The sequence below is a fragment of the Tachysurus vachellii genome, chromosome 19, assembly GCF_030014155.1.
Source record: "Tachysurus vachellii isolate PV-2020 chromosome 19, HZAU_Pvac_v1, whole genome shotgun sequence".
Taxonomy (NCBI): Eukaryota; Metazoa; Chordata; class Actinopteri; order Siluriformes; family Bagridae; genus Tachysurus; species Tachysurus vachellii.
The window spans coordinates 4693745-4819316 of NC_083478.1; the positions used below are offsets into that span (position 1 = coordinate 4693745).

Here is a 125572-nt window from a genome sequence, read left to right on the forward strand (position 1 = left end):
GAACGTGATGCTGACTGGTGCAAGCATCATTTTCTATTCACCTATATCACAAAAAAAAGCACTGACTGTGAAGGAAGACAGTTTCTGATTATACACATGATCAAATCTTGACTGAAACTTGTACTTGAGAAAACGAACTAGAGAAACGAATGTAATCTTTACCCCTGCAGTTTACTCTGAGCCTGTTGTTATGATTTTGATAGAACTCTGTGTGTGCGTGTGTGTGTGTGTGTGTGTGTGTGTGTGTGGAGGTCCACCAGAGTTTTATGAAGTTATTTGGTGTTAAAATATGCCTTAATGGATTGCTGGGGATTCGTTTCTTACAGAGCAGGAAGCGGACCAGGGGTTTTTCTGGGCTATTAATTTGACCGCATGGTGTTATGCCAAAGCCTCCGGGCTGGAACACATTTTTGGGGATGAACGCAAAACATTTTTGCTGTGTGTGTTTGTGTGTGTGAGCAAATGTGTGTGAATGCTTGCTTTCCCTCGTTCCCTCCATTCAGCCATAGATATAAAACTGGGTTGATGCAGTGCACAGGACACAATGATGAGTTTCCCCTCACAAAGAAACACAGATTTTCTGTCCGTTTCTCTGCATTATATTAAATCTGCACATATAATAACACCAAAATGCCTGAGGGTTTTGCTTCTTTGTGTTGAGTAAGAGAAAAAAACAACAACACTATTGTTTTGGTGTGATGAATCCCCAAAGTGCTTTATTACACTTTTATTCCACACAGCCCATATTTTTTCCAACACATACAATTTTTTTATTTAGTAACGAATGATAGCTTGTAGATTTATTGTAGTCTATTCAATGTTGTTATGTTTAATCCACAAAACAAGGTAATTATTGTTATCACTTAAATTACTTAACATAACACATACTGTACTGTAGGTATAATAGCTATCCTTTCCTTGCATCTTTCTTTTTTCTCCTCTTTCTTTGATTCGATAAGCTTAAAACATATGGAAAATGTATGTTTATAGCTTTAACTGTTACTATTATAAAGCACTGAAACTTAAGACTCCTTCCAAAGATGTTAAATAAACGTCACCTTTGTTAATGTTTCTTCTGTATGTACTGTGCACAAGAGCATTAATTCAACACAGGTTTATTAGTATAATATGTTAATGTTAACAGTGGACACCGAAATATGTATATGTATATTTTACATAATTTATTTTTACCAGACTCTAAACTGAACCCTGACCCTGGAAAGTGTGAGAAATAATTTGCCATCTACAACCGCTACACTACACTTTATGGTCAAAAAGGCCAATTGTCTAACCAGGAAATTCATCCTAATTCATTTTAACATGATGTGTATTTTGTTGAAGTTACTAGCCTTTCTCTGATGGAGACTTGAGTCCATTTACAATTGGTTTACAATGAATAGAAATGTGAATCCTTGTGTATTTATTTTGTGCATTTCCTCTGCGTAATGGAATGATGTAAAAAAAAAATGAAGAAGGAGGAACGTGACCCCTACACAGTTTTATACCCATATAAACTATGACCCTTAGCTTTGACTTCTTCTTCGATCTCAACAGCTCTATCAGATGAGTGATATGCAGGGGTGGGTGGGGGATGTGAGTGTGTGTATGTGTGTGAGTGTGTGGGCATGTATGTGAGTATGTGTGTGTATATGTGTGTATGTGTGTATGAATGTGTGTGTTTATGTGTGTATGTGTGTGTCTGTGTGTATACAGTATGTGTGTGCATGTATGTGTGTGTGTGTGTGTGTGTGTGTGTGTGTGTATGTGTGTGTATGAATGTGTGTGTCTGTTTGTGTATGAGTGTGTGCCTAAGTGTGTATGTGTGTGTCTATGTATGTGTGTGTGTGTGTGTGTGTGTGTGTGTGTGTTGTGTGTGTGTATGTGTGTGTGTGTGTGTGTGGTTGTGTGTGTGTGTGTGTGTGGTGTGTGTATGTGTGTGTATGAATGTGTGTGTTTATGTGTGTATGTGTGTGTCTGTGTGTATACAGTATGTGTGCATGTATGTATGTGTGTGTGTGTGTGTGTGTGTATGTGTGTGTATGAATGTGTGTGTCTGTTTGTGTATGTGTGTGTGTGCCTAAGTGTGTATGTGTGTGTCTATGTATGTGTGTGTGTATGTGTTGTGTGTGTGTATGTGTGTGTGTGTATGTGTGTGTGTATGTGTGTGTGTGTGTGTGTGTGGTTGTGTGTGTGTGTGCTGTGTGTATACAGTATGTGTGCATGTATGTATGTGTGTGTGTGTGTGTGTATGTGTGTGTATGAATGTGTGTGTCTGTTTGTGTATGTGTGCCTAAGTGTGTATGTGTGTGTCTATGTATGTGTGTGTGTATGTGTTGTGTGTGTGTCTATGTGTGTGTGTATGTGTGTGTGTGTGTGTGTGTGTGTGTGTGTGTGCTGTGTGTGTGTGTGTGGTTTTGTGTGTGTGTGTGTGTGTGTGTGTGTGTGTGTGATGCCAGTGCCAGATCTTGACCCACATCTACAGCTGTATCTCCTCTCACCCTCCAGACCCTTAATTCACTTTAATGTCTGGTGTTGGGATTTGATCCCACACGGATGTTTTAAAGCTCAAGACTCATCCTTGCTTCTGTAGATAATTTCACTTAATTTCACCAGCACTATTGATGTAATCATTCATAATGTCAGGAGTTAAAACTCCTAGTCCTGTATAGTCCTGAACTTAACTATAAACCTGTTCTCTTCGAAATGTCCATTTATTACAATGCATTTTAATACAAACAATATTTAAGTTTTTATTCTCCTCATATTCAATAAACTGCATTTGTCACCAATCCACCTATAAGACCACCATCAAATTCTACATTTGTTAATCATTGTGATGGAATTTGTCTGCCAGTTAAAAGAAAACTTCTTCTTCTCTTTTAAGAATCATAAGTCAAATAAAGCAGCGCTGGAACGGAGCACAAAGAATTATTTATTATTCAAAAAACATCCATATAAAAATCACAATGAAAAAAAATTCTATAATGACAGTTTTAATAATTGAATCTTTTAATCATTTCTACAAGTCTTTTTAAACTCTCAGGCCTGGATATAAAAGGCCAAACTCAATAAAAGAACAAAATTTCCAAGAACAAATTCTGTGCGGTTTCACAATCACACTCACGGACTGTGTTTAAGCCAAAACCTCATGTCTTTCATCTTCCAATAAGCTTCTGTAAGTAGGTCCAGGATGGATGTTGGATGTTGAACATTTATATACATTTATTATGTTTTACATAATCCTGAAGACCTCCTGGACTATTTTTTAAAAACTATTAAAAGTATTCTTCTTAGAATAATAAATTCTAGAGACCTTTTGGTATATTTCCAATATATTTAGTATTGTTCAGCTATGACTGTTCCCTTTAGATTAGCTAAACACACACATGCAAAACTCCTGGAAATGACATGAAGAAATAATGAATATTAAGAAGCACAGGACAGGAATTCGAGAAAGAACATTCACTACAGCTCGAGAATATAAACTAGTTTTTTTTCCCCACGTCACTGTCAACTGTCAGAATTCGTTCTCTGCATTTAACCTATCCAAAGTGCACACACACAGCAGTGAACACACACACCATGAACACACACCCGGAGCAGTGGGCAGCCATTTATGCTGCGGCGCCTGGGGAGCAGTTGGGGGGTTCGGTGCCTTGCTCAAGGGCACCTCAGTCGTGGTATTGCCGGCCTGAGACTCGAACCCACAACCTTAGGGTTAGGAGTCAAACTCTCTAACCATTAGGCCACGACTTCCCCACAATTCCACAGAATTACGTTATAATTATATTACAGTATAATTATAGATGATACTGTATTATATTGTCAGCATTTTGATTCTCTCTAGATAATTAAGTGTATAATTGGCATATCAAACTGCGCCTATTTTATGAGATCACATAATACTGTAAATACTTCACAAAAATAGTTATACAGTATTTTCTGATTCTAAATGGAGAAATATATTTATTTTAGTACTGTGGTGATAAATTTCAGAGAACAAGAAACTGCAGTACTGTATATGCCCAGTATTAACCATCCCAAAGGAACATATTCTGAGCTTAAGGTTTAGGTATTAAAGTTTTTTATCTTGACAGGCAGAGTGCAACTGTGTTTGCTTTCTGTCATACTTAGTGTTTAATGCTTCGCTGAAGAACATTCGAGAACTGAGAACTACTGCTGTTGTTGGCTGAGGCTGTGAGCAGAAGTTAGTGAGCTGTATCTCACTTGTGCTTAAAAACGTCTCAGTTCGAAACACTTTAGGGTTCAGAGTGTCAAATCTGGAGAACTTCAAAGGCAAAGTAGCTCAGAGGAAGAGAGAGAGAGAGAGAGAGAGAGAGAGAGAGAGAGAGAGAGAGAGAGAGAGAGAGAACAAGATAAGTGTTGAGAGGTGAAAGTTGAAAGAGAGGTGAAGATCATTTTTATCAGAAGGTAAAGGATTGTGCCAGCTGTCTTTGACATTGTGTGTGAACATTTTGTGTTGGTTTAAGGATCTGTGTGTGTGTGTGTGTGTGTGTGTGTGTGTGTGTGTGTGTGTGTTTGTGTGTGTGTTAGCAGGGGTTATTATGGTATTGTATGTCCTCTCTTCACTGGCTGACTGCACCTGAGACCAGATACAGTTAATTATCCACCACACACACACACCACACACACACACACACACATACACACACAGACACACATACACACACACAGACACATGCATTAAGGAGTCCCTGAAGCAGCCAGACTGACTGAGGAACCATCCCCTGGAGGGTCACAAGTAAAGAGCTGTGAGATAAACGACAGAGAGAGAAAGATAAGGATATCTGGAGAACTGATAGTCAGCATTAAAGGCGGTTGATGAAGACAGTGCTTCATGTAGAAGGCATCACATCTACACTGATGAGTGAACAAGCAAAGGAACGGATAACTAACATCACCAGAGGAACTCAGACTAAGTCCAGTTCACACCAGCTTTCTGCTCGTCCATCACACATGCCTGTTGTTGCTCACTTCCTTTATTCACCTCAATTCATCGTCTCAGTAGCTGGGATCAGACAGGAGCAGGTGGCACCATGCCCACTCCGGTCAAGTCGTCTCTAGATGGTGTGACATGTGACTCAGGGGAGTTGGAGCAGGTGGAGCGAGCAGTTCCAACAGGTTTGGGGAAAGTGCCCAGAGATTTGGTGAGAAACTTCCCACATACTAAACGTGTAGGAAGCTACCTGGTGGGCAAAATGATCAACAAGGGCTCATTTGCTAAGGTGATGGAGGGTATGCACATCAGCACAGGAGAGAAGGTGACACACACACACACACACAGCTGTCAGTCACTAGAATAGCATCACATGCTTAAACGTGCCAGTCAATGCTATGTTGAAGGACTGTCATCCATTTTTTATGCTGACTCTCAGTTTACGCTGTGTGTGATAGTTTCCCATCAAACCTGATATATGGTCAAAAGATGAAAAATGCTTGCTTTGTTACACAATATAACAGCACAATTTAATAGAAAAGACATTGAGTCATATTTAACTTACTCACTTATATAAAAAGAATGATAAAAATGGACATCTTAGAGATTAATACAGGTTAAAGCTTGAGTTGTTATTGCATCTCATACTAAAGGGGGATATTTCTAATTAAAATGTTTTAATTCTAATCTGATTTTCTCTGTTTCTCTTTTAGATTATTATTATTATTATTATTATTATTATTATTTATAATTTAATTGGATCAGTTTAATATTGTTTAGTGCAATAAAAAGTAAAGCGTTTAAAAATATTATTAGTCATTATAAATGTAAATAAAGTTGTTTATAAAGTATAAAGATATACATATATATATATATATAATTGTTATATATATATATATATATATATATATATATATATATATATATATATATATATATAAAATTCTTTTTTTATTATTATAATTATTAAAAATTTTTAGACAACGTGGTATATTGAACACTGAAATAATTTACTCACATCCTGTCATACAGAGTATTTACACTTTTTACACCACTTCCTGTTTGGACCGCAGCATGTATTATTTGATCACATTGTCATGGCAAAACTGTTGAATACAGCACATTTTCATTATGAATATATTCAAATCAAGCTGAACAAACGTGGTAAATATCCGACGTGTGAGGGGATTTGAAACGGTTGTTTCATTAGCCGAACTTCCTGTTGCCATGGTGATGTTATTATGAAAATGAATTACTAATCCCACATCACACAAACTAACTAAAGTGGATTATTATGCTTCATATTATGTGAGATATTCACATTTAGTGGGTCACAAACATTTGAAAATGAAGCAAATGTTGTGCAAACAAGTATTTTCCGAAATTTCAAATAATGACTTCAGACAAAATGTTTTAGATGATGTATTGATTAATAAAAAATAACGTTGTTAATTCCCAATAATTGTTAATGTTAATGTTAATGTGCAAGTAAGAAAGAACTTTTTTTAGATTTAGGTTTAGATTCATCATGATTAAACAGTGTTTAGGGCAAAGGCTCAGAGAAACCAAGAAATTATAACTAACCAGGTTAACAAGTAGCAATTAGGGATAACAGTGATTAATTAGATGTAATGATGAGCTAATACTGAGAACAGGAAACACAGACCATATAAGGAAATTGACTCAGAAAATAGTACGGTCAATGCAGATGGCATTAAAATTTAGTTGACGAAATGATTTATTCTGGTTAGGAGATTAAATAAATCAATATATCTGACTTTTCAGATATACACTACGCTTTATGTGAATTTAATTTCCAGTCCAATTCGATTTTAATGGTCAAACGTGATTATAACGTTTGAACGTCTTTTTGATATTTTTAAGATAACTGAAGAAGCATTTTTTTAATAATCTGAGTTTAGTCATGATCATGATCCAGTATGCAAATGTAGGTTTAGTGAAAGAAGAAGAAGCTGGATGAAAGTATTTAATGGCTGTGTTTCAATTTTTGCATGTTTATAAAATGGTTGTGTTTTTCTTTGCCTGTTATCTGACTGTCAAATGTCTCTTTGTTGTTTAATGATATGATATATTTAATGATATAAATCTGATGGAATATTAAACCACTTTTTTATATAATATACTGAAATATTTGTTTTTTCAACAACTAATTTTGGTGGAACGTAAATCCAACTTCTCTAATATTATTTTCAGATGTCTGTATGGACATAAATGGTATTAACATGGCTGACATTTGTCATGAACGTTCAGGGTTTTAATGGTTTTTCTTATCCGTAAGCTGTATTTGTTTGAGTTATGAGTTTCAAAATAGCTAGCTTTAGCTACCTTCTGTCTCGACTGCTGACTATACATTTAAAGGAAAAATAAAAACATAACAAAGTAATTAAACTAATCCGTGCTGCATCATAAGGAATGGGTTTAGAGTTCGTTTATTTCTTTTGATTGTATTTTATTTGTTTATTTATCAGGCAATTAATAAACACAGAAGAAATAGTAAACGAGACAGATTTATCCCAATTGGCTAATTTTCATCCCCTGTCTTTGGCCAGAACTTATAGTAGCAACCTAGAATTCAAATTAAATTCAAAATAACTTACAAATGTCTAGGATAAATTACAATCATTAAAAAAATATTAAATTGGAATCCATTCTAGATTGATATTCCATGAAGAATAAATGAATTGCATTCCGATAATCTAATAAAATGTCAAATATCATTTTTAATTGTAATGCTGGACATCACTATTTGTGTGTGTGTGTGTGTGTGTGTGTCTGTGTGTGTGTGAGAGACCCAAATGAGAATGCTATGTCTCTTCACCTTGGTGATCGACTCTTTCAAGGGTCACCGAATCCAGTCACTTTGTGGATACACGTGCATAAGTGTACGTGTGAGTACGTGTATATCTGTGTGTCCAGCCCTAGTTCGGGTCACTGAGTCTGTCCTGACCACTTTGTTTAGCTTCTGGAGTTGCTATAGCGATGGCCAAGAGTCTGATTAAATAGCATGCATCAAGTCAGTCCTGCCATGTGGGCCCCTTTCCCCATCGCTGCTCAGTCCCCTTCGTTAATAGTAGCATACAAACTGTGACACAGATGGACAACAGGGTTGAAGATTTGGATTGAATCTGTTGAGCCTCAGCCCTTACACCTTGCACAAGGTCTCTTTACTCAATTATAAGGCTGTGTTTGTACTTTCCACCTCAATGTCTATGTGAACTCTACTTTCACGCTTAGATTTACATTTATATGCATTTATTTGGCAGGCGCTTTTCTCCAAAGCAGCAAGTAATGCAGAATCCAATCCAGCTGTAGATAAACATAGTGTATATTACATTTAAACTCAAGCTCAAAATATTTTTTGGTAGACTTACCATATAGAAAAGATCAATCAATAATTGTGTTTGGAAAAAAGGTAAAAGGTAGAAATTTATTAATAAGAGACATCATTCACCTACACAGCAAAAGTGTAGATGAACACACCTAAACTGTCACACACACACACACATTCTGTCATATTTGCGTTGGCGAATCAGAAGAGATTCTATTTACAATTTATTCATTTGATTAACTCGTCTTATTGTTCTATGTCACTTGTTTCCTCAGGTGGCCATTAAAGTAATCGATAAGAAGAAGGCACGGCAGGATGCGTACGTGTTGAAAAATATGAAACGCGAGCCGAAGATCCACCAGATGATCCGTCACCCTAACATTGTCCTTCTGCTGGAGACCCTAGAGACCGAGAACTGCTACTATATGGCTATGGAGCTGTGCGCCGGAGGAGACCTGATGGACAGAATCTGTGAACGCAAACGTCTGGAGGAGAGAGAGGTCCGCCGATACACAAGACAGATCCTGTCCGCTGTCGATCATCTGCATACACATGGAATAGTGCACAGGTAATGGAAGGGAGGATTAGTAGAGTACTGAGGTTGCTTTGTTTAATCGTTCATTTTGAGTTTGTTCGCTCTGGAAAAAAAACAAAAAATTACTTAACTCAAAGCTTTATCTAACCTGATAATGTAATTCATAAACTTCACACAGGTTAAACAAAGCAAAGGCACTTAATTGAACAAAATGTGTACCTTCAATAAAGGTTTCTTAGGAATATGAGCAAGGAAAAATCTAAACTTGCACGTTGTTTTTGTTTATCCACTGCTTACAGTATGAGGTTCCCACAGCGGATCATTTGATCTGCACATTTGATTTTGGTGCAGGTTTTACACCAGATGCCTTTGCTGATCAACCCTTCCATTTTATCCAGGCTTGGGAGAGTTAACCCCTCAGTGGCCGGATTGGTTCCCTGCATCCCTACACACATGTATATGTAAATAAGTGTGTGGAAACCTGGGAAGACCATTCACATTTATCCCATACTCTATACAATATAAAACTGCAGGCTCAAGTGAAGGTTTTAAATTTAGCATCTAAACTCTGGTCAATCCCAGAAGTGAAATTATGAAAATGATGTTTAAAGAGTTGTGGAGCAGAAGTGCCACTGAGATTTTAACAGCTGGCATCTGATTAGAACCTGGAACGGATCGGGTTTATGTCCATGTGGCTCAAGCATGTCGCTATTCAACAACATGACCACCGTGTGAGGAAATCTCATTTAACTAGCAGGGGTCTAGACATCTTTAACCATACTGACTGTTTTTAAAAACAGCCCTATGTTTGTTAAAATAACTCCTTAAAAAAAAATCCAGTTTTGGCAAAATGCAATCTTGGCTGTTTGTGCGAATTTAGCTACAGAGAAATGTAATAGGTTCAGCACACTGCCACACATATGATAAACAGGTCATGAGTCACAATGACTTTTACCAAGAGAAGCTTTGTGTGTGTGTGTGTGTGTGTGTGTGTGTGTGTGTGTGTGTGTGTGTGTGTGTGTGTTGCCAATCTATGGGGCTCAATGACCTCATTTCTGCTTTGGTTAACACATCATTCACAGACTTCCGCACTAATGGAGTCCCATGCTGAACAGTTGTAATTTAAAAATCATGCTCTCTCTCTCTCTCTCTCTCTCTCTCTCTCTCTCACACACACACACACACACACACACACACAAACACACACACAGATCCATCAGAAGTGACTAAAGGTTCCACACTATTCATAACCCATTTATTACCCACAGACTTGATTGCATCTAGTTGAGTTAAATCACTTACTCTGAAATCTAAGTCAAGCTTTATGTCACTCAGCTCAGAGGGTACAATCTGAGACAAAGTCTTCTCGTCCTCAAACCTAAACCACGTCCCTAAGCTGCAAATAAGGTTGTGTCAAATTACAGGAATTTCTGGTCTATTTGCACACAAAGAAATTACACAAAATTCCTGTACAAATACAAGTGTAGTCACGTGTACGTCTAAAAATATATAAGAATTAAATCTGTACAATTGATTTCTGAGGAAGAGGATTATTAATTTATGTATTTATTAATTAATTTATTTATTAGAAATGAGTGATAAAACAATTTTGGTGTAATTTACCCCTAGTAAATCTTGAAATGAACAAATTTGTTATTATTTAATGCATTCAAAATTTAATCTAAGAAATCATTTTGCTTTTAAATGAGTAACAGAGTTAAACTTTTTTTTTTTAGAATAAGCAAATGCCTAAAATATGCTTAACTAGCATCCATGCATGAGGACATTAAAAAGTTTCTAATAATTTATTTAAAATAATCATTATTTTTTGTTTATATATATATTTGTTTATTTTCTTGTGCTTTCATCATCAGTCAATTTTACTGCAAATAAAAGAAATAAATTAGAAAAAATATTCTTTCCATGATCTTCAGGAGATATGCATGGTGCAACTTCCTGTTAAAAATGTAACTTGTAGAATATTCCAAATTATTTGTATCAGGGATAAATGTGTTCAGGAAAAAGAGTTGAGTGAGTTTGATGACATGTTTTATTCCTCTTAATGAAAGTTTTGTGGAAAAGCGTGTTTCAGGCATGAGATTCTAAACCGTTTCACACACAATTGCAAAAATATTACGATTTCTATAGTGTTTAAATGATTATATATGGGTTGTGGTGAAGAACCCTTAACCTCTCCGTAAATTGTCTCTCCTTAACGTTTTATACAACCCCCTGTGTAATCTTGCAGTTTGAACATTGTTTGAGGTTGAACAGAGAGACTTGTTGACTTGTTGACTTGTTGACTTGTTTAACTTCTTGTTTTTCCCCCTCACTGTTTACACAGAGATCTGAAAATTGAGAACTTTCTCCTTGATGAACATAACAACATTAAGATAGTTGGTGAGTGTTTGGTTTTTTTTGTGTGTTAACAGGTTTTTATGCATTTGATTTACTGATTATGGATTATAAACAGTTCTTTAACAGCTTCCCTAGTTTTGGAGTTGACAATTATAGGTTAAGGGTTAGCACAAACTCACACATGTACAATTCGGATCATCAATCACGGCAGCGACTAATATTAACATTCGCCCTAAAATATATACACAAGTAAACATAGAAAGCATACATGAGCTTTGATGTAGCATGTAATAGTAAAAAAAAATCTCTCTCTCTCTCTCTCTCTCTCTCTCTCTCTCTCTCTCTCTCAGACTTCGGTCTCAGTAACACTCTGAAGCTAGACTCTCTCTCCCTGGATCTGTTAAGCACTCAGTGTGGAAGTCCTGCATATGCTGCCCCAGAGCTTCTTGCACACAGGAAGTATGGCCCTAAAGTGGACGTATGGTCTGTGTGAGTATTCTATATGTGTGTGACTGGAAAAAAGTACAGTAGATAATGTGGTACGAGTAAAAAACTTATTAAAAGTTCAGAAACGTATCATTTGTTACTATTTCTCAGAGGCGTATATAAAGTTTTAGATGTATACATTTATTTAGTTATTTATACTTGAAAAAATCAATCTAAATACCGTGTGGAATATTACAATAATAACACACGAGTTTTGAATGCAGTTTTGAATGCTGGCATCTCTTAATGTCATCTCTAACCTCTGATATTGACTCTACTGCCTTATGCATAAAGAATTATCCCTGCTGTTGTCTTCAAAAAAAAAAAACAATATCCGTGTTTGTGTATGTGTGTGTGCAGGGGTGTGAGTATGTTTGCCATGATGACCGGTACTCTTCCCTTCACTGTAGAGCCATTCAACATAAAACATCTTCATCAGAAAATGATTAATGGAGAAATCAACACGATCCCATCTGACATTAGTAAAGGTAACACACACCTTTTCCCTCACATGTTTTTCATTATGAGCATTTTATAATGTTACCATTATAAATGAAAATAAGTGATACGGCAGCCATATTGAGGGAATTCTAATCAAGAGGCATAGCGGCCATATTGATGACATATTGATGACATAGATAGACAGATAGATAGATAGATAGATAGATAGATAGATAGATAGATAGATAGATAGATAGATAGATAGATAGATAGATAGATAGAGGTGGCAGTGGTGGCTCAAGTGGTTAAGGGCTTTCATGGCTGAATCCTGTGCTCTGAGCTCAACCCCCAAAGTTGGGATATGTGAAGAAAGAATTTCACTGTGCTGTAATGTAGACATATAGATAGATAGATATCCATATACAACATATGTGTGACTAACAGAATGTACAGCTGGTTGTGCGATTGTGTGTTTGTCTATCTAATTAGGGCTTATTAGTGTTATAGCGAAAGAAAAGAATGATTTCAGTTCTTAGGGATTTCTTGTATGATCTATGTGTATGTGTCAGTCTTATTGGCTTTTGGCTGCTTATAAGTTATATGAAATTTCCACAGTTTTATAAACAGATCTACTTTCAGTATTAGTGTGCCTCGGTCTGGTCACTACAGCATGCTTTCTGGCAATTGTGTGATTTAGGCAAACACATCTGCACAATGCTAAACTGGTGGCTGTAACCTCTGCTTACCGGCTAGCAATATTAGCCTTGGAGCACCAGAACAAACTAAAGAAGCAAACTTTGCACACCACTGATCGAGTACAAACGATGTAAGGAGATCAAGCTGACAAATATATCACCTTTAGTTACACAGAGACAGGAAAGACAATGTGGGAAAGAGACAATGAGAGACTTTAAAGGAATGGCTGACCTAGATAATAGGTGTGGATAGTCACGCGTTACAAACAGTTCTTCTCCTCACACTGATTATCTGATAATCTGATCCAGCACATTAAATATGGACAAGGCAACAGAGGAGATTTAACAATCCCAGTCACTCAGACACACCCTTAAGCACCGTGCTGTTCATGTGGCCACCCATGAGGAACACTCGGTCTAACACGCTAGCAAAATACACAATATGTAATTGATATCGCTGCAGATCAACAGGAACTAATGAACATTTAACATACCTTTGTGTTCCCTTTTATACTCCTGTGCACTCCAGTAAAGCCTAAATGAACGTGATAGATTAAAAATGAATAACATTTTCCTTAAGCCAATAATTGCAGAATATTTGCTGCAGTCAGACACAAGAAAATAGTGTATGTGTGCCTTTAAAAATCCCCAGAGGCTAAATGGGGCCCCTAAATGAATGTTTAAACCTAGAGGTTAAACGAGGCCCCTAAGTGAATGTTTAAACGTGAGCAAACGTGAGCATGACTGACGACACTAAGAACACCTCCACCTGAGCAAGCAGGCCACGCACAAAGACAACTTTTTTGGGTAGCATTACCGAAACACACACGCAGGCCATGCAGCGCTAAGCTGACCTGCCAATCTTCAGTAACCTCTGGGCTGTGAAGGTGGTAAGAAAGAGGAGAGTGCCATTTAAACTTGATCTCCAATGATGTACAGTAAGAGAGCTAAAACCAGGAGTCCTCAGAGAGGAGAATGTGCATTTGAGACAAATATAGCAACTATACAGCTATAGCTACTAGTGTAAGACTGCTAATTATGGTTGCTGACATTGTTCTATTAAAATGGGTTAAGGTTTGGAGTAAAATATATCTTCATAAATCATATCACATCAACTTTCTTTTTGTCCATTTAGGGGCGGTGCAGTTTGTTTTGTCTCTGCTGGAGCCGGACCCGGCGAAGAGACCGAGTGTGAAAGCAGCACTTGAGGAGAACTGGCTTAATGAGGGCTACAGCACGAGACCCTTACACACTTTGGTCTATAAGAACAGGTAGCACCTTAAATTTAAAGCATTTTAGACATTTAATTATTTTTTACTCACCAACTAACCAACAAAAATTATCTTATTAAATTGTCTTAATAAATTCTTCAAAATGTAATAAATACATCAAAACTAGTTTGAATATAATTTTTTCCTTAGACTGCATCCAGAAGAACTCAACTCAGTTGTGTTAAACTACATGACTGAGGATCTTGGCTATGGCATCTCAGACATCATACACACAGTCATCAACAACAAACCCACCACCATCTTAGCTACCTACCAACTCCTGCTAAAAAAAATGAACAGGCACCAAAAAGCATCCAAGAACATGAAGGTAAAACAGTGAAGCACAAAATCACACTATAACAGACCTTCTACTCATGGCTCTATTTTTGATTTGTGGAATTAATATAATGACACTAAGAAGATGACTCTGCTGTTTTCCTTGTAGAAAACAGGCAAATTCAACTCCTTCTGAAAAGTGCTCAAGTCTGTAGATATGACTAAGGTCTGAATACTGATGTACACATATTAGATGTTGGTTCCTCACTATGCACATGTAACTATCCTCTGAAAACTGTCCATAACCGTTACAAAATGAGTCCCCAATCTTACCCACAAGGGACTAGTCTAGCTGCTGGCTTTCATTCCAGCAAAACAGCTCCTTGTTTTATTAGTCGGGGTTGTGGTAGCTTAGTGGTTAAGATGTTGGACTACTGATCAGAAGGTTGTGAATTTAAAGCCAAATTTTACCAAGCTTCCTCTGCTAGGCCCCTGACCAAGGCCTTTATCTCTCTTTTGCTCAGTTGTATAAAAACATGTAACCTGTTCTGGATAAGGCATGTCTAATTTTTTTTTTTGCTAGCAAGAACACCCACATTGGTACATTTGCAAATTAGATTGCTGACCCCTACTTTAAGGGGAGAAATTGTAGACACAAATCTTGGACAAAACCAGGTCTAAAAGTACTTTTACTTTGCTGGCCCCATTCAAATGTCACCCCCCACTGTGCCAAGTTGTGCTGCATTGTTGAGGTCTAGCTTTGCTTACTCCCAATTAAACGAGAAGTACTTTGGTGTATTACCACCTAATTAATCCTTTCAAAATTTTGTCCATAAACGCATATACATCTTTATTGTGACACAATACAATTTTCTCAGAAGCTGGAATCTAGTGAGTGGAACCTTCGAAACAAGTTTGTGTGGAATGAGAGGAGCAACACATCAGAGAGGAGTCAGCAACAGGTAACCTATCCAAAAATGGTTAATACCATTTATGTGGTACCTTTTTGGTTACTGTTTCTTGCTTAATGTTGCTAGAAAACTTTAATTTTAAGATATTAACTATATAGCCAAATTGTGGCTGCCAGTTTATGACACCCATATGTAGGCCTTCTTTAAACTGTTGCCACAAAATTGGATGTACTGTAGCATTACAATTTCCCTTCACTGGAACTAATGGACTTAAACATACATGAACATGACATGTCCATGTGCACAAATCTAGATCCATGAAGACATGGTTTACCGAGGCTGATGTGGAAGACATGAGTGTCCTTCACAGAGCCCTGACCTCAACTCACCTGAGAACATTTCAGAAGAATTGGAACCAGACCTCCTCACCCAACATCAGTTTCTGATCTTGCTAATGTTCTTGTGGCTTAAGGAGCAAATCCCCACAGCCACATTCCAAAATCTAGTGGAAAGCCTACCCAGAATAGTGAAGGTTATTACAACAGCCAATGAGTATTTAATCTGGAATGAGATGTTCATCAAGCTTATACAGATGTAATGGTCAGGTGTACACCAGAAACCTTTCACCATACTGTATAGTGTAGGTAAGGGCCCTTGAAAATGTCAGCAATGCTAAATGCAATGCAGTTCGTCTTAACAAACTCCTTTTGACATTTACTCATTTGTTGTCAGAAGACTGAAAATGAGACAAGCAATGAGAGGAGCCAGAGGCAGTCAAGTAAGACACAGAGGATCCCATCACAAGATAGAGATTTCCTGAGGAAGGCAGAGGAAATGACTAGACAGAAGCAGTCAAGCTCAGAGCAAAGAACATCTACTGCTACTAATCAGCCCATAGACATCTTTACCAACCATGACGTTGCAAGCAACACAGAGACAAGAGAAAGCCTATTTCCTGAAGGTTGTATTGCTAATATCCAATTATGTGTATTCTCTGAATACTGTGTAAAAAAATAACAAATATTATTTTAAAAATAGTTTCAATGATATACATATGTACAGTATTGAACTGTATGTTTACTGTTATTATTTTCTATTGTGTTTCTGGTTGTGGTCAGTTGCAGTGCTTGGTGAGAAGGAACTTGTTCATGCATCACCCCCCAAATGCCCCTGTAGGGAAGGAAGCAGCTCTAAGCTTTGTAACTGCACTTCTTGTGATGCTCCAATCATTTTAGAAAGTAAGAAAACCTCCAGCAAAACACCAAACAAAGATCACGATCTGAGACCAACACACTCCGAGAACTGCTCAAGAGAGGATCCTGCATACCGGCATGATGACAAATTGGAAAAGATACAGATGTTCTACACTGAGAAAGTGTCATCACCCAGAATGCATCTAGACAGTAAAGCAGGTCAACGTTTTAAAGACCTCCTACTGGCCATTGAGGAAAAGACCCACACTACCCATCAACTGAGCACAATGGAATCCGCTTTACAAACTTCCCCATTACCGCGGTTACGTCACAGAACCCTCAAAGACATTTCACCAAGAAAAGTGGTGTGGGCGGGGCTTAAACATCACACTGGCCCATCTACAGGCTCCTCACCTTTTCTGGTAAATGGTTCAAAACCACCAGTGTTTTTGTCCCAGAGGCAGCAGGCTCTGGTTATAAAGAGTCTGAGGCACACAAAAGAAAAGAGGAACACTGGACCAGGGGGAGGAAGGACGATGGGCATTCCAGAAAACACGGTAAAAACTCAGCACTTTGGGCCGTTAAGGACTAGTCAGCGCAGGGACACAGACCTAAACCTGCCCATGCTCCCTTCCAACTTCCATAGCAAGGAAAAGAAAACCGAATTTCTCAGATTGGATTTTGGTTGAAAGGGTGTTGGGAGGAGGAGTGAAGGAGACAATGTAAAAATGTAATATTACAATAAGCACTAATTTCAACACCAGTGATGGAAATATATATAAGGTTTAAGGAAGGACTTTTTGTGTACCTGCTAATGTAAAATTTATATTGTTTTGTACGTTTGTTCACTGATCCTTTAAGTTTTGTGGGAAGCCTATGCTTCCACCTCACCTCAGAAAGCCTCATTTTCAGCTCTACAGCTGTCTGTTAAACTATTGTTGGTTAAATAGAAAGCCTGCAAATTACCACACAGGAGAGTCCTTAATATGTTTGGAAATATTGGGGTCATACTTTTCAAATGTGCATCAATTTACCAATCTCAAGCCTGGCAATATTTTTCCTCTGCTCTATAATTGCATAGCAATTATCTGCTATAACCTCAGACATGTTTTAACACTTTAACAGGAATATTAATGTTTCTCAAGAACCACAACAGAATCGGATAGCTAGCTTGGTTCACTTGAAATGGTGCTAGCATATTGTCAGTTTTAAACAGATTATTCAGCAAAGACCATGTTACTAATGTAACGGAAGTCTCCATTGTTTTAGAAGTTTGGTAACCAAGCATGGGCCAGGAACAGGACCTGTAAATTTCCACTAATTCTGTCCAGAAATCATCAAACGATCAGCAGTCTTAAACGCTGTTGCTTCTGAAACACACATGCCAAAGTGAACAACAAAATGTACTAGAAGCATCCATTAGGACATAAGCTCATTTGCTACGCTAAGATTATACAGACAAGCAATTAAACCTCTCATTATACTGTATGCCCTCTTCTCTTTGTCTCTTAATGCAATCATTTATCCTTAAGCCAATGTATCTCTATTTGAGCTTTATTGTATGCTCAGGGTCTGATTGATGCCCATTGTGCTAATAAGCCTGTATCATGTTGCTATTTATGAATGAGCATCGCTGAATGAAGTCGATCAGTCGTGCCAAAGGATGAAGCTCTAATTGTTATTCCAAGACTTTGGATAATAAACCAGATTTGAAATTAAGTATCCTTCTGTGTGCATGGGTATTCTTTGAACACTCAGTTTTGAAAGACAACCTTTTTCTTTGGCAAACAGTTTGTCCTTTTTGATTTCGGCACATGTTTTGAAAAGATAATGAGGATTCTGTCAACAGCAAACAATATTTCTTGTCACAGATTATTCAGGAATGGGATGGAATACGGTAGTCAAGGAAATGTGACAGGTTGGGAATTGTAAATCAAGATTTTATTACTTTTACAAAGCAAAAATCTAATAAAAATTATTTCTAGATTATTCTACAGTATATAGTCTTGATAGGCCAGTTTATTGACTTCCTTTTAAATATATATTCTATCATTTCCATTCTTGTACTGCATCTGTGCTCTTCTGGAATATAATGTCACCCTTATTACATTTGTGTTCAGAAAACTGTGACACTGAGTTGGGTTAAAGTTATTCTGTGGATTTTTCATATCATTCCACTGCTAAAATGTGTGATGCAAATGAAGTTTCTCTGAATTGACATTTTTGTATAATCATTATTGACCAACCTTTTGTTTCCAGAACAATATTTCTGTCAACATGACACCAAGCTATGACTAAAACAGCATATCACTGAGGAAATCACATACCATGGATTCAGTGTGTGTGTGTTTTTGCATGAGTGTGTTTGTTTTGTGATGGGTGTTGCACATGAGCTCATAGCACTCCAGTGGAAATAATAGATGGGTAAAGGAATCTTTTGCTCTTTTCAGCCTATGAGAAGCTTCTGAATAATTGAAAGTGTGTTGTGCCACTGGATACTTTGCTGAGTGGGCCTGGCGCATAGATGCGTGTGTGTGTGTGTGTGAGTGATGTTGGTGACACATTGAGACAAATTGACATGTCTGCATCTAATTTTATTCTTTTACATGTACCACAAGGTCAACATACAAAAAACTAATAACGAGTAAACATTATGGAACTAAAGCTTGATTTTTGGCTTACATTACAATAACAATTACTGGTTGTATCCAGGAATGATACTGAATAGGAGCTATAAGATAAACATAAGGAAATAGTGAAAGAACCTTAAATACAGGGGCAGTATTAAGTTGGTGCCTACTGTAAATAAAACACTAGTGCTTCCACATTACTGACACCCTCTGAAATACCTACAACTAAATCTCACTTTAAATATGAGCTGTAACTTGAAAGTTTGGAGATAATAATGAACAAACAAAATTACTTCACAGCAGTCAGCAGGCAGGGTGCAACAAATTTATACCAGTACAGAGGTATAGTTACTGTGTATACAAGGCAAGGCAATTAGTCCATTAAAGTCCTTTAAAATGTCAAATCTCAGTGCAGAAGTCTCTCAGAGGTAATGTTAAGCGCTACACCAGGAGCCACCTAAATGGAGTCCCAAGTGGTTTAATCTAAATTAGATGATCTAATGAGTCTAATGAAATAATTTAGGATGACAATTGTAGGCTAAGCTAAGTAATGTGATGGAAGTCAATCACATTTGGCAAGCAATCAGATTTTGATCAAGTAAAGTTAATAATTCATCTGGCTTGATAGAATTCAAACTTTTTGCTTAAATCCTTGCCTTTGATAGTTTGGTATTTTCAAGGACATACAGCGTAGAAAACATTAAACACATCCTGTTGTAGCTTATGTGTGTCTTTTTATTTTGGAAGTCTGACCTAGCATACAGAATATTATGCTTGAATATCCTTCTGATGAAATGTAAAACAGAAATGCTAACTTTTCTAACATTTCCCCTCACAGCTACTTTATTGCTGATTATAAAAAGCAGATGTCGTGTGTTACTGACTATATGTATCGACTGATGTTGGATTATCCGCTAAAGAAATGTGTCTTTTTTCTGTGTGAGCAAATGTTATTTATGCTAAAATGAGCCTTATTCTTGAGACATTCCTCAGGAGCTAGGATTTAAAATGAAGGTATCGCATAAGTCTTAGTATTTGGTTAAACACAGTAAAGCATATATTTAAAAAAATATCTTATCTCACATAATAGAGTTTCACCGTTTCCTGGACATGGAGTAACTTGACAGTAAAATCTAAGAAAACAGAAACCGAATAACAATAATGATGCCACAGTTATCAATTATCTGTTGGATTACTGTTAGCATGCAGTAAATGCTAATGTCAAATAAACTATTTAGCACCATAATGTTTTATTAATTAGTGGCTCATATTAAAGCAAATGATAAATTTTTTAGCAAATAAAATCACACTAATATCAAATGTGATATAATTACATGAGGAATCTAAGTTCATTCATTAATTTCTGACCTGTTTCTTTCAGCTCTGTTGGCTGTCGGACATGTCCAGGGCATGTCTGCACCTGCCTCAGGACTTTCAAAGAATTTAAAGAGCAGTCAAGTTTACATATTAAACATTCCATTGCGCCATTTAACCCGATGAACATTGTGATGCTGATTCATTATACATGTAAATTATTTCTTATTAACTATTCATTCATTCATTCCTGGAATGCAGACTGGAATTATTCTACTTCCTGTTTATTACAGCTTTGAGTCAAATGGATTATTGGGAGATATGATTAGCATGATGGTGCAGAGGCAAGCACTGCTAACTCACAGCTCCAGGGTCTATAGCAATGTCTGTGTGGATTTCTTCCAGGTTTCTCTCACCTGTTCCTAAATGTATTGATCAACCTACATTTGCGCTAGGTCTTAATGTGCATGTAAAAGTGTGCATGGTGCACTGTAAAGGAGAGCAAATACAGAAAGCCTACAGTATAATAATAATAATAATAATAATAATAATAATAATAATAATAATAATAATAATAATAATAATAATAACAATGAGGGGGGCACGGTGGCTTAGTGGTTAGCACGTTTGCCTCACTCCTCCAGGGTTGGGGGTTCAATTTCCGCCTCGCCTTGTGTGTTTGGAGTTTGCATGTTCTCTCAGTGCCTCGGGGGTTTCATCCGGGTACTCCGGTTTCCTCCCCCGGTCCAAAGACATGCATGGTAGGTTGATTGGCATCTCTGGAAAATTGTCCGTAGTGTGTGATTGCGTGAGTGAATGAGAGTGTGTGTGTGCCCTGCGATGGGTTGGCACTCCGTCCAGGGTGTATCCTGCCTTGATGCCTGATGACGCCTGAGATAGGCACAGGTTCCCCGTGACCCGAAGTAGTTCGGATAAGTGGTAGAAAATGAATGAATGAATGAATGAATGAATGATAACAATAAGCAATTTTGTTTAAATAGTGTAGTTTAATGCTGCAGCAGAGGTTAAAAATTCTGTATTAAATAAAAGATGAGGTTCAGAGATCTTCTGTTTGGAGTTTATGTTAGAGTCTGCCTCTCAGCTATATTGAATCATTCTCAACTTATGTGACATGTTTTACAAGTTAATTCACCACAATTTTAATAAGAAATCATCTACTCTGAGGCTGTAGATAAACTCTCTGGCTGTAACATAAGATGCACATAGATTGTCATTGCCTCGCCTTGACTCGCATTTCCCAGGAAATAACTAAACCAACATGCAGGCTCTGGTTTCTAATAAGACTAATGTATTATTGAGCAAGCCCTCCTGCATAGCATAGCATGGTGGCACTGAGGACCCACTGGATGCTCCTGGTCAAACACACACTAAACAATTTGAACCTAAAACCTGAAACTGGGGTTAATTTTTGAAATCACCATTTTTCACCCAAAATCACTTAAACTCTACACATAGTTTAGTCTAATAGAAGTTCTTTCAGGGTTGCAAATTGTACATATTAATCCATACATACAGGCAGAGGCTGCATAAATAATTATAAGTGTTAATATACGATCATCAGGGGGCTGCTTCCAGGGTTGGGGTTTCAATTCCTGTCTTCAATTCCTGCAAGCACAGAGTTTAACTGTTTTCCCTGTGCTTTAGGGATTTTTTTGACACATTCAAAGACATGCATAGGTGGCTTGCATGTAGGGCCGGCTCGTGGCATTGGCAACAGGTAATTGCCTATGGTAGCTTAGTACTGATTGATCATCAAACTGATTAAAAAATTCTTAAATTAAAAAAAAATTGACATCAACAAAAAATCATAAGATTTGATAACATGTCATGTTTATGCCCTGCATCATGATGTGATTATAATGCATCACCATAACACATTAATTATTCAAATCAAATCAATTAAATTTTATTTGTAAAGCACTTTTAACAGTGAATATTGTGTCAAAGCAGCTTTAAAAAAACAGAAGAAATATGGTACAGAAAGTTTATTATACAAAGATTAATGTACAAAAAGTCAAGATTAATAATAGTCTTAAATTTAAATGTGTTTGTATTTATCCCCAAATGAACAAGCCTGAGGTGACTGTGGTGACTGTGGTGAGGAAAAACTCCCTTAGATGGAAGAGGAAGAAACCTTGAGTGGAACCAGAATTAAAAGTGAACCTCATCCTCATTTGGGTGACACTGGAGGGTGTGATTATAAACTGTTATAAACACCAGAGAGTGTTATTATGAATAATGTCCTTTCTGCAGTCATATACTCTACAGTACTCTTTTGTATGTTTGAATTCTTATGAAGCAGAATCCAGCTGGAGCTGGTACATCTATAGATTCCTCAGGATCCTCACAGGGTTGGCCTTTTCTCAATGAAGGTCTAAAAGTGAAGGTCTTAAGGAGTATTGCTCCTGTTGAATGAATGAATGTCTTTAAACCAGCTCCAATGATTAATTGTCTTTAAACATATGCTTTCTAATACATATCGAATATTCTAATATAATTAGCATTACACAGTTGTTCTTTTGTCTGCTCCATTTCTGGGGTCACCACAGTGGCTCATCTGGTCCACGTACTTGATTTAACACAGGTTTATACACCAGATGTCCTTCCTGACACAACCCTATAATTTTACCTGGACTTGTGACCAGCACTGAGAGTTAGCTCTCCAGGGGCTGGGTTATCCTCCTGCCTGGGAAACGAACCCAGTCCCCACAGACAGTGATGAGGGTGCAGGATGCTGCAACTGGACCACCAGGAAGTATAAACATAAGATAGCCTGAATTATTGATCTTAACTCTATACTTTTAAGCGTTTTGAAATACTCAGAAATACTCAGAATAAGGTCTTGTTCAATCGAAATGCTCAAGGCCCTTTGATTTAAATGGCTCTCCTGTCACCTAGTGGATAATTCACACCTTGCGGCCAGGTAAATACAGATATAGCCATTTTTGTTCTTTAAAAATCATTTTGTTATAAGAGATAAATGAGATAAAATCAAAAAAATCTTTAACACGTCTATTTTTGCATTCTTATTAAGAATTTAAGAATATTGAGATGTGTTTGTGATATCTATGCTGTAGCTGCACAAAACGCCCAAAAGTAATGACACCAGTGGTATAGTCCTCAAAAAAAGGTGGTATACTACTACCCCCTGTTCCCTGCCACACTGCCAAAACAAGAAAAGCAAAAACAACACACAGAAGTCAATGGTTGCATTTACATGACATTAACATCCATGCCTTTAGCAGACACTTTTATCCAAAAAATAAAAGCCGGTGGAAATTGGGCTACTGTTGGTCGAAGGAGTAGAGGTGGGAGGAGAGTGCACAGACAGAGAGAGAAGAGGAAAGGTAAGAGTGTAGGACTGAGAGTAGGGACTCTGAATGTTGGTACTATGACAGGGAAAGGTAGAGAGCTGGCTGATATGATGGAGAGAAGGAAGGTGGATATACTGTGTGTACAGGAGACCAAGTGGAAGGGTAGCAAGGCTCGTAGTATAGGAGCAGGATTCAAGCTGTTTTATTATGGTGTGGATAGTAAGAGAAATGGGGTAGGTGTGGTCCTGAAGGAGGAGTTTGTGAGGAATGTTCTGGAGGTGAAGAGAGTGTCAGACAGGGTGATGAGTCTGAAGTTAGTGATTGAAGGGGTGATGTTGAATGTTGTTAGTGGTTATGCCCAGCAGGTAGGTTGTGAGTTAGAGGAGAAAGAGAGATTCTGGTGTGAATTCGATGAGGTGATTGAGAGTATTCCCAAGGGTGAGAGAGTGGTGATAGGAGCGGATTTTAATGGACATGTTGACGAGGGGAACACAGGTGATGAGGAGGTGATGGGCAAGTTTGGAGTTAAGGAAAGGAACCTTGAAGGACAGATGGTAGTAGACTTTGCTAAGAGGATGGACATGGCTGTGGTTAACACGTATTTTCAGAAGAGGGAGGAACATAGAGTGACTTACAAGAGTGGAGGTAGGAGAACACAGGTAGACTACATCCTTTGTAGAAGAGGCAATCTGAAAGAGATTAGTGACTGTAAAGTGGTAGTGGGAGAGAGTGTAGCCAGACAGCATAGGATGGTGGTGTGTAGGATGACTCTGATGGTCTGTAAGAGGAAGAGGTCAAAGATAGAGAAGAAAACTAAGTGGTGGAAGCTGAAAAAGGAGGAATGTTGTGAGGAATTTAGACAGAAGTTGAGGCAGGCTCTGGGTGGTCAGGTAGTGCTGCCGGATGACTGGGAAACTACAGCAGAAGTGATCAGGGAGACAGGGAGAAAGGTGCTGGGTGTGTCATCTGGAAGGAGGAAAGAAGATAAGGAGACTTGGTGGTGGAATGAGGAAGTTCAGGATAGTATACAGAGGAAGAGATTAGCCAAGAAGAAGTGGGATATGGACAGGACTGAAGAGAATAGACAGGAATACAAGGAGTTACAGCGCAGAGTGAAGAGGGAGGTGTCTAAGGCCAAGCAGAAGGCATATGATGAGTTGTACACTAGGTTAGACACTAGAGAAGGAGAGAAGGACTTGTACAGGTTAGCTAGGCAGAGGGATCGAGATGGGAAGGATGTGCAGCAAGTTAGAATTATTAAGGATAGAGATGGAAGGGTGCTCACAAGTGAGGAGAGTGTACAGAGGAGATGGAAGGAATACTTTGAGGAGCTGATGAATGAGGAAAATCAGAGGGAAAAAAGAGTAGAAGGGGTGAACTCTGTGGAACAGGAAGTAGATAAGATTAGAAAGGATGAAGTCAGGAAGGCTTTGAAGAGGATGAAAAGTGGAAAGGCAGTTGGTCCTGACGACATCCCGGTAGAGGTCTGGAAGTGTCTAGGAGAGGCAGCAGTGGAATTTTTAACTAGTTTGTTCAACAGGGTATTAGAAAGTGAGAGGATGCCTGAGGAATGGAGAAGGAGTGTGTTAGTGCCGATCTTTAAGAATAAGGGTGACGTGCAGAGTTGCAGCAACTATAGGGGGATAAAGTTGATGAGCCATACAATGAAGTTGTGGGAAAGAGTAGTGGAAGCTAGGTTAAGGAAGGTGGTGGAAATTTTTGAGCAGCAGTATGGCTTCATGCCCAGAAAGAGCACAACAGATGCAATTTTTGCTCTGAGAATGTTGATGGAGAAGTATAGGGATGGTCAGAGGGAGTTGCACTGTGTGTTTGTAGACTTAGAGAAAGCGTATGACAGGGTGCCAAGAGAAGAGCTGTGGTACTGTATGAGGAAGTCAGGAGTAGCAGAGAAGTATGTCAGAGTGGTGCAGGACATGTATGAGAGGAGCAGGACAGTGGTGAGGTGTGCTGTAGGTCAGACAGAGGAGTTTACAGTGGAGGTGGGACTGCATCAGGGATCGGCTCTGAGCCCCTTCCTGTTTGCTATAGTGATGGACCAGTTGTCAGAGGAGGTCAGACAGGAGTCTCCTTGGACGATGATGTTTGCAGATGACATTGTGATCTGTAGTGAGAGCAGGGAGCAGGTGAAGGAAAACCTGGAGAGGTGGAGGTTTGCGATGGAGAGAAGAGGAATGAAAGTCAGTCGTAGTATGTGTGTGAATGAAAGGGAGGGAAGTGGAACAGTAAGGTTACAGGGTGAAGAGGTGAAGAAGGTACAGGAGTTTAAGTACTTGGGGTCAACAGTCCAGAGTAATGGAGAGAGTAGGAAAGAAGTAAAGAAGCGAGTGCAGGCAGGTTGGAGTGGGTGGAGAAAGGTGTCAGGAGTTCTGTGTGATAGGAAAATATCAGCAAGAATCAAGGGGAAGGTGTACATTACAGTGGTGAGACCGGCCGTGCTGTATGGTTTAGAGACAGTGTCACTGAAGAAGAGACAGGAGTCAGAGCTTGAGGTAGCCGAACCGAAGATGTTGAGGTTCTCTTTGGGTGTGACAAGATTGGACAGGATTAGGAACGAGTACATCAGAGGGACAGCCCATGTTGGACGTTTGGGGGACAAAGTTAGGGAGGCGAGATTAAGATGGTTTGGACATGTTCAGAGGAGGGAGAGTGAGTATATTGGTAGGAGAATGTTGGACATGGAGCTGCCAGGCAGAGGCAAAGAGGAAGGCCAAAGAGGAGGTATATGGATGTAATTAATGAGGATTTGAAGCTAGTGGGTGCAAGTGTTGAGGATGCAGAAGATAGGGTTAGGTGGAGAGAGATGATTCGCTGTGGCGACCCCTGAAGGGAAAAGCCGAAAGAAGAAGAAGAAGAAATATATCAATATGTTTATGCATTACAGGATTCCTAAAGCAAATATTTTATAGATATAATTTACATATTTCCCTCCTTATAGATTCAGTGTGGAACCTGCACAAACTGCACAAATAAAATGCCTTGGGATGACAGAAGCACAAATACCAAGTGGATATATCCATTGGTATTGTGCATTGTGCATTGAGCTAAAGCAAGTACAGAGACCATAGAGTTTAACAATATCTGTAATAGCTCTTATATAAGCAGCAGGATTACATATGTTTGACAAAAGCTGATTTACACATTGAAGTTTACATCACAGTGAAATGTATATTGTTTATAATGCAAGCAATAAAAATAATCAAAAAGCAAGGTTTCTCAAAATAAGTGTTGTAGTATAACTATCAGGACATCAGTGATGTGTGAGCTGAATTTGGTGACAGTACAGTGTATTACAGTGAAGTTATTGAATATAATTTCCATAATAGTGAAGTTATGGAATTATTTTCATATTTAAAAAAAATCATAAAAATTACACAAAAAGTAAGTGTTGTAGTATAACTATCAGTGATGTGTGAGCTGAATTTGGTGACAGTAGAGTGTATTACAGTGAAGTTATTGACTGTTTTTTAGCATTCGCTTTTCGGGTTTTGTACTTTGCAGACGTTCCCTTGGAATCTGTCTCCTAGACGTCTAGGGTTGGGAATCGAGAACCGGTTCTTATTCAGAACCGGTTCTGTTTTTTAACAGGAACCGGAACCGCGCGGAATTATTAAGTGTATAAGCTGGAGAAGGACGGGTGAAAACCAGGTCCAGGACATTGCCTCCTTTGTGTGTGGGGAAGTAGCTGTTGAGTGTAAGGGTGAATGAGTTGAGACGAGACAGGAGGGAAGAAGAATGTAGCTTGTCAGAGGGGAGGTTGAAGTCACCAAGCAGCGTCAGAGGGGAGCTATCGGAAGGGAAAACACAAGCAGTGTGTCCATTTCTTCCAGGAAGTCACCTAGGGGACCAGGAGGGCAGTAAACAACAATGATAACAAGGTTTATTGGAGAGGTAACTGAAATGGCATGGAATTCAAAAGAGGAGATGGTTAAATGTGACAAGAGGAGAGGTGTAAAGCACCATTTCTTTGGCAGCAATACACCTGTACCACCACCCCTGCCTGTTTCTCGTGGTGAGTGAGAGAAAGCATACTGTAGGCAGAGGATAAAGCAGCTGGTGTAGCAGTGTTCTGTGGGGATATCCAGGTCTCTGTTAGCGCAAGAAAATCTAAGGAGTAATGGGAAATTAAAGCAGAGATAAAAGCAGCTTTTTTCACAGCAGACTGGCAATTCCAGAGCCCACCTACCACCACTGTTTGAGACTTACACAACAGAGAAGGGTAGATGAGGTTACTGGGATTGTGACCTCTGCTCTCTGGATGAGAGCATCTGCGAGAGTAGGAATTGAGTACAGAGATGGGTTTAAGGCACATATTTGCAGTCAAAATGAGAGTTAAGGTATGGTTGAATATATCAAAACAATACTAGACACTAATGTCACAATGTGAGAGAGAGAGATACTTACAAACCTTCAATTTATATAGGTAAGCCCTGCCCACAATTCACACCTTAAGGTAGACTGAAACTACTCCTGATTAATCAGCTGAGAGAACAACAAAGACCGATACTATAAAATCAACAATGGTATAGAATATAACACAATTCAAATCACACTACTCTAGAACAAAGTGAGTTAAGCAGATAGTATACAAAAGTCAGGAACCTACTTTACCAGAAGACAATATATTCAAATGAAGAGAATTAAAGCACTCTCTTCTACCAAACCCTACAGACGTCTGCACATAGAGACTTGTGTATTTTGTCCACCGCGGAGGAAAGCTGATTTTGAGCAGAATTGTGTTATAGCTGCCTCTCTACATTACTACTATAGAAAAGAGGTGTTATTTGTGTAATAAGAGCGTTTGGATCAGGAGTTATTGACTCGGGAAACTCGAATCTGTGAATATGCGGCCAACTTTACTTAAGTCTGCTTCAGCATGACACCAGCTTCTGTTGATGAAGTAAACTCTCCTCCCTGTAAACACTTGGTGAAGTTGGTACACGACAGCTGTCGGGGGCGGGGAAAGGGGCGGAATTCAAATAAAAATGAACCAATTACAACGAAGTTTTGCGAGTTAAAAAATGCGACGCGGTTAAAGGGGAAGAAAAGATGAGGGTAAATTATGGACGTTTTAAGCAGCAAAACGCTATATATATACGCTAATATTAAGCCATAGATGTCGTTATATGCAAACAGCCCTGGGGAAAAAATAAACATACTGCGTATACGTGCGTATGGCCCCGACTACACCATTGAATGACACCCCCCCCCCCCCCATATATATATATACTATGTAGAAAGAAATACTAGGTCTAATGTATATTTATGCTTTACACTTTATAGCAGCAGAAGTAGCAGAATTTACCGAGTTCCATATATGAAAGAGGTCAGGTCATCTATGTCATGATGTCAAACCAATAGGATGTGGAGCTAAGCACAAGCAGAAAACAAAGAAAAAGCAATAAAAACACAAATGAATAAAAAAAAAAACATATAAACATATAAATGAGTAAATAAACACAAATAAATATTTTGCATATAAACAGAGATTACATGTTGAATAGAGAAAAATGTTGAATTTGTCGGTAAATGTCTTAAGGTGGATTATTTTGGATTTTTGAGGGATGAAGTACAATAGCATCACCACAGGTCATAAAATAAATATGTAAAATGGTATAAAGACTTGAGGCTGTGGCAGATTGTACTGTATAGTAGATGAGACGCTAACCTTTTTTCCTCTGAAATGCCTTTAGAGGAGAAAGTAGATGGATTAGGCCTACGCCTATCTAATCTCTAAATGTTGTTGTCTTTAATGTTTATTGTGTCTTCCACTGTTGCCTTCTTGGCCAGGTCACTCTTATAAAAGATATCTTATTGAGTTTTTCCTCCTGGTTAAATGAAGTTTCTACACGTCATTACTCAAATTAACAGAACAGTGATCTTTCTCGGGGGCACAGTGACTGTTTGGGAACTGAAAGAACTGACTAAACAGATTTGACTTCCTGAACTTTAAATTTCATTACTATTATTAAAACTAACAGCTTTTAAATTGCAATCTTTTTTTTTCAGTTTCATCAATTTTGTCTATCCAGTCCTTTCTTTTCAGTTCTTTCTATTCAGTTCCCAAACAGTTCAGTAAAACTGGTGTGAAACCAATAAATACATGATGCCAGCATGAGAAAGATCACTGTTCTGTTCATTTGAGTAATGACATGTAGAAACTTTATAGTTAATCTAATATTTATACAATGTGGAACCATTTAAGAAAGAGTTCATACTTTTTCAACACACTGCACAAAAAAACTCAGGTTACCCGAGTACGCAGGTTACCCGAGTACGCAGGTTACCCGAGTACAAATTATTTGTCAAGTTTTTTCACAGCACAGCTGATTAATGAAGGTATAAATGGCAAACTCCTCATGTTATAAATACCCAATATACAGAGCATCAGTCACCATGATGCATTAATAATTGTTTTTCATTGAATATATGTTCTCTTTTTATTAAAAGCAATGTATTTAGATAAAACAAGAAAGATTTAGAAACATTTAGAATGCTGAGAAAAATGAATTCAGTGTTTAAAGCACAGGTTGTTAGTGTGTTTTTATTAATAAAGATTTGTAAATACAGTAAAGGAGAATTTCATTGACATGTAGCATGGATACACGATTATATAGACTGTAGAGCTGCTTCTCAAGCATCAACAGCATAACCAAAAGAAAACGTTCAATGTGAATGAGATGATATGACAAAGGTCTTTCCTGTTATCAGCTAGATTCATGACACAGGTTCATATTTAAACTGTAATAAAATAACTTCTAATAACAGAGCAGAGTAAAGCACAGTAACATCAGAGCATAAGATGGATACATGGTTAAGAAACAATTAATTAATCTCTATAAAATTAGAAGCAATTCATCATCATCATCATCATCATCATCATAATGATTTGTCTTTATACATCATATAGATCATTTACATTTCTAACAATCAACTTTATATTAAACAAAACTAATGCTAAACACATACACACACATAAGGCTAGCAGTCCTTCAAAAACTCAGCAGCTCAAGCAGGAAGTTCTGACTGATTCTTTCTCTGGAGCAGTTTTACATTGAGCTGGTTTTAATGTTTTCGTACCCAGAAGCAGAATAAGTGTTATAATCAGGGTCAAGCTGAAAGCAGAAAAAAAGATAGTCGTTCAAAATCCTCTCACAGTAATGGCTTCAGTGTTGTTTTAACATTATCATGTGTTTTTATATCAGTGAGGAAATTTCTGAAGTTCTATTCACAATAAACTGTGTCAATAAATCACATTATAGAATTCCATCATATTTGCACAACAAGCTTCAGAAAATAATGCTACACTCACTTTAGCACACTCACACACTCACTCACTCACTCACACTCACTCATTCACACTCACTCCCTCACTCACTCACTCACTCAATTACACACACACACACACACACACACATTTACACTCACACTTACTCACACTCTCACACATTTACCCACACTCACTCACTCACACAGACACAGTTACTCACTTGTTTATTCTCTTTACTCTTGAATGAAAGTGTATAATCTGTAATTGTACACAGACATAACATTTTAGTACACTACACACTACATTTTAGTGTGTGTGTGTGTGTGTGTGTGTGTGTGTGTGTGTGTGTGTGTGTAAAACTCACCTTGTGTTTTCTTCTGTCTCACTTTGTAGATCATTAGCCCACATCCTCCGATCAGCAGCAGAGTCACACAGACACACACACTGATGATGATGATGATAACAGAGGAAGCTGGACACGATACAGAACATACACATATACTGACACAATACAGAACAGGAACAGACCGAACATATCAACTTCATACATGAGTATAAACACATATTACAATATAGTGTGTGTGTGTGGGGGGGTGTTTCTAGTTTATATTTAAACTTTAAACATCAGAGCATATGATGGATAAATGGTTAAGAAAGAATTATTAGTAGTAGCTGGTCTAACACTGTCAACATCAGAGAACCAAAAAGTAGTTGAAAGAAGACAAAAACACAATGAAAGAGTGAGTTATGTATAAAGAGTAAAGAGTTCTTACTGAAACACACTGCAGATGGAGTTTCTATCAGTGCTGCTGAGGTCATCAGGTCGGTGTCTGTTGTTGTTGTTGGTATTGTTGTTGTTGTTGGGGAAATTTTTGTGCTCAGTTCTAAATATGAGATTGAATAAAATCATGGAAACATTAGCTTTATAACTTTTACAAGACACACAGGTTTAGTTTGAGTCTGAATGATTTGCCTAAAATAAAATGCTCACCTGTAACATGTAACCACACCTGTGTAAAGTAGGTGTTATATCTGACTGATCCGTCTCCATAATACACACCAAATAAATAAAATACTTCATCAGTTTCTCTCACGTCGCTGATGTTCACACTGAGAACTTTAGCACTTCTGTCATCAGAAATAGAGAATCTGTCGTTCTGAAATTTTGTGTTAGTATCAAGAATTCGATTAATGTTAATGTCATCATCCACTGTGTTGACATATTTGGTGTTTCTCTCATACTCCTCTGGATAGTTACAGGTGATGGTAATATTCTGCCCAAGATAAGCGTTTATTATTTTGGGCAACCCAGAAAATGTATCTGTCAATTGAACAAACAAAAAAATATATATATAAACAAAAATACATCATTTTTAGTTAAAAGCTTTATAGATGTGTATTATCCTGCACATTTCATAAAAGCACTAGCTTTATATATCTTAATTAATTATTAATAATGCTTTGAATTTGTGTGAGTAGATAGACAGTTACTAGTAAACACGTTTTTACTCACTATTATAAATTTTTAGGTTTACGGTCAAGTTGCTCTGATCCCCCAGTCCAAATCTATACATTCCAGCATCTTGTGGCTTCAGCTTTCTGATCAATACTAAGAAGAAGTTTTCTATGTTTGCATACAACAGGAATCTTCCTTCTTGAACTTTGTGGTGTTTGGTGTCAACACGTATTATATCAGTGCAGTCTTTTTCATTCACTTTGCAGATATATTTACTATTGTGTTTGTACCAATTTATATCAGAGAACACAAAGACACTTCCACCTGAGTAACCAATCACATCAGAGCAGTCTACTGGACCTGTCAATCAAAACAAAATAACACTTATATCAGTAACATTACTGAGCATTTCTCATAATCCTGGATAAATAACATCACATACAGTTTACTAAATATGAATATCTGACCTGAAATCAGGTAGAGGATGACGAGGAGGAGGATCTTCATCCTGAAATAAAATTCAGCTTCACTTCTCTTCTGCTTCTTTTCTTCTGCTCTGTCTATCTCACTGTGATCCGCACTTCTACTTTGTGCTCTGATGTCTTTCTGCTTTTATAATTCTGTCTTGTTAGGTCATTTCCTCTTTTCACACAATGTTTTATTCATCAGCAATACAGATCTGCATGAAACCCACCCAAAGTTCTTAATAACCTGTTATACACTTACTTCACTGTATTATGTAATGGAGGTCATATCTGTCTCTCTCTATTCTATACTTAACATTTCTTCATGTGCAATAAAAGCTGCACAAGCGTGTCTGAATCCAGGCAGGTTCCTCCTGTTTAGGAACGGAAGCCCACTTATTTTTGGGGAAAAAATTACACATTGGTATGTTTGAAATCTTTATCTTTCGTTATTTTATTAATTCATTTTATTTATTAATTTATTAATCCCACTTCAGTAAAGGATTTATCCTTGTCAGGCCTGTGTGGATCTGGAGCCTATACTGGGAACACTGGGTTTGAAGTGGGAATACATTATTTACATTATATCACTTAGGGGAAATATAGCAAGGTTTAGTATATTTGCCTTCCTCTTGTGGTACTGATTTGTCTGTTGCCATTTCCCAAGTGGTCAGTAAATCTGATTGATGGGAACTTACATCTCTGGGTTCCTTATACAGTATACATGTCTTTTGCTCTGGGTAGGTCAGACGTAACAGCATCACCACCTTTTCAGTACTCACTGAGCTGTTTATTTACTATGGCGGTTGCAGCGGCTGAATGAATTATTTAGGATTGCAGACAGTGACGTCATGCACTCATTTTTTAAGCTTGCAGAGCATGCACAAGACAGAAACATGTGACGTTGATAGACAAGTGCTTTTTGAACCATGGTCTTTGTTCACCACGAGAGTAAACTGCATGTTAGCTCTGCGTTTGCAAGATTTGTGATATTTTTGAAATTCTTCATAATAAAAAAAGAGCAGCCACGAGCCCGCGCTCAGACACGAGCCTGTGCACAGATACGAGCCCGCGCTCAGACACGAGCCTGCGCACAGACACGAGCCCGCGCACAGATGCAGCTGTGGGCTTAATAGTTAACACCTTTTTTCAGTTTCGATTGAAATTATTTTGATCTTTTTGGATTGTTTAAGTTGATATAAGTTCTGTTTGTTACTTTTTTATTAGTATTGTGGGTTTTTCCTGCATTTGTTTGGATAGCTGAGCCTGAACACAATATCAACTAAAAATTTATTCCATTGTTCTTCTCCCTGATGTGCTGTTGTTGTCTGAGCACTGGGGATAAGAAGACTGCTCCTTCATTGGTGCTGTTGTGCTCTTCACTTTCTTCACTTTGTGCATGTGTGTGTGTGTGTGTGTGTAATGAAGGTATGCTTGGACAGTTTATTCTGACCTTCCACCTCTGTTTGTAGGCTCAAGTTCCCTCCATTGACTTTGTTGTTGACTCTTAGCAGGCGTGCGGGAAAGGAACATGTGTTTATTTATTTTAATGGTGCTTTTATTTGAGAATTGTCAGTCTATTTTTCTATGTTGGCCAATGTCTCTGACCATTACTCACCATCACCATTACTGGTGATTCGAACCTGTGCATGTTAATTCCCTGGGTGAAATTCCCAGAGTGGAGAAGTCAGATAATTTGAATCAATTTTCATTCACTGACGTGCTCATTTTTATAACATAAAATCCACTTGACTCAACAATGGGCCAGACACGTCTAATTACAATGTAGTATCTTCTGATCATACAGACACACATGCTCAACTCACAGAGGAAAAAATTGTAATAAATAAATAAAGTGAATGAAAGTAAAGGTGAAAGTGGGACAATAGTGTTAAGGGGGCAATTATAGTCAGCACCCCTACAATTCCTACTTTAACCTCAACCTCCCCTCCAGTATAGTATAGTATAGAGTGTGAGGTCTGGGAGCAAGTTAAGGCTTTAAAAGAGACAACTGAATGATACTGAATTTTTATTATTTTTTTCTTAAATTTCTAAAAAAAAAAATGAAATAAATAAAAAAGTTAAAAAAGTAAAAAAGTTTTAACGATCAAATAATCAATTGACCTGCCGAGGACAATGTTTGATCCCAGAGGTTCAGGTGGAACTCCTGGAAATAGGAATTAGTCTTAGTTTTGTTAGTTTTGTTTATTTAATCATTCATTTTTGGGTTTTACTTTATACCCAGTGATTACACTTAGTTTAATGGATTATTAAAACGTTAATCCTTTATTCTTATAAATACATGGGAGTATTTCTCCCACGACTTCAAGATGATGTCAACCTTTTTCGCACCACCTGAGACTATCACCCAATATGAACAGAGGGTAGTATGACCCCTAACCAGTTGTGGGTGTTGGGGAGCTTTAACCATCCTGAACCTGATATAGAGGTACATTAGTTCTACAGTATATTTTGACAAGGCCAAGAAATGTGAATAATCGTTGCATTTCATGCAACCTGAACCAACAACTAAAAGAAAACAGTATTGATCAACTTAAAGGTTTAATTTGCATACATTGTTTGCGAACAATATGTTACAAACATAACTTCAGTGCTTAATTTGCATAAACTGATATTCAAGAGGTTTATTGTCATTTGCACAGTGATTAGACCATACAATGAAAGTCTTACTTTGCACATCTCCCTTACAAAAGAATGAAAATAAAAGAATATAAATCATGTATGATTTTTTTTTTAAATAAATAAACAAACAAATAAAATACAGTATATACAGATTAAGACTTAAGTAAGGTGCTCAGTGAGTTGTGTGGCCGTAGTCAGTGGGGGTTAATGGGGTGTGAGGTAGTGGTGTTAAGTGTTGTTCAGGAGTCTAATGGCTTGTGAATAGAAGCTGTTTGTCAGTCTCTTTATGCTGAGTATTGTAAGAACAGGTGAAGTCCTTGCTGATATAGGTTCTGAGGAATTTGAAGCTTTTTACCCTCTCTGCATCTGTCTTACTGGTGTAGATTGGGATATGCTGCTCCTTCCTCCTTTTGTAAGAGGTTTTCTTTTCACCAGTAATGAGTCCAATGACTGTGGTATCATCTGCAAACTTTATTTTCTTGGTATTGGTTTGAGAGGCCACACAGTCATACTGTAGGTGAAGTGGGTGTACAGCAGTGGGCTCAGGACACATCCTTGGGGGTTCCCTGTGTTCACAGTTCTGATGCCTGATGTCTGGTTTCCTATTCTGACGGGGGTCTGTCTGTCAGGAAGTTCAGCACCCAGTTACAGAGAGAGGGTGTCAGTCACAGGGTGAGGAGATTTTCTGAGAGCTTGTGTAAAATAACTGTGTTGAATTCCAAGCTGTAGTATGAACAGCATTCTCACATGTGTCCTTACCCTCTAAGTGAGTGAGGGATGTGTTTATGGCAGCGTGGTTATGGTTTTGTCTCTATGCAAACTGAAACGGGTCCAAAGTTGTTGGAATGTTTGAATAAAAAATAAAAATTACGTTAAAATGCAGGACGTGTCGTCGATGGGAAAGAAAATTATTTATCAGTTTGATCCAAGAGCGATTTTTTTTACTTTGCTTTTAGTAGTCTTTCAAAAGTGCGTCATGAGCTGTCTGCTTTATTTGAATAGAGAAGCACAGGGACACGCAGCGTGCATGCGCAGTCAGAGCTGGAGGCGTTTATCTATAACGTTAATCGGCGGAAAGCCGCAAAGACGGCAACCAAAAGCAGTGAAATTTCACTGTTCTTATTACCAGAGTTGTAGCACAAACAAAATATTAATGCAAACAATCCATTCAATACTAAATAAAAATAACATTTATTGATTTGGTCTTTGTCTTGTGAATATTTTTTTTATTAATGACTGCATTCATTAGACACACTGTTTGTACAGAATGCACACATACATAAACTGATTTGATTCAAGACTGGCATCATTACATCATGCATAAAATTTTGGTGTCCACTTTTGCCATTTTAAATAATACTATAACTTTTGGCTTACTATGTAGTCATATAATATATAATATAAAACTCTTCTTGTTTTAAATTCTCACTGAGGGCTAAAACCCCCTAAAAATGAAATCCTAGATCAGCCCCTGCTTGGAAGTGCTAATGCACATGATCAAGTCTTTTGAAAAGGATTGGAAATATGTGTAGCGGCCTGGTAGCCGAAGGACACGAACGCAAGTAGAGGACCTTGGGAGAGAACTTTTTACAAACCTCCACAGCCATATATTTTTCAATCTGCTCCCATCCAACCCAGAACTTTAAGAGACTTTTAGGGTCCTTGCTGAATGCTGAAATAAAAGGGGGACAATATTGTAAAAAACAAAAACAAAAAACAAAAAAAAAAACAAAAAAAAAAAACAAACAAACAAAAAAAACAACAACATAAGAATAATGAATTTCATAAAGTTCATAAAGGTGGTGATTTCTGTATGAATAGGTGTTTGCCCCTGAGGTTGGACTCTTTGTCTGATGACAGCATCAAATATTACACATCATTAAATAAATTCATAAAATATAAAATTTTATGAGTGGTGTAACCTGCTTATACACGTCAATAAAAGTAACTCTGCTTTATAATGAGCTTTTTTTAAACATAAACTTAAAGCTTGCTCCATTTTGGCTAATCTGTTAACATCATTGCCTTTCTTTGGTCTTCTTTAACGCCCGCTTGCGCCATCTGCTGGTGAAGCGGAGAAGCACATGCAGGTGGCGATCCTGCATCGGTGTTCGACTGCTTCTCCTGTGATTTCCCGGATGTATGACGTAGATTTAACATATACGATATATAAATTAGCTGTAGGAGCTCGCGCATGCTTACGTTCTGTTTTCATCGCTATTACCGCTAAGTATCTAAAGGCCGCGCCCCTGAAATACAGTATACGGGCTTTCTGCTTTCAGAAAATGTAAAGATAAATAAATGACACTAATATTCACTGAGAAGTCATTAAACATAGTATTTTTATATACTGTAGTGGTTAAAATGGACTAATATCATGCCTCATATACTGAAGTTGATACTGACTTGTGATGGACTTGTCTTTCAATATTATTATAATCATCATCATCATCTTAATAACATATACTTTTTAATAAAATCGAGCAAATCCCAGTCTAGCCCCTCACAGATTAAGTGACACTCAGTTACTGATAGGGATTGTAACATTAAGTGAGTGTGTTTCTTATTATTAATAATATTATTTTTCTTTATAGCTGCTAGGGCTATAAACTATGCTAAGCTAATTGGAGTTTTTGCTTTCTCCACAGATGAATCACAATAATGGAAAAGAGCACACACTGCTTCTCCTTTATCTCTCATAAGATATTATGCAGATATACACTAGTGAATTTTATATAGTCAGTCAGTCTCCCTTCAGAATATTTGATCGGCGAGAAAACTGATATGGTGTCAAAAGTGAAATGCTAGTTGCACCAACCGCGTTACTATAACAACCAGTAGCTAGAACACCTACTAGCAAACTTTATAGTACATTAATATCTACTACTGCAGAGAGCTTCACAAACAGTCTCCCAGAATTATCATCCATGATTGGATCACCATCCGACCGCACAGAACGTTCAGGTTTTAGACTTGTTCAGGTTTTAGAGTCAGTGTTTCGCTACACCCTTAATATTGTAGCTCCACTTAAAAAGAAAGAAAAAGCTAGCACCCAGGTACAATGACAACACATGAACTTTAAAACAATCAGCTAGGAAATTAGAACGTATATATCGTCAAACTAAATTAACAGTATTTTGATTAGCATGGAAGGAGAGCCTTCATAGCTACAGAAAATCTCTTAGTTCTGCTAGATCGTTGTATTTCTCCAGCCTTATTGAATATGTCAAAAATAATGATGGTTTAAATGACTAACTCATTGCTGACGCAGGGTTTAAGCTTTATTTCTAGTGTGCTGTGTTTCTATTTCTAGTGCCATTTCCATATGTTGCATGCTGTCAAACTCTTTGACCAGCATAAATCTCTAGCCAACAGGCATTCTTAATACTATTGTATTTTAACTAGCATAGTAACAATTTTTAATATGATTATGTCTTTTGTACTCACCCAGTTGTGAACTTTGCAGGATATCTTTGTTCTCCATTTAGATCCCACAACTAAGATTTATAAATAAGATTTAAGATAAATCTCTTAGGGGGGCACGGTGGCTTAGTGGTTAGCACGTTCGCCTCACACCTCCAAGGTCGGGGTTCGATTCCCGCCTCCACCTTGTGTGTGTGGAGTTTGCATGTTCTCCCCGTGCCTCGGGGGTTTCCTCCGGGTACTCCGGTTTCCCCCCCCGGTCCAAAGACATGCATGGTAGGTTGATTGGCATCTCTGGAAAATTGTCCGTAGTGTGTGATTGCGTGAGTGAACGAGAGTGTGTGTGTGTGTGTGCCCTGCGATGGGTTGGCACTCCATCCAGGGTGTATCCTGCCTTGATGCCCAATGACCCCTGAGATTGGCACAGGCTCCCCGTGACCCGAGGTAGTTCGGATAAGCGGTAGAAGATGAGTGAGTGAGTGAGTGAGTGATATTCATGAAATGTATCATTCAGGTTTTAGGCCTTGGTGTGATTATTTATACCGGTCTCTAATTTGAAGCTCACATAAATATCACAAGGGTAGCCTTCTTTCATCTCAGAAATATTGCTAAGATAAGAAATATGATGTCATTACGTGATGCAGAAACACTAGTTCCTGCATTTGTTACCTGTACCTCTAGGTTTGGTCATTGTAATGCTTTACTGTCTGGTTTTTTCAGTAGGGGCATAAACAAGCTCCAGTTAGTCCAGAAAGCAGCAGCTAGAGTCCTACAAGAACCAGAAGATATGAACATATCACCCCATTGTATCCTTATTGCATTGGCTCCCAGGCAAGTTTTGCAATGATTATAAAATACTCATTAACTTATAAAGCACTTAATGGTCTCGCGCCACAGTAAATGAGTGATCTTTTTGTTTTTTTATGAACCTTCCCGTCTGTTTTGATCAAAAGGTACAGGCTTTTTGGTAGTACCTTAAGTACAAAAGGCTACAGCAGGGGGCAGAGCATTTTCTTACAGAGCCCCACAGTTATGGAACAGACTTCCAATGTGTTCGGGACTCAGACACAGTCTCAGTGTTTACTGTAAGTCCAGGCTAAAAACACATTTGTTTAGTCTAGCTTTTTATAAATACATTTTCTTAGGTAAAGGAACAGATCTGGAGGGTTCATGGGCATAGAGTGTTTATTGAAATAATAATAATAATAATAATAATAATAATAATAATAATAATAATAATAATAATAATAATAATGCATTTTATTTCATGGCGCCTTTCAGAACACCCAAGGTCACCTTACAAGCAATATACAGGTCATTACATAAGACAAAACACATAAACAAACAGCATATATATATATATAAAGTGCATTTAAGTCTCAATAAAACATGTTATAAGAAAGCCTGTATAAAAAGATAAGTCTTAAGACGCATTTTAAAAGTCAGCAAGCACTCGCTATTGCGAACATTGAGGGGAAGAGAATTCCATAGGCGGGGGGCAACATAACTAAAAGATCTGGCACCCATAGTAGTAAGTTGAATCCGAGGTACCACAAGAGAAATTGAAGATGAAGATCTGAGTGCACGTGAAGGAGTGTAAACCTGGAGAAGTTGAGTAAGGTATTGTGGTACAAGATTATGAAGTGCCTTATAAGTGAGTAGCAGGATTTTAAACTGAACTCTATATTTTACTGGAAGCCAATGCAATTGCTGGAGAACCGGAGAAATGTGATCAGTATAAGGTGTTCTAGAGAGAACACGAGCTGCAAAATTCTGAACCAGTTAAAGCTTATGCAGCAATTTGGAGGGAATACCTGTAAGAAGAGCATTGCAGTAGTCTATACGTGAAGTGACTAGTGCGTGAATGAGAAATGCAGTATTATTATTTGAAAGAAAGGGACGTAGACGATTAATGTTGCGCAAATGGAAGTATGCAATCCGTGTTATATTATTAATTTGAGCTTTAAAAGATAGCGTGCTATCCAAGATGAAACCCAAACTTTTAACCTGAGAGGAAGGACAGATTGCAGTATTGTCAATATGTAAAGAGAAACAGTTAGATTTAGACACAACTGATCTAGTGCCAACAAGCAGAGCCTCAGTTTTATTGCCATTTACTTTCAGAAAGTTCGCTGACAGCCAGTCTTTAATTTCAGCTAAACAGCTTGACAAAGACGGCGGAGGGAAAGAACCAGTGGGTTTGGCAGACAGGTAGAGTTGGGTGTCATCTGCACAGCAGTGAAAATTAGTACCATATTTCCTTAAGATATCACCAAGAGGAAGCATATATATAATGAAAAGAAGTGGGCCCAAAACAGAACCCTGTGCCACACCAGTGATGACTGTAGATGTTCTTGAACTAAAACCTTTTAATTGAATACGCTGACTGCGCCCAGATAGATATGACCTAAACCAAGACAGAACAGTGCCAGTAATACCAATGGAAACTAATCTGTCAATAAGTATGTTATGTGAGATAGTATCAAAGGCAGCGCTCAAGTCTAGAAGGACAAGTATAGTTAAAAGCCCAGAGTCAGCTGCCAACAGTAGATCATTAGTTATTCTGACAAGAGCAGTCTCAGCGCTGTGGTGGGGACGAAAACCGGATTGAAATGTTTCATACAAGTTATTGTTGGACAGATGTTCATGAATTTGAGTTGCAATACACTTTTCAACTTGGATGTCTGGATGCTGTCGGCTTACCACCCTTGCAAGTCGCTCAGGTTTGTAGACTGTGGAGTGGTGGGACTCTTCACGCCCCAGGAAGCCCTTATGTCTGTGTCACCTTCTGGCTTTAGCCTTTTAGTTATGCTGTCATAGCTAGTCTTGCCACAGTCCCTGTCTGCACTTTGCACATAATTTACATTGTCTATCACCTGACTACCAATCATACCTAACAATTTACCTCTCTCTCTCTCTCTCTCTCTCTCTCTCTCTCTCTCTCTCTCTCTCTCTCTCTCTCTGTAGAACTATATATTCCACTCACAAGCTCCCAGTGGTCCGAGTTCCTAGACTGATCATCTCTTCTTACGGAGCAATTCTGAGGTTCTACCCCTGGTTGGAGTCTCATCACCCGGTGGTCACCCAGCCAGTGACTCATGGGATTGTTGTGGATGGAGCTGCCCGGAGACTGTCATGCATTCTATGAAGCAATGTTGTGTCAGTAAACTGTATGGTCTTTATCAGCAATCAGGTCTGTGCTGAATTCAGAGTTTGCGATGACCCATTAGTTCCTCAATAGCTCTCGGTTGCATTATTATAAACTGTTGTAGAAAGGACATTATTTACATTTACATTATTTACCGTTCAGTGTCACCCAAATTAGGATGGGTTCCCTTCTGAGCCTGGTTCCTCTCAAGGGTTCTTCCTCATATCATCTTAGGGAGTTTTTCCTTGCTGCCGTCGCCTCCGGCTTGCTCATTAGGGATAGGGATAGATATATAGTATTTTAAATTAATATTTAAACTTTAATTGTATATATTCATTTATTTATTTCTATCCTTATTTTTTCTTCTTATTATTATATATATCGTCGCTGTCGGGCGGAAACCTCGTATGTCCAAATTTGGTCAATTTCATATTTTTTCAGATATCGATGCTATTGGTCAGTCCCCACGTGGGTCTGTTATTTTTACAACTTATTAACCAATCTAAAGTCTTGAAAATAGCTTGAGCGCAAATCTCACTTCAACTGTCCACCTCTTCCTCACTCCGCGGGAGAGCTTCGTGGCATATTTCTCCTTAATAAGAGTCGCAACGAATCAACACGTCTTCTGAGGTAAATGTCTTCAAAACACTGGGCTCAAAGAAAAAAAAATCTTGACCCCCGCTAGTTCTGGAGCTCGTCTGAGGACAGGAATTTAGCGCAAGACAATCCACTGCAACGCGGACTAAACCCTGTGCACTGCAGATAAGGTACGGCGTTTTTTAAATTTCCTGAAAAATAACGGTTTTGGAGATACGAGGATTCCGCCTGACAGCAACGATATATATATATATATTTTATTTTTCTCTCCCTCATCTGTTTCCATACTTCTGTAAAGCTGCTTTGAGACAATGGGAATTGTTAAAAGTGCTACGTATAAAAATAAATGTAATTTCATTTCATTTAATAGTGACTAGCAACCTGTAGCAAACAACAAAATCACTTAAAACACTTACAATTACTTATTTATTTTTAATTGTTTACATATTTATTTGTCTAACAAAAATATTTGTAGTCTAGTCCAGATAAATTAAGAACCTTGCGTTATGTTATTAACAGATGTAGCAATATTGTTCTGAGACTATAAAAATAGTCTCTTGTTCTGAAACTATAAAAATGGTGTCAGTGACATCATAGGTGAGCGCCCCTACTTAGCAGTGCCTCATTTCCGCTGTGCTGTGTGAATGGCCACGAGGTAAGAGCTGTTTGTTGGTTTAAATGACTAACTCATTGCTGACGCAGGGTTTAAGCTTTATTTCTAGTGTGCTGTGTTTCTATTTCTAGTGCCATTTCCATATGTTGCATGCTGTCAAACTCTTTGACCAGCATAAATCTCTAGCCAACAGGCATTCTTAATACTATTGTATTTTAACTAGCATAGTAACAATTTTTAATATGATTATGTCTTTTGTACTCACCCAGTTGTGAACTTTGCAGGATATCTTTGTTCTCCATTTAGATCCCACAACTAAGATTTATAAATAAGATTTAAGATAAATCTCTTAGGGGGGCACGGTGGCTTAGTGGTTAGCACGTTCGCCTCACACCTCCAGGGTCGGGGTTCGATTCCTGCCTCCACCTTGTGTGTGTGGAGTTTGCATGTTCTCCCCGTGCCTCGGGGGTTTCCTCCGGGTACTCCGGTTTCGGTCCAAAGACATGCATGGTAGGTTGATTGGCATCTCTGAAAAATTGTCCCTAGTGTGTGAGTGAATGAGTGTGTGTGTGAGTGAATGAGTGTGTGTGTGTGTGTGTGTGTGTGTGCCCTGCGATGGGTTGGCACTCCGTCCAGGGTGTATCCTGCCTTGATGCCCGATGACGCCTGAGATAGGCACAGGCTCCCCGTGACCCGAGGTAGTTCGGATAAGCGGTAGAAGATGAATGAATGAATGAATGAATGAATAAATCTCTTAAAATAATCTAGGTAACAGCCATGCTACCGTTGGACAGACCAAGCAGTACACACCTACTCAAACAGATGTATTTTCAAAATTCAAGTCAAGTCAAGAAGCTTTTATTGTCATTTCAACCATATATAGCTAATGCAGTACACAGTGAAATAAGACAATGTTTCTCTAGGACCATGGTGCTACATAAAACAAAGACAGAGCCAAGGATTTAAGTAAGTTAGTCCTAGCCACCTAAAGTGCATCTGTACAACCTGGTGCAAACAGTGCAAGACAGAAGAGAGCGCAAAAAATACAAGACATTACACAAAAGCAGCACAGACCAGTGTACATACTGTATGTTCTATAGTACACATTCAGAAATACTGGAATGAACACATAATATAGTAGCAGCAGTTATATGAGGTAAAGTTATATCTTTCCTCAGCCTTTGTAAGAAGTAGAGACGCTGCTGGTGCTTCTTGGTGATTGAGCTGGTGTTGAGTGACCAGGTGAAGTTTTCCACTAGATGAACGGCAAGAAATTTGGTGCTCTTGACGATCTCTACAGAGGATCCGTTGATGTTCAGAGTGGTCGCTCTGTGCTCTCCTGAAGTCAACATCCGCCTCTGGTTTTATCAACAGGGTGTTGGTTCTACACTGGGTGTCAGCTGTTGCACCTCCTCTCTGTATGCTGACTCATCGTTCTTGTTGATGAGACCTGCCACGGTTGCGTCAAACTTGATGATATGGTTTGATCTGTGCATTGCTACACAGTCAGGAGACAGTAAGGTTAGGAGCAGTGGGCTGAGCATACATCCCTGAGGGTCTCCAGTGCTCAGTGTGGTGGTGCTGGAGATCTGGACTGACTGAGGTCTTCCAGTCAGGAAGTCCAGGATCCAGTTGCAGAGGGAGGTGTTCAGTCCCAGCAGGCTCAGCTTCTCAATCAGGTGCTGAGGGATGATTGTGCTGAATGCTGAACTAAAGTCTATGAACAGCTTTTGTACGTAAGTGTCTTTATTGTCCAGGTGGCTGAGGGCTAAATTAAGGGCCATGGCAATGGCATAATCCGTGGAGCAGTTTGGATGATACGCAAACTGCAGGGGGTCCAGTGAGACTGGTAGCTGGGTTTTGATGTGCCTCATGCCGAGCTTCTTGAAGCACTTCATTACAATAAGTGTGAGTGCAACAGGGACAATTATGGTTGTCTTGAGGCAAATAGGAACATCAGCACTGCTCAGGGAAATGTTGAAAATGTCAGTGAAGATATCCGCTAGCAGTTTTGCACATTCCCTGAGCACCCTGCGAGGAAAGTTGTCTGGTCCAGCAGCCTTCCGTGGGTTAACTCAGTTCTCTTTACATCGGCCGTGGATAGACAGAGTATCTGATCATTGGGGAAAGGGATGTTAATTACAGTAAAACATAACTTGTTTTAAAATAAAGTAAAAAAAAATGTACATGTTTAGTTTTATTTGCTTAATTTTATACATTTTTCAAATGGTGTTTTCATTACAGTGTTTGCATAAAATGATACTAATAAATAGTTAATAATAATAATAATAATAATAATAATAATAATAATAATAATAATAATAATAAACACATATATTTCCACACTTAAGTTTTTAAGGACAACAGTTGGTTATTCCATTCCTATATAGGTTTAACATTCTATTCCCATTTGTAGTTCTGGCATTTCCTCTTTCCTCTAGCAGTTTTTGTTCTTTGGTTTTGGTTGCTAGCTTTGTTATTTTCTTTTTTTTAGTTGTGTCTAAAATTTTCATATATATAATATATAAGAAACACGCACACACACACGTGCACACACACTCACACACATAATATAGAATATAAATATTAATATTACTGACACTCTTTAACACTAAGATCTTCTTTTATCAGTCATTAAAAAACAATAATGTAGAATACAATGAGTGCTCTTCCCTTTGTGCAACAATGTACTTTTGTTTGACCAACAGGAAACTGTTAAATATTACTCAGTTGTGAAGAATCTAAGCATGTGGTGAAACAACTAAAAGAAATGACACTTCCATGTTAGTTTTGTCAGTTAAAATTAATGTATTATGTGATTTTTTTCCCTTGGTTTGAATCAAGGGACAATTTTTTAAGTGGTATTTTGTGTTTTGGTTTTTGTGTAGGTTTTGCAGCTAGATGCCATACAGATACACTGTCACCTACACTGACAGGTACCATTTCTCTATGAACTCTATTTCAGTCAATCAATCATTAAAAATAAGACGGATGTTTTTTCTCCGCCTACTATATTGTCAGGGATCAGCGCGGACCTTTGGACACGTGCGAATGTTTTTATTATTGTCACGTGTCTGCCACGCCTTCGTCCGCTCCTCCCTGTCTCCTCACCTGTTTCCCATCCTGTGATTGTGTGTGTATTTATGTGAGCCGCGTTGCCGATGGCAGCGCGGATTCATTAGTGTATTTAAGTTAGATTAAGTTACGTTAGTTCCCCGTGTCGTGTGGATGTCTGTTTGTTTCCCTTGTGTATTAAACCCCTATCATTTGAAGCTATCCTGCCGACGGCTCTGCCTCCTTTCCACCGGATCCGGGGGCCTGACATGTATACAGTATGTATACTAGAGTAATGTAAAAAAAGCCTGGGGATTTTTTGTGATGAATCAGTGGATCCATTACATAGTACATTATAAAAGAGAACAGAAACTGGTTTCAGATGGTTTCAGATACAACTCAAGCTCTGCTTCACTATATGAAAAAGTGGAAGTTAGTACCTATCTTCTTAGTATAAATGCAGTAGTCCATACAAACCCACACTTTCGTACACAGCTACTGTAAGGGCAATTTAAAGTCAACAACCTCATTTAATGTCAGGTGGCTTTTATTTGTTATTTGATAACAGGTGCAGTTCAAAGGGACAAAAGGAAATACAATTTTGGTATATTTCAGACATTGTATAAATTATATTCTGTTAAAAGCACATTTTGGAGAAAACATAATTAAATTGTTACAGTTTTGAGGTGCGCTGGACAGTGGCATACTCAGATTCCTCCTTGCTGAAGGTGATTGCAGAATCATCTGGATTCATCTGGAAACTCACAGAGGTGTAAGTGAGATTTTGTTCTTGTGGTCGTTCTACTGTGGAGATGATCTCTCTATTAGGGCTCATATTCATATAAAGTTCAGTGTCTGTTGCAGAAATATGTTTGGTCTGATTAATTTCCTCGTAGATGCGAGGAACAGGGGGAATCTGCAAGTTGACAAGAATGAAAATGTATAACAAAAAAATAAATAAATGCACATCTGATGCAAGCACCTGAACAATTTCATGTATACAGTACACATGTCAGTTACCATAGAGACACACTAATCCTTCCTTTGTTTTAAGGATGCCATGACTTTTGACCTAATTGAATGACTTGTGTTATGTGTCTTATTTTAAGGATTATTTTTTTGATGAATTTTTTTTGTAATTAATTTGAAACTGCACACAAAATGGCTGGAAATTCTTCCATATTTATAATTTATACATTTTATGTATACTTATGTTAATTTACACATACAAGTTTTTGTAGGGTATGGACATTTTTTTTTTTGAACAAGCCATAATTCTACTAATACTACACACTTTTTGTGTTTGAAAACACAAAAAGCCTGAAAACACACAACACATTTAGAGATAAACACTGACCTGATCATTGTCTTTGGCAGAAAGTTGTGGCCCTGTTATTATACACAAAAGAAAAGACTCATTTTCTTCCAGCTTACAATAACAGTTTTTACTGATGGATATTTTAAGTTGCACATGTTATAGACAAGAAATTCTACCTTGTGTTCTCATGTGTCTCAGCTTGTAGACCATCAGTGCAAATCCGCAAATCAGCAGCAGAGCCACAATGACACACACACTGATGATGATAATGATGTTGGCACTGGAAGGTTCTGGATACAGAAACAGAGACAATACAGAACAGGGACAAACCAAAGGTGTACATTAACTTAATCTTTATACATAACCATAATAATGTATGATATAGTGAATATGCATGTACAGAAGAGCTGATACCTGCCCTTTTTCAAATCATTAGTTCAATGATGTCACAGTGTAGAAGAAAGATTAGGGCCTGATACTGAAATAAGACCAACAAGGAACCTTCTACTTCCAATAATGAACTGGTTACTAGTGTGTACCCTGACTGTAACACACTGATCCCCAGACACTGAAAAACTGATCCCTTGACTGGAACAAATTGATCCACTGACTGTAATATAATGATCCCCTGACTGTAATATACTGATCCCCTGAGAATAACAAACTGATCCCCTGAAAGTTAAACACAGATCCTTTTACGGATGATATTTTTGAGAATCATAAAAGATTTTTTAATTTTTAATTTATTTTTTAGACATGAATATAATACTGTCCTGGAAATTTCTCATATTTAGTGTTAGTGAGATCTGTTAGTGTAAATATTCACTCTCACTCACTCACTTTCTACCGCTTATCCAAAGCATCATCGGGCATCAAGGCAGGATACACCCTGGACGGAGTGCCAACCCATCGCAGGGCACACACACACTCTCATTCACTCACGCAATCACACACTACGGACAATTTTTCCAGAGATGCTAATCAACCTACCATGCATGTCTTTGGACCGGGGGAGGAAACCGGAGTACCCGGAGGAAACCCCCGAGGCACGGGGAGAACATGCAAACTCCACACACACAAGGCGGAGGCGGGAATCGAACCCCCAACCCTGGAGCTGTGAGGTGAACGTGCTAACCACTAAGCCACCGTGCCCCCCCTGTAAATATTCATATATATTTAAAACAACGTTAGTAAAGGTTTCACCTTTAACATGCAGATGAATCTCTATGAAGAAGAAATAATGCTGGATTGAGTGGATGCTGGATCTTCCGTAGATTCCACACAAATAAACTCCGTAATCGGCTTCTCTCACATTACTGATGTTCATACTGAGAACTTTAGCACTTCTGTCATCAGAAATGGAGAATCTGTTGTTCTGGGGTATATCGTAAGTGTTTAGAATGGCATTAGAAACTCTGCTCTTTTCAAGCTTCATGATATACTTGTAGTATCTGTTGTAAATCACAGGATAGTTAGAGGTGATGCTGATATTCTGTCCAGGAAAAACATTCACTGTTTTTGGTCCATCACAACAAGAATCTGTTAATTATACAAACAAGAAAACAAAGCTCAAAGCTGTATAATGCTTTAATGATATTTTTAATTTATATTGGAAGCGTAAAATGTTTCAGTTGTATTAATACCATGAGGTTAAAAATTTCCTCACCATTAAAAACAGTCAGTTTCACATCAATGGGCGTCTGATCCTCTACTCCTATTCTGTACACTCCAGTATCCTGTGGCTTCAGCCTCCTGATTAACACTCTCAAAAATCTATTATTGTTTTTATACAGCTTGAATCTTCCCTCTTGAACAAAATTTTCTGTGGTGTCAGTACGTATTATATCTGTGCATGATATGCTTCCCACCTTACAAATATATGTACTAAATCCTGAACCCCATTTTATATCAGATATTATAACGATGCTTCCTCCTGTGTAGCCAGTCACAACACAGCCCACTGGACCTGTCAGTCAAACAGATATACTAATGTATTTAATACTATCTAATAACCTTAATACAAACATAATACAAAACAATGACTTTTATATTATATATTATTATATTATATAACATTATATTAGTTTAAAAAAACAAACAGCTGACCTGATATTAGGGAGAGGGTAAAAATGAAGAGGCTTTTCATCATGAAATAAAGCTTCAATTCACTTCTACTCTTCTTTTGCTCTTTCCAGCACACGGGGAAATGTTTAAGTGAACTTCTTTTAGCTCTTATTGCTTAAATGACTGCATAATTTCCTTTTTAAGACAGGATATTGTGTCTCACACTGCTCATTTCCTCTTTATTACTGAATGTGATTTGTGTTTTAAATTTCTTTTTATCCATTTAATGCATTCAAAGTCGCAAGTAACTGAGGCTTATCTTTTTTAAAAAAAAAAAAAAAAATCTAGCTGACCAGTAGCTTTTAAACAGATATAATAAAAAAATAAAAATAAAAAATAAAAACTAATTAAACCTGCTCCTGGTTAATGTTTTTTTTACAACATTACAATTGGCAACTAATAAAACAGACCAAGAAATAAAAAAAAATATATAAATAAATTAAATAAATTAAAACATTACAACTGGCAACCAATCAGACCAACAGACCAAGAAATGTCTGAATAATAACTTTGTTGACCTTTTATAAGTACATTGCAGCGCAATAACTCGGCTAAACAATGTTATTTGACACATAAGGGTCTTAGCTGTGCAGTACGTATGTTATATGGCACGGTCAAAAACATTAAAACAGAGGATCACCCTCATTCACCTTCAGCTACAACTTGTTCTAGAACACGCCTGGAGAAACAGCTGTGTACAGGTCGGTCCTCTTCCTTCTTCTTAGAAATTAGAGCTGCTGATGTGCCTTCATCACTAATCATGAGGTCTTCAGGAAGCAATTGCAGTTGCATGTGATGTGCAGAATCTTGGAGCAGACAAAGTCATGGGTTCATTCTGATTATCTACTAGATTATGCCACCAACTAGAACAATGTGAGAAACTCTGACTTCTTTAATTATTGTCACATATACATTACACAGTGAAAATCTTTCTTTGCATATCCTGACTTTGGATGTTGGGGTCAGAGCGCAAGTTCAGCCATTATACAGCGTCTCTGGGGCAGAAGACGATAAAAGGCATGAACCCCAATCATCTGATCAGCAACACAGAGCATTAACCACTTGAGCTACCACTGCCAATTTTTGCATATCACCAGTTATTAGAGAGCACAAGGTCAGCCATCGTGTGGCACCCGAGGAGCATATAAGTTTTAGAGCCTTGTTCAGGGGCCCAGCAAGGGTAGCTTGGCAGTTCAGATGAGTGAACCCTGACCTTCTGATCAGTGACCAGCTCCTTAACCCCTGAGACAGCTCTTCCTCGCCTCAAGTTGTGTTTGAGCCTGTGCTCAGGAAACCCAGAATCCACTACAGGGCTCTCAAGTTTTGAAGACAGGCAAAGAAAAATTTATGACATAAAGAAAAAGATTTTTCAAAGAAAATTTATGACATAAAACGTTCCAAAACTTAATATTTGAATTAAACAAAAACATATTAAATTATACAGTGTAGTGCTGGTGGTTAGTAGCCTTATTTTTCTGAGATTTAATTTATGATAAATTCATTATTTTATAAAATGTCATAAAACCGGGGCCCCCTGGCACCCTCTCAGGGCCCCCAGTTTGAGAACCACTGCCCTACACTACTTGTTCTGAGCAGGTGTTGTCAGTGAACCGGGGCCCCTTGGCACCCTCTCAGGGCCCCCAGTTTGAGAAGCACTGCCCTACACTACTTGTTCTGAGCAGGTGTTGTCAGTGAACAGGTTATAAAACTGTTGGCTAAGTTACAGACACTCATGAAAAACTGATGCTGATTATCTGGGAAACGTCTCTAACAGCAGTCACAATGGCATTGTTTGTGTCAAACAAGTTGTGAATTTGTTGTAACATTAAAACAGGAGATCATGACTTACTCTGTGCTCAAAGTGATGCTCGCAGCTCCAGTGGTTATCTCTGTGGGTGAATGAGGATGATGCTGAACAATTCCAGGATTTGCTTTTTTCATTGGTTGTTGCGTTAAATTTTACCCATATACAATAGTGCTATTTTCTGATTGGCTATCGTGTAGCCTCTTTTTTTTGATTGGCTGATAAGTGGCAGGCTCGACTAAGAACTCCAAGGGAGACACGCTTGATTCCTGCCGGGTTCCATAGAGAGAGCGGTGCAGACAGATACATTTTGGGCGCTGCAGCATATTAAATATATGATAAATAGTAAGTTTTTCTGTGTGAGAAATACAATGTGTGGGGGGAGAGTGTGACAAAAGACCGAAATGAATGACTGTCATGCTCAGTGTGTGACACTTGAGAGCCCTGAATTTAAGTGATATTTCATGAATGCAGAACAGAAAAAATAAACAAGATTTATGGTGTTCAGTTGACATCTGTAAGCCTTAGCCATCCATAGATAATTGTGTAATGAAGATGTCAAGTGGACCATCTACAGCATATGGCTTTACAGCTTATGTTTAATTTTTAGTTCTGTTCACTTTTTCATTCTGTTTATCACTTAGCATTTCTCACTTAATGAAATGATTTGACTTTACCAGCATCACTCCAGTAGAGTTATTATTATTATTATCAGTATTATTCACTACATAAGTTGACAGTGTAGTTTGTGTAATATAATTACTAGGTGTACTAGTTAGAAACGGTGCGTATGCATGAAATACTCCTTCCAACTCACTCATTGAGCTCTTTCTACTGACAATTTATTTATTTATTTTTTCTTTGTGAAACGTGACGATTATGCGTTCATTATTATCCTCAAACTATAAGGTCTGCATTAGAGACTAAGTCATATAACCTCACTGTGCTGTGATTTAAGCATTACAAGCAAGACATTGATTACTGATGTAAACAATAATTCAGTTTTTTTTATTGTTTGAATTTGCAGTCAAATTTCACTTCATATGCAAATACACTTATAATACTGACATGTACACAATAAAAACTTTCACTCAGGTGTTATGATACAATCTTCACCAACTCATAATGGTCAGTTAAACCATTTCACCACATCACCAACATTTCATTCACATATAGATGATGTGTACAGCATTTGTTTTCACATCAAATAACATTTCAAAGGTTACACAGTTAACATAAAAACCCAGAAAAAGAAAAAGCAATGTGGTGCTGTTATTGGTAAATAATCAGTTATTAGGCTTAACTATTAACATTCTGAGGTGAGTATTTTCAATTAACAACATGCTCAAACTTAAAACTCAAAAAGAATAAAAAATGAAAGCATTAAGAATGAAGGGTCTGGTAAACTGAGTTCACCTGAGTTCTAGCATTCAGACATTGGTAGTGTGAATGTGATTGGTCGGCAGTGTTACTCAGAGACATGTAGCTTGAATCTGATTGGTTGGTCAGTGGGTCCAGTGTTTGGTACGTTGAATCGGACTGGTTTGTTGATGAATCCAGATTCTGATCATTCGGTCTCATTTTGATGTTCAAGTTTTCATTTGGGGGTAAATTAGGCAGATCGTTCACATTAACAGAAGGAGCCTAAAATAATGAATAAATTACTGTTACTGTTTATTTTAGTAGGATGGTGTAATATCCACTAATCCCAGAAACACAGTATTAACACTTGTAGAGTTTTCAGCGCATTCTCTATTTTATGGCTTTGCACAGTCCTGCTTTTCATCCACAAGTAGAGCCAATTATTAGAGGAAGCTTGGCAACCCAGTCTCACACAACAATTTACCTGAAAATTCTTTGTAGAAACTTATATATGATGAATATCAACATTTTCTCACAAGCCCACAGGTGTACATAAAAGTATGATATGATCGGGTTTAAAGCATAGAGAATTAGTGACACTGCAGCCCTAACAGCCTAAATAAAAAGTGATACACATGTAGGTCTAACAATTAGATATAAATACTCACATGTTCATTGTCTTGGGATGAAGGTCTTGAACCTGTAATTTTACAAATGGTTCAATTTCTTCCTGGTGACTGCAGCAATAAATCTGTATACACAATAAAGTGTGTGTGTGTGTGTGTGTGTTTGTGTGTGTGTGTGTGTGTGTGTGTGTATGTGTGTGTATACCTTGATTTCCCTTGTGTCTCAGTTTTGAGACCAACAGTGTAAATCCTGCAATCAGCAGCACACATACACTGATGATGATGATGATGCTGGTGGTGTTAACAGAGGATTCTGGAGTGACAAACAGTGACAATACAGAACCAAAAACATCAACTTCGTACATGAGCACAAACATGTATTTTGTAGTGTGTATGTGTGCACAGTAGTGTTCCTGGTCACTTCCTGGTCTTTTTGAACATAAAGACATTAAAGCTTGCATCATCATGACTGTAATGCACTGATCCTCTGAATGTAAACAATGAACATTAACACAGAATAAAAGTGTACATTTTATAGAATATATAATGAGTAAATTGTTACTGGAATGCATTGTCTTAGTTACAATTTCTATCTGTGCTTTAGCTGTTGTGTGAAACATGAAAGAAATAATTACACAATCTTAAAACTTTATACATGAGTATATACATATTCTGTTCTGAAAATCACTTATATTTAATGTAACTATTCAAAATACATTGAAACCAACATGAGAAAGATTTTCACCTCTAACATGCAGTTGAATCTCCATGAAGAAGGAAAAATGCTGGATTAAAGTCTTTTTGATGTAGATTCCATACAAATAATCTCCATCATCGGCTTCTCTCACATTACTGATGCTCATACCAACAACTTTAGCACTTCTGTCATCAGAAATGGAGAATCTGTTGTTCTGGGGTTTATTGTAAGTATCTACAATGGCACTAAAATCACTGCTACTTTCAAGCTTCATGATATACTTGTAGTATCTGTTGTAAATCACAGGATAGTTAGAGATGATGCTGATATTCTGTCCAGGAAAAACATTCACTGTTTTTGGTCCATCACAACAAGAATCTGTTAATTATACAAACAAGAAAACAAAGCTCAATGCTGTGCAATGCCTTAATTATAATTTAAATTTATGTTGGAAGGGCAAAATGTCTCAGTTGTATTAATACCATGAGGATAAATATTTCCTCACCATTAAGAACAGTCAGTTTCACATCAATGGGCGTCTGATCCTCTACTCCTATTCTGTACACTCCAGTATCCTGTGGCTTCAGCCTCCTGATTAACACTCTCAAAAATCTATTATTGTTTTTATACAGCTTGAATCTTCCCTCTTGAACAAAATTTTCTGTGGTGTCAGTACGTATTATATCTGTGCATGATATGCTTCCCACCTTACAAATATATGTACTAAATCCTGAACCCCATTTTAGATCAGATATTATAATGACGCATCCTCCTGAGTAGCCAGTCACAACACAGCCCACTGGACCTGTCAGTCAAACAGATATACTAATGTTTTTAATACTATCTAATAACCTTAATACAAACATAATACAAAACAATGACTTTAATATTATATATTATTATATTACATAACATTATATTAGTTTAAAAAAACAAACAGCTGACCTGATATTAGGGAGAGGGTAAAAATGAGGAGGCTTTTCATCATGGAATGAAGCTTCAATTCACTTCTACTCTTCTTTTGCTCTTTCTGGTACACGGGGAAATGTTTAAGTGAACTTCTTTTAGCTGTTATTGCTTAAAGGGATGTTCCTTTTTAAGACAGGATATTGTGTCATTTTCTCTTTATTACTGAACGTGATGTAAATCCATTTATTGCATTCAAAGTCACAAGTAACTGAGGCTTTATTTTTCAAAAAACTAGCTGACCAGAAGCATTTGAACAGATATAATAAAAAAAAACTAATTAAATCCTGGTTAATGTTGTTTGACACCATAACAACGGCAACCAAAAAACATAACAAGGAATGTCATAATAACTTTATTGACCTTTTATAAATATCAGTGTGACTCAATAACTCAGCTAAACATTGTTAGCAACACAGAACATTAACCACTTGAGCTACCACTGCCCAAATTTCCCATATCACCAGTTATTAGAAACCCAGGGTCAGAGCACAGGGTCAGCCATCGTGTGGCACCCCTGGAGCATGTAATGTTAAGAGCCTTGTTCAGGGGCCCAGCAATGGTAGCTTGGCACTTTAGAGGCATGAACCCTTACCTTCTGATTCAATTATTCTTAGTGAAACTTGATGATTATGCGTCTTATTTTATCCTCAAACTATAAAGTTATTTTTTACAGTTTTTTTTTATTATTTGAATTTGCAGTCAAATTTCACTTCATATGCAAAACCACTTATAATACTGACATGTTCACAATAAAAACTTTCACTCAGATGTTATGATACAATCTTCACCAACTCACAATGGTCAGTTAAACCTTTTCACCATGTCACCAACATTTCATTCACATATAGATCATATGTACTGTACAGCATTTGTTTTCACATCAAATAACATTTTAAAGGTTACACAGTTAACATTAAAACCCGGAAAAATAGAAAGCAATGTGGTAAGTATAATATAAAACACAGTAAAGTGTGCTGTTATTGGTAAATAATCAGTTATTAGATGTTTATTACTCTGAGGTGAGTGTTTTCAATTAACAACATGCTCAAACTTAAAACTCAAAAAGAATAAAAAATGAAAGCATTAAGAATGAAGGGTCTGGTAAACTGAGTTCACCTGAGTTCTAGCATTCAGACATTGGTAGTGTGAATGCGATTGGTCGGCGGTGTTACTCAGAGACATGTAGCCTGAATCTGATTGGTTGGTCAGTGGGTCCAGTGTTTGGTACGTTGAATCGGACTGGTTTGTAGATGAATCCAGACTCTGATCATTCGATCTCATTTTGATGTTCAAGTTTTCATTTGGGGGTAAATTAGGCAGGTTGTTCTCATTAACAGAAGGAGCCTAAAATAAGGAATAAATTACTGTTACTGTTTATTGTAGTAGGATGGAATAATATCCACCAATCCCATAAACCTGCAAATTCTTTGTAGCAACATTTGTACAATGAATAACAACATTTTCTCACAAGCACATATGTGTACATAAAAGTATGATATGATCTAAAAATAAAAGCCTAAATAAAAAAGTGATAAAATAAAAACCTAAATAAAAAGTGAAAAAGTGATACACATGTAGGTCTAACACAATTTGACATAAATACTCACATGTTCATTGTCTTGAGATGAAGGTCTTGAAACTGTAATTATACAAATGGTTCAATTTCTTCCAGGTGACTGCAGCGATAAAGCTGTACACATGATAAAATGTGTGTGTGTGTGTGTGTGTGTGTGTGTGTGTGTGTGTCTACCTTGTGGTGCCCTCTCATGTCTCAGTTTGTAGATCGCTAACAGTGTAAATCCTCCAATCAACAGCAAACACACACTGATGATGATGATGATGATGATTGTGGTGTTAACAGAGGATTCTGGAGAAAGAAACAGAGACAATACAGAACCAAAAACATCAACTTTATACATGAGCACAAACATGTATTTTGTAGTGTGTATGTGTGCACAGTAGTGTTCCTGGTCAATTCCTGGTCTTTTTGACCATAAAGTCATTAAAGCTTGTGTTATCATGACTGTAATGCACTGATCCTCTGAATGTAAACAATGAACATTAACACAGAATAAAAGTGTAAAAGTGTAAGTAATATTGATTAAATTCTTACTGAAATCAGTTGTCTTAGTGGAAATCAGTGCTTTAGATTTTGTATGAAACACGAAAGAAACAATTACACAATCTTAAAACTTTACACATGAATATAATACTGTCCTGGAAGTTTACCTCTGACATGCAGATGAATCTCTGTGAAGAAGGAATAATACTCGATTGAGTTCTCTCTGTTGTAGAATCCACAAAAATAAACTCCATCATCAGCTTCTGTCACATTACTAATGTTCATAACGAGAACTTTAGCACTGCTGTCATCAGAAATGGAGAATCTGTTCTTCTGGGTTTCACTGTGGGTATCTAGAACGGCATTAGAAACACTGCCATTTTCAAGTTTCATGATATACTTGTAGTCTCTGTTGTTAATCACAGGATAGTTAGAGGTGATGCTGATATTCTGTCCAGAAAAAACCTTCACTGTTTTTAGTCGATCACAACAAGAATCTGTTAATTATACAAACAAGAAAACAAATCTCAAAGCTGTGCACATTTATGTTGGATAGACAATATGCTTCAATGTTAATAATGAAATGATGTTAAACATTTCCTCACCATAATTAACAGTCAGGCTCACATCAGTTTTTGTCCCATTCATTCCCCCTATTGTGTACGTTCCAGCATCCTGTGGCTTCAGCCTCCTGATTAACACTATCAAAAATCCCTTTCTGCTTTCATACAGCATGAATCTTCCCACTTGAACAGAATTCTTTGTGGTGTTACTATGTATTATATCTGTGCACGATATGCTTCCCTTAATACAAATATATCTACTAAATCCTGAACCCCATTTTAGATCAGATATTATAAGGACGCTTCCTCCTGAGTAGCCAGTCACAGCACAGCCCACTGGACCTGTCAGTCAAACGGAAATCTTACTTATGTCTTTAATTGTACATAATCATAATACAAATCACTGTCTTTACATTTGTTTAAAAAAACAACAGCTGACCTGATATTAGGGAAAGGGTGAAGATGAGGATGGTCTTCATCATGGAATGAAGCTTCACTTTACTTTTACTCTTCTTTTGCTCTTTCCAGCACACGGGGAAATGTTTTAGTCGACTCCTCAGAGCTGTTTGCCAAAAGGTCTGCATGTCATCAGGTCTTTCTACTTTTAACAGGATATTGTGTGTTGATGTTTTAAATGTAGACTTACTCAACACTCACACACTGCTCTCTTCCTCTATATTACTGAATGTGATTTGAGTTTGTGGTTTTATACTTTACAAATCTGTTCATTAAACCCTGTCCTAAAAATACAGACTTTCTATCTGTATGTATCAATCTACTGATTATACCAAATTAATAACATTAATACAACATTTCTGCCTATTTTTAGTTCCACTAAAAATAAAAATTAGAAGATAATAAAAGTTTGTAATCAGGATTAATTACATTTTTATGGTGTTGCTCGAGTCTCTCCGGAGAGAAGTTTTTGAATTTCTGAACATTTTCAAATTTAGTATCAAAAAAGTCAAAGGTTTAGTAGGTTTCAAATCAAAACATTAATTTAATCTCATTTCACATAACAGCTGGGAATCAATTAAACAAGGCCGTGTAGTAGATTCATAATTAATTATAAATGAATAGTTTAACGATTCACGAAACGATTTAACGAAAATGATTAATTAACTTTCTCAATGCATTGACAACTAATCCTGGCGAAGCATATTTATCAATATTGAAACATGGAGTTCATTCATTCATTCATCTTCTACCGCTTATCCGAGCTACCTCGGGTCACGGGGAGCCTGTGCCTATCTCAGGCGTCATCGGGCATCAAGGCAGGATACACCCTGGACGGAGTGCCAACCCATCGCAGGGCGCACACACACACTCATTCACTCACGCAATCACACACTAGGGACAATTTTCCAGAGATGCCAATCAACCTACCATGCATGTCTTTGGACCGGGGGAGGAAACCAGAGTACCCGGAGGAAACCCCCGAGGCACGGGGAGAACATGCAAACTCCACACACACAAGGTGGAGGCGGGAATCGAACCCCGACCCTGGAGGTGTGAGGCGAACATGCTAACCACTAAGCCACCGTGCCCCCCTTGAAACATGGAGTTTTGAATTGTAAATCTTATGTTTGTTAATAGCTGATTGAAAATAATAAAAAAAAAATCTGATGAATCGCAATTATATAATGACACCAAATGTTAAAAATAAATGTAAACTTTAAATTAGTTGAATCTGCATAGTTACCTGCACCCTCACTACAGTGGCTTGGTGAATTACGTCAGTACTCTCCAATTGCTGTCTTATGCACTATGGAGGGCAATGAGGGAGAGATTCGCAGGGCACCACCCAAAATGAAATCAAAGTACAGGGAATACTTTGGGTTTCACAACAAAATGGAAAGATTGACAAGTCACTCATAGTTTTTAGTCATTGTAAGTAAGAGTTAAAGTATTTTGGAAATTCAACAAACCTTAGCTACCATCTCCACAGACGCCATGCTATTAAGATAGAAATACCTGCAGCTGCACCTACTGTATGGCAGATTTGAGAAGTAATAACCTATTTGGTCAAACTCTTCCTGAAACTCCATTCATGCTAAAAGGAATTATTACGTTGGTCTAAATGAGTCTTCCCGGTCAGGATATATCTATAAGCATGAGCCTAATCAGACTGGTCATGGAGGTGGTGTTGCCACAATCTTTAACGATTTATTTACTGTTACTCAGAGAACACGGTCTAGATTTAATTCCTTTGAAGCTCTTGTTCTTTATGTTTCACTCTCCCACATGCACACAAAAAAATCCCTGATGTCCCTTGCTCTAGCAACTGTGTATAGACCCCCAGGGCCCTACACTGATTTTCTTAGAGAATTTGCAGGTTTTCTTTCAGACCTATTGGTTAATTTTGATAAAGAGTTAATTGTAGGAGATTTTAACATTCATGATGACAATACATACTTTAGGACTCACATTTATGGACCTCCTAAAACATCACTAGACCAACACATTGTCTTAATCATACGCTAGATTTAATAATATGACACAGAATAGATGTCACTGATATAGATATCATACCTCAAAGTGATGACATCACAGACCATTACCTCATAATGTACACACTACCTATAGAACAGACTAACCGTGTCTCACCACATTATCAACTCGGTAGAACTATTATTCCGACCACTAAAGACAGATTCACAAATAACCTGATTGATCTGTCTCAACTTCTTACTAAACCCTTAAACGCAAATGATCTAGATGAAATGACTAACAGCATGTAACTTCATGCTCTCTGACATCACAAAACTCAGGACTTCTGATAATTCCCAGAATATCAAAGTCTACTAAAGGTGGTAGGGCATTTTCATATTTAGCTCCCAAACTTTGGAATAGACTTCCTGATGGCTCAGACACACTGTCCCAGTTTAAATATAGATTTTTTATATAAAAAATATTTTTTAAATATAGGTTTTTATCTTTCATTTATCTTTCATCTTTGGTCAGGTATACACATAATACTTCCCATAATCTTGGCAGATATGATAATCCCTCTCCACTGCTTCTCTCTTTCTACCCATCCCGAGGCATCCAGAAATTGTAAAGCTCCGATCGTCTTTGGTGCCATGAAGATTTTGGACCTTCACTGAGATGAGGCCAACCATGTGAGGATCCCGAGGAATCTAGAGATGTACCAGCTCCAGTTGGACATTGCTTCATGAAGTATTTGGACATACTAAGGGGAGATGCCAACTTCATGTGGTCTTTGAGGACAGAGTGTCAGACTGTATATTTTCACACCCAAATGAGTCTGGCTTCTCTCAAGGTTTCTTACTTTACCCTTCAAGGGAGTTTTTCCTTGCCATAGTCACCTGAGTCACCTCAGACTTGCTCATCAGGGATAAATACAAACACATTTAAATATATCTAATATAAATCTTGAATTTTTGTATTATATTAATCTTTATATTAACCTTTTGTTTTACCTTTTTTTGCTTGTTAAACGTGCTAAACAAATAAATTTTGTATTTGAACATTAACTACCATGTTTTAATTGCACTGCATGTGATATTACTGCCAGTTGCACTTGCACTTTGTTGTATTTCTGCACTTTGCAGTATTTCTTAAATGTTCAGGAAATGTATGCAATGTTTAAAAAAACGTTTGGGGGCATTGAATATATACCAGTAGTAGTATTTTATCTTGCTTAAAATGCATCAAAGCAGGTAAAGTAAGGTAAGTTCTGGATCAAGTTGCTGAATGGTCATAAATTTCCCCAAAATGGAATTTATTTGCTCAGCTGCCTAAAATATTCAAAATTATTAATCGAATCGAATGTTATTGTGCGTCGGATAAAATTTAATCGTTTTGAAGTAGCAAAACTCGTTCTTGAATTGAATAACTATTACCTACGATCGGTAACCATCAAATTAAGTGAATCCGCTAATGCGCTGAGTTTGATTGCTTTTGTCTTCACACAAACACATTAGAATAAGGGGAATAAGGTGATTTTTCCTCATTCTTGTAAAAGTATCGCTGTCTTGAACATTTCTCCCTGTTTTTCAGGTTGTCTGTAAGTTTAGATGACAGTGAAATGTTTGTGACAAATTCATAACATTCATAACATAACAAAATTCATGCGAGTGTTAAGAGTGTACCTGTGAAAAAGCCGTCATCACTCCTCACACTGTACCTCGCTGTCTTGCCCCCGGATGCGGAAGGAAGGAGACAGACCCGTACGCAGGATACAGTAGCTTCAAATGAAAGGGGTTTAATACATAAGGAAGACAAATAAACATCTCCACACTACACGGGGAACGAACGTAACTAATGAATCCGTGCTGCCATCGGCAACGCGGCTCACATATATACACAGACAAGTCAATCACACAATGGGGACCAAGTGTGGAGACAGGGAGGAGCAGACGAAGGCGGGGCAGACACATGACAAAAAACAAACAAACAATAGTACGTGTCCAAAAGTCTGTGCTGATCCCTGACAGATCCGCACTGATCCCTGACAGAATCCCCCCCTTAAGGTGTGGCTCCCGAAGTGGCAAAACCCGACAAGGTCCGGGGAGGGGGGGGGGCTGTGCGAGGCCCACGCCGATTGCCAGGTGAGGGGAGCAAGGATGACGGCGAGGCCAGTGGGGGGAGCAAGGACCATTGCGAGGTAGGCGAGGGGAGCCAAGGCACACGGCGAGGCAGGTGAGGGGAGCAGGGCACACGGCGGCGCAGGCAGAGAGGGCCGAGCAACGTCCACAGCCGAGCTGAAGGGTCGAGGTGATGTCCGCATCTGAGCTGAAGGGCCGAGCGAAGTCCACAGCCAAGCTGTAAGGCCGAGTGACGTCCACCGCCGAGCTGTAGTGCCGAGCAGCATCCCCCGACACACAGCGACCAAACCCTCGCCTCGACGAACTGAGGAAAAGGGCGGGAGGGCGGGAAAGATCCCCCGCCTCGGGCCCGCAGCACCCTGCGCGGAAGAAGTGAAGAGACGTCCTCCTCGGAGAAACCGGAAACGGAGCGGCACTGCTCGATTGTTCTCATAGTCTCTCAGGGTAAGAGGTAAGTATACTACAAGGCTCTTTTCTGTTCTGACACCGAGGTGGTGGCATGAACTTCCCCTAGGGGTTCGGACAGCTGAGTCACTGACTGTCTTCAAACGACGGTTGATGACCTACTTCTTCATTAAATACTTGAACTAGCACTTTATCCCATGTTTGTTGTATGTGTGTATTTAAAAACAAATAAAAAAAAATAAAATTAACAGTGTTTTAGGCTCATGGTATCTTAAGTCTGTAACCTAGTGAACCAGAGTTAAGGTATTCAGTGATACAGACTTAAAAACACTTTTGTACATCGCACTGGATAGGCCCCACTCAATAGCAGTGTAAAACCCATAATTACTACAGCTGTGAATCTTAAGGGTAGACAGTGAATCGATTCAAATTATGAGGTTTTTGATTTGATCCAAGAACTCACTCACTCTCACTCACTCATTTTCTACCGCTTATCCGAACTAACTCGGGTCACGGGGAGCCTGTGCTCAGGTGTCAAGGCAGGATACACCCTGGACAGAGTGCCAACCCATCCAAGGGCACACACACACACTCTGATTCACTCATGCAATCACACACTACGGACAATTTTCCAGAGATGCCAGGACTGGTACAGTAGTTCTGTCTCGTGTGACTTCCACCAGTCCAGTGCACTTTCAGTCAGTGCCAGAGGGGCCATAGATCTGTATATGAGTAACTTTTTTCTGCTGATTACACTAGCAGACCTTGATAGGGGACAGGTCTCCAAATCCTTGGCTTTCATTTTTTTTTTTGCAGGATGCATCACATCTGAAAAATAAAATTAATTTTATGGAAATGGTGGATGATAAAGTTTGTTTTGTGATGATAAAGATCTGATTTCATGTCCTTAAATACATTTAAATTAATTTACAGTATACACATCCTTTAAATTAAACACATTACTCTTTATTAACAAATTAAAATAAATACCTTCTTCAGTTGTGTTTAGTGGTTTCTATTCAATGGCATCCTCCAGCTTTTCCACGTGAATCTGTAACAAAATGACATAAAAATACTAGCTCCAGTCAAGTCATATAATTATAAACACAACCAGACTATAATTTCAACATGCAAAGTATTTTTTCCTCAGATAATACTAATTTAAACATTGCCTTCTCCTGGAGGGTGAGGTGTTATAGGCCGATCCTCCGGTTTTGGCACGCTTTTCATTGTCCTTCCTTGCAGCCGCACTCAGCAGCACGGTTTCTTCTGCCACAGGGAGATTCGGGGGTTAGGAATGTTTTTTGTGCTTTGATGGGGCCCCCCTTTAGCTCGAAGCCCATGCCTAATAGATGACATGCCCAGCGGGTGTATCTGCGAGAGAGACAGTCTGTTTTTCTGTGTTGGGCTCCCACACAGTGCTTAAACTGGAATGTGAAATCCTGCAATGATATGAACGAAAGTGGTTATTCAGGCATTTGAATCCTTGGCCTATGCCATCCATTGCAGTAGGGTGTGGTCAGTGTTGCGTGGCACCCAGCTAGCTAGTACCGCAATTCCTCGATGGCCCACTTTATTGCCAGAGCCTCAAATTCCAGGGTGGTATAGTTCTTCTAGGCGGGGTGAGCTTCCGTGAGATGAATAGGACCGGGTGCTACTCATCCTCAAACTGCTGAGACAGGAGACTGACCTAGTCCTGTGTTGGAGGCGTCTGTGTGGATGATGAATGGACGGTCAAAGTCCGGATTACAAGGGAATGGCCAATTGATCAGCATGTTTTTTGTGCTGGAAGTGCTGGAAAGCTTGCTCTGTGGCATCATCTACCCGGGGAAGGGGGTAGCTGTCTAACTCAGACACCTGGTTGAGCCTCCGGAAGTTGTTGCAGAGCCAGATGGTTCCATCTGGCTTGGGCACCATGATGATTGGGCTTGACCAGGGTCTAGTGGACTCCTCGATGATTCCCTACTGCAGCATTTTGGCCACTTCTTCCTCTATAGCATGACGGTGGGCCTCCGGGAACCGATACGGCTGCTGGCAAGCCACCGTCCCAGGAGAGGTTTTGATCTAATGCTGAACGATGTGGGTGCGGCCTGGCATTGTGCAGAAGACGTCAGCGAATCAGTCCACTAATTCCATGAGATCTTGTTAAAACAGAGGAACGGAAGGAGGTACAGACAATCATTGGTTCTTCAGTCTCCTTTCAGGTTTCCCCAATAACTCTTCTGGATCACAACTGCCTTCACTGCTGAGCATCTGGGTTTTGCCGACCAGGTTGTCCTGAAGAGGTAGCAACATCTCAAGAACCTTCCATTGCAGACTTTTAAGTGAGTCTGCCCACTACTGCTTGTCAGAGCCGACAATACTCACCTCATCACTCCACTGCAGCCATACAGATGAGGCCCAGCTGGACTTTGCAGGGACCTGTAAGAGGTGGACTTTGCAGGGACACAAGGAGGTCATAATGCCAAGGCTTAATTGGCTGGCATAGATGCCAGAGAAGGTGGACAATTACAAGTCTGAGATAAAGAAGCTGGAGCTATCTGGCACAGTAATGAAGTTACCCCGGGGGAGGGCAAGACCACTGGAGAGAACTGGGACATTTCCCATTACTTTGTCAGCTATAATGGTAAAGATTGCCTAGTGTTTAACTGTTCCTTTGAGTATGACAGGCTGAACCTCAACCACTTCTACTGCCTGGTCCAGTCCTAAGTTCATTGGTTTCAATAAGACTCAGAGAGAAACCCAGCAGACGATCTCACCCGCAGCACGAACGTGCAGGATTTCCTTGTTCCTAACCAATGGCTTCATGGCTAAGAGTTTCTGCTGCACCAAAAGGAGAAGTTGCCTCCTCTCTTTGTCTCTTACCTTCCTGATATGGAATATGCCATCAAACATAGAGAGAGCACTTTCTGTGGAGTAACCAGTATGGCTTCACTATTAAATTGGTGTGCGTGCATGACTAATTGTGAGTACTAGTTTGTGTACTAGACATTTCCTGACAGTTATAGTAGCTGTTCTTTAAGTCCTGATAATTTTTAGCATGCAAGTGCTGTTACTCTGAGAGATTGCGCTAATGCTAAGCTAGTGTGTTTCGTGCGTTCATGCTCTTTGTCAAGTTGTTAATCATGTTTATGCTGTTAGCTCTTTTTTGTGTGTGTTTATTACTCTCAGTAAGCTGTGAGTTGATCCTTATGAGTTGTATTTGAATAGTGTATTTAGTGACTGAGCCGTATTATTGATGTATGCCTTAGTTAACCTGCTGGTTATGCTTATGTGACATGCAGCACCATATTTAAGTGTGTACTGTTTGTTAAGGCCTTATTTGTCATCAATAGTTATCAATTGTCATCAATAGTTATCATTGTGTGTGTTAATGTGCCTATGAAACATCCTACTAATGGTTATGTTCATTCCTACTCTCTTCTGATATAAAACCATGCTGTAGCATTACACCTTATCACATCACATTATATTACTCCATACCTCATTACTACACCCATCTGCATCTACATGCCCTCCAACACGAACTGTGTACCTTCAAACTTGTAATAAAGCACCTGATTTGCAACTACGGTTCTGATCCAGTCACCTGTGTTCTGACTGACACACAGAGAGATAGGCTAGGGGTATTAGAACCTCCTTCGCATACAATCGTTAGATACAACCTCCCAAACGTCCCAACAATGTATGATAAATAATAATAATAATAATAATAATAATAATAATAATAATTATTATTATTATTATTATTATTATTATTATTATTATTATCATTGTTATTGTTATGATTATTATCATTGTTATTGTTATTATTGTTATTGTTATTATTAATAACAATAGCAATAACAATAATAATAACAGTAAAAATTATAACAATAATAATAAAAAACACATATATTTCCACACTTAGGTTTTTAAGGACTACTGAGAGGGACAATAGTTGGTTATTCCATTGCTATGTAGGTCTAACATTCTATTTGCCTATGGGGTTTTTTACACCTGGTCACTTCATGCATTTTCTGTGATCCGATAGCTATCCGATCGTAAAAAGACCAGGTGTAAATGCCCTCCGAAATGGTTTTGAGACGGATATAAATCCGATCGCACAAACCACTTCAGGAGTTGGTCTGGGACGTGTTTCAGATGGAACTGGTCAGGTGTAAATGAATGTGGTTGTTCAAGCCACATACGTCAGCGCTATACTCCTCCCAAACGGAAGTACGTCACTCGCAGGTGACTCGCGAGTCGTGCATCGCGCCAGAAACAAATATGTTTTCCCATCAGTGCTGGCTCCGATCTTTCACCCAGGTGTCTCGTTTGGTCTTAAAATGCACTGCTGCCGCCAGCGAAAATGCAGCAAACAGTAAATGCTGTTTTTGTAGCAACTGCATACAAAAAAGCGTGATACAATTAAATTACCCTGGAAATGAGGTAAAATATATTTGCATATTGGGCAGGAGTAGAAAGATCAGATTGATATCTGATTCGCCAAGACGCATTTATGTGGCCTAATGTAAATGGAACAGTTTTAACAAATCAGATAGCTATCGGATCAGAGACAACACGTGAAGTGACCAGGTGTAAAAAGGCCCTATCTGTCTCTGTTACAACTCCATCATACCGCTTCATATGCAGTGTAGGCCCAGTGTTTAGAAGTAGTTCTTTAATCATCAATTGCCGAAATACAAAAATGTTTCAGTGCCAAAAAAGAACCAAAATTAGTACCGACAGTAATTGAGATAAAACAATTAACAAAAATCAAGCTTCACTTCACTTCTACTTCTTTACTTCTGTTGAAGTTTTCTCTGTCTGTTTCACGGAGGAAAGTTCTAGTTTGGCAAATTAAAGTCACCAAACTGCATGTTCTTAGAAGATGGAGAAAAACCAGAGAACCCAGAATAAACACACAGACAGAACACTGAACAAACGGTAACCAGAGCTCAGGATCAATCAAGAACTACTTCAAATGTGAGTATAGTACAATGTCATTTTATCATGATGAGAATGCAGATACAAACACTGACCTGATCTGTCTGATATTAGCATGAGAGGCAGATCAGTCTGTTTGAGCTTCTTAGTGATTTGTTTCTCAAATCACTGCTGAGACGGTTTTCTCTACACTGTCGCATCACTCAAGATTCTGCCGCACAACATACTAAAACCATAACAGTTTGCAGTTTGCTCATTTAATGTCAAGTGGCTTTTATTTGTTATTTGAATACAGGTACAGTTCAAAGTGACAAAAACATTTGTGGTTACAAAAGAAAATATGATTTCGTATATTTCATAAATTTTTGACATTGTAAAAATTATATTCTGTTGAAAGCACATTTTGGTGAAAACATAATTAAATTATTACAGTTTTGAGGTGCGCTGGACAGTGGCATACTCAGTAGATTCCTCCTTACTGAAGGTGATTGCAGCATCATCTGGATTCTTCGGGAAACTCACAGAGGTGTAAGTGAGATTTTTTTCTTGTTGTCAGCGTACTCCTCCGAAGCTCACCCTCGCGGCGCTCATTTGTGACGTCATCCCCGTCGCATGACTTTTATACTCGGCAGCGCTATTTAAGCGCGCCGTTTACGCTGGATTATCGCCAGATGATCTCTCGTCACGACGTCGCGATTTGTTAGTCGCTCCTGCCTTCTTCCGGTCCGTGTGGTTTTCTGCGCCTCGCTGCAGTTTATATCCGTGTGGACTTCCCGGCTCGGATTTCCCCTGGGATTTACTTCGTGAGTTTTTGTTTCATTTTTGCTGCCGGGTGTTTTTCCGGTTTTTTGCTCTCCGGCTTTTTGCCGTTTGGATTTCTTCTTTTCCTGTTCGGATTACTGTTGCCCATGCTTGGATTACTTCCTTTTTTTTCTATGTGGATTACTTTTCGTGTATCGAACTTCCGGTTTTGCGATTGATCGCGATAGACTTTTCCCGGCTACATCTCCTGTGCATTTGATATATATATATATTATATATATGCTGATATATATACCTTTTTGTTATTCCAATAAACTCTTGTTTTTGGAAATTGGCCTGCGTTTGGGTTCTCCTCCCTAGCACCCTCCTCTGGTTGCTGATAGTATCATCTGGCCAACAATGAACCCAGCAGGATCTCAGGAGTTACAGTCACAGCTCGACTCCTTGTCTAAATCCTCCGCTGCTCACGAACGTCAACTCAAGGAGATAGCCTCATCCACTAATGAACTCATTCGGCGCATGAGCATGCTCACCACGGCACAGGCCTCCTCACCATTTCTGAGGCCACCGGCCCAGCCCCCCCTACCCATGGTGGAGCAAAACCAAAACCCCATGCGGGAGCCACATCTGCCTCACCCCGAGCGCTTCACTGGAGAGGCGGGACTTTGCCGCGCGTTCCTGATGCAGTGCTCAGTGATTTTTGAGCTCCAACCCTCCTCCTTCCCTTCGGATCGGTCTAAGGTAGCGTACGTCATCTCCTTGTTATCTGGCAAGGCCAAGATCTGGGCTACAGCAGAGTGGGAACGTCAGACTTTCATCTGTTCTTCATTTGATGCCTTTTCAGCAGAACTGCGCAAGGTTTTTGACTCCACGCTACCCAAGCTGGACGCCACTCGAGCCCTGTTTGAATCATCTCAGGGGTCTCGCTCCGTGGCGGAGTATGCTGTGGATTTCCGCATGGCAGCTGGGGACAGTGGGTGGAACCCCACAGCGCTCTATGACGCGTTCTACCGTGGCTTGGCCCCCCAGGTGAAGGATGAACTCGCGGCCCGAGAACTCCCCGATGAGCTTGACGACCTGGTTTGTCTGGCAACCAGGATCGATCGCCGTATCCAGGAACGAAGAGAGGAGGGACGCCCAACCCGTTCCTGGCCTCCCAGAACCCCGTATGCCAAGCCTCATGTCGAACCAGGCAGATCATACTTGCCTCCCCGAAACCCATATGTGAAGCCCCGCTCTGAATCTAACAGATCGCACTCGCCTCCACCTCCCCAGCCCATGGAGATAGGACGGCGTTTCCTGTCCTCTGCAGAAAAGGAGCGGCGCCGGGCCCACGACCTCTGTCTTTACTGTGGCAAGGCAGGACACTTTGCCTTCGCGTGCCCAGCAAAAGACAGGGCTCGCCGTTGAAGGAGGAGCCCGCGGCGAGCCTCTGGTGTCTAGCCTCCCCTAAGCCACTTCTCCGAGCACGTTTCCAGATCAAGAGCCAAGAACATGATCTAGCGGTCTTTGTTGACTCTGGGGCTGACGCGGAGTTCCTCGATGAGGAGTTAGTGCGTCAGCTGGAGATCGAGACTGAACCTCTACCCACCAACCTCCAGGTACGGGCCCTGGATGGCCATATCCTTCACCGAGCTCGCTACCGCACCAAGCCCCTGCTGGTGTCTGTCACCAATGAACACACGGAGTGGATCTCCTTCCTGGTTATCCCTTCGCCCCATGCCCCAGTCATGTTTGGATTACCTTGGCTTCAGAAACATAACCCTCACCTGGATTGGTCCAGTGGCCGGGTCCTTGGTTGGGGGATCTACTGCCAGACTCATTGCCTGACCACCTTGACACCCCGCTCGTATTCAGTCAAGGAGGACCTGCCATCCGACCTCTCTCTGGTGCCTGCTGAATACCATGATCTGGGACTAGTGTTCAGTAGAGCTCGTGCCACTTCCCTGCCACCGCATAGACCTTATGACTGTGCTATCGACCTCCTGCCGGGCACTGCCCCCCCCCGGGGGCGCCTTTACCACCTATCCAAGCCTGAAAGGGAAGCCATGACCCGGTATATACAGGAGTCCTTGGAGTCAGGTATTATTCGTCCGTCATCATCCCCAGCCAGTGCAGGGTTTTTCTTTGTGGAGAAGAAGGATGGGACTTTACGGCCCTGTATCGACTATCGGGGCCTTAATGCCATCACCATCAAGAATCGCTACCCGTTGCCACTCATGGCTTCCGCTTTTGAGCTCCTCCAGGGAGCCACCATTTTCTCCAAGCTGGACCTTCGGAACGCCTATCACCTAGTCCGCATCCGGGAGGGTGATGAATGGAAGACCGCATTCAACACTCCTACTGGTCATTACGAGTACCTGGTGATGCCGTTCGGCCTCACTAATGCCCCAGCAGTGTTCCAGGCTCTGGTTAATGATGTTTTACGGGACATGTTAAACCTATTCGTGTTTGTTTACCTGGACGACATCCTCATTTTCTCCCGCACACCTGAGGAACACACCCGTCACGTCCGTGCAGTGCTCCAGAGGCTTTTGCAGAACCAGTTATATGTGAAGGCAGAGAAATGTGATTTCCATGTCACGAAAACCACCTTCTTGGGCTTCATTCTGGCTGCAGGGAGTGTTCGGATGGATCCTGATAGAATCAAGGCTGTTAGGGATTGGCCCTGCCCTGGAACACGTAAGCAGCTCCAGCAGTTCTTGGGATTTGCCAATTTCTATCGGCGATTCATCCGGGGCTTCAGCTCGGTCGCTGCACCCTTGCACCAGCTAACTTCTCCCCTTCAACCCTACTCTTGGGGGCCTCAAGCTGAGCAAGCCTTCAAGAAGCTGAAGCAGCTTTTTACCTCTGCCCCCATCCTCTTCTTGCCGGATTCCACGCAACAATTTGTGGTTGAAGTTGATGCATCTGATACCGGTGTTGGGGCCGTTTTGTCTCAAAGGGACATCAAGGACAATAAACTTCACCCGTGTGCTTTCTTTTCCCGCCGTCTCTCCTCGTCCGAACGGAACTACACTATCGGCGAACGTGAGTTACTGGCAGTCAAACTCGCCCTGGAGGAATGGCGGCATTGGTTGGAGGGTGCGGAACAACCGTTTCTGGTCTGGACTGACCATAAAAATCTTGAGTATCTCCGAACTGCCAAGAGACTGAAACCCAGACAGGCTCATTGGGCACTCTTCTTTGGCAGGTTTAACTTTGTGCTGTCTTATCGGCCGGGAACGAAGAATGGGAAGCCTGATGCTCTCTCTCGTCAGTTCTCCCCCGATCCCGTTGAGGCCATCGCTGAACTCATTCTTCCCCACTCCGTCACTGTTCGGGCGCTCCGACTTGGGATAGAGAGGAGGGTTCAGCAAGCCGTGTCTAACCTGCCGGTTCCTACTGACTGTCCTGAAGGCAAACTCTATGTCCCTGACCAGCTCCGTTCCCAAGTTCTTCAGTGGTGTCACAACTCCCGGCTTTTCTGTCACCCCGGTTTCCCGCGGACCCTATCGGTCCTCCAGCGACGTTTCTGGTGGCCCTCACTCAGACGTGACGCACGGGACTTTGTCACGGCCTGTCCAGTATGTGCGCAACACAAGAGTTCCCGATCTCGCCCAGCTGGCCTCCTGCGTCCCCTGCCGATCCCTTACAGACTTTGGTCTCACATTTCACTTGATTTTGTTACCGGTCTCCCTCTTTCTGATGGCTATTCCACTATCCTCTCTGTGGTCGAGTTTTTTTGCGGTTCTTCCGGTTTTGCGATTGATCGCGATAGACTTTTCCCGGCTACATCTCCTGTGCATTTGATATATATATATTATATATATGCTGATATATATACCTTTTTGTTATTCCAATATACTCTTGTTTTTGGAAATTGGCCTGCGTTTGGGTTCTCCTCCCTAGCACCCTCCTCTGGTTGCTGATGCTGTGGTGGTTCTACTGTGGAGATGATCTCTCTATTAGGGCTCTGTGATGGAGCATTCATATAAAGTTCAGTGTCTGTTGCAGACACATGTTTGGTCTGATTGACTTCCTCGTAGATGCGAGGAACAGGGGGAACCTGCAAGTTGACAAGAATGAAAATGTATAATAAAAAAAATATAACAAATACACATCTGATGCAAGCACCTGAACAATTTCATGTATACATGTCAGTAACAGAGGTCAGCTGTCAGTTACCATAGAGACACACTAATCCTTTTTTTAAGGATGCCTTGACTTTTGCCCTAATTGAATTGAATGACTTGTGCTATGTGTCTTATTTTATGGATTTATCTTTTGATTATTTTTTGTAATTAATTTGAAACAGCACACAAAATAGCTGGATATTCATCCATATTTATAATTTATACTTTACGCATATGTGAATTTACACATACTCAACTTATTGTAGGGTACAGACATTTATGGAACAAACCATAATTCTACTAATAACACACACATTTTTGTCTAAATGCTCCTGTAAAAGACCTTTGATTATATTTCTTCTTATTCAGCTTGAAAACACATAACACATTCAGAGATAAACACTGACCTGGGCACTGTCTTTGGCAGAAGGTGGTGGACCTGTTATTATACACAAAAGAAAAGACTCATTTTCTTCCAGCTTACACTAACAGTTTTTACTGATGGATATTTTAAGTTGCACATGTTATAGACAAGAAATTCTACCTTCTGTTCTCATGTGTATCAGCTTGTAGACCATCAGTGCAAATCCGCAAATCAGCAGCAGAACCAAAATGACACACACACTGATGATGATGATGTTGGCACTGGAAGGTTCTGGATACAGAAACAGAGACAATACAGAACAGGAACAAACTAAAGTTGTACATTAACTTAATCTTTATACATAACCATAATTTTGTATGTTATAGTGAATATGCGTGTACAGAAGAGCTGATTGGGGGCACCGTGGCTTAGTGGTTAACATGTTCGCCTCACACCTCCAGTGTTGGGGGTTCGATTCCCGCCTCCGCCTTGTGTGTGTGGAGTTTGCATGTTCTCCCCGTGCCTCGGGGGTTTCCTCCGGATACTCCGGTTTCCTCCCACGGTCCAAAGACATGCATGGTAGATTGATTGGCATCTCTGGAAAATTGTCCGTAGTGTGTGATTGAATGAGTGTGTGTGTGCCCTGCGATGGGTTGGCACTCCGTCCAGGGTGTATCCTGCCTTTATGCCCGATGACACCCGAGATAGTTTGGATGAGTGGTAGAAAATGAGTGAGTGAGTGAGAAGAGCTCATTCCTGCCCTCAGTTCAATGATGTCACTTTGTAGAAGAAAGACATTAGGATCTGAAGTATCCTGATACTGAAATAAGATCAACTAGGAACTTTCTGGTTCCAATAATGAACTTGTTACTAATGTGGACCCCGCTGTAACAAACTGATCCCTTGACAGTAACCAATAGATCCACTCGCTGTGTAACAAACTGATCCCCTGACTGTAACACACCGATTCTCTAATTTTAACACAGTGATCACCAGACAGTAACAAACTAAACCCCTTATATTAAGAAAGTGATCCTCTGACACTAACAAACTGATCCCTGAACAGTAACAAACTGAGCCCCTGACTGTAACTCACTGATCCCCTGACAGTAACACACTGATCCACTGGCTGTAACAAACTGATTCCCTGAATGTAAGACACTGATCCTAACACAGTAACAAAGTAGTCCTCATATAGTAACTCACAGATTGCCTTACAGTAACATGCTGATCCCCTGACAGTAATGTCTCTCAGTAGTATGATCTGTTATTGTATGTATATATTCAAATATATTTAAAACAACATTAGTAAAATCTTTACCTCTAACTTGCAGATGAATCTCTCTGAAGAAGGAATAATACTTGATTGAGTTCTTTCTGTTGAAGATTCCATATAAATAAACTCCATCATCGGCTTCTGTCACATTACTGATGTTCATACCGAGAACTTTAGCACTTTTGTCATCAAAAATAGAGAACCTGTTGTTCTGGGATTTTTCAAAAGTGTCTAGAATGTCATATAAAACACTGCCATTTTCAAGTTTCATGATATACTTGAAGTCTCGGTTGTAAATCACAGGATAGTTAGAGATGATGCTGATATTCAGTCCAGGAAAAACATTCACTGTTTTTGGTTGATCACAACAAGAATCTGTTAATTATACAAACAAGAAAGCAAAGCTCAATGCTGGGCAATGTCTTCATGATAATTTAGCTTTATGTTGGAAGTGCAAAATGTCTCAGTTGTATTAATAGAATGAGGATAAATATTTACTCACCATTAAGAACAGTCAGTTTCATATTAATGGGCGTCTGATCCTCTACTCCTATCCTGTACACTCCAGTATCCTGTGGCTTCAGCCTCCTGATTAACACTCTCAAAAATCTATTACTGTTTTTATACAGCTTGAATCTTCCCTCTTGAACAGAATTTTCTGTGGTGTCAGTACGTATTATATCTGTGCATGATATGCTTCCCAGCTTACAAATATATTTACTAAATCCTGAACCCCATTTTAGATCAGATATTATAACGATGCTTCCTCCTGTGTAGCCAGTCACAACACAGCCCACTGGACCTGTCAGTCAAACAGATATACTAATGTTTTTAATACTATCGAATAACCTTAATATTAAAAACAATGACTTTATATTGGTTTAAAAAAACAATCAGCTGACCTGATATTAGAGAGAGGGTGAAGATGAGGAGGATCTTCATCATGGAATAAAGCTTCACTTCACTTCTACTCTTCTTTTGCTCTTTCCAGCACAAGGGGAAATGTTTTAGTGAACTTCTTTTAGTTGTTATTGCTTAAATGGCTGAATAATTTCCTTTTTAGAAAGGATATTGTGTCAGTGTCTCAACCCCCTTTGCAGAACACTGCTTATTTGGTCTTTATTACTGAATGTGATTTGTGTTAGAGGTTTCTTTCCATTTAATGCATTTAAAGTGGCAAGTAAACAAGTCTTATCTTGATCAGTAACTTTCCAACTTTTATTATTGTCACCTATACATTACACAGTAAAATTCTTTCTTCACATATCCCAAGTTTGAAGGTTGGGGCCAGAGCACAAGGTCAGCCATCATACAGCACCCCTGGAGCAGAAGCCTTGAACCCAAATCATCTGATCAGTAAAACAGAACATTAACCACTTGAGCTACCACTGCCCAATTTTCCCATATCACCAGTTATTAGAAAGCCGGGGTCAGAGCACAGGGTCAGCCATCGTGTGGCACCCCTGTAGAATGTAATGTTGAGAGCCTTGTTCAGGGGCCCAGCAATGGTAGCTTGGCAGTTCAGATGAGTGAACCCTGACCTTCTGATCAGTGACCAGCTCCTTAACCCCTGAGCCAGCCCTTCCTCACTACAAGTTGTATTTGAGCCTGTGCTCAGGAAACCCAGAATCCACAGTTCATTAGTTTTTAATAGCTATTAGCTCATTTATACCAGTTACCGCTATATCGTACCATCTGATCAAAAGAATTTTGTTGTGTTAATTCTATTCTGGGACACAGCAGCGGATCATGTATCAAGATCAAAATCTGTACAACTATATTGTAATCTAAGTGATCTTCCATAAAAAGTATTATTGAAGTTACAGGACAGAAAAAATAAACAAGATTTATGGTGTTCAGTTGACATCTGTAAGCCTTAGGCATCCATAGATAGTTGTGTAATGAAGATGTCAAGTGGACCATCTACAGCATATGGCTTTACAGCTTAGGTTTAATTTTTATTTCTGTTCAATTTTTCATTCTTTTCATCACTTTTCTTTTCTCACTTCATGAAATGATTTGTCTTTACCAGCATCACTCACTCCAGTACAGTTATTATTATTATCAGTATTATTCACTACATAAGTTGACAGTGTAGTTTGTGTAATATAATTAATAGGTGTACTAGTTAGAAACGGTGCGTATGCATGAAATACTCCTTCCAAGTCACTCTTAGAGCTCCTTCTAATGACAATTTATTTATTTATTTATTCTTTGTGAAACACGATGATTATGCATCTACTTTTATCCTCAAACTATAAAGTCTGCATGAAATCCTGTCTAATGTTTTAAAGACTAAGTTATATAACATCACTGTGCTGTGATTAAGCATTACAAGCAAGACATTGATTACTGAAGTAAGCAATAATTCACAGTTATTTTATTATTTGAATTTGCAGTCAAATTTCACTTCATATGCAAATACACTTATAATACTGACATGTACACAATAAAAACTTTCACTCAGGTGTTATGATACAATCTTCACCAACTCACAATGGTCAGTTAAACCATTTCACCACGTCACCAACATTTCATTCACATATAGATGATATTTACAGCATTTGTTTTCACATTAAATAACTTTTTAAAGGTTACACAGTTAACATAATAACACAGAAAAAGAAAAAGCAATGTGGTAAGTATAAAATAAAACACAGTAAAGTGTGCTGTTATTGGTAAATAATCAGTTATTAGGCGTAAATATTAACACCCTGAGGTGAGTATTTTCCGATAGCAACATGCTGAAACTAATACAAAAGAAATTTATGCAACAATTATGTTTTAATTAATAACTTTACATCATAATGAAAAGAATAAAAAATGATAGCATTAAGAATGAAGGGTCTGGTAAACTGAGTTCATTTGAGTTCTAGCATTCAGACATTGGTAATGTGAATGTGATTGGTCGGCGGTGTTACTCAGAGACATGTAGCTTGAATCTGATTGGTTGGTCAGTGGGTCCAGTGTTTGGTACGTTGAATCAGACTGGTTTGTAGATGAACCCAGATTCTGCTCATTCGATCTTATTTTTATTTTCAAGTTTTCATATGTGGGTAAATTAGGCAGGTTGTTCTCATGAACAGAAGGAGCCTAAAATAAGGAATAAATTACTGTTACTGTTTATTGTAGTAGGATGGTGTAATATCCACCAATCCCAGAAACACAGTATTAACACTTGTAGAGTTTTCAGCATATTCTCTATTTTATGGCTTTGCACAGTCCTGTTTTTCATCCACAAGTAGAGCCAATTATTAAAGGAAGCTTGGCAACCCAGTCTCACACAACAATTTACCTGAAAATTCTTTGTAGCAACAATATGATGAATATCAACATTTTCTCACAAGCACACAGGTGTACATAAAAGTGTGATATGATCGGGTTTATAGCATAGAGACTTAGTGACACTGCAGCCCCAACAACCTAAATAAAAAGTGATCCACATGTAGGTCTAACAATTAGACATAAATACTCACATGTTCATTGTCTTGGGATGAAGGTCTTGAACCTGTAATTTTACAAATGGTTCAATTTCTTCCAGGTGACTGCAGCAATGAAGCTGTACACACAATAAAGAGTTTGTGTGTGTGTGTGTGTGTGTGTGTGTGTGTGTGTGTGTGTATACCTTGTGTCCCCTTGTGTCTCAGCTTGTAGATCAGCAACAGTGTAAATCCTCCAATCAACAGCACACACACACTGATGATGATGATGATGATGATGATTGTGGTGTTAACAGAGGATTCTGGAGAAAGAAACAGAGACAATACAGAACCAAAAACATCAACTTCATACATGAGCACAAACATGTATTTTGTAGTGTGTATGTGTGCACAGTAGTGTTCCTGGTCACTTCCTGGTCTTTTTGAGCATAAAGACATTAAAGCTTGCATTATCATGACTGTAATGCACTGATCCTCTGAATGTAAACAATGAACATTAACACAGAATGAAATTGTAAGTGTTACAGAATGTATATTGAGTTCATCCTTACTGAAATTCATTGTCATAGTTGAAATCAGTGCTTTATATGTTGTATTTAACACAAAAGAAACAATTGCAAGGTCTTAAAACTTTATACATGAATTTAATACTGTCCACTCACATTTAGTGTAAATTTTCATATATATTTAAAACAACAATATTAGAAGTTTCACCTTTAACATGCAGATGAATCTCTCTGAAGAAGGAATAATACTGGATTGAGTTCTTTCTGTTGAAGATTCCATATAAATAAACTCCATCATCGGCTTCTGTCACATTACTGATGTTCATACCGAGAACTTTAGCAATGCTGTCATCAAAAATAGAGAATCTGTTGTTCTGGGATTTTTCAAGAGTATCTAGAATGGCATAAAAAACACTGCCATTTTCAAGTTTCATGATAAACTTGATGTCTTGGTTGTAAATCACAGGATAGTTAGAGATGATGCTGATATTCTGTCCAGGAAAAACATTCACTGTTTTTGGTCCATCACAACAAGAATCTGTTAATTATACAAACAAGAAAACAAAGCTCAATGCTGTGCAATGTCTTCATGATAATTTAGCTTCATGTTGGAAGGGCAAAATGTCTCAGTTGTATTAATACCATGAGGATAAATATTTACTCACCATTAAGAACAGTCAGTTCCAAATCAGTGGGCGTCTGATCCTCTACTCCTATTCTGTACACTCCAGTATCCTGTGGCTTCAGCCTCCTGATTAACACTATCAAAAATCTATTATTGTTTTTATACAGCTTGAATCTTCCCTCTTGAACAGAATTTTCTGTGGTGTCAGTATGTATTATATCTGTGCATGATATGCTTCCTTTCTTACAAATATATGTACTAAATCCTGAACCCCATTTTAGATCAGATATTATAACGATGCTTTCTCCTGTGTAGCCAGTCATAACACAGCCCACTGGACCTGTCAGTCAAACAGATATACTAATGTTTTTAATACTATCGAATAACCTTAATATAAAAAACAATGACTTTATATTGGTTTAAAAAAAACAGCTGACCTGATATTAGAGAGAGGGTGAAGATGAGGAGGATCTTCATCATGGAATAAAGCTTCACTTCACTTCTACTCTTCTTTTGCTCTTTCCAGCACAAGTGGAAATGTTTTAGTGAACATCTTTTAGTTGTTATTGCTTAATGGCTTATGGCTGCATAATTTCCTTTTTAGAAAGGATATTGTGTCAGTGTTTTAAATATGCACTGTCTCAACCCCCTTTGCAGAACACTGCTTATTTGGTCTTTATTACTGAATAAAGTGTGTTAGAGGTTTTTTTTTTCCATATAATGCATTTAAAGTGGCAAGTAAACAAGTCTTATCTTGAACAGTAACTTTCCAACTTTTATTATTGTCACCTATACATTACACAGTAAAATTCTTTCTTCACATATCCCAAGTTTGAAGGTTGGGGCCAGAGCACAAGGTCAGCCATGATACAGCACCCCTGGAGCAGAAGCCTTGAACCCAAATCATCTGATCAGCAAAACAGAACATTAACCACTTGAGCTACCACTGCCCAATTTTCCCATATCACCAGTTATTAGAAAGCCGGGGTCAGAGCACAGGGTCAGTCATCGTGTGGCACCCCTGTAGAATGTAATGTTGAGAGCCTTGTTCAGGGGCCCAGCAATGGTAGCTTGGCAGTTCAGATGAGTGAACCCTGACCTTCTGATCAGTGACCAGCTCCTTAACCCCTGAGCCAGCCCTTCCTCACTACAAGTTGTATTTGAGCCTGTGCTCAGGAAACCCAGAATCCACAGTTCATTAGTTTTTAATAGCTATTAGCTCATTTATACCAGTTACCGCTATATCGTACCATCTGATCAAAAGCATTTTGTTGTGTTAATTCTATTCTGGGACACAGCAGCAGATCATGTATCAAGATCAAAATCTGTACAACTATATTGTAATCTAAGTGATCTTCCATAAAAAGTATTATTGAAGTTACAGAACAGAAAAAATAAACAAGATTTATGGTGTTCAGTTGACATCTGTAAGCCTTAGGCATCCATAGATAGTTGTGTGATGAAGATGTCAAGTGGACCATCTACAGCATATGGCTTTACAGCTTAGGTTTAATTTTTAGTTCTGTTCACTTTTTCATTCTGTTTATCACTTTTCTTTTCTCACTTATTGAAATGATTTGTCTTTACCAGCATCACTCACTCCAGTAGAGTTATTATTATTATTACCAGTATTATTCACTACATAAGTTGACAGTGTAGTTTGTAATAGGTGTACTAGTTATAAACGGTGCTTATGCATGAAATACTCCTTCCAAGTCACTCTTAGAGCTCCTTCTAATAACAATTTATTTATTTATTCAATCATTTATTCTTTGTGAAACACAATGATTATGCATCTACCTTTATCCTCAAACTATAAAGTCTGCATGAAATCCGGTCTAATGTTTTAATGACTAAGTACTGAAATTAGTTGAAATCAGTGCTTTAGATTTTGTATTTAACACAAAAGAAACAATTGCATGATCTAAAAACTTTACACATGAATTTAATACTGTCCACTCACATTTAGTGTAAATATTCATATTTATTTAAAACAACAATATTAGAAGTTTCACCTTTAACATGCAGATGAATCTCTCTGAAGAAGGAATAATACTGGATTGAGTTCTTTCTGTTGAAGATTCCATATAAATAAACTCCATCATCGGCTTCTGTCACATGACTGATGTTCATACTGAGAACTTTAGCAATGCTGTCATCAGAAATGGAGAACCTGTTGTTCTGGGGTACATTAAAAGTATCTAGAAAGGCATTAGAAACACTGCCATTTTCAAGTTTCATGATAAACTTGTAGTCTCTGTTGTAAACCACAGGATAGTTAGAGATGATGCTGATATTCTGTCCAGGAAAAACATTCACTGTTTTTGGTCCATCACAACAAGAATCTGTTAATTATACAAACAAGAAAACAAAGCTCAAAGATGTATAATGCCTTAATGATAATTTGTGATGCCTTAATGATAACTTAATGATGGAAGGGCAAAATGTCTCAGTTGTATTAATACCATGAGGATAAATATTTACTCACCATTAAGAACAGTCAGTTTCACATCAATGGGCGTCTGATCCTCTACTCCTATTCTGTACACTCCAGCATCCTGTGGCTTCAGCCTCCTGATTAACACTCTCAAAAATCCATTACTGTTTTCATACAGCTTGAATCTTCCCTCTTGAACAGAGTTCTCTGTGGTGTTAGTACGTATTATATCTGTGCATGATATGTATCCCAGCTTACAAATATATGTACTAAATCCTGAACCCCATATTAGATCACATATTATAAGGACGCTTCCTCCTGTGTAGCCAGTCATAACACAGGCCACTGGACCTGTCAGTCAAACAGATATACTAATGTTTTTAATACTATCTAATAACCTTAATACAAACATAATACAAAACAATGACTTTTATATTATATATTATTATATTATATAACATTAACATTTGTTTAAAAAACAAACAGCTGACCTGATATTAGGGAGAGGGTAAATATGAGGAGGCTTTTCATCATGGAAAGAAGCTTCAATTCACTTCTACTCTTCTTTTGCTCTTTCCAGCACACGGGGAAATGTTTAAGTGAACTTCTTTTACTGTAGCTGTTATTGCTTAAATGGATGCATAATTTCCTTTTTAAGACAGGATATTGTGTCTCACACTGCTCATTTCCTCTTTATTACTGAATGTGATTTGTGTTTTAAATTTCTTTTTATCCATTTAATCTATTTAAAGTCGCAAGTAACTGAGGCTTTATTTTTCAAAAAACTAGCTGACCAGAAGCTTTTAAACAGATATAATTAAAAAAAAAAAAATTAAACCTGATCCTGGTTAATGTTGTTTGACACCATAACAACTGGCAACCAAAAAACAGAACAAGGAATGTCATAATAACTTTGTTGACCTTTTATAAATATCAGTGTGACTCAATAACTCAGCTAAACATTGTTAGCAACACAGAACATTAACCACTTGAGCTACCACTGCCCAAATTTCCCATATCACCAGTTATTAGAAACCCAGGATCAGAGCACAGGGTCAGCCATCGTGTGGCACCCCTGGAGCATGTAATGTTAAGAGCCTTGTTCAGGGGCCCAGCAATGGTAGCTTGGCACTTTAGAGGCATGAACCCTTACCTTCTGATTCAATTATTCTTAGTGAAACTTGATGATTATGCGTCTTATTTTATCCTCAAACTATAAAGTTATTTTTTACAGTTTTTTTTATTATTTGAATTTGCAGTCAAATTTCACTTCATATGCAAATACACTTATAATACTGACATGTTCACAATAAAAACTTTCACTCAGGTGTTATGATACAATCTTCACCAACTCACAATGGTCAGTTAAACCTTTTCACCATGTCACCAACATTTCATTCACATATAGATCATATGTACTGTACAGCATTTGTTTTCACATCAAATAACATTTTAAAGGTTACACAGTTAACATTAAAACCTGGAAAAATAAAAAGCAATGTGGTAAGTATAATATAAAACACAGTAAAGTGTGCTGTTATTGGTAAATAATCAGTTATTAGGCGTAACTATTAACACTCTGAGGTGAGTGTTTTCAATTAACAACATGCTCAAACTTAAAACTCAAAAAGAATAAAAAATGAAAGCATTAAGAATGAAGGGTCTGGTAAACTGAGTTCACCTGAGTTCTAGCATTCAGACATTGGTAGTGTGAATGCGATTGGTCGGCGGTGTTACTCAGAGACATGTAGCCTGGATCTGATTGGTTGGTGAGTGGGTCCAGTGTTTGGTACGTTGCATCGGACTGGTTTGTAGATGAATCCAGACTCTGATCATTCGATCTCATTTTGATGTTCAAGTTTTCATTTGGGGGTAAATTAGGCAGGTTGTTCTCATTAACAGAAGGAGCCTAGAATAAGGAATAAATTACTGTTACTGTTTATTGTAGTAGGATGGAATAATATCCACCAATCCCATAAACCTGCAAATTCTTTGTAGCGACATTTGTACAATGAATAACAACATTTTCTCACAAGCACATATGTGTACATAAAAGTATGATATGATCTAAAAATAAAAGCCTAAATAAAAAAGTGATAAAATAAAAACCTAAATAAAAAGTGAAAAAGTGATACACATGTAGGTCTAACACAATTTGACATAAATACTCACATGTTCATTGTCTTGGGATGAAGGTCTTGAAACTGTAATTATACAAATGGTTCAATTTATTCCAGACAGCTTGACGAATGCAAACATTTCTGCCTATTTTTAGTTCCACTAAAAATAAAAATTAGAAGATAATAAAAGTTTGTAATCAGGATTAATTACATTTTTATGGTGTTGCTCGAGTCTCTCCGGAGAGAAGTTTTTGAATTTCTGAACATTTTCAAATTTAGTATCAAAAAAGTCAAAGGTTTAGTAGGTTTCAAATCAAAACATTAATTTAATCTCATTTCACATAACAGCTGGGAATCAATTAAACAAGGCCGTGTAGTAGATTCATAATTAATTATAAATGAATAGTTGTGTAACGATTAATTCACTTTCTCAACGCATTGACAAGTAATCCTGGCGATACATATTTATCAATATTGAAACATGGAGTTCATTCATTCATTCATCTTCTACCGCTTATCCGAGCTACCTTGGGTCACGGGGAGCCTGTGCCTATCTCAGGCGTCATCAGGCATCAAGGCAGGATACACCCTGGACAGAGTGCCAACCCATCGCAGGGCACACACACACTCATTCACTCACGCAATCACACACTAGGGACAATTTTCCAGAGATGCCAATCAACCTACCATGCATGTCTTTGGACCGGGGGAGGAAACCCCCGAGGCACGGGGAGAACATGCAAACTCCACACACACAAGGTGGAGGCGGGAATCGAACCCCGACCCTGGAGGTGTGAGGCGAACGTGCTAACCACTAAGCCACCGTGCACCCCTTGAAACATGGAGTTTTGAATTGTAAATCTTATGTTTGTTAATAGCTGATTGAAAATAATAAAAAAAAAATCTGATGAATCGCAATTATATAATGACACCAAATGTTAAAAATAAATGTAAACTTTAAATTAGTTGAATCTGCATAGTTACCTGCACCCTCACTACAGTGGCTTGGCGGATTACGTCAGTACTCTCCAATTGCTGTCTTATGCACTATGGAGGGCAATGAGGGAGAGATTCGCAGGGCACCACCCAAAATGAAATCAAAGTACAGGGAATACTTTGGGTTTCACAACAAAATGGAAAGATTGACAAGTCACTCATAGTTTTTAGTCATTGTAAGTAAGAGTTAAAGTATTTTGGAAATTCAACAAACCTTAGCTACCATCTCCACAGACGCCATGCTATTAAGATAGAAATACCTGCAGCTGCACCTACTGTATGGCAGATTTGAGAAGTAATAACCTATTTGGTCAAACTCTTCCTGAAACTCCATTCATGCTAAAACAAATTATTACGTTGGTCTAAATGAGTCTTCCCGGTCAGGATATATCTATAAGCATGAGCCTAATCAGACTGGTCATGGAGGTGGTGTTGCCACAATCTTTAACAATTTATTTACTGTTACTCAGAGAACACGGCCTAGATTTAATTCCTTTGAAGCTCTTGTTCTTAATGTTTCACTCTCCCACATGCACACAAAAAAATCCCTGATGTCCCTTGCTCTAGCAACTGTGTATAGACCCCCAGGGCCCTACACTGATTTTCTTAGAGAATTTGCAGGTTTTCTTACAGACCTATTGGTTAATTTTGATAAAGAGTTAATTGTAGGAGATTTTAACATTCATGATGACAATACATACTTTAGGACTCACATTTATGGACCTCCTAAAACATCACTAGACCAACACATTGTCTTAATCATACGCTAGATTTAATAATATGACACAGAATAGATGTCACTGATATAGATATCATACCTCAAAGTGATGACATCACAGACCATTACCTCATAATGTACACACTACCTATAGAACATACTAACCGTGTCTCACCACATTATCAACTCGGTAGAACTATTATTCCGACCACTAAAGACAGATTCACAAATAACCTGATTGATCTGTCTCAACTTCTTACTAAACCCTTAAACGCAAATGATCTAGATGAAATGACTAACAGCATGTAACTTCATGCTCTCTGACATCACAAAACTCAGGACTTCTGATAATTCCCAGAATATCAAAGTCTACTAAAGGTGGTAGGGCATTTTCATATTTAGCTCCCAAACTTTGGAATAGACTTCCTGATAGTGTTCGGGGCTCAGACACACTGTCCCAGTTTAAATGTAGATTAAAAACTCATCTTGGTTTTTATCTTTCATTTATCTTTCATCTTTGGTCAGGTATACACATAATACTTCCCATAATCTTGGCAGATATGATAATCCCTCTCCACTGCTTCTCTCTTTCTACCCATCCCGAGGCATCCAGAAATTGTAAAGCTCCGATCGTCTTTGGTGCCATGAAGATTTTGGACCTTCACTGAGATGAGGCCAACCATGTGAGGATCCCGAGGAATCTAGAGATGTACCAGCTCCAGTTGGACATTGCTTCATGAAGTATTTGGACATACTAAGGGGAGATGCCAACTTCATGTGGTCTTTGAGAACAGAGTGTCAGACTGTATATTTTCACACCCAAATGAGTCTGGCTTCTCTCAAGGTTTCTTACTTTACCCTTCAAGGGAGTTTTTCCTTGCCATAGTCACCTGAGTCACCTCAGACTTGCTCATCAGGGATAAATACAAACACATTTAAATATATCTAATATAAATCTTGAATTTTTGTATTATATTAATCTTTATATTAACCTTTTGTTTTACCTTTTTTTGCTTGTTAAACGCGCTAAACAAATAAATTTTGTATTTGAACATTAACTACCATGTTTTAATTGCACTGCATGTGATATTACTGCCAGTTGCACTTGCACTTTGTTGTATTTCTGCACTTTGCAGTATTTCTTAAATGTTCAGGAAATGTATGCAATGTTTAAAAAAACGTTTGGGGGCATTGAATATATACCAGTAGTAGTATTTTATCTTGCTTAAAATGCATCAAGGCAGGTAAAGTAAGGTAAGTTCTGGATCAAGTTGCTGAATGGTCATAAATTTCCCCAAAATGGAATTTATTTGCTCAGCTGCCTAAAATATTCAAAATTATTAATCGAATCGAATGTTATTGTGCGTCGGATAAAATTTAATCGTTTTGAAGTAGCAAAACTCGTTCTTGAATTGAATAACTATTACCTACGATCGGTAACCATCAAATTAAGTGAATCCGCTAATGCGCTGAGTTTGATTGCTTTTGTCTTCACACAAACACATTAGAATAAGGGGAATAAGGTGATTTTTCCTCATTCTTGTAAAAGTATCGCTGTCTTGAACATTTCTCCCTGTTTTTCAGGTTGTCTGTGGGTTTAGATGACAGTGAAATGTTTGTGACAAATTCATAACATTCATAACATAACAAAATTCATGCGAGTGTTAAGAGTGTACCTGTGAAAAAGCCGTCATCACTCCTCACATGATGATGGGGGGGTGTGTGTGTGTGTGTGTGTGTGTGTGTGTGTGCAAGGCCCACGCCGATTGCCAGGTGAGGGGAGCAAGGATGATGGCGAGGCCAGTGGGGGGAGCAAGGACCATTGCGAGGTAGGCGAGGGGAGCCAAGGCACACGGCGAGGCAGGTGAGGGGAGCAGGGCACACGGCGGCGCAGCCAGAGAGGGCCGAGCAACGTCCACAGCCGAGCTGAAGGGCCGAGGTGATGTCCGCATCTGAGCTGAAGGGCCGAGCGAAGTCCACAGCCAAGCTGTTAGGCCGAGTGACGTCCACCGCCGAGCTGTAGTGCCGAGCAGCATCCCCCGACACACAGCGGCCAAACCCTCGCCTCGACGAACTGAGGAAAAGGGCGGGAGGGCGGGAAAGATCCCCCGCCTCGGGCCCGCAGCACCCTGCGCGGAAGAAGTGAAGAGACGTCCTCCTCGGAGAAACCGGAAACGGAGCGGCACTGCTCGATTGTTCTCATAGTCTCTCAGGGTAAGAGGTAAGTATACTACAAGGCTCTTTTCTGTTCTGACACCGAGGTTGTGGCATGAACTTCCCCTAGGGGTTCGGACAGCTGAGTCACTGACTGTCTTCAAACGACGGTTGATGACCTGGATAGGCCCCACTCAATAGCAGTGTAAAACCCATAATTACTACAGCTGTGAATCTTAAGGGTAGACAGTGAATCGATTCAAATTATGAGGTTTTTGATTTGATCCAAGAACTCACTCACTCTCACTCACTCATTTTCTACCGCTTAACCGAACTAACTCGGGTCTCTTACCCACTGTGCTCAGGTGTCAAGGCAGGATACACCCTGGACAGAGTGCCAACCCATCGCAGGGCACACACACACTCTGATTCACTCATGCAATCACACACTACGGACAATTTTCCAGAGATGCCAGTCAACCTACCATGCATGTCTTTGGACCGGGGGAGGAAACCGGAGTACCCGGAGGAAACCCCCGAGGCACGGGGAGAACATGCAAACTCCACACACACAAGGCGGAGGCGGGAATTGAACCCCCAACCCTGGAGGTGTGAGGCGAACATGCTAACCACTAAGCCACCATGCCCCCCTGATCCAAGAATGATTTTTGCTAATTCAGGACGATTCAATTTAAAACGATTCACAATGAAATTTGATTCGAAAAAGGATTTTGTATATTTTCTATCTGCATCTGAGCAAATAAATTCCATTTTTGGGAAATTTATGACCATTCAGCAACTTACAACTTTTTTTTTTATTGTAAAGATTGCATACATTTCCTGAACATTTAGGAAATACTGCAAAGTGCAGAAATACAAAAATGCAAAAAATACAAAAATGCAACTGGCAGTAATATCACACACAGTGCAATTAAAGCATGCTAGTTAATGTATCAGAGTGATGGCTGTAACATGCATTTTCAACACTATTAACTTGAATTTTGTTTCAAAAATATAAACTGATCAACACAATTTGGCTGTAAACTGCTTCTCTGAGAAGATACAATGTATCCTGCAGTATTGAAAACTCTTTCTTGAAAAGATTTGCCAGGACTGGTACAGTAGTTCTGTCTCATGTGACTTCCACCAGTCCAGTGCACTTTCAGTCAGTGCCAGAGGGGCCATAGATCTGTATATGAGTAACTTTTTTCTGCTGATTACACTAGCAGACCTTGATAGGGGACAGGTCTCCAAATCCTTGGCTTTCATTTTTTTTTGCAGGATGCATCACATCTGAAAAATAAAATTAATTTTATGGAAATGGTGGATGATAAAGTTTGTTTTGTGATGATAAAGATCTGATTTCATGTCCTTAAATACATTTAAATTAATTTACAGTATACACATCCTTTAAATTAAACACATTGCTCTTTATTAACAAATTAAAATAAATACCTTCTTCAGTTGTGTTTAGTGGTTTCTATTCAAAGGCATCCTCCAGCTTTTCCACGTGAATCTGTAACAAAATGACATAAAAATACTAGCTCCAGTCAAGTCATATAATTATAAACACAACCAGACTATAATTTCAACATGCAAAGTATTTTTTCCTCAGATAATACTAATTTAAACATTGCCTTCTCCTGGAGGGTGAGGTGTTATAGGCCGATCCTCCGGTTTTGGCACGCTTTTCATTGTCCTTCCTTGCAGCCGCACTCAGCAGCACGGTTTCTTCTGCCACAGGGAGATTTGGGGGTTAGGAATGTTTTTTGTGCTTTGATGGGGCCCCCCTTTAGCTCGAAGCCCATGCCTAATAGATGACATGCCCAGCGGGTGTATCTGTGAGAGAGACAGTCTGTTTTTCTGTGTTGGGCTCCCACACAGTGCTTAAACTGGAATGTGAAATCCTGCAATGATATGAACGAAAGTGGTTATTCAGGCATTTGAATCCTTGGCCTATGCCATCCATTGCAGTAGGGTGTGGTCAGTGTTGCGTGGCACCCAGCTAGCTAGTACCGCAATTCCTCGATGGCCCACTTTATTGCCAGAGCCTCAAATTCCAGGGTGGTATAGTTCTTCTAGGCGGGGTGAGCTTCCGTGAGATGAATAGGACCGGGTGCTACTCATCCTCAAACTGCTGAGACAGGAGACTGACCTAGTCCTGTGTTGGAGGCGTCCGTGTGGATGATGAATGGACGGTCAAAGTCCGGATTACAAGGGAATGGCCGATTGATCAGCATGTTTTTTGTGCTGGAAGTGCTGGAAAGCTTGCTCTGTGGCATCATCTACCCGGGGAAGGGGGTAGCTGTCTAACTCAGACACCTGGTTGAGCCTCCGGAAGTTGTTGCAGAGCCAGATGGTTCCATCTGGCTTGGGCACCATGATGATTGGGCTTGACCAGGGTCTAGTGGACTCCTCGATGATTCCCTACTGCAGCATTTTGGCCACTTCTTCCTCTATAGCACGACGGTGGGCCTCCGGGAACCGATACGGCTGCTGGCTAGCCACCGTCCCAGGAGAGGTTTTGATCTAGTGCTGAACGATGTGGGTGCGGCCTGGCATTGCGCAGAAGACGTCAGTGATTCAGTCCACTAATTCCATGAGGTCTTGTTAAAACAGAGGAACGGAAGGAGGTACAGACAATCATTGGTTCTTCAGTCTCCTTTCAGGTTTCCCCAATAACTCTTCTGGATCACAACTGCCTTCACTGCTGAGCATCTGGGTTTTGCCGACCAGGTTGTCCTGAAGAGGTAGCAACATCTCAAGAACCTTCCATTGCAGACTTTTAAGTGAGTCTGCCCACTACTGTTGTCAGAGCCGACAATACTCACCTCATCACTCCATTGCAGCCATACAGATGAGGCCCAGCTGGACTTTGCAGGGACCTGTAAGAGGTGGACTTTGCAGGGACACAAGGAGGTCGTAATGCCAAGGCTTAATTGGCTGGCATAGATGCCAGAGAAGGTGGACAATTACAAGTCTGAGATAAAGAAGCTGGAGCTATCTGGCACAGTAATGAAGTTACCCCGGGGGAGGGCAAGACCACTGGAGAGAACTGGGACATTTCCCATTACTTTGTCAGCTATAATGGTAAAGATTGCCTAGTGTTTAACTGTTCCTTTGAGTATGACAGGCTGAACTTCAACCACTTCTACTGCCTGATCCAGTCCTAAGTTCACTGGTTTCAATAAGACTCAGAGAGAAACCCAGCAGACGATCTCACCCACAGCAAGAACGTGCAGGATTTCCTTGTTCCTAACCAATGGCTTCATGGCTAAGAGTTTCTGCTGCACCAAAAGGAGAAGTTGCCTCCTCTCTTTGTCTCTTACCTTCCTGATATGGAATATGCCATCAAACATAGAGAGAGCACTGTCTGTGGAGTAACCAGTACGGCTTCACTATTAAATTGGTGTGTGTGCATGACTAATTGTGAGTACTAGTTTGTGTACTAGACATTTCCTGACAGTTATAGTAGCTGTTCTTTAAGTCCTGATAATTTTTAGCATGCAAGTGCTGTTACTCTGAGAGATTGCTCTAATGCTAAGCTAGTGTGTTTCGTGCGTTCATGCTCTTTGTCAAGTTGTTAATCATGTTTATGCTGTTAGCTCTTTTTTGTGTGTGTTTATTACTCTCAGTAAGCTGTGAGTTGATCCTTATGAGTTGTATTTGAATAGTGTATTTAGTGACTGAGCCGTATTATTGATGTATGCCTTAGTTAACCTGCTGGTTATGCTTATGTGACATGCAGCACCATATTTAAGTGTGTACTGTTTGTTAACGCCTTATTTGTCATCAATAGTTATCAATTGTCATCAATAGTTATCATTGTGTGTGTTAATGTGCCTATGATACATCCTACTAATGGTTATGTTCATTCCTACTCTCTTCTGATATAAAACCATGCTGTAGCATTACACCTTATCACATCACATTATATTACTCCATACCTCATTACTATACCCATCTGCATCTACATGCCCTCCTACACGAACTGTGTACCTTCAAACTTGTAATAAAGCACCTGATTTGCAACTACGGTTCTGATCCAGTCACCTGTGTTCTGACTGACACACAGAGAGATAGGCTAGGAGTATTAGAACCTCCTTCGCATACAATCGTTAGATACAACCTCCCAAACGCCCCAACAATGTATGATAAATAGTTATTATTATTATTATTATTATTATTATTATTATTATTATTATTATTATTATATTATTATTATCATTGTTATTATTATGATTATTATCATTGTTATTGTTATTATTGTTATTGTTATTATTAATAACAATAACAATAATAATAACAGTAAAAATTATAACAATAATAATAAAAAACACATATATTTCCACACTTAGGTTTTTAAGGACTACTGAGAGGGACAATAGTTGGTTATTCCATTGCTATGTAGGTCTAACATTCTATTTGCCTATGGGGTTTTTTACACCTGGTCACTTCATGCATTTTCTGTGATCCGATAGCTATCCGATCGTAAAAAGACCAGGTGTAAATGCCCTCCGAAATGGTTTTGAGACGGATATAAATCCGATCGCACAAACCACTTCAGGAGTTGGTCTGGGACGTGTCTCAGATGGAACTGGTCAGGTGTAAATGAATGTGGTTGTTCAAGCCACATACGTCAGCGCTATACTCCTCCCAAACGGAAGTACGTCACTCGCAGGTGACTCGCGAGTCGTGCATCGCGCCATAAACAAATATGTTTTCCCATCAGTGCTGGCTCCGATCTTTCACCCTGGTGTCTCATTTGGTCTTAAAATGCACTGCTGCCGCCAGCGAAAATGCAGCAAACAGTAAATGCTGTTTTTGTAGCAACTGCATTCAAAAAAGCGTGATACAATTAAATTACCCTGGAAATGAGGTAAAATATATTTGCATATTGGGCGGGAGTAGAAAGATCAGATTGATATCCGATTCGCCAAGACGCATTTATGTGGCCTAATGTAAATGGAACAGTTTTAACAAATCAGATAGCTATCGGATCAGAGACAACACGTGAAGTGACCAGGTGTAAAAAGGCCCTATCTGTCTCTGTCACAACTCCATCATACCGCTTCATATGCAGTGTAGGCCCAGTGTTTAGAAGTAGTTCTTTAATCATCAATTGCCGAAATACAAAAATGTTTCAGTGCCAAAAAAGAACCAAAATTAGTACCGACAGTAATTGAGATAAAACAATTAACAAAAATCAAGCTTCACTTCACTTCTACTTCTTTACTTCTGTTGAAGTTTTCTCTGTCTGTTTCACGGAGGAAAGTTCTAGTTTGGCAAATTAAAGTCACCAAACTGCATGTTCTTAGAAGATGGAGAAAAACCAGAGAACCCAGAATAAACACACAGACAGAACACTGAACAAACGGTAACCAGAGCTCAGGATCAATCAAGAACTACTTCAAATGTGAGTATAGTACAATGTCAGTTTAGCCTGATGAGAATGCAGATACAAACACTGACCTGATCTGTCTGATATTAGCATGAGAGGCAGATCAGTCTGTTTGAGCTTCTTAGTGATTTGTTTCTCAAATCACTGCTGAGACGGTTTTCTCTACACTGTCGCATCACTCAAGATTCTGCCGCACAACATACTAAAACCATGACAGTTTGCAGTTTGCTCATTTAATGTCAAGTGGCTTTTATTTGTTATTTGAATACAGGTACAGTTCAAAGTGACAAAAACATTTGTGGTTACAAAAGAAAATATGATTTCGTATATTTCATAAATTTTTGACATTGTAAAAATTATATTCTGTTGAAAGCACATTTTGGTGAAAACATAATTAAATTATTACAGTTTTGAGGTGCGTTGGACAGTGGCATACTCAGTAGATTCCTCCTTACTGAAGGTGATTGCAGCATCATCTGGATTCTTCGGGAAACTCACAGAGGTGTAAGTGAGATTTTTTTCTTGTGGTGGTTCTACTGTGGAGATGATCTCTCTATTAGGGCTCTGTGATGGAGCATTCATATAAAGTTCAGTGTCTGTTGCAGACACATGTTTGGTCTGATTGACTTCCTCGTAGATGCGAGGAACAGGGGGAACCTGCAAGGTGACAAGAATGAAAATGTATAATAAAAAAAATATAACAAATACACATCTGATGCAAGCACCTGAACAATTTCATGTATACATGTCAGTAACAGAGGTCAGCTGTCAGTTACCATAGAGACACACTAATCCTTTTTTTAAGGATGCCTTGACTTTTGCCCTAATTGAATTGAATGACTTGTGCTATGTGTCTTATTTTATGGATTTATTTTTTGATTATTTTTTGTAATTAATTTGAAACAGCACACAAAATAGCTGGATATTCATCCATATTTATAATTTATACTTTACGCATATGTGAATTTACACATACTCAACTTATTGTAGGGTACAGACATTTATGGAACAAACCATAATTCTACTAATAACACACACATTTTTGTCTAAATGCTCCTGTAAAAGACCTTTGATTATATTTCTTCTTATTCAGCTTGAAAACACATAACACATTCAGAGATAAACACTGACCTGGGCACTGTCTTTGGCAGAAGGTGGTGGACCTGTTATTATACACAAAAGAAAAGACTCATTTTCTTCCAGCTTACACTAACAGTTTTTACTGATGGATATTTTAAGTTGCACATGTTATAGACAAGAAATTCTACCTTGTGTTCTCATGTGTATCAGCTTGTAGACCATCAGTGCAAATCCGCAAATCAGCAGCAGAGCCAAAATGACACACACACTGATGATGATGATGTTGGCACTGGAAGGTTCTGGATACAGAAACAGAGACAATACAGAACAGGAACAAACTAAAGTTGTACATTAACTTAATCTTTATACATAACCATAATTTTGTATGTTATAGTGAATATGCGTGTACAGAAGAGCTGATTGGGGGCACCGTGGCTTAGTGGTTAACATGTTCGCCTCACACCTCCAGGGTTGGGGGTTCGATTCCCGCCTCCGCCTTGTGTGTGTGGAGTTTGCATGTTCTCCCCGTGCCTCGGGGGTTTCCTCCGGATACTCCGGTTTCCTCCCACGGTCCAAAGACATGCATGGTAGGTTGATTGGCATCTCTGGAAAATTGTCCGTAGTGTGTGATTGAATGAGTGTGTGTGTGTGCCCTGCGATGGGTTGGCACTCCGTCCAGGGTGTATCCTGCCTTTATGCCCGATGACGCCCGAGATAGTTTGGATAAGCGGTAGAAAATGAGTGAGTGAGTGAGAAGAGCTCATTCCTGCCATCAGTTCAATGATGTCACTTTGTAGAAGAAAGACATTAGGATCTGAAGTATCCTGATACTGAAATAAGATCAACTAGGAACTTTCTGGTTCCAATAATGAACTTGTTACTAATGTGGACCCCGGCTGTAACAAACTGATCCCTTGACAGTAACCAATAGATCCACTCGCTGTGTAATAAACTGATCCCCTGACTGTAACACACTGATTCTCTAATTTTAACACAGTGATCACCAGACAGTAACAAACTAAACCCCTTATATTAAGAAAGTGATCCTCTGACACTAACAAACTGGTCCCTGAACAGTAACAAACTGATCCCCTGACTGTAACTCACTGATCCCCTGACAGTAACACACTGATCCACTGGCTGTAACAAACTGATTCCCTGAATGTAAGACACTGATCCTAACACAGTAACAAAGTAGTCCTCATATAGTAACTCACAGATTGCCTTACAGTAACATGCTGATCCCCTGACAGTAATGTCTCTCAGTAGTAAGATCTGTTATTGTATGTATATATTCAAATATATTTAAAACAACATTAGTAAAATCTTTACCTCTAACTTGCAGGTGAATCTCTCTGAAGAAGGAATAATACTTGATTGAGTTCTTTCTGTTGAAGATTCCATATAAATAAACTCCATCATCGGCTTCTGTCACATTACTGATGTTCATACCGAGAACTTTAGCACTTTTGTCATCAAAAATAGAGAACCTGTTGTTCTGGGATTTTTCAAAAGTATCTAGAATGTCATATAAAACACTGCCATTTTCAAGTTTCATGATATACTTGAAGTCTCGGTTGTAAATCACAGGATAGTTAGAGATGATGCTGATATTCTGTCCAGGAAAAACATTCACTGTTTTTGGTTGATCACAACAAGAATCTGTTAATTATACAAACAAGAAAACAAAGCTCAAAGCTGTGCAATGTCTTCATGATAATTTAGCTTTATGTTGGAAGTGCAAAATGTCTCAGTTGTATTAATAGCATGAGGATAAATATTTACTCACCATTAAGAACAGTCAGTTTCATATTAATGGGCGTCTGATCCTCTACTCCTATCCTGTACACTCCAGTATCCTGTGGCTTCAGCCTCCTGATTAACACTCTCAAAAATCTATTACTGTTTTTATACAGCTTGAATCTTCCCTCTTGAACAGAATTTTCTGTGGTGTCAGTACGTATTATATCTGTGCATGATATGCTTCCCAGCTTACAAATATATTTACTAAATCCTGAACCCCATTTTAGATCAGATATTATAACGATGCTTCCTCCTGTGTAGCCAGTCACAACACAGCCCACTGGACCTGTCAGTCAAACAGATATACTAATGTTTTTAATACTATCGAATAACCTTAATATTAAAAACAATGACTTTATATTGGTTTAAAAAAACAATCAGCTGACCTGATATTAGAGAGAGGGTGAAGATGAGGAGGATCTTCATCATGGAATAAAGCTTCACTTCACTTCTACTCTTCTTTTGCTCTTTCCAGCACAAGGGGAAATGTTTTAGTGAACTTCTTTTAGTTGTTATTGCTTAAATGGCTGAATAATTTCCTTTTTAGAAAGGATATTGTGTCAGTGTCTCAACCCCCTTTGCAGAACACTGCTTATTTGGTCTTTATTACTGAATGTGATTTGTGTTAGAGGTTTTTTTTTCCAATTAATGCATTTAAAGTGGCAAGTAAACAAGTCTTATCTTGATCAGTAACTTTCCAACTTTTATTATTGTCACCTATACATTACACAGTAAAATTCTTTCTTCACATATCCCAAGTTTGAAGGTTGGGGCCAGAGCACAAGGTCAGCCATGATACAGCACCCCTGGAGCAGAAGCCTTGAACCCAAATCATCTGATCAGTAAAACAGAACATTAACCACTTGAGCTACCACTGCCCAATTTTCCCATATCACCAGTTATTAGAAAGCCGGGGTCAGAGCACAGGGTCAGTCATCGTGTGGCACCCCTGTAGAATGTAATGTTGAGAGCCTTGTTCAGGGGCCCAGCAATGGTAGCTTGGCAGTTCAGATGAGTGAACCCTGACCTTCTGATCAGTGACCAGCTCCTTAACCCCTGAGCCAGCCCTTCCTCACTACAAGTTGTATTTGAGCCTGTGCTCAGGAAACCCAGAATCCACAGTTCATTAGTTTTTAATAGCTATTAGCTCATTTATACCAGTTACCGCTATATCGTACCATCTGATCAAAAGAATTTTGTTGTGTTAATTCTATTCTGGGACACAGCAGCGGATCATGTATCAAGATCAAAATCTGTACAACTATACTGTAATCTAAGTGATCTTCCATAAAAAGTATTATTGAAGTTACAGAACAGAAAAAATAAACAAGATTTATGGTGTTCAGTTGACATCTGTAAGCCTTAGGCATCCATAGATAGTTGTGTAATGAAGATGTCAAGTGGACCATCTACAGCATATGGCTTTACAGCTTAGGTTTAATTTTTATTTCTGTTCAATTTTTCATTCTTTTCATCACTTTTCTTTTCTCACTTCATGAAATTATTTGTCTTTACCAGCATCACTCACTCCAGTAGAGTTATTATTATTATCAGTATTATTCACTACATAAGTTGACAGTGTAGTTTGTGTAATATAATTAATAGGTGTACTAGTTAGAAACGGTGCGTATGCATGAAATACTCCTTCCAAGTCCCTCTTAGAGCTCCTTCTAATGACAATTTATTTATTTATTTATTCTTTGTGAAACACAATGATTATGCATCTACTTTTATCCTCAAACTATAAAGTCTGCATGAAATCCTGTCTAATGTTTTAAAGACTAAGTTATATAACATCACTGTGATTACGCATTACAAGCAAGACATTGATTACTGAAGTAAGCAATAATTCACAGTTATTTTATTATTTGAATTTGCAGTCAAATTTCACTTCATATGCAAATACACTTATAATACTGACATGTACACAATAAAAACTTTCACTCAGGTGTTATGATACAATCTTCACCAACTCACAATGGTCAGTTAAACCATTTCACCACGTCACCAACATTTCATTCACATATAGATGATATTTACAGCATTTGTTTTCACATTAAATAACTTTTTAAAGGTTACACAGTTAACATAATAACACAGAAAAAGAAAAAGCAATGTGTTAAGTATAAAATAAAACACAGTAAAGTGTGCTGTTATTGGTAAATAGTCAGTTATTAGGCGTAAATATTAACACCCTGAGGTGAGTATTTTCCGATAGCAACATGCTGAAACTAATACAAAAGAAATTTATGCAACAATTATGTTTTAATTAATAACCTTACATCATAATGAAAAGAATAAAAAATGATAGCATTAAGAATGAAGGGTCTGGTAAACTGAGTTCATTTGAGTTCTAGCATTCAGACATTGGTAATGTGAATGTGATTGGTCGGCGGTGTTACTCAGAGACATGTAGCTTGAATCTGATTGGTTGGTCAGTGGGTCCAGTGTTTGGTACGTTGAATCAGACTGGTTTGTAGATGAACCCAGATTCTGCTCATTCGATCTTATTTTTATTTTCAAGTTTTCATATGTGGGTAAATTAGGCAGGTTGTTCTCATGAACAGAAGGAGCCTAAAATGAGGAATAAATTACTGTTACTGTTTATTTTAGTAGGATGGTGTAATATCCACCAATCCCAGAAACACAGTATTAACACTTGTAGAGTTTTCAGCATATTCTCTATTTTATGGCTTTGCACAGTCCTGTTTTTCATCCACAAGTAGAGCCAATTATTAAAGGAAGCTTGGCAACCCAGCCTCACACAACAATTTACCTGAAAATTCTTTGTAGAAACTTATATATGATGAATATCAACATTTTCTCACAAGCACACAGGTGTACATAAAAGTGTGATATGATCGGGTTTATAGCATAGAGACTTAGTGACACTGCAGCCCAACAACCTAAATAAAAAGTGATCCACATGTAGGTCTAACAATTAGACATAAATACTCACATGTTCATTGTCTTGGGATGAAGGTCTTGAACCTGTAATTTTACAAATGGTTCAATTTCTTCCAGGTGACTGCAACAATGAAGCTGTACACACAATAAAGAGTTTGTGTGTGTGTGTGTGTGTGTGTGTGTGTACCTTGTGTCCCCTTGTGTCTCAGCTTGTAGATCAGCAACAGTGTAAATCCTCCAATCAACAGCACACACACACTGATGATGATGATGATGATGATGATGATGATGATTGTGGTGTTAACAGAGAATTCTGGAGAAAGAAACAGAGACAATACAGAACCTAAAACATCAACTTCATACATGAGCACAAACATGAATTTTGTAGTGTGTATGTGTGCACAGTAGTGTTCCTGGTCACTTCCTGGTCTTTTTGAGCATAAAGACATTAAAGCTTGCATTATCATGACTGTAATGCACTGATCCTCTGAATGTAAACAATGAACATTAACACAGAATGAAATTGTAAGTGTTACAGAATGTATATTGAGTTCATCCTTACTGAAATTCATTGTCATAGTTGAAATCAGTGCTTTATATGTTGTATTTAACACAAAAGAAACAATTGCAAGGTCTTAAAACTTTATACATGAATTTAATACTGTCCACTCACATTTAGTGTAAATTTTCATATATATTTAAAACAACAATATTAGAAGTTTCACCTTTAACATGCAGATGAATCTCTCTGAAGAAGGAATAATACTGGATTGAGTTCTTTCTGTTGAAGATTCCATATAAATAAACTCCATCATCGGCTTCTGTCACATTACTGATGTTCATACCGAGAACTTTAGCAATGCTGTCATCAAAAATAGAGAATCTGTTGTTCTGGGATTTTTCAAGAGTATCTAGAATGGCATAAAAAACACTGCCATTTTCAAGTTTCATGATATACTTGAAGTCTCGGTTGTAAATCACAGGATAGTTAGAGATGATGCTGATATTCTGTCCAGGAAAAACATTCACTGTTTTTGGTCGATCACAACAAGAATCTGTTAATTATACAAACAAGAAAACAAAGCTCAATGCTGTGCAATGTCTTCATGATAATTTAGCTTCATGTTGGAAGGGCAAAATGTCTCAGTTGTATTAATACCATGAGGATAAATATTTACTCACCATTAAGAACAGTCAGTTCCAAATCAGTGGGCGTCTGATCCTCTACTCCTATTCTGTACACTCCAGTATCCTGTGGCTTCAGCCTCCTGATTAACACTCTCAAAAATCTATTACTGTTTTTATACAGCTTGAATCTTCCCTCTTGAACAGAATTTTCTGTGGTGTCAGTACGTATTATATCTGTGCATGATATGCTTCCTTTCTTACAAATATATGTACTAAATCCTGAACCCCATTTTAGATCAGATATTATAACGATGCTTCCTCCTGTGTAGCCAGTCATAACACAGCCCACTGGACCTGTCAGTCAAACAGATATACTAATGTTTTTAATACTATCGAATAACCTTAATATAAAAAACAATGACTTTATATTGGTTTAAAAAAAACAGCTGACCTGATATTAGAGAGAGGGTGAAGATGAGGAGGATCTTCATCATCGAATAAAGCTTCACTTCACTTCTACTCTTCTTTTGCTCTTTCCAGCACAAGGGTAAATGTTTTAGTGAACATCTTTTAGTTGTTATTGCTTAATGGCTTATGGCTGCATAATTTTCTTTTTAGAAAGGATATTGTGTCAGTGTTTTAAATATGCACTGTCTCAACCCCCTTTTCTAGAACACTGCTTATTCGGTCTTTATTACTGAATAAAGTGTGTTAGAGGTTTTTTTTTTCCATATAATGCATTTAAAGTGGCAAGTAAACAAGTCTTATCTTGAACAGTAACTTTCCAACTTTTATTATTGTCACCTATACATTACACAGTAAAATTCTTTCTTCACATATCCCAAGTTTGAAGGTTGGGGTCAGAGCACAAGGTCAGCCATGATACAGCGTCCCTGGAGCAGAAGCCTTGAACCCAAATCATCTGATCAGCAAAACAGAACATTAACCACTTGAGCTACCACTGCCCAATTTTCCCATATCACCAGTTATTAGAAAGCCGGGGTCAGAGCACAGGGTCAATCATCGTGTGGCACCCCTGTAGAATGTAATGTTGAGAGCCTTGTTCAGGGGCCCAGCAATGGTAGCTTGGCAGTTCAGATGAGTGAACCCTGACCTTCTGATCAGTGACCAGCTCCTTAACCCCTGAGCCAGCCCTTCCTCACTACAAGTTGTATTTAAGCCTGTGCTCAGGAAACCCAGAATCCACAGTTCATTAGTTTTTAATAGCTATTAGCTCATTTATACCAGTTACCGCTATATCGTACCATCTGATCAAAAGCATTTTGTTGTGTTAATTCTATTCTGGGACACAGCAGCGGATCATGTATCAAGATCAAAATCTGTACAACTATATTGTAATCTAAGTGATCTTCCATAAAAAGTATTATTGAAGTTACAGAACAGAAAAAATAAACAAGATTTATGGTGTTCAGTTGACATCTGTAAGCCTTAGGCATCCATAGATAGTTGTGTAATGAAGATGTCAAGTGGACCATCTACAGCATATGGCTTTACAGCTTAGGTTTAATTTTTAGTTCTGTTCACTTTTTCATTCTGTTTATCACTTTTCTTTTCTCACTTATTGAAATGATTTGTCTTTACCAGCATCACTCACTCCAGTAGAGTTATTATTATTATTACCAGTATTATTCACTACATAAGTTGACAGTGTAGTTTGTGTAATATAATTAATAGGTGTACTAGTTAGAAACGGTGCTTATGCATGAAATACTCCTTCCAAGTCACTCTTAGAGCTCCTTCTAATGACAATTTATTTATTTATTCAGTCATTTATTCTTTGTGAAACACAATGATTATGCATCTACTTTTATCCTCAAACTATAAAGTCTGCATGAAATCCGGTCTAATGTTTTAATGACTAAGTTATATAACATCACTGTGCTGTGATTAAGCATTACAAGCAAGACATTGATTACTGAAGTAAGCAATAATTCACAGTCATTTTATTATTTGAATTTGCAGTCAAATTTCACTTCATATGCAAATACACTTATAATACTGACATGTACACAATAAAAACTTTCACTCAGGTGTTATGATACAATCTTCACCAACCCATAATGGTCAGTTAAACCATTTCACCACGTCACCAACATTTTATTCGCATATAGATCATATGTACAGCATTTGTTTTCACATTAAATAACATTTTAAAGGTTACACAGTTAACATTAAAACCCAGAAAAAGAAAAAGCAACGTGGTAAGTATAAAATAAAACACAGAAAAGTGTGCTGTTATTGGTAAATAATCAGTTATTAGGCGTAAATATTAACACCCTGAGGTGAGTATTTTCCTATAGCAACATGCTGAAACTAATACAATAGAAATTTATGCAACAATTATGTTTTAATTAATAACTTTACATCATAATGAAAAGAATAAAAAATGATAGCATTAAGAATGAAGTGTCTGGTAAACTGAGTTCATCTGAGTTCTAGCATTCAGACAATGGTAATGTGAATATGATTGGTCGGCGGTGTTACTCAGAGACATGTAGCTTGAATCTGATTGGTTGGTCAGTGGGTCCAGTGTTTGGTACGTTGAATCGGACTGGTTTGTTGATGAATCCAGATTCTGATAATTCGATCTTATTTTTATTTTCAAGTTTTCATATGTGGGTAAATTAGGCAGGTTGTTCTCATGAACAGAAGGAGCCTAAAATAAGGAATAAATTACTGTTACTGTTTATTGTAGTAGGATGATGTAATATCTAGGGATGAGCGAGTACAGCATTATCTGTATCCGTATCTGATAACCATATGAATATCTGTATCTGTACTCGGAGTGGGTGGGGCCTATCTTGAAATGGGCAGGGCTTTAACCGGTATGTTATTTTAAGCATGCAATTGATATGGGTTGATCAGAAATTGTTATATTTATTGCTGATTAGAAAAATATTTACAGGACAGCATCAGGATTGGGCTTCAGATCAATGGTTTTGATCACGTTAGCAAACAAACTATATTACAGAACAAGTTTTGCAACAATGAAAACAAAACAATGCAGTGCAATTATGAAGTAAAATGTAATGAACAACATAACTTTCTTTTTTAACTTTTAATTTTTTCATGATCAGTGTGATTTTTTTATTTTTTTATTTCCACACCAGGTGTGTGTGTGTGTGTGTGTGTGTGTGTGTGTGTAGCTTAATAATTAATTTGTAATATTTATAACACTAGCTTACCACCTTTATGTTTTTATGAAATACAGCAAAAACGTGTCAGACACTCAGTGTCTGGTTACTGGTTAGAGACAGCTGAAGGTTTAAAAAAGAAAAAAAATCTCCGACAGGCAGAGACGCAATGCGAGTCGCATTCTACCAAGCAAGCACCACGTCTGAACGAACCCACGTTTACCAGAACTTTACTGGTTAGTAAGTACGTATTATTAACGTTACAACCCGAAGTAAAAAGCTGAAGAAACCCTAAACGTTAACGGAAAAGACCCACGAACCCGAGTGACTGAGGGAGAGACAGAGAGCTGTTCTGTGTGTGACTGTGAGTGAGCAGAGCGAGACACAGCAACACAATACATCTGTATGTGTGTAGGGGAGGGGCGCTGTGACTAGCCTATCACAGAACGCTGACACAATCAGCTACCTAATGATAATTTTCATTCAATCTGAGCACAGATATTGACTCGTATTACTCTTATAATACTCGTACTCGGCAGAAGTGCTTTATCCGTACCGGATACTCGTTTCAGCCGAGTATCCGGCTCATCTCTAGTACTATCCACTAATCCCAGTAACACAGTATTAACACTTGTAAAGTTTTCAGCATATTCTCTATTTTATGGCTTTGCACAGTCCTGCTTTTCATCCACAAGTAGAGCCAATTATTAGAGGAAGCTTGGCAACCCAGTCTCACACAACAATTTACCTGAAAATTCTTTGTAGGAACTTATATATGATGAATATCAACATTTTCTCACAAGCACACAGGTGTACATAAAAGTGTGATATGATCGGGTTTATAGCATAGAGACTTAGTGACACTGCAGCCCCAATGGCCTAAATAAAAAGTGATACACATGTAGGTCTAACATTCATTCATTCATTCATTCATCTTCTACCGCTTATCGGTTCTACCTCGGGTCACGGGGAGCCTGTGTGTAGGTCTAACAATTAGATATAAATACTCACATGTTCATTGTCTTGGGATGAAGGTCTTGAAACTGTAATTATACAAATGGTTCAATTTCTTCCAGGTGACTGCAGCAATGAAGCTGTACACACAACAAAGAGTTTGTGTGTGTGTGTGTGTGTGTGTGTGTGTGTGTGTGTGTGTGTATACCTTGTGTCCCCTTGTGTCTCAGCTTGTAGATCAGCAACAGTGTAAATCCTCCAATCAGCAGCACACACACACTGATGATGATGATTGTGGTGTTAACAGAGGATTCTGGAGAAAGAAACAGAGACAATACAGAACCAAAAACATCAACTTCATACATGAGCACAAACATGTATTTTGTAGTGTGTATGTGTGCACAGTAGTGTTCCTGGTCACTTCCTGGTCTTTTTGAGCATAAAGACATTAAAGCTTGCATTATCATGACTGTAATGCACTGATCCTCTGAATGTAAACAATGAACATTAACACAGAATGAAATTGTAAGTGTTACAGAATGTATATTGAGTAAATTATTACTGAAATTCATTGTCTTAGTTGAAATCAGTGCTTTAGATTTTGTATTTAACACAAAAGAAACAATTGCATGATCTTAAAACTTTACACATGAATTTAATACTGTCCACTCACATTTAGTGTAAATATTCATATATATTTAAAACAACAATATTAGAAGTTTCACCTATAACATGCAGATGAATCTCTCTGAAGAAGGAATAATACTTGATTGAGTTCTTTCTGTTGAAGATTCCATATAAATAAACTCCATCATCGGCTTCTGTCACATGACTGATGTTCATACTGAGAACTTTAGCAATGCTGTCATCAGAAATGGAGAACCTGTTGTTCTGGGGTACATTAAAAGTATCTAGAATGGCATTAGAAACACTGCCATTTTCAAGTTTCATGATAAACTTGTAGTCTCTGTTGTAAACCACAGGATAGTTAGAGATGATGCTGATATTCTGTCCAGGAAAAACATTCACTGTTTTTGGTCCATCACAACAAGAATCTGTTAATTATACAAACAAGAAAACAAAGCTCAAAGATGTATAATGCCTTAATGATAATTTACCTTTATGTTGGAAGGGCAAAATGTCTCAGTTGTATTAATACCATGAGGATAAATATTTACTCACCATTAAGAACAGTCAGTTTCACATCAATGGGCGTCTGATCCTCTACTCCTATTATGTACACTCCAGCATCCTGTGGCTTCAGCCTCCTGATTAACACTCTCAAAAATCTATTACTGTTTTTATACAGCTTGAATCTTCCCTCTTGAACAGAGTTCTCTGTGGTGTTAGTACGTATTATATCTGTGCATGATCTGCTTCCCAGTTTACAAATATATGTACTAAATCCTGAACCCCATCTTAGATCACATATTATAAGGACGCTTCCTCCTGTGTAGCCAGTCATAACACAGGCCACTGGACCTGTCAGTCAAACAGATATACTAATGTTTTTAATACTATCTAATAACCTTAATACAAACATAATACAAAACAATGACTTTTATATTAAATATTATAATATTATATAACATTATATTAGTTTAAAAAACAAACAGCTGACCTGATATTAGGGAGAGGGTAAAAATGAGGAGGCTTTTCATCATGGAAAGAAGCTTCAATTCACTTCTACTCTTCTTTTGCTCTTTCCAGCACACGGGGAAATGTTTAAGTGAACTTCTTTTACTGTAGCTGTTATTGCTTAAATGGATGCATAATTTCCTTTTTAAGACAGTATGTTGTGTCTCACACTGCTCATTTCCTCTTTATTACTGAATGTGATTTGTGTTTTAAATTTCTTTTTATCCATTTAATCTATTTAAAGTTGCAAGTAACTGAGGCTTTATTTTTCAAAAAACTAGCTGAGCAGAAGCTTTTAAACAGATATAATGAAAAAAAAAAATTAAACCTGATCCTGGTTAATGTTGTTTGACACCATAACAACTGGCAACCAAAAAACAGAACAAGGAATGTCATAATAACTTTGTTGACCTTTTATAAATATCAGTGTGACTCAATAACTCAGCTAAACATTGTTAGCAACACAGAACATTAACCACTTGAGCTACCACTTTAGAGGCATGAACCCTTACCTTCTGATTCAATTATTCTTAGTGAAACTTGATGATTATGCGTCTTATTTTATCCTCAAACTATAAAGTTATTTTTTACAGTTTTTTTTATTATTTGAATTTGCAGTCAAATTTCACTTCATATGCAAATACACTTATAATACTGACATGTTCACAATAAAAACTTTCACTCAGGTGTTATGATACAATCTTCACCAACTCACAATGGTCAGTTAAACCTTTTCACCATGTCACCAACATTTCATTCACATATAGATCATATGTACTGTACAGCATTTGTTTTCACATCAAATAACATTTTAAAGGTTACACAGTTAACATTAAAACCCGGAAAAATAAAAAGCAATGTGGTAAGTATAATATAAAACACAGTAAAGTGTGCTGTTATTGGTAAATAATCAGTTATTAGGCGTAACTATTAACACTCTGAGGTGAGTGTTTTCAATTAACAACATGCTCAAACTTAAAACTCAAAAAGAATAAAAAATGAAAGCATTAAGAATGAAGGGTCTGGTAAACTGAGTTCACCTGAGTTCTAGCATTCAGACATTGGTAGTGTGAATGCGATTGGTCGGCGGTGTTACTCAGAGACATGTAGCCTGAATCTGATTGGTTGGTGAGTGGGTCCAGTGTTTGGTACGTTGCATCGGACTGGTTTGTAGATGAATCCAGACTCTGATCATTCGATCTCATTTTGATGTTCAAGTTTTCATTTGGGGGTAAATTAGGCAGGTTGTTCTCATTAACAGAAGGAGCCTAGAATAAGGAATAAATTACTGTTACTGTTTATTGTAGTAGGATGGAATAATATCCACCAATCCCATAAACCTGCAAATTCTTTGTAGCAACATTTGTACAATGAATAACAACATTTTCTCACAAGCACATATGTGTACATAAAAGTATGATATGATCTAAAAATAAAAGCCTAAATAAAAAAGTGATAAAATAAAAACCTAAATAAAAAGTGAAAAAGTGATACACATGTAGGTCTAACACAATTTGACATAAATACTCACATGTTCATTGTCTTGAGATGAAGGTCTTGAAACTGTAATTATACAAATGGTTCAATTTATTCCAGGTGACTGCAGTGATAAAGCTGTACACATGATAAAATGTGTGTGTGTGTGTGTCTGTGTGTACCTTGTGGTGCCCTCTCATGTCTCAGTTTGTAGATCGCTAACAGTGTAAGTCCTCCAATCAACAGCACACACACACACTGATGATGATGATGATGATTGTGGTGTTAACAGAGGATTCTGGAGAAAGAAACAGAGACAATACAGAACCAAAAACATCAACTTCATACATGAGCACAAACATGTATTTTGTAGTGTGTATGTGTGCACAGTAGTTTTCCTGGTCACTTCCTGGTCTTTTTGAACATAAAGACATTAAAGCTTGCATTATCATGACTGTAATGCACTGATCCTCTTAAGGTAAACAATGAACATGAACACAGAATAAAAGTGTAAGTGTTACAGAATGTATATTGAGTAAACTCTTACTGAAATTCGTTGTCTTAATGGAAATCAGTGCTTTAGATTTTGTATGAAACGCGAAAGAAACAATTGCACAGTCTTAAAACTTTATACATGAATATAATACTGTCATGGAAATTACTCACATTTAGTATAAATATTCAAATATATTTAAAACAACATGAGTAAAAGTTTACCTCTAACATGCAGATGAATCTCTCTGAAGAAGGAATAATACTGGATTGAGTTCTCTCTGTTGTAGAATCCACAAAAATAAACTCCATTGTCGGCTTCTCTCACATTACTGATGTTCATACCGAGAACTTTAGCTCTGCTGTCATCAGAAATGGAGAATCTGTTGTTCTGGGGTATATTATAAGTATCTAGAACGGCATTAGAAACACTGCCATTTTCAAGTTTCATGATATACTTGTAGTATCTGTTGTAAATCACAGGATAGTTAGAGGTGATTCTGATATTCTGTCCAGAAAAAACCTTCACTGTTTTTAGTCGATCACAACAAGAATCTGTTAATTATACAAACAAGAAAACAAATCTCAAAGCTGTGCACATTTATGTTGGATAGACAATATGCTTCAATGTTAATAATGAAATGATGTTAAACATTTCCTCACCATAATTAACAGTCAGGCTCACATCAGTTTTTGGCCCATTCATTCCCCCTATTGTGTACGTTCCAGCATCCTGTGGCTTCAGCCTCCTGATTAACACTATCAAAAATCCCTTTCTGCTTTTATACAGCATGAATCTTCCCACTTGAACAGAATTCTTTGTGGTGTTACTATGTATTATATCTGTGCACGATATGCTTCCCTTAATACAAATATATCTACTAAATCCTGAACCCCATTTTAGATCAGATATTATAAGGACGCTTCCTCCTGAGTAGCCAGTCACAGCACAGCCCACTGGACCTGTCAGTCAAACGGAAATCTTACTTATGTCTTTAATTGTACATAATCATAATACAAATCACTGTCTTTACATTTGTTTAAAAAAACAACAGCTGACCTGATATTAGGGAGAGGGTGAAGATGAGGATGGTCTTCATCATGGAATGAAGCTTCACTTTACTTTTACTCTTCTTTTGCTCTTTCCAGCACACGGGGAAATGTTTTAGTTGACTCCTCAGAGCTGTTATTGCCCAAAGGTCTGCATGTCATCAGGTCTTTCTACTTTTAACAAGATATTGTGTGTTGATGTTTTAAATGTAGACTTACTCAACACTCACACAATGCTCTCTTCCTCTATACTACTGAATGTGATTTGAGTTTGTGGTTTTATACTTTACAAATCTGTTCATTAAACCCTGTCCTAAAAATACAGACTTTCTATCTGTATGTATCAATCTACTGATTATACCAAATTAATAACATTAATACAACATTTCTGCCTATTTTTAGTTCCACTAAAAATAAAAATTAGAAGATAATAAAAGTTTGTAATCAGGATTAATTACATTTTTATGGTGTTGCTCGAGTCTCTCCGGAGAGATGTTTTTGAATTTCTGAACATTTTCAAATTTAGTATCAAAAAAGTCAAAGGTTTAGTAGGTTTCAAATCAAAACATTAATTTAATCTCATTTCACATAACAGCTGGGAATCAATTAAACAAGGCCGTGTAGTAGATTCATAATTAATTATAAATGAATAGTTTAACGATTCACGAAACGATTTAACGAAAACAATTAATTAACTTTCTCAATGCATTGACAACTAATCCTGGCGAAGCATATTTATCAATATTGAAACATGGAGTTCATTCATTCATTCATCTTCTACCGCTTATCCGAACTACCTCGGGTCACGGGGAGCCTGTGCCTATCTCAGGCGTCATCGGGCATCAAGGCAGGATACACCCTGGACGGAGTGCCAACCCATCGCAGGGCACACACACACTCATTCACTCACGCAATCACACACTAGGGACAATTTTCCAGAGATGCCAATCAACCTACCATGCATGTCTTTGGACCGGGGGAGGAAACCGGAGTACCCGGAGGAAACCCCCGAGGCACGGGGAGAACATGCAAACTCCACACACACAAGGTGGAGGCGGGAATCGAACCCCGACCCTGGAGGTGTGAGGCGAACATGCTAACCACTAAGCCACCGTGCCCCCCTTGAAACATGGAGTTTTGAATTGTAAATCTTATGTTTGTTAATAGCTGATTGAAAATAATAAAAAAAAAATCTGATGAATCGCAATTATATAATGACACCAAATGTTAAAAATAAATGTAAACTTTAAATTAGTTGAATCTGCATAGTTACCTGCACCCTCACTACAGTGGCTTGGTGAATTACGTCAGTACTCTCCAATTGCTGTCTTATGCACTATGGAGGGCAATGAGGGAGAGATTCGCAGGGCACCACCCAAAATGAAATCAAAGTACAGGGAATACTTTGGGTTTCACAACAAAATGGAAAGATTGACAAGTCACTCATAGTTTTTAGTCATTGTAAGTAAGAGTTAAAGTATTTTGGAAATTCAACAAACCTTAGCTACCATCTCCACAGACGCCATGCTATTAAGATAGAAATACCTGCAGCTGCACCTACTGTATGGCAGATTTGAGAAGTAATAACCTATTTGGTCAAACTCTTCCTGAAACTCCATTCATGCTAAAAGGAATTATTACGTTGGTCTAAATGAGTCTTCCCCGTCAGGATATATCTATAAGCATGAGCCTAATCAGACTGGTCATGGAGGTGGTGTTGCCACAATCTTTAACGATTTATTTACTGTTACTCAGAGAACACGGTCTAGATTTAATTCCTTTGAAGCTCTTGTTCTTTATGTTTCACTCTCCCACATGCACACAAAAAAATCCCTGATGTCCCTTGCTCTAGCAACTGTGTATAGACCCCCCGGGCCCTACACTGATTTTCTTAGAGAATTTGCAGGTTTTCTTTCAGACCTATTGGTTAATTTTGATAAAGAGTTAATTGTAGGAGATTTTAACATTCATGATGACAATACATACTTTAGGACTCACATTTATGGACCTCCTAAAACATCACTAGACCAACACATTGTCTTAATCATACGCTAGATTTAATAATATGACACAGAATAGATGTCACTGATATAGATATCATACCTCAAAGTGATGACATCACAGACCATTACCTCATAATGTACACACTACCTATAGAACAGACTAACCGTGTCTCACCACATTATCAACTCGGTAGAACTATTATTCCGACCACTAAAGACAGATTCACAAATAACCTGATTGATCTGTCTCAACTTCTTACTAAACCCTTAAACGCAAATGATCTAGATGAAATGACTAACAGCATGTAACTTCATGCTCTCTGACATCACAAAACTCAGGACTTCTGATAATTCCCAGAATATCAAAGTCTACTAAAGGTGGTAGGGCATTTTCATATTTAGCTCCCAAACTTTGGAATAGACTTCCTGATAGTGTTCGGGGCTTAGGCACACTGTCCCAGTTTAAATGTAGATTAAAAACTCATCTTGGTTTTTATCTTTCATTTATCTTTCATCTTTGGTCAGGTATACACATAATACTTCCCATAATCTTGGCAGATATGATAATCCCTCTCCACTGCTTCTCTCTTTCTACCCATCCCGAGGCATCCAGAAATTGTAAAGCTCCGATCGTCTTTGGTGCCATGAAGATTTTGGACCTTCACTGAGATGAGGCCAACCATGTGAGGATCCCGAGGAATCTAGAGATGTACCAGCTCCAGTTGGACATTGCTTCATGAAGTATTCGGACATACTAAGGGGAGATGCCAACTTCATGTGGTCTTTGAGAACAGAGTGTCAGACTGTATATTTTCACACCCAAATGAGTCTGGCTTCTCTCAAGGTTTCTTACTTTACCCTTCAAGGGAGTTTTTCCTTGCCATAGTCACCTGAGTCACCTCAGACTTGCTCATCAGGGATAAATACAAACACATTTAAATATATCTAATATAAATCTTGAATTTTTGTATTATATTAATCTTTATATTAACCTTTTGTTTTACCTTTTTTTGCTTATTAAACGCGCTAAACAAATAAATTTTGTATTTGAACATTAACTACCATGTTTTAATTGCACTGCATGTGATATTACTGCCAGTTGCACTTGCACTTTGTTGTATTTCTGCACTTTGCAGTATTTCTTAAATGTTCAGGAAATGTATGCAATGTTTAAAAAAACGTTTGGGGGCATTGAATATATACCAGTAGTAGTATTTTATCTTGCTTAAAATGCATCAAGGCAGGTAAAGTAAGGTAAGTTCTGGATCAAGTTGCTGAATGGTCATAAATTTCCCCAAAATGGAATTTATTTGCTCAGCTGCCTAAAATATTCAAAATTATTAATCGAATCGAATGTTATTGTGCGTCGGATAAAATTTAATCGTTTTGAAGTAGCAAAACTCGTTCTTGAATTGAATAACTATTACCTACGATCGGTAACCATCAAATTAAGTGAATCCGCTAATGCGCTGAGTTTGATTGCTTTTGTCTTCACACAAACACATTAGAATAAGGGGAATAAGGTGATTTTTCCTCATTCTTGTAAAAGTATCGCTGTCTTGAACATTTCTCCCTGTTTTTCAGGTTGTCTGTGGGTTTAGATGACAGTGAAATGTTTGTGACAAATTCATAACATTCATAACATAACATGTGTGTGTGTGTGTGTGTGTGTGTGTGCGAGGCCCACGCCGATTGCCAGGTGAGGGGAGCAAGGATGATGGCGAGGCCAGTGGGGGGAGCAAGGACCATTGCGAGGTAGGCGAGGGGAGCCAAGGCACACGGCGAGCCAGGTGAGGGGAGCAGGGCACACGGCGGCGCAGCCAGAGAGGGCCGAGCAACGTCCACAGCCGAGCTGAAGGGCCGAGGTGATGTCCGCATCTGAGCTGAAGGGCCGAGCGAAGTCCACAGCCAAGCTGTTAGGCCGAGTGACGTCCACCGCCGAGCTGTAGTGCCGAGCAGCATCCCCCGACACTCAGCGGCCAAACCCTCGCCTCGACGAACTGAGGAAAAGGGCGGGAGGGCGGGAAAGATCCCCCGCCTCGGGCCCGCAGCACCCTGCGCGGAAGAAGTGAAGAGACGTCCTCCTCGGAGAAACCGGAAACGGAGCGGCACTGCTCGATTGTTCTCATAGTCTCTCAGGGTAAGAGGTAAGTATACTACAAGGCTCTTTTCTGTTCTGACACCGAGGTTGTGGCATGAACTTCCCCTAGGGGTTCGGACAGCTGAGTCACTGACTGTCTTCAAACGACGGTTGATGACCTGGATAGGCCCCACTCAATAGCAGTGTAAAACCCATAATTACTACAGCTGTGAATCTTAAGGGTAGACAGTGAATCGATTCAAATTATGAGGTTTTTGATTTGATCCAAGAACTCACTCACTCTCACTCACTCATTTTCTACCGCTTAACCGAACTAACTCGGGTCACGGGGAGCCTGTGCTCAGGTGTCAAGGCAGGATACACCCTGGACAGAGTGCCAACCCATCGCAGGGCACACACACACTCTGATTCACTCATGCAATCACACACTACGGACAATTTTCCAGAGATGCCAATCAACCTACCATGCATGTCTTTTGGACCGGGGGAGAAAACCGGAGTACCCGGAGGAAACCCCCGAGGCACGGGGAGAACATGCAAACTCCACACACACAAGGCGGAGGCGGGAATTGAACCCCCAACCCTGGAGGTGTGAGGCGAACGTGCTAACCACTAAGCCACCATGCCCCCCTGATCCAAGAATGATTTTTGCTAATTCAGGACGATTCAATTTAAAACGATTCACAATGAAATTTGATTCGAAAAAGGATTTTGTATATTTTCTATCTGCATCTGAGCAAATAAATTCCATTTTTGGGAAATTTATGACCATTCAGCAACTTACAACTTTTTTTTTTATTGTAAAGATTGCATACATTTCCTGAACATTTAGGAAATACTGCAAAGTGCAGAAATACAAAAATGCAAAAAATACAAAAATGCAACTGGCAGTAATATCACACACAGTGCAATTAAAGCATGCTAGTTAATGTATCAGAGTGATGGCTGTAACATGCATTTTCAACACTATTAACTTGAATTTTGTTTCAAAAATATAAACTGATCAACACAATTTGGCTGTAAACTGCTTTTCTGAGAAGATACAATGTCTCCTGCAGTATTGAAAACTCTTTCTTGAAAAGATTTGCCAGGACTGGTACAGTAGTTCTGTCTCATGTGACTTCCACCAGTCCAGTGCACTTTCAGTCAGTGCCAGAGGGGCCATAGATCTGTATATGAGTAACTTTTTTCTGCTGATTACACTAGCAGACCTTGATAGGGGACAGGTCTCCAAATCCTTGGCTTTAATTTTTTTTTGCAGGATGCATCACATCTGAAAAATAAAATTAATTTTATGGAAATGGTGGATGATAAAGTTTGTTTTGTGATGATAAAGATCTGATTTCATGTCCTTAAATACATTTAAATTAATTTACAGTATACACATCCTTTAAATTAAACACATTACTCTTTATTAACAAATTAAAATAAATACCTTCTTCAGTTGTGTTTAGTGGTTTCTATTCAAAGGCATCCTCCAGCTTTTCCACGTGAATCTGTAACAAAATGACATAAAAATACTAGCTCCAGTCAAGTCATATAATTATAAACACAACCAGACTATAATTTCAACATGCAAAGTATTTTTTCCTCAGATAATACTAATTTAAACATTGCCTTCTCCTGGAGGGTGAGGTGTTATAGGCCGATCCTCCGGTTTTGGCACGCTTTTCATTGTCCTTCCTTGCAGCCGCACTCAGCAGCACGGTTTCTTCTGCCACAGGGAGATTTGGGGGTTAGGAATGTTTTTTGTGCTTTGATGGGGCCCCCCTTTAGCTCGAAGCCCATGCCTAATAGATGACATGCCCAGCGGGTGTATCTGTGAGAGAGACAGTCTGTTTTTCTGTGTTGGGCTCCCACACAGTGCTTAAACTGGAATGTGAAATCCTGCAATGATATGAACGAAAGTGGTTATTCAGGCATTTGAATCCTTGGCCTATGCCATCCATTGCAGTAGGGTGTGGTCAGTGTTGCGTGGCACCCAGCTAGCTAGTACCGCAATTCCTCGATGGCCCACTTTATTGCCAGAGCCTCAAATTCCAGGGTGGTATAGTTCTTCTAGGCGGGGTGAGCTTCCGTGAGATGAATAGGACCGGGTGCTACTCATCCTCAAACTGCTGAGACAGGAGACTGACCTAGTCCTGTGTTGGAGGCGTCCGTGAGGATGATGAATGGACGGTCAAAGTCCGGATTACAAGGGAATGGCCGATTGATCAGCATGTTTTTTGTGCTGGAAGTGCTGGAAAGCTTGCTCTGTGGCATCATCTACCCGGGGAAGGGGGTAGCTGTCTAACTCAGACACCTGGTTGAGCCTCCGGAAGTTGTTGCAGAGCCAGATGGTTCCATCTGGCTTGGGCACCATGATGATTGGGCTTGACCAGGGTCTAGTGGACTCCTCGATGATTCCCTACTGCAGCATTTTGGCCACTTCTTCCTCTATAGCACGACGGTGGGCCTCCGGGAAACGATACGGCTGCTGGCTAGCCACCGTCCCAGGAGAGGTTTTGATCTAGTGCTGAACGATGTGGGTGCGGCCTGGCATTGCGCAGAAGACGTCAGTGATTCAGTCCACTAATTCCATGAGGTCTTGTTAAAACAGAGGAACGGAAGGAGGTACAGACAATCATTGGTTCTTCAGTCTCCTTTCAGGTTTCCCCAATAACTCTTCTGGATCACAACTGCCTTCACTGCTGAGCATCTGGGTTTTGCCGACCAGGTTGTCCTGAAGAGGTAGCAACATCTCAAGAACCTTCCATTGCAGACTTTTAAGTGAGTCTGCCCACTACTGTTGTCAGAGCCGACAATACTCACCTCATCACTCCATTGCAGCCATACAGATGAGGCCCAGCTGGACTTTGCAGGGACCTGTAAGAGGTGGACTTTGCAGGGACACAAGGAGGTCGTAATGCCAAGGCTTAATTGGCTGGCATAGATGCCAGAGAAGGTGGACAATTACAAGTCTGAGATAAAGAAGCTGGAGCTATCTGGCACAGTAATGAAGTTACCCCGGGGGAGGGCAAGACCACTGGAGAGAACTGGGACATTTCCCATTACTTTGTCAGCTATAATGGTAAAGATTGCCTAGTGTTTAACTGTTCCTTTGAGTATGACAGGCTGAACTTCAACCACTTCTACTGCCTGATCCAGTCCTAAGTTCACTGGTTTCAATAAGACTCCCGCAGCAAGAACGTGCAGGATTTCCTTGTTCCTAACCAATGGCTTCATGGCTAAGAGTTTCTGCTGCACCAAAAGGAGAAGTTGCCTCCTCTCTTTGTCTCTTACCTTCCTGATATGGAATATGCCATCAAACATAGAGAGAGCACTGTCTGTGGAGTAACCAGTACGGCTTCACTATTAAATTGGTGTGTGTGCATGACTAATTGTGAGTACTAGTTTGTGTACTAGACATTTCCTGACAGTTATAGTAGCTGTTCTTTAAGTCCTGATAATTTTTAGCATGCAAGTGCTGTTACTCTGAGAGATTGCTCTAATGCTAAGCTAGTGTGTTTCGTGCGTTCATGCTCTTTGTCAAGTTGTTAATCATGTTTATGCTGTTAGCTCTTTTTTGTGTGTGTTTATTACTCTCAGTAAGCTGTGAGTTGATCCTTATGAGTTGTATTTGAATAGTGTATTTAGTGACTGAGCCTTATTATTGATGTATGCCTTAGTTAACCTGCTGGTTATGCTTATGTGACATGCAGCACCATATTTAAGTGTGTACTGTTTGTTAAAGCCTTATTTGTCATCAATAGTTATCAATTGTCATCAATAGTTATCATTGTGTGTGTTAATGTGCCTATGAAACATCCTACTAATGGTTATGTTCATTCCTACTCTCTTCTGATATAAAACCATGCTGTAGCATTACACCTTATCACATCACATTATATTACTCCATACCTCATTACTACACCCATCTGCATCTACATGCCCTCCTACACGAACTGTGTACCTTCAAACTTGTAATAAAGCACCTGATTTGCAACTACGGTTCTGATCCAGTCACCTGTGTTCTGACTGACACACAGAGAGATAGGCTAGGAGTATTAGAACCTCCTTCGCATACAATCGTTAGATACAACCTCCCAAACGCCCCAACAATGTATGATAAATAGTTATTATTATTATTATTATTATTATTATTATTATTATTATTATTATATTATTATTATTATCATTGTTATTATTATGATTATTATCATTGTTATTGTTATTATTGTTATTGTTATTATTAATAACAATAACAATAATAATAACAGTAAAAATTATAACAATAATAATAAAAAACACATATATTTCCACACTTAGGTTTTTAAGGACTACTGAGAGGGACAATAGTTGGTTATTCCATTGCTATGTAGGTCTAACATTCTATTTGCCTATGGGGTTTTTTACACCTGGTCACTTCATGCATTTTCTGTGATCCGATAGCTATCCGATCGTAAAAAGACCAGGTGTAAATGCCCTCCGAAATGGTTTTGAGACGGATATAAATCCGATCGCACAAACCACTTCAGGAGTTGGTCTGGGACGTGTCTCAGATGGAACTGGTCAGGTGTAAATGAATGTGGTTGTTCAAGCCACATACGTCAGCGCTATACTCCTCCCAAACGGAAGTACGTCACTCGCAGGTGACTCGCGAGTCGTGCATCGCGCCATAAACAAATATGTTTTCCCATCAGTGCTGGCTCCGATCTTTCACCCTGGTGTCTCATTTGGTCTTAAAATGCACTGCTGCCGCCAGCGAAAATGCAGCAAACAGTAAATGCTGTTTTTGTAGCAACTGCATTCAAAAAAGCGTGATACAATTAAATTACCCTGGAAATGAGGTAAAATATATTTGCATATTGGGCGGGAGTAGAAAGATCAGATTGATATCCGATTCGCCAAGACGCATTTATGTGGCCTAATGTAAATGGAACAGTTTTAACAAATCAGATAGCTATCGGATCAGAGACAACACGTGAAGTGACCAGGTGTAAAAAGGCCCTATCTGTCTCTGTTACAACTCCATCATACCGCTTCATATGCAGTGTAGGCCCAGTGTTTAGAAGTAGTTCTTTAATCATCAATTGCCGAAATACAAAAATGTTTCAGTGCCAAAAAAGAACCAAAATTAGTACCGACAGTAATTGAGATAAAACAATTAACAAAAATCAAGCTTCACTTCACTTCTACTTCTTTACTTCTGTTGAAGTTTTCTCTGTCTGTTTCACGGAGGAAAGTTCTAGTTTGGCAAATTAAAGTCACCAAACTGCATGTTCTTAGAAGATGGAGAAAAACCAGAGAACCCAGAATAAACACACAGACAGAACACTGAACAAACGGTAACCAGAGCTCAGGATCAATCAAGAACTACTTCAAATGTGAGTATAGTACAATGTCAGTTTAGCCTGATGAGAATGCAGATACAAACACTGACCTGATCTGTCTGATATTAGCATGAGAAGCAGATCAGTCTGTTTGAGCTTCTTAGTGATTTGTTTTTCAAATCACTGCTGAGACGGTTTTCTCTACACTGTCGCATCACTCAAGATTCTGCCGCACAACATACTAAAACCATGACAGTTTGCAGTTTGCTCATTTAATGTCAAGTGGCTTTTATTTGTTATTTGAATACAGGTACAGTTCAAAGTGACAAAAACATTTGTGGTTACAAAAGAAAATATGATTTTGGTATATTTCATCAATTTTTGACATTGTATAAATTATATTCTGTTAAAAGCACATTTTGGAGAAAACATAATTAAATTATTACAGTTTTGAGGTGCGCTGGACAGTGGCATACTCAGACGCAGATTCCTCCTTACTGAAGGTGATTGCAGCATCATCTGGATTCTTCGGGAAACTCACAGAGGTGTAAGTGAGATTTTGTTCTTGTGGTCGTTCTACTGTGGAGATGATCTCTCTATTAGGGCTCATATTCATATAAAGTTCAGTGGCTGTTGCAGACATATGTTTGGTCTGATTAATTTCCTCGTAGGTGCGAGGAACAGGGGGAACCTGCAAGTTGACAAGAATGAAAATGTATAATAAAAAAAGTAACAAATACACATCTGATTCAACACCTGAACAATTTCATATATACACGTCAGTTACCATAGAGACACACTAAATCTTCCTTTTAAGGATGCCATGACTTTTGCCCTAATTGAATGACTTGTGCTATGTGACTTATTTTATGGATTTACCTTTTGTAATTAATTTGAAACAGCACACAAAATAGCTGGATATTCATCCATATTTATAATTTATACTTTCCGCATATGTGAATTTACACATACGCAACTTATTGTAGTGTACAGACACTTATGGAACAAACCATAATTCTACTAATAACACACACATTTTTGTCTAAATGCTCCTGTAAAAGACTTTTGATTATATTTCTATTTATTCAGCTTGAAAACACATAACACATTCAGAGATAAACACTGACCTGATCATTGTCTTTGGCAGAAGGTGGTGGACCTGTTATTATACACAAAAGAAAAGACTAATTTTCTTCCAGCTTACACTAACAGTTTTTACTAATGGATATTTTAAGTTGCACATGTTATAGACAAGAAACTCTACCTTGTGTTCTCATGTGTATCAGCTTGTAGACCATCAGTGCAAATCCGCAAATCAGTAGCAGAGCCAAAATGACACACACACTGATGATGATGATGTTGGCACTGGAAGGTTCTGGATACAGAAACAGAGACAATACAGAACAGGAACAAACTAAAGTTGTACATTAACTTAATCTTTATACATAACCATAATTTTGTATGTTATAGTGAATATGCGTGTACAGAAGAGCTGATTGGGGGCACCGTGGCTTAGTGGTTAACACGTTCGCCTCACACCTCCAGGGTTGGGGGTTCGATTCCCGCCTCCGCCTTGTGTGTGTGGAGTTTGCATGTTCTCCCCATGCCTCGGGGGTTTCCTCCGGATACTCCGGTTTCCTCCCACGGTCCAAAGACATGCATGGTAGGTTGACTGGCATCTCTGGAAAATTGTCCGTAGTGTGTGATTGCATGAGTGAATGAGTGTGTGTGTGTCCCCTGCGATGGGTTGGCACTCCGTCCAGGGTGTATCCTGCCTTTATGCCCGATGACGCCCAAGATAGTTTGGATAAGCGGTAGAAAATGAGTGAGTGAGTGAGAAGAGCTCATTCCTGCCCTCAGTTCAATGATGTCACTTTGTAGAAGAAAGACATTAGGATCTGAAGTATCCTGATACTGAAATAAGATCAACTAGGAACTTTCTGGTTCCAATAATGAACTTGTTACTAATGTGGACCCCGGCTGTAACAAACTGATCCCTTGACAGTAACCAATAGATCCACTCGCTGTGTAATAAACTGATCCCCTGACTGTAACACACTGATTCTCTAATTTTAACACAGTGATCACCAGACAGTAACAAACTAAACCCCTTATATTAAGAAAGTGATCCTCTGACACTAACAAACTGGTCCCTGAACAGTAACAAACTGATCCCCTGACTGTAACTCACTGATCCCCTGACAGTAACACACTGATCCACTGGCTGTAACAAACTGATTCCCTGAATGTAAGACACTGATCCTAACACAGTAACAAAGTAGTCCTCATATAGTAACTCACAGATTGCTTTACAGTAACATGCTGATCCCCTGACAGTAACGTCTCTCAGCAGTAAGATCTGTTATTGTATGTATATATTCAAATATATTTAAAACAACATTAGTAAAATCTTTACCTCTAACTTGCAGGTGAATCTCTCTGAAGACGGAATAATACTCGATTGAGTTCTTTCTGTTGAAGATTCCATATAAATAAACTCCATCATCGGCTTCTGTCACATTACTGATGTTCATACTGAGAACTTTAGCTCTGCTGTCATCAAAAATAGAGAACCTGTTGTTCTGGGATTTTTCAGAAGTATCTAGAATGTCATAAACAACACTACCATTTTCAAGTTTCATGATATACTTGAAAGCTTGGTTGTAAATCACAGGATAGTTAGAGATGATGCTGATATTCTGTCCAGGAAAAACATTCACTGTTTTTGGTCCATCACAACAAGAATCTGTTAATTATACAAACAAGAAAACAAAGCTCAATGCTGTGCAATGTCTTCATGATAATTTAGCTTCATGTTGGAAGGGCAAAATGTCTCAGTTGTATTAATACCATGAGGATAAATATTTACTCACCATTAAGAACAGTAAGTTCCAAATCAGTGGGCGTCTGATCCTCTACTCCTATTCTGTACACTCCAACATCCTGTGGCTTCAGCCTCCTGATTAACACTCTCAAAAATCTATCATTGTTTTTATACAGCTTGAATCTTCCCTCTTGAACAGAATTTTCTGTGGTGTCAGTACGTATTATATCTGTGCATGATATGCTTCCCAGCTTACAAATATATGTACTAAATCCTGAACCCCATTTTAGATCAGATATTATAACGATGCTTCCTCCTGTGTAGCCAGTCATAACACAGCCCACTGGACCTGTCAGTCAAACAGATATACTAATGTATTTAACACTATCTAATAACCTTAATACAAACATAATAAAAAACAATGACTTATTATTGGTTTAAAAAACAAACAGCTGACCTGATATTAGAGAGAGGGTGAAGATGAGGAGGATCATCATCATAGAATAAAGCTTCACTTCACTTCTACTCTTCTTTTGCTCTTTCCAGCACAAGGGGAAATGTTTTAGTGAGCTTCTTTTAGTTGTTATTGCTTAAATGGCTGCATAATTTCCTTTTTAGAAAGGATATTGTGTCATTGTTTTAAATTGCACTGTCTCAACACCCTTTGCAGAACACTGCTTATTTTGTCTTTATTACTGAATGTGATTTGTGTTAGAGGGTTTTTTTTTTTCATTTAATGCATTTAAAGTGGCAAGTAAACAAGTCTTATCTTGATCAGTAACTTTCCAACTTTTATTATTGTCACCTATACATTACACAGTAAAATTCTTTCTTCACATATCCCAAGTTTGAAGGTTGGGGTCAGTGTTATGTTGAAGGAGGATTAGAGAAATAAGCAGGCAGGACACGCGATGTAGCTTAACATAACCATGCTTCTTTTTACTTCTCTTCTTCGCATTAGCACTAGCGCATCTTTACATCTCGTAACGTACATATACTATCTAGTGTACATACATGGTAATAGCAATTATATTGTAAGAGAACACAACATCTTTTCTTTTTTTAGAAGAAATAATTTTTCTGCGTAGCAAAACAGAAATGAAGATAAGTCAGGAACAAGCAAGTGTTATTAACAGTATTATCAAGAAAATTACTCATGCAGCATGTTCCCTAACATAACACGTTCTTTACATATGTAAAACATAGTCTTTGGTCCAGGCAGGTTTCTGTCTAACTCTGACTGATTTATTTGACCGAATTGATGTTGTCTCACGTTGTGTCTCATTTGGACTAACACTTCCATTCAATTCTGGCATTTCGGCAAGTCGTGAAGCATTCCACACTTTACCATCATCAAGCAAGTAGGTGTCGTCATTTTTCTTCTGTACGACTGTTTTTGGTTTTGTGAACTTCTGATCACCTTTCTTTACCATTCAAGGTTTCTTAACACGTACCAAATCCCCTGGTTGAAATCGTGAAGACTTTGCATTTCTTTTGGTATCTGTGTACTGTTTAACCTTGTCTTGTTTGCTTTTTACATGTTGTTGTAACTTGTTTCTGTCTGTTTCTTTTACGGGCAGATCCATCACTTGTAACTTGGTTCTCATACAGCAGCCATGGAGTAACTCAGATGGTGTAACTCCTGTGGTGCTGTGAGGAGCACTTCTATAGTTCATCAAGAATGCTTGAGTAAATGTCTTCCAAGGTTCGCCTTGAATTGAAGCAGTTTGTAAACAGTCTTTCAAAACTCGATTAAACCTCTCGACTTCTCCGTTTGCACGAGGGTAATAAACAGCAGTTCTGAAATGACGTATGTCTCTTTCCCTCAGAAACTCAGAAAACTCAGTAGAGGTAAACTAAGGTCCATTGTCTGAGACCAACTCCTTTGAATTTCCTTGACCAACTCCTTTGAATTTCCTTCTCAGGTGAAAACAGTAGTCAAGAAGCGCTTAACAGTAGATGTGTCAACTCTGGACCCAAAAGCAACTTCCGGCCATTTGCTGAAGTAATCCACAAGTATTATTGCGTATTTGCAATCTGATGGTGCAGTTTCAAATGGTCCGACAATGTCGATAGAGACCTTTTCCCATGCAGCAGAAGGGAATTCAACAGGATTGAGAGGAGCATCGTGTGTAACAGCGGACTTGTCATTTTGTCTGCAGGTAATTGCAGTCTCGAATCAAAGCTTCCGTCTGACTGTCCATCTTAGGCCACCAGTACAGTTGTCTAAGTCTCTGCTTTGTACGGACTATCCCTTGATGTGATTCGTGAGCCAGGTCTATGAGTCTTTTTTGTAATGACTCTGGTACCAAGAGACGGTACATTCCCCTGATGAAGAATCCATCCATGACAGAAAGCATATGTCGAATAGGGAAGTATGACTGCAAGTCTGGATCAACATCCTTTTTGTGTTTTGGCTAGCGTGATTGGTGATAGGTATGCAATTTAGCGAACACCGGGCAGTTGTTACATGCAGACTGAAACTCATCTTTGGAAATTGCACTGGAAGCAAATGATGAAATCATAGCAACAGACTCAATAAGTTCAGCATAATCCAGTTCTGTGATTGCAAGAGGCAATCGTGATAAACAATCAGCAAGACTGTTCAAAGGACCAGGTCTGTGTTTAACCTCGTAGTCAAACGCCATTAAGCGTGCGGACCATCTGGCAACACGTAAACCAGCTCGACTATTCCCTTTGCTTGTGAGAAGAGTGGTAAGAGCTTGATGGTCGGTGCACAGTAGAAATTTTCTACCCCACAGCCACGTACGCCATTTCTCTGTAGCCCAGACGCACGCCAGTGCTTCCTTCTCGAGAATGGAGTACCTTCGTTCAACATCGGACAAGGAGCGTGAAGCGAAAGCAATCGTTCTTTCCGTTCCAGTGTCATCCAGCTGAGTTAAGACAGCACCAACACCGTAGTCTGAGGCATCACAGGAAAGTATCGTGCTGTGATTGGGGTTGAATAAGGAAAGAGCAGGACTGTCTACTATTGCTCGTTTGACTATATTGAAACTTTCTTGTGCTGCAGTAGTCCATTGAAATTCACAGTTTTTGCGAAGCAAAGCTCTCATTGGCTCAACAAGAGTAGCATAATCAGGTACGAACTTACTGTACCAGGCACTTAGTCCCAGAAAAGAACGTAGTGTAACTGCATCAGTAGGAGAAGGTGCATTTGTAATAGCAGTAGTATGAGCATCATCTGGGTACAGGCCATCTGCTGAAAGTTTGTATCCAAGAAAGCTAAGAGTTGTTAAGTTGAATTTGCATTTATCTGCGTTCAGTTTCAGACCAGCTTCACTAATCCTTTTTAGAACAGCCTCAGGTTTGTATTGTGATTGGCTTCCGAAGAACCATGGACTATCACATCGTCCAAGTAACACTGTACGCCCTTAAGTCCTTTTAAGATCATGGTCATCATGCGTTGAAAAGCAGAAGGTGCTGAGCACAGTCCATAAGGTACTCTGCAGAACTGGTAGAGACCTTCATGAGTAATGAACGCTGTCAATCCCCTGCTCTCCTCATGTAACAGTACTTGGTAATATGCATTTTTGAGGTCAAGAGAAGAGAACATCACTGATCCATGCAACTCAGACAGTACTGTATATCCTCAATCAGTGGCAAAGGGTGACTATCTTGTACCACAGCCTTGTTTGGTTCCCATAGATCAACGCACAGACGAATTGTATTGTTCTTTTGTTTTGTGACAACAATGGGAGAAACCCACTCGGAGGAATCAATCTTCTCAATTATGCCATTCTCCTCTAGCATCTTGAGTTCAGTTGATACAGCTGCTCGCACTGATAGTGGTAAGTGACAGAGTTTTTGTTGTACAGGCTTAACTTCAGGACGAATCTTCACTTTGTGTGTGAAATTTTTGGCACATCCAAATCCAGTGGCAATTGGTATGGGAGCAGAACTACCATTAGAAGCAGGTGAAATACTGGAAGGTTGAAGCATTGCACAGTGTTTAGCAGGTTCAATCAAGCGACCCCCTTTAATCTCAATATCCAATGCCTGAAATAGGTCACGTCCAATAACAGGAGTTCCCGATTTCACAATGTTGAACTCAGCAGCGGCAGTCTTTCCACAGGATGTCACATTCAGTGTCAGGTAACCACACATAGGTATTTTCTCTTTTGAGTAAGTCAGAAGCTGTACTCTTGGTGGAGACAGGGCACATGATATGAAGTGTTCTTTGAAGATGTGTTGCGGTAAGATCGATACACCAGACCCTTTATTTACCATCATCTTAATGGTGCAGGTCTCTGTAGGAAGTACAGGTGTAGCTATGGTAAAAGTACCCATTATGGCTCCATCATCTGTATGGCGGTCATTCACACTGAGCATACTTCATTAACTGATTTTGATGAAGATTTACACACCCTTGAGAAATGTCCGACTTTTCCACAAGTTCTACATTTACAGTCTTTTGCGGGGCAGTACTTATCATTTGCAAGGTGGTTAGCAGAACCACAGCGGTAACACATCTGCTGTCCCTTCACATGCTTGTCCTCCTTTGATTTCATTCTCGTTGTATTTTTGTGCATTCGCACCTTTTCTTGCTTTTGTATCGCTGCTACTTGCTTCGATTCCCCTTCAGCTATGACCTTGGCTTCTGCTACGGCTGCTTCGATTTGTCTTGCAATAGCTAGCATCTTTTCAAGCGTTAAATCGGTCTCTAGTAACAGTCTTTCGTGGATTCGGGGCATGCACGTTTTTTCCACAATCTGATCACGGATCATTTCATGCTCAATATCTCCAAAAGCGCATGTTTTAACTAGTTCACGGAGCGCAGCAACATAATGATCAGTGGACTCACCCGAGGCCTGAGCACGTTATCTGAAGCGGTATCTCTCTGAGACCAC

The 125572-nt window shown here is 38.7% G+C and overlaps 12 protein-coding genes across 15 annotated transcripts; 1 reads left to right on the forward strand and 11 right to left on the reverse strand.

The window, feature by feature from the left end:
- Positions 1-5057: 5057 nt before the first annotated feature.
- On the forward strand, positions 5058-17161 carry LOC132862481 (hormonally up-regulated neu tumor-associated kinase homolog A). Its single transcript, XM_060894522.1, has 10 exons — positions 5058-5282; positions 8582-8874; positions 11186-11241; positions 11550-11688; positions 12046-12173; positions 13957-14092; positions 14243-14420; positions 15247-15330; positions 16012-16240; positions 16398-17161. Exons 1-10 carry the CDS (start codon positions 5058-5060, stop codon positions 17159-17161), a joined length of 2232 nt encoding a protein of 743 aa, XP_060750505.1.
- A 13125-nt stretch (positions 17162-30286) lies between these two features.
- LOC132861999 (polymeric immunoglobulin receptor-like) lies at positions 30287-33069 on the reverse strand. Its single transcript, XM_060893800.1, has 7 exons — positions 32963-33069; positions 32553-32855; positions 32031-32360; positions 31813-31923; positions 31404-31511; positions 31260-31297; positions 30287-30884 (listed from the first exon to the last, which is right to left on the reverse strand). The coding sequence occupies exons 1-7, from the start codon at positions 33000-33002 to the stop codon at positions 30819-30821; spliced, it is 996 nt and encodes a 331-aa protein (XP_060749783.1). The 5' UTR covers positions 33003-33069; the 3' UTR covers positions 30287-30818.
- A 13927-nt stretch (positions 33070-46996) lies between these two features.
- Positions 46997-49944, reverse strand: LOC132862343 (uncharacterized). 2 transcript variants are annotated; one of them, XM_060894320.1, is made up of 7 exons: positions 49862-49944; positions 49422-49721; positions 49198-49294; positions 48959-49101; positions 47932-48045; positions 47795-47826; positions 46997-47353 (listed from the first exon to the last, which is right to left on the reverse strand). In XM_060894320.1, exons 1-7 carry the CDS (start codon positions 49902-49904, stop codon positions 47111-47113), a joined length of 972 nt encoding a protein of 323 aa, XP_060750303.1. In that variant the 5' UTR covers positions 49905-49944; the 3' UTR covers positions 46997-47110. The 2 variants fall into 2 exon arrangements, with proteins under 2 accessions (XP_060750303.1, XP_060750302.1); XM_060894319.1 differs by having other exon boundaries at positions 48959-49294.
- A 2748-nt stretch (positions 49945-52692) lies between these two features.
- LOC132862263 (uncharacterized) lies at positions 52693-55402 on the reverse strand. Its single transcript, XM_060894206.1, has 6 exons — positions 55314-55402; positions 54874-55173; positions 54417-54746; positions 53877-53984; positions 53714-53745; positions 52693-53327 (listed from the first exon to the last, which is right to left on the reverse strand). The coding sequence occupies exons 1-6, from the start codon at positions 55354-55356 to the stop codon at positions 53067-53069; spliced, it is 1074 nt and encodes a 357-aa protein (XP_060750189.1). The 5' UTR covers positions 55357-55402; the 3' UTR covers positions 52693-53066.
- Positions 55403-55777: 375 nt separating this feature from the next.
- LOC132862292 (uncharacterized) lies at positions 55778-58609 on the reverse strand. Its single transcript, XM_060894246.1, has 6 exons — positions 58402-58609; positions 58005-58304; positions 57567-57896; positions 57088-57204; positions 56945-56976; positions 55778-56681 (listed from the first exon to the last, which is right to left on the reverse strand). Exons 1-6 carry the CDS (start codon positions 58544-58546, stop codon positions 56421-56423), a joined length of 1185 nt encoding a protein of 394 aa, XP_060750229.1. The 5' UTR covers positions 58547-58609; the 3' UTR covers positions 55778-56420.
- A 9598-nt stretch (positions 58610-68207) lies between these two features.
- LOC132862578 (uncharacterized) lies at positions 68208-75392 on the reverse strand. Its single transcript, XM_060894650.1, has 7 exons — positions 75287-75392; positions 74887-75186; positions 74430-74759; positions 73289-73399; positions 73152-73189; positions 72524-72677; positions 68208-68412 (listed from the first exon to the last, which is right to left on the reverse strand). The coding sequence occupies exons 1-7, from the start codon at positions 75327-75329 to the stop codon at positions 68294-68296; spliced, it is 1095 nt and encodes a 364-aa protein (XP_060750633.1). The 5' UTR covers positions 75330-75392; the 3' UTR covers positions 68208-68293.
- A 1376-nt stretch (positions 75393-76768) lies between these two features.
- Positions 76769-82002, reverse strand: LOC132862417 (uncharacterized). Of its 2 annotated transcripts, XM_060894420.1 has the most exons (10): positions 81884-82002; positions 81444-81743; positions 80971-81300; positions 79393-79473; positions 79203-79295; positions 78996-79091; positions 78539-78868; positions 78010-78126; positions 77861-77892; positions 76769-77477 (listed from the first exon to the last, which is right to left on the reverse strand). In XM_060894420.1, exons 1-10 carry the CDS (start codon positions 81924-81926, stop codon positions 77217-77219), a joined length of 1683 nt encoding a protein of 560 aa, XP_060750403.1. In that variant the 5' UTR covers positions 81927-82002; the 3' UTR covers positions 76769-77216. The 2 variants fall into 2 exon arrangements, with proteins under 2 accessions (XP_060750403.1, XP_060750402.1); XM_060894419.1 differs by having other exon boundaries at positions 78996-79295.
- An 11011-nt stretch (positions 82003-93013) lies between these two features.
- LOC132862428 (uncharacterized) lies at positions 93014-95518 on the reverse strand. The gene is made up of 4 exons (XM_060894435.1): positions 95194-95518; positions 94050-94160; positions 93913-93944; positions 93014-93438 (listed from the first exon to the last, which is right to left on the reverse strand). Exons 1-4 carry the CDS (start codon positions 95417-95419, stop codon positions 93184-93186), a joined length of 624 nt encoding a protein of 207 aa, XP_060750418.1. The 5' UTR covers positions 95420-95518; the 3' UTR covers positions 93014-93183.
- A 2459-nt stretch (positions 95519-97977) lies between these two features.
- Positions 97978-100193, reverse strand: LOC132862482 (uncharacterized). The gene is made up of 5 exons (XM_060894523.1): positions 100151-100193; positions 99754-100053; positions 99297-99626; positions 98509-98570; positions 97978-98238 (listed from the first exon to the last, which is right to left on the reverse strand). The coding sequence occupies exons 1-5, from the start codon at positions 100191-100193 to the stop codon at positions 97978-97980; spliced, it is 996 nt and encodes a 331-aa protein (XP_060750506.1).
- A 1922-nt stretch (positions 100194-102115) lies between these two features.
- Positions 102116-105544, reverse strand: LOC132862483 (uncharacterized). Its single transcript, XM_060894525.1, has 6 exons — positions 105430-105544; positions 104991-105290; positions 104534-104863; positions 104017-104121; positions 103866-103897; positions 102116-102376 (listed from the first exon to the last, which is right to left on the reverse strand). Exons 1-6 carry the CDS (start codon positions 105470-105472, stop codon positions 102116-102118), a joined length of 1071 nt encoding a protein of 356 aa, XP_060750508.1. The 5' UTR covers positions 105473-105544.
- A 468-nt stretch (positions 105545-106012) lies between these two features.
- LOC132862272 (uncharacterized) lies at positions 106013-108626 on the reverse strand. 2 transcript variants are annotated; one of them, XR_009650005.1, is made up of 6 exons: positions 108475-108626; positions 108078-108377; positions 107640-107969; positions 107105-107220; positions 106978-107009; positions 106013-106714 (listed from the first exon to the last, which is right to left on the reverse strand). XR_009650005.1 is itself a non-coding variant. In XM_060894217.1 (3 exons), the coding sequence occupies exons 1-3, from the start codon at positions 108515-108517 to the stop codon at positions 107614-107616; spliced, it is 699 nt and encodes a 232-aa protein (XP_060750200.1). In that variant the 5' UTR covers positions 108518-108626; the 3' UTR covers positions 107581-107613. The 2 variants fall into 2 exon arrangements, 1 of the variants encoding a protein (XP_060750200.1); XM_060894217.1 differs by lacking the exons at positions 106013-106714; positions 106978-107009; positions 107105-107220 and having other exon boundaries at positions 107581-107969.
- A 9546-nt stretch (positions 108627-118172) lies between these two features.
- Positions 118173-121257, reverse strand: LOC132862261 (uncharacterized). Its single transcript, XM_060894204.1, has 6 exons — positions 121162-121257; positions 120754-121053; positions 120297-120626; positions 119145-119255; positions 119008-119039; positions 118173-118571 (listed from the first exon to the last, which is right to left on the reverse strand). The coding sequence occupies exons 1-6, from the start codon at positions 121202-121204 to the stop codon at positions 118323-118325; spliced, it is 1065 nt and encodes a 354-aa protein (XP_060750187.1). The 5' UTR covers positions 121205-121257; the 3' UTR covers positions 118173-118322.
- Positions 121258-125572: the final 4315 nt, after the last annotated feature.

What these genes read in the sequence shown, in the direction of transcription:
- LOC132862481 (XM_060894522.1), top strand. Translation starts at nt 5,058, where the DNA reads ATGCCCACTCCGGTCAAGTCGTCTCTAGATGGTGTGACATGTGACTCA. An exon ending in ACACATGGAATAGTGCACAG is followed by an intron (nt 8,875 to 11,185) that starts GTAATGGAAGGG and finishes CTGTTTACACAG; the next exon opens with AGATCTGAAAATTGAGAACT. An exon ending in TAACAACATTAAGATAGTTG is followed by an intron (nt 11,242 to 11,549) that starts GTGAGTGTTTGG and finishes TCTCTCTCTCAG; the next exon opens with ACTTCGGTCTCAGTAACACT.
- LOC132861999 (XM_060893800.1), bottom strand. Translation starts at nt 33,002, where the DNA reads ATGAAGATCCTCCTCCTCGTCATCCTCTACCTGATTTCAG. An exon ending in AAACCTAAAAATTTATAATA is followed by an intron (nt 32,361 to 32,552) that starts GTGAGTAAAAAC and finishes TTCAATTGACAG; the next exon opens with ATACATTTTCTGGGTTGCCC. An exon ending in AGAGTAAAGAGAATAAACAA is followed by an intron (nt 30,885 to 31,259) that starts GTGAGTAACTGT and finishes TTCTGCTTTCAG; the next exon opens with CTTGACCCTGATTATAACAC.
- LOC132862343 (XM_060894319.1), bottom strand. Translation starts at nt 49,904, where the DNA reads ATGATGAAAAGCCTCTTCATTTTTACCCTCTCCCTAATATCAG. An exon ending in GATTCATCTGCATGTTAAAG is followed by an intron (nt 48,046 to 48,958) that starts GTGAAACCTTTA and finishes TTCTGTATCCAG; the next exon opens with AACCTTCCAGTGCCAACATC. An exon ending in CTGCCAAAGACAATGATCAG is followed by an intron (nt 47,354 to 47,794) that starts GTCAGTGTTTAT and finishes GTCAACTTGCAG; the next exon opens with ATTCCCCCTGTTCCTCGCAT.
- LOC132862263 (XM_060894206.1), bottom strand. Translation starts at nt 55,356, where the DNA reads ATGATGAAAAGCCTCCTCATTTTTACCCTCTCCCTAATATCAG. An exon ending in TACCCTCTCCCTAATATCAG is followed by an intron (nt 55,174 to 55,313) that starts GTCAGCTGTTTG and finishes TTTGACTGACAG; the next exon opens with GTCCAGTGGGCTGTGTTGTG. An exon ending in GAAACTGACTGTTCTTAATG is followed by an intron (nt 54,747 to 54,873) that starts GTGAGGAAATAT and finishes TATAATTAACAG; the next exon opens with ATTCTTGTTGTGATGGACCA.
- LOC132862292 (XM_060894246.1), bottom strand. Translation starts at nt 58,546, where the DNA reads ATGCAGACCTTTTGGCAAACAGCTCTGAGGAGTCGACTAAAACATTTC. An exon ending in GATTCATCTGCATGTCAGAG is followed by an intron (nt 57,205 to 57,566) that starts GTAAACTTCCAG and finishes TTCTTTCTCCAG; the next exon opens with AATCCTCTGTTAACACCACA. An exon ending in CATCTCAAGACAATGAACAT is followed by an intron (nt 56,682 to 56,944) that starts GTGAGTATTTAT and finishes TCCTTATTTTAG; the next exon opens with GCTCCTTCTGTTAATGAGAA.
- LOC132862578 (XM_060894650.1), bottom strand. Translation starts at nt 75,329, where the DNA reads ATGATGAAGATCCTCCTCATCTTCACCCTCTCTCTAATATCAG. An exon ending in GAAACTGACTGTTCTTAATG is followed by an intron (nt 74,760 to 74,886) that starts GTGAGTAAATAT and finishes TATAATTAACAG; the next exon opens with ATTCTTGTTGTGATCAACCA. An exon ending in GCATCAGCAACCAGAGGAGG is followed by an intron (nt 68,413 to 72,523) that starts GTGCTAGGGAGG and finishes GCTGACAACAAG; the next exon opens with AAAAAAATCTCACTTACACC.
- LOC132862417 (XM_060894419.1), bottom strand. Translation starts at nt 81,926, where the DNA reads ATGATGAAAAGCCTCCTCATATTTACCCTCTCCCTAATATCAG. An exon ending in TACCCTCTCCCTAATATCAG is followed by an intron (nt 81,744 to 81,883) that starts GTCAGCTGTTTG and finishes TTTGACTGACAG; the next exon opens with GTCCAGTGGCCTGTGTTATG. An exon ending in GAGACACAAGGGGACACAAG is followed by an intron (nt 77,893 to 78,009) that starts GTATACACACAC and finishes GTAAAATTACAG; the next exon opens with GTTCAAGACCTTCATCCCAA.
- LOC132862428 (XM_060894435.1), bottom strand. Translation starts at nt 95,419, where the DNA reads ATGAAACTTGAAAATGGCAGTGTTTTATATGACATTCTAGATACTTTT. An exon ending in GATACACATGAGAACACAAG is followed by an intron (nt 93,945 to 94,049) that starts GTAGAATTTCTT and finishes GTATAATAACAG; the next exon opens with GTCCACCACCTTCTGCCAAA. An exon ending in CTGCCAAAGACAGTGCCCAG is followed by an intron (nt 93,439 to 93,912) that starts GTCAGTGTTTAT and finishes GTCACCTTGCAG; the next exon opens with GTTCCCCCTGTTCCTCGCAT.
- LOC132862482 (XM_060894523.1), bottom strand. Translation starts at nt 100,193, where the DNA reads ATGATGAAGATCCTCCTCATCTTCACCCTCTCTCTAATATCAG. An exon ending in CACCCTCTCTCTAATATCAG is followed by an intron (nt 100,054 to 100,150) that starts GTCAGCTGTTTT and finishes TTTGACTGACAG; the next exon opens with GTCCAGTGGGCTGTGTTATG. An exon ending in GGAACTGACTGTTCTTAATG is followed by an intron (nt 99,627 to 99,753) that starts GTGAGTAAATAT and finishes TATAATTAACAG; the next exon opens with ATTCTTGTTGTGATCGACCA.
- LOC132862483 (XM_060894525.1), bottom strand. Translation starts at nt 105,472, where the DNA reads ATGATGAAAAGCCTCCTCATTTTTACCCTCTCCCTAATATCAG. An exon ending in TACCCTCTCCCTAATATCAG is followed by an intron (nt 105,291 to 105,429) that starts GTCAGCTGTTTG and finishes TTTGACTGACAG; the next exon opens with GTCCAGTGGCCTGTGTTATG. An exon ending in GATTCATCTGCATGTTATAG is followed by an intron (nt 104,122 to 104,533) that starts GTGAAACTTCTA and finishes TTCTTTCTCCAG; the next exon opens with AATCCTCTGTTAACACCACA.
- LOC132862272 (XM_060894217.1), bottom strand. Translation starts at nt 108,517, where the DNA reads ATGATGAAGACCATCCTCATCTTCACCCTCTCCCTAATATCAG. An exon ending in CACCCTCTCCCTAATATCAG is followed by an intron (nt 108,378 to 108,474) that starts GTCAGCTGTTGT and finishes TTTGACTGACAG; the next exon opens with GTCCAGTGGGCTGTGCTGTG. An exon ending in GAGCCTGACTGTTAATTATG is followed by an intron (nt 107,970 to 108,077) that starts GTGAGGAAATGT and finishes TATAATTAACAG; the next exon opens with ATTCTTGTTGTGATCGACTA.
- LOC132862261 (XM_060894204.1), bottom strand. Translation starts at nt 121,204, where the DNA reads ATGATGATGATCCTCCTCATCTTCACCCTCTCTCTAATATCAG. An exon ending in GATACACATGAGAACACAAG is followed by an intron (nt 119,040 to 119,144) that starts GTAGAGTTTCTT and finishes GTATAATAACAG; the next exon opens with GTCCACCACCTTCTGCCAAA. An exon ending in CTGCCAAAGACAATGATCAG is followed by an intron (nt 118,572 to 119,007) that starts GTCAGTGTTTAT and finishes GTCAACTTGCAG; the next exon opens with GTTCCCCCTGTTCCTCGCAC.